This window comes from Oncorhynchus clarkii, chromosome 18 (assembly GCF_045791955.1).
Source record: "Oncorhynchus clarkii lewisi isolate Uvic-CL-2024 chromosome 18, UVic_Ocla_1.0, whole genome shotgun sequence".
Taxonomy (NCBI): domain Eukaryota; kingdom Metazoa; phylum Chordata; class Actinopteri; order Salmoniformes; family Salmonidae; genus Oncorhynchus; species Oncorhynchus clarkii.
The window spans coordinates 3489315-3633493 of NC_092164.1; the positions used below are offsets into that span (position 1 = coordinate 3489315).

At 41.6% G+C, this 144179-nt stretch overlaps 4 protein-coding genes, 2 long non-coding RNA genes, 1 other non-coding gene and 2 pseudogenes across 8 annotated transcripts in view; 2 read left to right on the plus strand and 7 right to left on the minus strand.

The window, feature by feature from the left end:
• Positions 1-486: 486 nt before the first annotated feature.
• Positions 487-6518, minus strand: LOC139372866 (zinc finger protein 271-like). The gene is made up of 2 exons (XM_071112718.1): positions 6304-6518; positions 487-2647 (listed from the first exon to the last, which is right to left on the minus strand). The coding sequence occupies exons 1-2, from the start codon at positions 6386-6388 to the stop codon at positions 1395-1397; spliced, it is 1338 nt and encodes a 445-aa protein (XP_070968819.1). The 5' UTR covers positions 6389-6518; the 3' UTR covers positions 487-1394.
• Positions 6519-19004: 12486 nt separating this feature from the next.
• Positions 19005-31405, minus strand: LOC139372864 (zinc finger protein 135-like). Its single transcript, XM_071112716.1, has 4 exons — positions 31329-31405; positions 29403-29630; positions 22297-22542; positions 19005-20023 (listed from the first exon to the last, which is right to left on the minus strand). The coding sequence occupies exons 1-4, from the start codon at positions 31354-31356 to the stop codon at positions 19098-19100; spliced, it is 1428 nt and encodes a 475-aa protein (XP_070968817.1). The 5' UTR covers positions 31357-31405; the 3' UTR covers positions 19005-19097.
• An 11807-nt stretch (positions 31406-43212) lies between these two features.
• On the minus strand, positions 43213-44502 carry LOC139373924 (zinc finger protein 658B-like; the record flags this gene model as incomplete). The annotated part of the gene is made up of 1 exon (XM_071115012.1): positions 43213-44502. A coding segment is annotated over one exon (1290 nt), but the record flags the coding sequence as incomplete, so codon positions are not given.
• Positions 44503-71915: 27413 nt separating this feature from the next.
• On the minus strand, positions 71916-72097 carry LOC139373960 (U2 spliceosomal RNA). The gene has a single exon (XR_011627625.1). It is a non-coding gene; the product is annotated as a U2 spliceosomal RNA (small nuclear RNA).
• Positions 72098-76982: 4885 nt separating this feature from the next.
• Positions 76983-99080, minus strand: LOC139372903 (uncharacterized). Its single transcript, XR_011627493.1, has 3 exons — positions 98752-99080; positions 80019-80173; positions 76983-79672 (listed from the first exon to the last, which is right to left on the minus strand). It is a non-coding gene; the product is annotated as an uncharacterized lncRNA (long non-coding RNA).
• Positions 99081-100892: 1812 nt separating this feature from the next.
• Positions 100893-104392, plus strand: LOC139372902 (uncharacterized). Of its 2 annotated transcripts, none has more exons than XR_011627491.1 (4): positions 100893-100930; positions 101354-101437; positions 101770-101865; positions 103705-104392. It is a non-coding gene; the product is annotated as an uncharacterized lncRNA (long non-coding RNA). The 2 variants fall into 2 exon arrangements; XR_011627492.1 differs by having other exon boundaries at positions 101770-101861.
• Positions 104393-105555: 1163 nt separating this feature from the next.
• Positions 105556-105730, minus strand: LOC139373962 (U2 spliceosomal RNA; annotated as a pseudogene).
• Positions 105731-115061: 9331 nt separating this feature from the next.
• LOC139373925 (zinc finger protein 84-like) lies at positions 115062-128441 on the minus strand (annotated as a pseudogene).
• An 8083-nt stretch (positions 128442-136524) lies between these two features.
• Positions 136525-144179, plus strand: part of LOC139372868 (zinc finger protein ZFP2-like) — an 8370-nt gene continuing 715 nt past the window's right edge. The window contains exons 1-4 of the mRNA XM_071112720.1: positions 136525-136767; positions 138921-139154; positions 142126-142368; positions 142657-144179. The exon at positions 142657-144179 is cut by the window's right edge and continues 715 nt beyond it. Coding sequence (XP_070968821.1) covers positions 136665-136767; positions 138921-139154; positions 142126-142368; positions 142657-143399 — 1323 coding nt within the window. The 5' untranslated portion in view covers positions 136525-136664 and the 3' untranslated portion in view covers positions 143400-144179. The remainder of the gene's footprint in view (positions 136768-138920; positions 139155-142125; positions 142369-142656) is intronic.

Consider the following 144179-nt stretch of genomic DNA (forward strand, 5'->3'; position numbering starts at 1 on the left):
TTGTTTATGATTAGCAGGACAGAAAATGGTCCAATTCACACACTTATCAAGATAACATCCCTGGTCCTCCCCACTGCCTCTGATCTGGAAGACTCACTAAACACAAATGCTTTGTTTGTAAATGATGTCAGAGTGTTGGAGTGAGCTCCTGGCTATCTGTAATATACATTTAAATAACAAGACAATTGTGCCATCTGGTTTGCTTAATTTTAAGGAATTTGAAATTATTCATACTTTTACTTTTGATACTTAAGTATATTTACAATCAAATACTTCTAGACTTTTACTCCAGTAGTATTTTACTGGGTGACTTTCACTTTTAATTGAGTCATTTTCCATTAAGGTATCATTACTTTTACTCAAGTATGACAGTTAGGTACTTGCATGTACTCGTGGTTTTCTCCATACCCTAGTCCTTCCATCAGCGTGAAACAGCAGGAACCGGGATTAATCAGACCAGGCAATGTTTTTCAAATTTTCCAGTGTTTTCATTCCTGCAACCAAAGTTAATTGTTTTTTTGCTCTGGTGCATCCCTTCATGGCAGCAGTGTATCCAACTGCAAATAGATTTTTTTCAGCAGGATTATGCCACAAGGCTTGTCCAGGAATGGTTCCAAGAACATGACAGTGAATTCAGTTTACTGCAATGGTCCTGCCGAGTCACCAGATCTCAATCCAATTGTGCATCTGTGGGAGGAGAAGGAAGGAGCTATTCGTAGAGATCTACTCCCAGCCAACTTGACACAATTGTGGGAAGCATTGGAGTCAACATGGGCCAGAATCCCTGTGGAATGCTCTCAACACCTTGGACAGTCTATATGCCCCTACGAATTGAGGCTGTTCTGAGGACAAACTCAATATCAGAAAGGTGTCCTAATGTTTTGTACACTCAGTGTATGTTGTCTATGTCAATATCTTTACAGTAGAAGTGAACAAAACACATACTGACAAGGTTAACACTGATCAGTAAAGAGGCTAACGTTCTATAATGCTCCCTCTCCTCTGCACAGTTCTCTCACAGTGAGAAACTATTGGATTACAATACAGTGATCTACGCTTTCTTCATTTGATCCAATTCAAAGTTGCCAATTATTTTATTAGATGATAATTAAGTGGAGTGACTAATCTTAGCTGGTCTGAGAGAACTGATGAGGCTTCTCTCCTTTATGTATGCATTGGGCCATTTAAAAAGACACCAATCTGTAGAATCTCTTCTCACAGTCAGTGCAGTGATAAGGCTTCTCTCAAGTGTGTATCTGTTGGTGTGTTTTTACATTGCCCAATCGGGAGAAACTCTTGCTACATTAAGAGCAGACGTAAGGCTTCTCTCCTGTGCGTGTTCTCCGATGACCCTTTTAGCTCAGCTGGTAAAAAAAAAAAAATCTACAGTCAGATCAGTGGTAAGGCTTCTCTCCTTTATGTGTACCTTGGTGTCTTTTTAACTGGCCCATTCGAGAGAAACTCTTTCCACAGTCAGAGCAGGAGTAAGGCTTCACTCCTGTGTGTGTTCTCTGATGAACTTTTAGGTCAGTTGATGTTTTGAAGCATTTTACACAATCACAGCAGGAGTAAGGCTTTTCTCCTGTGTGTGTTCTCTGATGAACTTTTAGGTCAGTTGATGATGTGAAGCATTTTCCACAATCAGAGCAGGAGTAAGGCTTCTCTCCTGTATGTATACGTTCATGTCTTTTTAAGTGGCCCAGTCGAGAGAAACTCTTTCCACAGTTAGAGCAGGAGTAAGGCTTCACTCCTGTATGTATACGTTCATGTGTTTTTAAGTGGCCCAGTCGAGAGAACCTCTTTCCACAGTCAGAGCAGGAGTAAGAATTCACTCCTGTATGTGTACTTTCATGTGTTTTTAAGTCACCCAGTCGAGAGAAACTCTTTCCACATTCAGAGCAGGAGTAAGGCTTCACTCCTGTATGTATACGTTCATGTGTTTTTAGGTTTCCCAGTCGAGAGAAACTCTTTCCACAGTCAGAGCAGGAGTAAGGCTTCTCTCCTGTATGTATACGTTCATGTGTTTTTAAGTGGTCCAGTCGAGAGAAACTCTTTCCACAGTCAGAGCAGGAGTAAGGCTTCACTCCAGTATGTATACGTTCATGTATTTTTAAGTCGCCCAGTCGAGAGAAACTATTTCCACAGTCAGAGCAGGAGTAAGGCTTCTCTCCTGTATGTATACGTTCATGTGTTTTTAAGTGGCCCAGTCGAGAGAAACTCTTTCCACAGTCAGAGCAGGAGTAAGGCTTCACTCCAGTATGTATACGTTCATGTTTTTTTAAGTCGCCCAGTCGAGAGAAACGCTTTTCACAGTCAGAGCAGGAGTAAGGCTTCTCTCCTGTATGTATACGTTCATGTATTTTTAAGTTGCCCAGTCGAGAGAAACTTTTTCCACAGTCAGAGCAGAAGTAAGGCTTCTCTCCTCTGTGCACTCTCTGATGAACTGTCAGAGACCTTGATGTCGTGAATCTCTTCCCACAGTCAGTACAGGGATACAGATTATCTCCTGTGTGTATTTTAAGGTGTATTTTTAGCTTTGATAGAATTGGGAAAATCTCCTCACAATGTGGGCAGTGGTAAGACCTCTTAGCTCTGTCATCTTCCTGCTGTTTCTCTCTTGATGTAGACAATGTCTCAACATGGTCTCCTGTGTGAACAACAGAAGAACCAGTCAGTTGGTGTGATATACAGTATATCACAAAAGTGAGTACACACCTAAGTGAAAATGTCCAAATTGGGCCCAATTAGTCATATCCCCTCCCCAGTGTCATGTGCCTCGTTAGTGTTACAAGGTCTCAGGTGTGAATGGGGAGCAGGTGTGTTAAATTTGGTGTCATCGCTCTCACACTCCCTCATACTGACTGGTCACTGGAAGTTCAACATGGCACCTCATGGCAAAGAACTCTCTGAGGATCTGAAGAAAATAATTGTTGCTCTACATAAAGATGGCCGGGGCTATAAGAAGATTGCCAAGACTAAGCTGCAGCACAGTGGCCAAGACCATACAACTGTTTAACTGGACAGGTTCCACTCAGAACAGGCCTCGCCATGGTTGACCAAAGAAGTTGAGTGCACGTGCTCAGCGTCATATCCAGAGTTTGTCTTTGGGAAACAGACATATGAGTGCTGCCAGCATTGCTGCAGAGGTTGAAGGGGTGGGGGGGTCAGCCTGTCAGTGCTCAGACCATACGCCGTACACTGCATCAAATTGGTCTGCATGGCTGTCATCCCAGATGGAAGCCTCTTCTAAAGATGATGCACAAGAAAGCCTGTGGTCTGATGAGATCAAGATAAACTTATTTGGTACAGATGGTGTCAAGCGTGTGTGGCGGCAACCAGGTGAGGAGTACAAAGACAAGTGTGTCTTGCCTACAGTCAAGCATGGTGGTGGGAGTGTCATGGTATGGGGCTGCATGAGTGCTGCCGGCACTGGGGAGCTACAGTTCATTGAGGGAACCATGAATGCCAACATGTACTGTGACATACTGAAGCAGAGCATGATCCCGTCCCTTCGGGGACTGGGACGCAGGGCAGTATTCCAACATGATAACGACCCCAAACACACCTCCAAGACGACCACTGCCTTGCTAAAGAAGCTGAGGGTAAAGGTGATGGACTGGCCAAGCATGTCTCCAGACCTAAACCCTATTGAGCATCTGTGGGGCATCCTCAAACAGAAGGTGGAGGAGTGCAAGGTCTCTAACATCCACCAGCTCCGTGATGTCATCATGGAGGAGTGGAAGAGGACTCCAGTGGCAACCTGTCAAGCTCTGGTGAACTCCATGCCCAAGAGGGTTAAGGCAGTGCTGGAAAATGATGGTGGCCACACAAAATATTGACACTTTGGGCCCAATTTGGACATTTTCACTTAGGGGTGTACTCACTTTTGTTGCCAGCGGTTTAGACATTAATAGCTGTGTGTTGAGTTTTTTTGAGGGGACAGCAAATTTACACTGTTATACAAGCTGTACACTCACTACTTTACATTGTCGGAAAGTGTCATTTCTTCAGTGTTGTCACATGAAAAGATACAAATATTAACAAAAATGTGAGGGGTGTACTCACTTTTGTGATATACTGTACATATGACTTCATAACAGTAGGCTGTACAATACAGGGAATAAAGCATTTAGGGCTGTCCCGACAAGATACAATTATCCTGGTCAACCGAGTCTTTTCTTTAGACCAATCGTATTCACATCCTACCATACCTTTGTCTGTACCTTGACACTATTTATCGCCCCCAGAAACCTCCTTTTACTCTGTTCCAGACGTTCTAGACGACCAATTCTCATAGCTTTTAGCCACACCCTTATCCTACTCCTCCTCTGTTCCTCTGGTGATATAGAGGTGAATCCAGGCCCTGCAGTGCCTAGATCCACTCCTATTCCCCAGGCGCTCTCTTTTGATGACGTCTGTAGCCGTAATAGCCTTGGTTTCATGCATGTTAACATTAGAAGCCTCCTCCCTAAGTTTGCTTTATTCACTGCTTTACCACACTTTGCAAACCCGGATGTTCTAGCCGTGTCTGTATCCTGGTTTAGGAAGACCACCAAAAATTCTGAAATCTCCATTCCGAACTACAACATTTTCAGACAAGATAGAACGGCCAAAGGGGGCGGTGTTGCAATCTACTGCAAAGATAGTCTGCAGAGTTCTGTCCTATTATCCAGGTCTGTACCCAAACAATTTGAACTTCTACTTTTAAAAATCCACCTCTCTAAAAACAAGTCTCTCACTGTTGCCATCTGCTATAGATGACCCTCTGCCCCCAGCTGTGCTCTGGACACCATATGTGAACTGATTGCCCCCCCCATCTATCTTCAGAGCTCGTTCTGCTAGGCGACCTAAACTGGAACATGCTTAACACCCCAGCCATCTAAACAATCTAAGCTTGATGCCCTCAATCTCACACAAATTATCAATGAGCCTACCAGGTACTACCCCAAAGCCGTAAACACGGGCACCCTCATAGATATCATTCTAACCAACTTGCCCTCTAAATACACCTCTGCTGTTTTCAACCAAGATCTCAGCGATCACTGCCGCATTGCCTGCATCCGTAATGGGTCAGCGGTCAAACGACCTCCACTCATCACTGTCAAACGCTCCCTGAAACACTTCAGCGAGCAGGCCTTTCTAATCGACCTGGCCGGGGTATCCTGGAAGGACATTGATCTCATCCCGTCAGTAGAGGATGCCTGGTTATTTATTTTTTTAAATGCCTTCCTCACCATCTTAAATAAACATGCCCCTTTCAAGAAATTTAGAACCAGGAACAGATATAGCCCCTGGTTCACTCCAGACCTGACTGCCCTTAACCAACACAAAAACATCCTATGGCGTTCTGCATTAGCATCGAACAGCCCCCATGATATGAAACTTTTCAGGGAAGCTAGAAACCAACACACAGGCAGTTAGAAAAGCCAAGGCTAGCTTTTTCAAGCAGAAATTTGCTTCCTGCAACACAAACTCAAAAAAGTTCTGGGACACTGTAAATTCCATGGAGAATAAGAACACCTCCTCCCAGCTGCCCACTGCACTGAGGATAGGAAACACTGTCACCACCGATAAATCCACTATAATTGAGAATTTCGTTGTACCTGTCGAACTGTTTTGCTTTATCTTGGCCAGGTCGCAATTGTAAATGAGAACTTGTTCTCAACTTGCCTACCTGGTTAAATAAAGGTGAAATAAAAAAATAAAATGTCATCCTCCACTCAGTATCACAAGGGTTAGTAACTACACAGACTCATTTCATACCATCCTCCACTCACTATCACAAGGGTTAGTAACTACACAGACTCATTTCATACCATCCTCCACTCACTATCACAAGGGTTAGTAACTACACAGACTCATTTTATATCATCCTCCACTCACTATCACAAGGGTTAGTAACTACACAGACTCATTTCATACCATCCTCCACTCACTATCACAACGGTTAGTAACTACACAGACTAATTTCATATCATCCTCCACTCACTATAACAAGGATTAGTAACTACACAGACTAATTTCATATCATCCTCCACTCACTATAACAAGGATTAGTAACTACACAGACTCATTTCATATCATCCTCCACTCACTATAACAAGGGTTAGTAACTACACAGACTCATTTCATAGAACTTTAAAACACTGGCAGTTTGTCTACTCCACTTCTTTAGTCTGCTCTCTGAACACTCCAGATAATCCAGTTGTTCAGGGATGTTTGATGTCAGAATTACAGAAGTCAACATAGTATTAGACTGGGTCATAACTTAAGGTCTAATTTATAGATAGAACCTGCTCTTACCAATCTTCTCCTCCTCTTCTTCATCTTTAATGATGACATTCAGCTCCAGTGTTTGACTGCAGTCTTCCACCTTCACTGATGCCATCTCTGGATCCTGCAGTGCAAACTGGGCTCCACTGTCACAATCAGGACCCAGTAACTGTAGGTTTGGACTCAGTGTAGAAGGAGAGAGGCAGGCTGGGTTTGTCCTCACTGTTGATGTTACCGGCCTCAGACTTAATCTGAGTTGGCCAGTATTAATAAAGAGAAACGGACACAAAAGTTAGTTATGGCACTTTATTCTCTAAAACTATATTAGATCAGGTCACTAAACATTGACAACAAACCATTTTTAAAATTTCCCATTAGACAAAGTTCACACTTTAAATTACACAACGTAAGTACACAGAACCTATAGTAGATTTCCCAAATTGACATAAATGACTCAAAAACCATTTAGGACAAGGTTGCAGTTGTTTTAGGCAGCACTATGTACCTGAATAATCTAGATGATGGGATTAAAGACATTTACAAACCATAGAACCCAATTTGAAGAAGGCAATGCTCTGATTGGCTGATTGCTGCTAACCCATAGGAATCCCCATGTAACAGGGTTACAGTGCCTTGCGAAAGTATTCGGCCCCCTTGAACTTTGCGACCTTTTGCCATATTTCAGGCTTCAAACATAAAGATATAAAACTGTATTTTTTTGTGAAGAATCAACAACAAGTGGGACACAATCATGAAGTGGAACGACAAGCAGGCCCAAACCATGATGCTGCCACCACCATGTTTGACAGTGGGGATGGTGTGTTCAGCTGTGTTGCTTTTACGCCAAACATAACGTTTTGCATTGTTGCCAAAAAGTTCAATTTTGGTTTCATCTGACCAGAGCACCTTCTTCCACATGTTTGGTGTGTCTCCCAGGTGGCTTGTGGCAAACTTTAAATGACACTTTTTATGGATATCTTTAAGAAATGGCTTTCTTCTTGCCACTCTTCCATAAAGGCCAGATTTGTGCAATATACGACTGATTGTTGTCCTATGGACAGAGTCACCTCAGCTGTAGATCTCTGCAGTTCATCCAGAGTGATAATGGGCCTCTTGGCTGCATCTCTGATCAGTCTTCTCCTTGTATGAGCTGAAAGTTTAGAGGGACGGCCAGGTCTTGGTAGATTTGCAGTGGTCTGATACTCCTTCCATTTCAATATTATCGCTTGCACAGTGCTCCTTGGTATGTTTAAAGCTTGGGAAATCTTTTTGTATCCAAATCCGGCTTTAAACTTCTTCACAACAGTATCTCGGACCTGCCTGGTGTGTTCCTTGTTCTTCATGATGCTCTCTGTGCTTTTAACGGACCTCTGAGACTATCACAGTGCAGGTGCATTTATACGGAGACTTGATTACACACAGGTGGATTGTATTTATCATCATTAGTCATTTAGGTCAACATTGGATCATTCAGAGATCCTCACTGAACTTCTGGAGAGAGTTTGCTGCACTGAAAGTAAAGGGGCTGAATAATTTTGCACGCCCAATTTTTCAGTTTTTGATTTGTTAAAAAAGTTTGAAATATCCAATAAATGTCGTTCCACTTCATGATTGTGTCCCACTTGTTGTTGATTCTTCACAAAAAAAATACAGTTTTATATCTTTATGTTTGAAGCCTGAAATGTGGCAAAAGGTCGCAAAGTTCAAGGGGGCCGAATACTTTCGCAAGGCACTGTATATTGGTGATTCCCCTTGCCACTTTATTGTTAAGCCAATGGGTTTTTGGTTTTAGTTTTGTCTTGCCTTCGCCTACTCAACATGGCATCTTATTGGCTGGTTTGCGTAGCTTGCTTACGAGGGGGGATGTTCCAGTTAGAATCGTCCCAGTGAACAAGCACCAAACCAGCGGTAAGTTGTTGGTTGCAAAGCACCGTACGTCAAAAGTTATTTTTATACTCCCAAGTGATGATTTAAATGTACAATTTATTTCAATTTGTTTGTAAATGTTATTCGAACATCACACATAAGATGCAGCGTTTTTGGTGCATATTTGTTATGCATTTTGTTGTAGAGAATTCCAGCTAATACTAGTTAGGAACTTACTGTGTCTGGTGGGGGGGGGGGGGGGGGGGGGCGGGTTGTATATTTTGTACAGTGCGTGAGTGCAGAGTTGGATGGTGAGCTGTGCATTGCATGACGTGTAATTTTGTGCCGTTTCTATCAGAATAAAGCTCCATGACTGGTGCTGTTGGAGCTCCGTGTCGATGATTGATTGGACACAACGCAAGAAGAGTACTGTTACACCCACACAGTTGACTACTTTAAAATGGTAGAAGCCCTCAGTGGCAATACCCATCCTAAAACGGGGAATCGTTATCCCAAAGGTGGGAAGGCAGGGGACAAGCTTAGGTCCAAAACAAGCCAATAGAAAAGCATTGGCATTTTCCTCTAGGATTTACACACACCAAGCCCCTCCCCTTGCCTCTCACACCAGCAAAGTTGCAAGATCACCACATGTTCCTCTCTGGCAAGCGGTTTCAACTAGCTATTTACATTTGTGGTTTGGTCCAAAAGAATGGTTCATATGGACACCAAAACACATTGAGACATTATTTTACTGTACTAGAGGAGAAGTTACCTTTTCTATCAATGCCCTTTTTATGTCTCAACTACTCAGATTGAGAGCAGAGTTACACTACTAAACGGGAGTATCAATGAACATTTATTCTGGAAAATGAATGCTAGAATTAGTACTGCTAGCAGTATTTTAGCCAAATACTATTATAATAGCTCTCTAGTCGGTTTTATAAATGTGCAATAAGCATAAAGCAATTATACAAAAGCTATTGGCAAATCGTTCTCATTTTGAGCTACAAGGTTGGCCCCTTGATTTAACATCTGAACAAAGTGGACAGGCTAACAAGCTTTTCAAACAGTTGGAGACAGAATGGTGTTTTCATAACAATTCAACTGTTCAACCTTGTTAGCAAATAGATCCAAGTTGACTAAACTTGTTATATAAAGATTAGCTGGCTAATCACTAGCACGTGGGCTTGAGAGACTGTTGATGAGACAGACCTGTGTTCATTTTCTATAGGCTAATGCCTGCTACAATAAGTTAGTACTTTTTTAACAAAGTCATTTTCATAGACAGAATTGAAAGCCAGATCAGTGATTATTGCAACAACAAAAAAGAAGGTTAAACTATTTTGATAGCTTCGATCACGTGGACTGGGATATGTTCCGCATTGCTTCCAACAACAACATTGACGAATACGCTGATTCGGTGAGCCCGTTCATTAGAAAGTGCATTGACAACGTCGTTTCCATAGCAACGATTACAACATTCCCAAACCAGAAACTGTCGATTGATGGCAGCATTCGCGTGAAACTGAAAGCGCGAACCACTGCTTTAAACCAGGGCAAGGTGACCGGAAACATGACCGAATACAAACAGTGTAGCTATTCCCTCCGCAAGGCAATCAAACAAGCTAAGCACCAGTATAGAGACAAAGTAGAGTCACAATTCAACGGCTAAAACAAGAGGTATGTGGCAGGGTCTACAGTCAATCACAGATTACAAAAACAAAACCAGCCCCGTCACGGACCAGGATGTCTTGCTCCCAGACAGACTAAATAACTTTTTGCCCGCTTTGAGGACAATACAGTGCCACTGACACGGCCCGCAACCAAAACCTGCAGACTCTCCTTCACTGCAGCTGATGTGAGTAAAACGTTTAAACGTGTTAACCCTCGCAAGGCTGCGAGGGTTAACACATTCTGGCATCCCCAGCCGCGTCCTCAGAGCATGCGTAGACCAGCTGGCTCCAGAGCGGGTCAATACGGACCACGGTCCAGATCCAGAGCGGGTCAATACAGACCACGGTCCGGATCCAGAATGGGGTCGATACAGACCACGGTCCAGATCCAGAGCGGGTCAATACAGACCACGGTCCAGATCAAGAGCGGGTCAATACAGACCACGGTCCGGATCCAGAATGGGGTCGATACAGACCACGGTCCAGATCCAGAGCGGGTCAATACGGACCACGGTCCAGATCAAGAGCGGGTCAATACAGACCACGGTCCGGATCCAGAATGGGGTCGATACAGACCACGGTCCGGATCCAGAGCGGGTCAATACGGACCACGGTCCAGATCCAGAATGGGTCAATACAGACCATGGTCCGGATCCAGAATGGGGTCAATACAGACCACGGTCCGGATCCAGAATGGGGTCAATACAGACCACGGTCCGGATCCAGAATGGGGTCGATACAGACCACGGTCCAGATCCAGAATGGGGTCAATACAGACCACGGTCCAGATCCAGAATGGGGTCAATACAGACCACGGTCCGGATCCAGAATGGGGTCAATACAGACCACGGTCCGGATCCAGAATGGGGTCGATACAGACCACGGTCCAGATCCAGAATGGGGTCGATACAGACCACGGTCCGGATCCAGAATGGGGTCAATACAGACCACGGTCCGGATCCAGAATGGGGTCAATACAGACCACGGTCCGGATCCAGAATGGGGTCGATACAGACCACGGTCCGGATCCAGAATGGGGTCAATACAGACCACGGTCCGGATCCAGAATGGGGTCAATACAGACCACGGTCCAGATCCAGAATGGGGTCGATACAGACCACGGTCCAGATCCAGAATGGGGTCAATACAGACCACGGTCCAGATCCAGAATGGGGTCAATACGGACCACGGTCCAGATCCAGAATGGGGTCGATACGGGTCCAAAATATATATAATAATACTTTTTTGGTTGGGCTTCGACCCCTGGTATCATATAAACACAGAAGACACGTGTAGAATTGCTTAAAAACAGCAACAACAAAAAATCTCAGCCCCATGGTAACGTGTAGAATTGTGGGATATTAGCTTTTAAACTGCTTCATGTTCTCTCCGCCAACAAGAGGGTTGTTAAGATTTTGTGGTTGCAAGTTAGGGGTTTGTTACAACGCCAACAACTGACAATATCCATCTGGACCTTTGCCACCTAGGAAATGTGTGTGACTGGACCTTCTCAAATAGTACTGGAGAACCCCTGTAATAGACTGACTGGGAAGGTGATTTTTCACAGTCAAAGTCCTGCAATAACAGCTAAGAAGCTAATATTTGTGTCAATTCTTGATAATAGTTCTCTGTTGGTGTCACCCATTTCATGGGTGCACAAACCAACTCGTTTCATAAAGTCATATAAGAATGCCCCCAATACAATGATGTGGTCTAATAATTTTTTTTCTGTTTACTTTCTAAATAATTCGTTATTGTAATTCAATGTAAATTAAGTAACAACATTCCAACCATGTTTAGCGTTGTCTTGTCCAAATATGACATGATTCCACTATTTTGAATCAGTTTATCACTTTCAAAGAGGGACTTTTACTTTGAGTGCGAACCACAAATTCCACTATTGTGGCTAGCTTCACAAGCGGGTACCAGGCCTATGTCCAGCTGGAGGACGGAGATGTTGGCCACATAAGAAATTAATTATGTTGAACAAACATGAATATGAATGTCAGTTCTATTCAGAGGATCTGCAACTTCCCACGACGTTTTTGTTCTGAACATCCCCAGGTGAAACCCACTGAGCTAACGAACCTGCAAAGCCTAACAAATGAACGTGTTGTGGACCCAGCGCCGTGTGCTTTTTTTTAATCACATTCTTCACTCACTCGGTTTGGCACAAAACCTTTCCCAAACGTCATAATACCTTGAATGGTTTGTTATCTAACATGTCATGACGTTATTTCGATATTAGACTGTTTAAAAGTGCTATTACATACCTGTAGCGATAAAGAGAAAAGGACAGCACAGCTCAGGCGTTTTGTTTATTCTAAAGAATGGTGTGCGTCTACCGGAACTTCCTGTTCCCCCCACTACCACAGTGCAACAGCGACATCTATTGGACTGATGGACTAACTACTGCTCAAGCATGTAGAATATAAGTGATATTGATTAGCTAGATTTAAAAAGACTTGGTTTTAAAAAACTGTTTTCGTGTCTACGTTTTTCAACTCATTACATATGTATTGTAGATGATCTCTGTGGAAGGCCAAGAAGATCATCAAGAACCTCAGCCACCAGAGACACGGCCTGTTCACCCTGCTACCATCTTTTTTTATATATTTTTTTATTTTATTTTTATTTTACCTTTATTTAACTAGGCAAGTCAGTTAAGAACAAATTCTTATTTTCAATGACGGCCTAGGAACAGTGGGTTTTGTACCTTGTCAGCTCTGGGATTTGAACTTGCAACCTTTCGGTTACAAGTCCAATGCTCTAACCACTAGGCTACCCTGCCGCCCCAAGGCGGCAGGCGGCAGATTGAAGGCGGCAGATTGAAGGCGGCAGATTGAAGGCGAAGACAGTGCAGGTGCATCAAAGCTGGTACCAAGAGAATGAAACTGCTTCTATCTCCAGGCCACAAGACTGTTAAACAGTCATCACTGATTTGATGTAGAGAATATTGGTGATGTGCAGCTTGGCTTGTCCCAGTGTGTAGAGGTGTCATGACATGTATTGAGTAGATAAATACAGATATATATTATTTTGAATAAAATGTGATAAACACATGTACTTTTATTTATTGATGTACAGATTATGTAGTAACCCCCCCCCCCCCCCCCCCCCAAACTAATGGTGAAAACTGATAATCCCACCATCTCTATCTGATACATGCAGTGTCTGCTTGCTCATTACCACAGAAAACTGATCATCACACCATCTCTATCTGATACATGCAGTGTCTGCTTGCTCATTACCACAGAAAACTGATAATCCCACCATCTCTATCTGATACATGCAGTGTCTGCTTGCTCATTACCACAGAAAACTGCAGACGGAAAAGGCAATTGCAACCTCTTTGCAATAAGGAATTGAGACCAAAAGCTCGAGAAGTTTAAGAGAGTGTTTAATACCAATGATACAGTCAGCTGAGTGCATGCATTTAGAAAGCTCACAACACATTTTATATTCTTCCCTTATAGGCGTCACCTCCCCAGCTATACATTTTATGGCCCCAATGAGTTTCCCTCTTTTCCCCTGTGGAATGTCCATGGTCCTCTCTCTGTGGAATGTCCATGGTCCTCTCTCTGTGGAATGTCCATGGTCCTCTCTCTGTGGAATGTCCATGGTCGTCTCTTTGTTTAGCCAGATGTCAGAATCCCAACCCTTCCATCTTCTGTTCTGGGCCTGAGGTTTCTCTTGTGTGCATATGTTGACGCATGTTTTTTTAAGCTGCTCTGTTGAGAGAATCTCCAGCCACAGTCAGAGCAGGAGTAAGGCTACTCCCCTGTGTGTATTTGTTGGTGTATTTTTAGCTTTGAAAGATTTGGGAAAATCTCTTTACAACGTGGGCAGTGGTGAGAATGTCTCAATGTGACCCGTGTGAACAGCATCAGAAATAAAAGTCAGTGTGATAAACAGTGATTATACAAAATATTATGAACACCTGCTCCTTCCATGACATAGACTGACCAGGTGAAAGCTATGATCCCTTATTGATGTCACTTGTTAAATCACTGTAGATGAAGAGGTGGAGGAGACATTAAATAATGATTTTTAAATCTTGAGATAATTTAGACATGGATTGTGTGCCATTCAGAGGGTGAATCAGCAAGACAAAAGATTGAAGTGTCTTTGAACGGGGTGTGGTAATAGGTGCCAGATGCACCGGTTCGTGTCAAGAACTGCAATGCTGCTGGGTTTTTCACACTGAACAGTTTCCCTTATGTATCAAGAATGGTCCACCACCCAAAGGACATCCAGCCAACTTGACACAACTGTTGGAAGCATTTGAGTCCACAGCCTCCCTTGTACAGTCCATTAGGGCTGTCCCTGACACCGAGTAATCTGTTCTTCCCACCAATCGATTGGCTTAAATTTTTAAACGTGCGTTTGATGCGATTGTGCTCAGACTTACAAAACAAAATGACTAGCACCTGTTGTCTCTCTCTCTCTTGCCTGCTGCAGCGACAACCACAGAACATCAACAGTGTTCATCATGCTGAAGCTGCAACATAATCACAGCCATTTCTGACTGAAAAGTTCTGTTGCTGAAATACCTCATTTGTTTGGGAAAAACATTCTCTATTCCCTCAAATGTCGTCTTTCTTTGTGAGACGTGTATGCATTGCATGCACGTGACCAATAGGGCAGGTCCTATAGCATATCATAATCACATCAATAAATTGGTTATAACAAACTCAGAACACCGTAACAGCAAAATGGTTGCAGAGGACGTGACAAACTCAAAACGGGAGAATGTTTACTGGTGTTTACTTCTCCTCCTCTTCTTCATCTTTAATGTTGACATTCAGCTTCAGTGTTTGACTGCAGTCTTCCAGCTTCACTGATGCCATCTCTGGACCCTGCAGTGCAAACTGGGCTCCACTGTCACAATCAGGACCCAGTGACTGTAGGTTTCTACTCAGTGTGGAAGGAGAGAGGCAGGCTGGGTTTGTCCTCACTCTGGATGTTGCCGGCTTGTCAGAGAAATTCTATAAGAGAGAGTGCAGATTCTTTCAAACAACACTTTATTATAAGATTAGCTAAAATGGAGCAGTCAACTATGCACTTCAACAGTTGTGCAGTTAAGGCCCAACAAACAGTGACGGGTCTCCACTTTTATAGAGAACTACATCCTTTTAGTAGACGTGGCACATAGTGTGTAAAAGGCAATTAGTTGTCTGTGCAGATTTAAGATAACGAGGTTGATAGCCCGAGGTATCCACCGTCTAACTACATTCCCAACAGCAAACACTATAATGTGCTTCTTTCTGCAAGTTTCCTTACATGTGACTTCCTGTAGACAGTAAACCCACGGGATGTCAGATACTGCGGACGTACCTAACGGATCATAGCTATACGCCCAGTAGTGTGACAAAGTCACACAAAGACAAGTTTGTATCAGATTAGAAATAACACTAGCATATAACAAGAGACTATTCTTTAAGCAGTAAAACATGGGATAACATGACTAATTATGTAATTTTCATCAGACTTAATCTGAGTCAGCCTGTAGTAATAAAGAGAAACGGACATAAATATTAGTCTTGACAGTTGTCACTTTCTTTATTCTCTAAAAATATATTTTTTGTTGTTGTAAATTATCTAATTTCAATAGATCAGGTAGCTAAGCATTGACAACAAAACATTCATTCACATTAGACAACGTTCAAGCTATAAAACCAGGCAACGTAAGTGAACTTAACCTATAGTAGGTTTCCCAAATTCAAATAAATGCATAAATGACAAAAAAACATATAGTACATGGTTGCAGTTTGTTTTAGGCAGCACTATGTACTATTTGTAATTGGCTCACTGCTACCGCACCGCAAGCGGTACCGGAGCGCCAAGTCTAGGTCCAAAAGGCTCCTTAACAGCTTCTACCCCCAAGCCATAAGTTTGCTGAACAATTCATCAAATGGCCACCTGGACCATTTGCGTTGTATTTGAATGTGATTGCTTTTATTAAATATGTTTATTTTGTTATTATGTGCTGAATTATATTGTTTTATACACATACAGTACCAGTCAAAAGTTTGAACACCTACTCATTCAAGGGGTTTACTTTATTTGTACTATTTTCTACTGTAGAATAATAGTTAAGACACCAACACTATGAAATAACACATATGGAATCATGTAGTAACCCAAAAAGTGTTAAAAATATCCAAATATTTGTTATATTTCAGATTCTTCAAAGTAACCACCCTTTGCCTTGATGACAGCTTTGCACACTCTTGGCATTGGCTACTAACAACAGCAACTGCATAATATATCTTACTATGACGCCCTACCAAGTAAAAATGCAGTAACTGAGAAAAATGTATTTTATTTACCTTGGTTTCACAGGAACTTTATGCAGTTACTGCTAACATGACCCCCATTTTCTCCGAAACACAATAGAGGCAAGACACTTGTTCACATGATTAAGCATGTATTTAATGTAGCAAAAATGACTAACTAATTTTCTACCAAATTAGCAGTTACTGCTGTCAAGAGTTCACCTAGGGGTCATGATTGGGGCTGTAGCAAATGATTGATGTATGAGAATAATTGATTATGCTTATGTTGTATTAATAGAAGGGGAGGGGTTATAAGACCCCTCCCTCTTTACATTTATAGAGTCCTAGACTACAGATTTGCAATATATATACACATTATGAGGTTTGAATATTATTCCACAGTGGTTTTCTAGTTCTCTCCCCCTTATAAAGAGACCCCTCTGAGAAATGTGTGACTGAGACAGAACTCTGCAGGGGAGTGTAGGAGATAAGACAGGTCAGACATTCCACTATAAATCAACTTGGACAGTTTACTGCTAAGCTTTTAGATAACACACTAAGAGCCTTGTTTATATAGCTGTGTAGGCATGGTTTTGGTCTCATGAGTAAAAGATAACGACGTAGGCAGTGACATCACTTCGGGTTCGATAAAATAACACGGGACCTTTTCTTTGATGCAGAACTTACTCGGAAACATGCGTGCCATGTTCCTGATTGTCAACTTCTGTCTGCAATTGCATTAATAAAAGGTTTTTGAATGATTTAATTAAAGATATTCTCATAATGCTAATTTCACCAATGAGCCAATGATTGACAGGGAACAGGAACGAACCCTAACACTGCCTTTTTGTTCGTTAGGGCAGTATGGCCCTGTCCCTCTGGCCAGGGTAAACGGTAATGTTATGTATACACAGTATTTCACTTCAAACAGTTTATTTCATTTAATTATACACAGAAAATAAGAGGTTACGCAGCATAAATTAATGTACAAAAATGTTTCATTAGATTTTTGTAATTTAGCAGATGCTCTTATCCAGAGCGACCTAAGGGACAAAATATGGTTCATTGCAAGGGCACAATGCCAGATTTTTCACCCAGGCGGCTCGGGATTCAAACCAGCAACCTTTCAGTTACTGGCCCAACACTCTTAACCACTAGGCTACCAGCCAGATCAATTAACTTCAATACAGTTATTCAAATACATTCATCATCAATGACTAAAATAATGAATCTAGTATTAAGAAGTAAGTCGATTCATAGCCTGTTTATCATTAAACAAAAGGTATTTAGTAATATAAAATAATCCACCCAAACTAATGCTGAAAACTGATCATCACAACATCTTTATCTGATATACACCGAGTATACAAAACATTAGGAACACCTTCCCAATGTCGAGTTGCACCTCCTTTTGTCCTCAGAACAGCCTCAGTTCATCAGGGCATGTTCTGAGGACAAAAGGAGGTGCAACTCGACAAGGTGTTGAGAGCATTCCACAGGGATTCTGGCCCATGTTGACTCCAATGCTTCCCACAATTGTGTCAAGCTGGCTGGGAGTGGATCTACTCTGAATAGCTCCTTCCATCGATTAACAATTGGATTGAGATCTGGTGACTTGTCAGGCCACTGCAGTAAACTGAATTCATTGTCATGTTCTTGGAACCATTCCTGGACAAGCGTTGTGCCATGGGGCATAATCCTGCTGAAACAATTCTAAGGGATGCACCTGATTGGCAATGATGTTTAGATATCCTGTGGTATTCAAACATTGCTCCACTTTTATCATGGGGCCCAGTGTGTGGCATGAAAACACACTCCACACCATCACCACCAGCCTGCAATGTTGACACACAGCAGGGATGCATGTACTCGTGGTTTCCTCCATACCCCAGTCCTCACATCAGCATGACACAGCAGGAACCAGGGTTCATCAGACCAGGCAATATTTTTCAAATTCTCCGGTGTTTTCATTCCTTAGCTCACTGCAACTGCACTTTTTTTTTTGTTGTTGTTGCTGGAACCTAATGAGGATCCATAATAAATACACAAAAACTACGTCATTGAGGAACAGAGCTTTCATCTGAGTTCACCTGGTCAGTCTACATCATGGAAATAACAGGTGTCCTTAATGTTTTGTACACTCAATGTATGTTGTGTCTACCAGCTCTGATGAGGCTTCTCTCCTTCATGTATACATTGGTGTCTTTTAAAAAAAAAAAATCACCTTTATTTAACCAGGTAGGCTAGTTGAGAACAAGTTCTCATTTACAACTGCGACCTGGCCAAGATAAAGCATAGCAGTGTGAACAGACAACACTGAGTTACACATGGAGTAAACAATTAACAAGTCAATAACACAGTAGAAAAAAGAAAATGGCCCATTTGAGAAAAACGCTCCAGTCAGAGCAGGAGTAAGGCTTCACTCAAGTATTTAACTAGGGAAGGGGGATACCTAATCAGTTGTACAACTGAACGCATTCAACTGAAATGTGTCTCCATAATTTAACACAACCCCTCTGAATTAGATGTGCGGGGGATGCCATAATTGACATCCACGTCTTCGGCACCCGGTGAACAGTGGGTTAACTGCCTTGTACTGGGGCAGAATGACAGATTGTTACCTTGACAGCTCGGAGATTCGATCCAGCAACCTTTCAGTTAATGGCCCAATGCGCTAACCACTAGGCTACCTATGTATATGTTCATGTATGTATATGTTCATGAGTTTTCAGGTAGTCCAGTTGAGAAAAACTCTTTCCACAGTCAGAGCAGGAATAAGGCTTCTCTCCTGTGTGTGTTCTATGATGAACTTTTAGCTGAGATGATGTTGTGAAGCATTTTACACAGTCAGAGCAGGAGTAAGTCTTCTCTCCTGTATGTATACGCTCATGTGTTTTTAAGGTGCCCAGTTGAGAGAAACTCTTTCCACAGTCAGAGCAGGAGTAAAGCTTCTCTCCTGTGTGTGTTCTATGATGAACTTTTAGCTGAGATGCTGTTGTGAAGCATTTTACACAGAGCAGGAGTAAGGCTTCACTCCTGTATGTATACGCTCATGTGTTTTTAAGGTGCCCAGTTGAGAGAAACTCTTTCCACAGTCAGAGCAGGAGTGAAGCTTCACTCCTGTATGGATACATTCATGTTGTTTTAAGTGGCCCAGTTGAGAGAAACTCGCCCCACAGTCAGAGCAGAAATAAGGCTTCTCTCCTGTGTGTATACGTTCATGTGCTTTTAAGTGGTCCAGTCGAGAAAAACTCTTTCCACAGTCAGAGCAGGAATAAGGCTTCTCTCCTGTGTGTGTTCTCTGATGACCTTTTAGCTGAGATGCTGTTGTGAAGCATTTTACACAGTCAGAGCAGGAGTAAGGCCTCTCTCCTGTGTGTGTTCGCTGATGAACTTTTAGGTGAGATGCTGTTGTGAAGCATTTTACACAGTCAGAGCAGGAGTAAGGCTTCTCTCCTGTATGTATACGTTCATGTGTTTTTAAGGTGCCCAGTCGAGAGAAACTCTTTCCACAGTCATAGCAGGAGTAAGGCTTCACTCCTGTATGTATATGTTTATGTTCTTTTAAGTGGCCCAGTCGACAGAAACTATTCCCACAGTCAGAGCAGGAGTAAGGCTTCTCTCCTGTATGTATATGTTCATGTGTTTTTAAGGTGCCCAGTCGAGAGAACCTCTTTCCACAGTCAGAGCAGGAGTAAGGCTTCTCTCCTGTGTGCACTCTCTGATGACCTGTCAGAGCCTTTAATGTTATGAAATTCTTCCCACAGTCAGTACAGGAATACAGATTCTCAACTGTGTGAATTTTTAGGTGTATTTTTAGATTTGAAAGAATTGGGAAAATCTCTTTACAATGTGGGCAGTGGTGAGACCTCTTAGGTCTGTGATCTTCCTGCTGTTGCTTTCTGGATGTAGAGAATGTCTCAACATGGTCTCCTGTGTGAACAACATCAGAAGAACCAGTCAGTTGGTGTGATATACAGTGGGGAGAACAAGTACTTGATAACCTGCTAAATCTGCAGTGTTTCCTACTTACAAAGCATGTAGAAGTCTGTCATTTTTATCATAGGTACACTTCAACTGTGAGAGACGGAATCTCAAAAATCCATTAAATCACATTGTATGATTTTTAAGTAATTGATTTGCATTTTATTGCATGACATTAGTATTTGATCACCTACCAACCAGTAAGAATTCCGGCTCTCACAGACCTGTTCGTTTTTCTTTAAGAAGCCCTCCTGTTCTCCACTCATTACCTGTATTAACTGCACCTGTTTGAACTCGTTACCTGTATAAAAGACACCTGTCCACACACTCAATCAAACAGGCTCCAACCTCTCCACAATGGCCAAGACCAGAGAGCTGTGTAAGGACATCAGGGATGAAATTGTAGACCTGCACAAGGCTAGGATGGGCTACAAGACAATAGGCAAGCAGCTTGGTGAGAAGGCAACAACTGTTGGCGCAAATATTAGAAAATGGAAGAAGTTCAAGATGACGGTCAATCACCCTCGGTCTGGGGCTAAATGCAAAATCTCACCTTGTGGGGCATCGATGATCATTAGGAAGGTGAGGGATCAGCCCAGAACTACACGGCAGGACCTGGTCAATGACCTGAAGAGAGCTGGGACCACAGTCTCAAAGAAAACCATTAGTAACACACTACGCCGTCATGGATTAAAATCCTGCAGCGCACGCAAGGTCCCCCTGCTCAAGCTAGCGCATGTTCAGGCCCGTCTGAAGTTTGCCAATGACCACCTGGATGATCCAGAGGAGGAATGGGAGAAGGTCATGTGGTCTGATGAGACAAAAATATAGCTTTTTGGTCTAAACTCCACTCGCCGTGTTTGGAGGAAGAGGAAGGATGAGTACAACCCCAAGAACACCATCCCAACTGTGAAGCATGGAGGTGGAAACATAATTCTTTGGGGATGCTTTTCTGCAAAGGGGACAAGACGACTGCACCGTATTGAGGGGAGGATGGATGGGGCCATGTATCGCGAGATCTTGGCCAACAACCTCCTTCCCCCAGTAAGAGCATTGAAGATGGGTCGTGGCTGGGTCTTCCAGCATGACAACGACCCGAAACACACAGCCAGGGCAACTAAGGAGTGGCTCCGTAAGAAGCATCTCAAGGTCCTGGAGTGGCCTAGCCAGTCTCCAGACATGAACCCGATAGAACATCTTTGGAGGGAGCTGAAAGTCCGTATTGCCCAGCGACAGCCCCGAAACCTGAAGGATCTGGAGAAGGTCTGAATGGAGGAGTGGGCCAAAATCCCTGCTGCAGTGTGTGCAAACCTTATCAAGAACTACAGGAAACTTATGATCTCTGTAATTGCAAACAAAAGTCTCTGTACCAAATATTAAGTTCTGCTTTTCTGGTGTATCAAATACTTATGTCATGCAATAAAATGCAAATGAATTACTTAAAAAAAAAAAAATCATAATGTGATTTTCTGGATTTTTGTTTTAGATTCCGTCTATCACAGTTGAAGTGTACCTATGATAAAAATTACAGACCTCTACATGCTTTGTAAGTAGGAAAACCTGCAAAATCGGCAGTGTGTCAAATACTTGTTCTCCCCACTGTACATGTCAATCAAATGTATTTTATGAAGCCCTATTACATTCCAAAGTTGTCAAACAGCTTTACAGAAACCCAGCCTAAAATCCTAAAGAGCAAGAAATGCAGATGTTGAAGCAGTGGGCACAAAAAAAACTCCTAGAAAGAAGGAACCTTGGAAGAAACGTAGAGAGGAACCAGGCTCAAAGGGGTGGCCAGTCTTCTTCTTGCTGTACCAGGTGAAATATGTATTCATATCAGTAGGTTGTACAATCAAAGGGGGAATAAAACTATTCTACAAGTGGGTAAAAGTTTAAAGCTAAAACAGTGGTAATGGTTGTGAAAATTATGAGCCATATCTTCCCTTCACTATCACAAGGGTTAGTAATTATACAGACTCATTTCATAGAACTTTAAAACACAGGCAGTTTGTCTACTTCACTTCTTTAGTCGACACTCTGATATCCCAGTGAATAAAACAAATGCTGACAATACTGGTGTCAAACCATGAAAGTGTCAGTAGCATGAATTAACATCTACCTTCTCATTGAAACAGTTCATCATGAAACAGCTCTACTGCAACTTTTCATACACAGTGGGAAGTTGGAATGAACAACAAACTTAGTTAGATATAACCTGCTCTTACCATGAGAAACAGATGTTCCAATCTTCTCCTCCTCTTCTTCATCTTTAATGTTGACATTCAGCTCCAGTGTTTGACTGCAGTCTTCCAGCTTCACTGATGCCATCTCTGGATCCTGCAGTGCAAACTGGGCTCCACTGTCACAATCAGGACCCAGTGACTGTAGGTTTGGACTCAGTGTGGAAGGAGAGAGGCAGGCTGGGTTTGTCCTCACTATTGATGTTACCGGCCTCAGAGTTAATTCTAGTCCTGTAGTAACAATGAACAACAGACAAAAAGTTATTTTCTAAGACAGTTCCGGCACTTTCTTAATTCTCTAAAAACATATTATATTAGTTCTTGACTTGGACTGAAATAGATACCGGTACTGTTTATATTTAGGTGCAGGAGCTCCACAATACTGTTGAGCTAATATTCTATAAGAGGAACATGAGCTCAAACAGTAGAAATTTGAGGTGAACTGTCCAAGTCAAGCACTGATCTCATTTCAATAGATCTGGTAGCTAAGCATTGACAACACAACATGGATTCATTCACATTAGACAAAGTATACACTCTTAAATCAGGCTACACAACTTAAGTGTACTTAATCTAGATTTCCTCAATTCATAAATGCATAAAAAACATTTAGTACAAGGTTGCAGTATGTTTCAGGCAGCACTATGTACTATTTTATGAATAACCTTGTCTTCCCTGTATTATTGTATCAAAAACCAATATATATAAAAAAAAAAATACCAAACGTGATATTACCTGAATGGATTTGTTACCTAGCATGGTATTACATGTTCTTTTGATATTAGACAGTATAAACATGTTATTACATACCAGTAGTAAAAAAATAGAGACACAAATATTGTCTTCTTAACATCACAGTTCTGCCCATATCTTTATTCTGAAGAAGGTTGCGTGCCTGCCCAGAACTTCCAACTATGGTAGTGAGTACCCCAACTATGGTAGTGAGTACCCCAACTATGGTAGTGAGTACCCCAACGATGGTAGTGAGTACCCCAACTATGGTAGTGAGTACCCCAACTATGGTAGTGAGTACCCCAACTATGGTAGTGAGTACCCCAACTATGGTAGTGAGTACCCCAACTATGGTAGTGAGTACCCCAACTATGGTAGTGAGTACCCCAACTATGGTAATGAGTACCCCAACTATGGTAATGAGTATACCAACTATGGTAATGAGTATACCAACTATGGTAGTGATAGGAAGCCCACTGGCCGGCAGTGGGAGAAGATGGCACGAGAAGGACTTTGGCCGACATTCAGCAAATGTTCTAGTCTATGAAACATCCGATACAGTTTTCTGTTCCCAGAACTAAAATCTGTTATAATCAAGAGTGGACTAAGTTTTGTAGACTTTACCCTAAGCAAACTGGAAAGCTTGTTTAGGACTATAACTTCCTCCTCATATTGTACAATGTGTTTCTCCTCACACCTGGCCTTGGCTATTGATGGATTAGAGACAAGGTCGTTTATATTGACCTCAGATTCTCAGTTTGTCAGTGTCAAAGTAGCCTGTCATTTTGGTCATCTGTGAGGTATTAAAAAATATTATTCAAAAGTCCCCAGTCATCTAAAATGATGTAGAACCGCATGAAATCTGTTTATAAAAGGCCACATTTTTCCAGGACTCCAGGCTACAATAAATGTACTTCATGTGTGCAACTTCTGCAAGCAGCTCCACACCAGTACTCTTTGCCAGTACACTAAAGCCATGATAATGCATGCAATGCTTTATTATAAAAGGTATTTTATTTCATGTGTTCTGCTACCGCAGAGACCCCCAGGTCACCACCTCTTGGGCTCACAGTTTGGTCCCTGCATCTCCCAATTTACACATGATTCACTGGAGAAATGGGTAGCTGCCACTGCCTATTCCGGGACACATGTCCTTTTGCATAGAATTTGTGAGGATGTTGATTGTGGCCTGTGGAATGTTGTCCCGCTCATCTTCAATGTCTGTGCGAAATTCAATGATATTGGCGGGAACTGGAACAACCTGTTGTACACGTCGATCCCAAACATGCTCAAAGGGTGACATGTCTGAGTATGCAGGCCATGGAAGAACTGGGACATGTTCAATTGTGTACAGATCCTTGCGACGTGGGGCTGTGCGTTGTCATGCTGAAACATGAGGTGATGGCGGCAGATGAATGGCAGGACATTGGGCCTCAGGATCTCAGCATTGAAATTGCCATCGATAAAATGCAATTGTGTTTGTTGTCTGTAGCGTATGCCTGCCCATATCATAACCCTGATACCACCACGGGGCACTCTGTTCACAACACTGACATCAGCAAACCACACGCCCACACAACACCATACACGGCAGTCTGTCGATGTGAGGCTGGTTGGGCATACTGACAAATTCTCTAAAACAATTGGAGGTGGTTTATGGTAGAGAAATAAACATAAAATTATCTGGCAACAGCTCTGGTGGAAATTCCTAGAGTCAGCTTGTCAATAGTATGCTCCCTCAAAACTTGAGACTGTGGCATTGTGTTGTGTGACAAAACAGCACATTTTAGAGTGGCATTTTTGTATTTAATAGGGATCCCCATTAGCTGCTGCCAAGGCAGCCCCTACTCAGCTACTCTTGTCCCCAGCACAAGGTGCATCTGTGTAATGATGATCATGCCATTTAATCAGCTTCTTGATATGCCACACCTGTCAGGTGAATGGATTATCTTGGCAAAGGAGAAAATCTCGCTAAAAAGGGATGTACACAAATTTGTGTACAAAATTTGAGAGCAATAATGATCCATTTCTGCAGTGCAATTGACAACCGTGGCTATAAATGATAAAAAGCCCACCTTAATGAAGCATTTTACCACGTGCCTCAGCTCATCCAGACCCCACTAGCTTCGGGTAGCTGCATACCAATCGAGTACCACAGTATAAATCCTAATTCGCAAAACACATAGCAGTCAAATAGGAAAAGGGTTCCAATAATTTTTCCCGTAGGGGATTTTAGAAACATGTAAACAAGGGCTGTGTTTCGTGTAGGCCTACCCTGGTGTTTTGATAACCATGTAAATCTCTCTAGGACAAAATGATCAATATATTTGCCTGTATTTACCCCCACAAAAATTACATGTAATTAGCTGCTAATGTGGCTATAATAAACAACTACAAAATTCTGATGGTCTAGACAAGACTGCCAAATCAAGACAAAAGTTAAGGATCTCTGGATTAAATAACATTAACCAAATTTAGTAATGAATAAATAGGCTACATTTATTTAAATTGACAATTCTCTGAACTGTCTTGTGCAAGTTTTAAATTGACACAATACCTGTTGTGCAGGAGCTTGCAGGGATTTGTAGTTTAGCATGAGAAGAAATACAGTCGAATGTATTGATAAAAGTCACCTTGTCCATGAGAAATGTACACCGTTATCAAAACGTCACGCCAGGGTAAGCCTACACGAAACACAGCCCTTATGTTAAGTGCTTCTAAAAGTAACTTAAATGAACAATCTGAACCATATGATACAAACAAAAATGGAAATAACACTTACATAAGAATTCAGACCCTTTACGCCGTACTTTGGAATTGTTGTGATTGTTGATTGCTCTATTTGGAACTAATGAATGTGTAAAATATATATATATATATATATATATATAAGAACGATGGAGGCCACTGTGTTCTTGGGGACCTTCAACGCTGCATAAATGTATTGGTTCCCTTCCCCAGATCTGTGCCTCGACATAACCCTTTTCATGGAGCTCTACAGACAATTCCTTCAACCTCATGGCTTGGATTTTGCTCTGACACGCGGGATCTTATATAGACAGGTGTGTGCCTTTCCAAATCATGTTCAATCAATTTCATCTATAACCGGTGGACTCCAATTAAGTTGTAGAAGCGTCTCTAGGATGATCAATGGAAACAGGATGCACCTGAGCTCAACGTCAAGTCTCCTAGCAAAGGGTCTGAATTCTTACACTACTGGTCAAACGTTTTAGAACACCTACTCATTCAAGGGTTTTTCTTTATTTTTACTATTTTCTACATTGTAGAACAATAGTGAATACATCACAACTATGAAATTACACATATGGAATCATGTAGTAAATAAATAAATAAAATGTTAAGTCAAAGTATATTTTATATTTGAGATTCTTCAAATAGTCACCCTTTGCCTTGACAGCTTTTCATTTTCTCAACCAGCTTCATGAGGAATGCTTTTCCAACCGTCTTGAAGGAGTTCCCACATATGCTGAGCACTTGTTGGCTGCTTATCCTTCATTCATAGAACTTTTAAAACAGTGGCAGTTTGTCTACTTCACTTCTTTAAATCTACTACCACCTGGCTACCCCTACCCCAGTCAACAGCCCTGCACCACCCACAGCAACTTGATCAAGCCTCCCCCATTTCTCCTTCCCCCAAATCCAGATAGCTGATGTTCTAAAAGAGCTGCAAAATCTGGACCCTCTCTTTCTAAAATGATCCACCGCAATTGTTGCAACCCCTATTACTAGCCTGTTCAACCTCTCTTTCGTATCGTCTGAGATCTCCAAAGATTGGAAAGCTGCCGAGGTCATCCCCCTCTTCAAAGGGGGAGACACTCTAGACCCAAACGGTTACAGACCTATATCTATCCTGCCCTGCCTTTCTACGGTCTTTGAAAGGCAAGTTAACAAACAGATCACCGACCATTTCAAATCCCACCGTACCTTCTCCGCTATGCAATCTGGTTTCCGAGCTGGTCATGGGTGCACCTCAGCCACGCTCAAAGTCCTGAACGATATCATAACCACCATCGATAACAGACAGTACTGTGCAGCCGTATTCATCGACCTGGCCAAGGCTTTCGACTGTCAATCACCACATTCTTATCGGCAGACTCAAACAGCCTTGGTTTCTCAAATGACTGTCTCGCCTGGTTCACCAACTACTTCTCTGATAGGATTCAGTATGTCAAATCGGAGGGCCTGTTGTCCGGACCTCTGGCAGTTTCTATGGGGGTGCCACAGGGTTCAATACTCAGGCCGACTCTCTTCTCTGTATACATCAATGATGTCGCTCTTGCTGCTGGTGATTCTCTGATCCACCTCTACGTAGACACCATTCTGTATACTTCTGGCCCTTCTTTGGACACTGTTATCTAACCTCCAGACAAGCTTCAATGCCATACAACTCCCCTTCTGTGGCCTCCAACTGCTCTTAAATGCAAGTAAAACTAAATGCATGCTCTTCAGCCGATCACTGCCCTCTCCAGCATCACTACTCTGGATGGTTCTGACTTAGAATATGTGGACCATTACAAATACCCAGGTGTCTGGTTAGACTATAAACTGTCCTTCCAGACTCACATTAAGCATCTCCAATCTAAAATTAAATCTAGAATCAGCTTTCTATTTCGCAACAGAGCCTCCTTCACTTATGCTGCGAAACATACCCTCATAAAACTGACGATCCTACCGATCCTTGACTTCCGATGTCATTTACAAAATAGCCTCCAGCACTCTCACAGTGCCATCCATTTTGTCACCAAAGCCCCATATACTACCCACCACTGCGACCTGTATGCTCTCGTTGGCTGGCCCTAGCTTCATATTTGTCGCCAAACCCACTTGCTCCAGGTCGTCTATAAGTCTTTGCTAGGTAAAGCCCAACTTATCTCAGCTCACGGGCCACCATAGCAGCACACGCTCCAGCAGGTAGATTTCACTGGTCACCCCCAAAGCCAATTCCTCCTTCGGCAGCAGAGAACTGTAAGGAAAGGCGACCAATGACTAGAACGAATTGCAAAAATCAATGAAGCTGGAGACTCATATTTCCCTCGCTAATGTCGTGGATAATTGGATCAATTATAACGCATGCCAGAACTTGTGAAATCAATCAGGCTTTTAATACAAGAGTATTGCCAGCCAGGATGGTCCGCGGAGCACACACCGCTTCCCAGAGCCCTGGCTCTCATATTTATACACATACAGCATATACGTCCATCCCATATGTAAATAGACATATTTCCCCTATCCATCTGCCACCACTATCTTTCAGTCCAGGCTTCCTGCTTGTTCACGCCCAATAACGCCCACATCCTCTTTTACTTAGATTATAATGGTGGCAGGATCCTTGCTTTGTCCTAAAAAAATAACATGCGTCTGGTTATTCTATAGGCCTATTCTTTGGCCCTGCACTTAACTTATGGTTCTCATGTGTGTGTATTTTTGTCAGCCATCTGTGTGTCCCCTTTTAGTGAATTGGTGGCCCTGCACTTAACTTATGGTTCTCATGTGTGTGTATTTTTGTCAGCCATCTATGTGTCCCCTTCTAGTGTATCCAATTCTCCCTAAATGCCTATGTGTTCTATTTACTCCCACAAATAGGTCAATAGGCTATGTGTCTCCTTTTACTTTAGTGTATCCAATTCTCCCTAAGTGCCTATGTGTTCTATTTATTCCCACAAATAGGTCAATAGGCTATGTGTCTCCTTTTACTTTAGTGTATCCAATTCTCCCTACGTGCCTATGTGTTCTATTTACTCCCACACTAACTTTAAGCACCAGCTGTCAGAGCAGCTCACAGATCACTGCACCTGTACATACCCCATCTGTAAAATGCCCATCCAACTACCTCATCCCCAGACTGTTATTTATTTTTTGCTCCATTTCACACTAGTATCTCTACTTGTACATCTATCACTCCAGTGTTTAATTGCTAAATTGTAATTACTTCGCCACTATGGCCTATTTGTTGCCTTACCTCATTTGCACACACTGTATATAGACTTTTCTATTGTGTTATTGACTGTACGTTTGTTTACTCCATGTGCAACTCTGTGTTGTTGTTTGTGTCGCACTGCTTTGTTTTATCTTGGCCAGATCGCAGTTGTAAATGAGAACATGTTTTCAACTGGCCTACCTGGTTAAATAAAAGGTTACATTGAAAAAAATGTAATACTCTGAGCACTCCAGATGTCCCTGTGAATAAAACAAATGCTGACAATACTGGTGTCAAACCATGCAGGTCTCAGTAGCATGAAATAACATCTACCTTCTCATTGAAACAGTTCATCATGAAACAGTTCTACTGCAACTTCTCATGCACAGTGGGAAGTTGGAATGAACAACAAACTTCTTACCATGAGAAACCTCTTCTTCATTTTTTATGTTGACATTCAGCTCCAGTGTTTGACTGCAGTCTTCCAGCTTCACTGATGCCATCTCTGGATCCTGCAGTGCAAACTGGGCTCCACTGTCACAATCAGGACCCAGTGACTGTAGGTTCCTACTCAGTGTGGAAGGAGAGAGGCAGGCTGGGTTTGTCCTCACTGTTGATGTTACTGGCTTCAGACTTAATCTGAGTCGGTCTGTAGTAATAAAGACAAACGGACACAAAAGTTACTCTTGACAGTTCAGGCACTTTATTCCCTAAAATATATATATTATATTTCTTCTTGTTCAATTATCTAATTCAGTGCTTGACTTGGACTGAAATAGGTGCCCGTGCTCATTTTGGGTGCCGGTAATGTTTATATTTAGGGGCAGGAGCTACACTTTACTTTTGAGCTAATATTCTATAAGAGGAACATGATCTCAAGCAGTAAAAATGTAAGTATTCAGCTCCGGTGAGGTCCTGTCCAAATTAAGCACGGATCTCATTTCAGGTAGCTAAACATTGACAACAAATACAGGACTAACATTAGGACTAAGATCGAATCGTACTACACTGGGGCTGTAGTGGAGCAGGTTGAGAGCTTCAAGTTCCGTGGAGTCCACATCACCAACAAACTAACATGGTCCAAGCACGCCAAGACAGTTGTGAAGAGGGCACGACAAAACCTATTCCCCCTCAGAAGACTGAAAAGATTTGGCATGGGTCCTCAGATCCTCAAAAGGTTCTACAGCTGCACCATCGAGAGCATCCTGACTGGTTGCATCACTGCCTGGTATGGCAACTGCTTGGCCTCTGACTGCAAGGCACTACAGAGGGTAGTATGTACAGCCCAGTACATCACCGGGGCCAAGCTTCCTGCAATCCAGGACCTCAAAACCAGGAGGTGTTGGAGGAAGGCCCTAAAATTGTCCAAGACTCCAGCCACCCTAGTCATAGACTGTTCTCTCTGCTACCGGACAGCAAGCGGTACCAGAGCACCAAGTCTAGGACCAAGAGGCTTCTTAAACAGCTTCTACCCCCAAGCCATAAGACTCCTGAACAGCTAATCAAATGGCTACCCAGACTATTTGCATTTGCACCCACCCACCCACGCTGCTGCTACTCTCTTATCTATGCATAGCCACTTTAATAACTCTACCTACATGTACATAATTACCTCGACACCGGTGCCCCCCGCACATTGACTGTACCCCCTGTATATTGCTCTGCTATCGTTATTTAATGCTGCTCTTTAATTCTTCTTCTCTTCTCTTACTTTTTCTAAGGTATTTTCTTAAAAATGCATTGTTGGTTAAGGGCTTGTAAGTAAGCATTTCACTTTAAGGTCTACACCTGTTGTATTCGGCTCATGTGACAAATAAAATGTTATTTGAAAACATTAATTCATTCACATTAGACACACAACGTAAGAGCACTTTATAGTAGATTTCATAAATTCACATAAAATTACTCCAAAACCATGTAGTACATTATAAGGTCACTGTTTGTTTTAGGCAGCACTGTTACTATTTTCCTGAACAACCGCGGCTTCATTGTATTATTTAAATCAAAAGACAATTGTATTACCGGTAGTTCACACTCCAGAAACAGACCGAGGGGGGCGCCGCCATTTTACCAGCTCGTCGAGTTGAAACAAAACCAATAACATGCAACAACAAAAAATCTCAAATAAATTGATTCTTTATGAAATTACCTTGAGAAAAATGTACATCCACTCAGACAAACCCAAAGTCTCTAGCTATGTGACTTGTAAAATAGTTAACCGCGTTCTTCACTCGGTTTGACAAAAATTACACATCAAACGTGACACTACTACCTTAATGGATTTGTTACCTAGCATGGAATGACATGTTCTTTCGATATTGTAAAGTTTAAACGCGCTATTACATACCTGTAGTAGTAAATTGAAACGGACACATACAACGGTTATCTTCTTGACTGCACTGTTCTGGCGCTTTCTTTATTCTGAAGAATGGTGCCCGCGTGCCGGGAACTTCCTGTTCCCCACTACCACAGTGCAACCTTCGTTGCATTCCGGGATCCTTGGGATGGCCCTATACATGAGAAGGGGATAGATCTGCTGCCGCCGCCTCCTCAGTGGTGTAAACTAAAACAAATCTTTAAGAGATGACAAAAGCAGTTTTCTTTGAAAAATAAATGAATATTTATTTATAGGACATGCTTAGAGCAAATGCACCTCTAACTAAATGTAACTCCAAATGAACCGCAATTTAAGGAATAGTTCAATCAAATTACAAATGTCCACCTTGGTTTCATCACCCTGTATACAATCCCAAAAATGTTCTGAAGATGGAGGACTTTCAGTACAGCAGTGTTCCCCAATCCTGGTCCCAAAGGGGTGTACATGTGTGTTTTTGCCCTCACACTCACATACCTTATTCAAATCAAATCAAATTGTATTTGTCACATACACATGGTTAGCAGATGTTAATGCGAGTGTAGCGAAATGCTTGTGCTTCTAGTTCCGACAATGCAGTAATAACCAACAAGTAATCTAACTAACAATTCCTGCTGTCTACTGTCTTGTACACAGTGTGAGGGGATAAAGAATATGTACATAAGGATATATGAATGAGTGATGGTACAGAGCAGCATAGGCAGATACAGTAGATGGTATCGAGTACAGTATATACATATGAGATGAGTATGTAAACAAAGTGGCATAGTTAAAGTGGCTAGTGATACATGTATTACATAAGGATACAGTCAATGATATAGAGTACAGTATATACGTATGCATATGAGATGAATAATGTAGGGTAAGTAACATTATATAAGGTAGCATTGTTTAAAGTGGCTAGTGATATATTTAAATCATTTCCCATCAATTCCCATTATTAAAGTGGCTGGAGTTGAGTCAGTGTCAGTGTGTTGGCAGCAGCCACTCAATGTTAGTGGTGGCTGTTTAACAGTCTGATGGCCTTGAGATAGAAGCTGTTTTTCAGTCTCTCGGTCCCAGCTTTGATGCACCTGTACTGACCTCGCCTTCTGGATGATAGCGGGGTGAACAGGCAGTGGCTCGGGTGGTTGATGTCCTTGATGATCTTTATGGCCTTCCTGTGACATCGGGTGGTGTAGGTGTCCTGGAGGGCAGGTAGTTTGCCCCCGGTGATGCGTTGTGCAGACCTCACTACCCTCTGGAGAGCCTTACGGTTGAGGGCGGAGCAGTTGCCGTACCAGGCGGTGATACAGCCCGCCAGGATGCTCTCGATTGTGCATCTGTAGAAGTTTGTGAGTGCTTTTGGTGACAAGCCGAATTTCTTCAGCCTCCTGAGGTTGAAGAGGCGCTGCTGCGCCTTCTTCACAATGCTGTCTGTGTGAGTGGACCAATTCAGTTTGTCTGTGATGTGTATGCCAAGGAACTTAAAACTTGCTACCCTCTCCACTACTGTTCCATCGATGTGGATAGGGGGGTGTTCCCTCTGCTGTTTCCTGAAGTCCACGATCATCTCCTTAGTTTTGTTGACGTTGAGTGTGAGGTTATTTTCCTGACACCACACTCTGAGGGCCCTCACCTCCTCCCTGTAGGCCGTCTCGTCGTTGTTGGTAATCAAGCCTACCACTGTTGTGTCGTCCGCAAACTTGATGATTGAGTTGGAGGCGTGCGTGGCCACGCAGTCGTGGGTGAACAGGGAGTACAGGAGAGGGCTCAGAACGCACCCTTGTGGGGCCCCAGTGTTGAGGATCAGCGGGGAGGAGATGTTGTTGCCTACCCTCACCACCTGGGGGCGGCCCGTCAGGAAGTCCAGTACCCAGTTGCACAGGGCGGGGTCGAGACCCAGGGTCTCGAGCTTGATGACGAGCTTGGAGGGTACTATGGTGTTGAATGCCGAGCTGTAGTCAATGAACAGCATTCTCACATAGGTATTCCTCTTGTCCAGATGGGTTAGGGCAGTGTGCAGTGTGGTTGAGATTGCATCGTCTGTGGACCTATTTGGGCGGTAAGCAAATTGGAGTGGGTCTAGGGTGTCAGGTAGGGTGGAGGTGATATGGTCCTTGACTAGTCTCTCAAAGCACTTCATGATGACGGAAGTGAGTGCTACGGGGCGGTAGTCGTTTAGCTCAGTTACCTTAGCTTTCTTGGGAACAGGAACAATGGTGGCCCTCTTGAAGCATGTGGGAACAGCAGACTGGTATAGGGATTGATTGAATATGTCCGTAAACACACCGGCCAGCTGGTCTGCGCATGCTCTGAGGGCGCGGCTGGGGATGCCGTCTGGGCCTGCAGCCTTGCGAGGGTTAACACGTTTAAATGTCTTACTCACCTCGGCTGCAGTGAAGGAGAGACCGCAAGTTTTCGTTGCAGGCCGTGTCAGTGGCACTGTATTGTCCTCAAAGCGGGCAAAAAAGTTATTTAGTCTGCCTGGGAGCAGGACATCCTGGTCCGTGACTGGGCTGGATTTCTTCCTGTAGTCCGTGATTGACTGTAGACCCTGCCACATGCCTCTTGTGTCTGAGCCGTTGAATTGAGATTCTACTTTGTCTCTGTACTGACGCTTAGCTTGTTTGATAGCCTTGCGGAGGGAATAGCTGCACTGTTTGTATTTGGTCATGTTACCAGACACCTTGCCCTGATTAAAAGCAGTGGTTCGCGCTTTCAGTTTCACTCGAATGCTGCCATCAATCCACGGTTTCTGGTTAGGGAATATTTTAATCGTTGCTATGGGAACGACATCTTCAACGCAAGTTCTAATGAACTCGCACACCGAATCAGCGTATTCGTCAATGTTGTTGTCTGACGCAATACGAAACATGTCCCAGTCCACGTGATGGAAGCAGTCTTGGAGTGTGGAGTCAGCTTGGTCGGACCAGCGTTGGACAGACCTCAGCGTGGGAGCCTCTTGTTTTAGTTTCTGTCTGTAGGCAGGGATCAACAAACTGGAGTCGTGGTCAGCTTTTCCGAAAGGGGGGCGGGGCAGGGCCTTATATGCGTCGCGGAAGTTAGAGTAACAATGATCCAAGGTCTTTCCACCCCTGGTTGCGCAATCGATATGCTGATAAAATTTGGGGAGTCTTGTTTTCAGATTAGCCTTGTTAAAATCCCCAGCTACAATGAATGCAGCCTCCGGATAAATGGTTTCCAGTTTGCAAAGAGTCAAATAAAGTTCATTCAGAGCCAACGATGTGTCTGCTTGGGGGGGGGGATATATACGGCTGTGATTATAATCGAAGAGAATTCTCTTGGTAGATAATGCGGTCTACATTTGATTGTGAGGAATTCTAAATCAGGTGAACAGAAGGATTTGAGTTCCTGTATGTTTCTTTCATCACACCATGTCACGTTAGTCATAAGGCATACGCCCCCGCCCCTCTTCTTACCAGAAAGATGTTTGTTTCTGTCTGCGCGATGCGTGGAGAAACCTGTTGGCTGCACCGCTTCGGATAGCGTCTCTCCAGTAAGCCACGTTTCCGTGAAGCAAAGAACGTTACAGTCTCTGATGTCCCTCTGGAATGCTACCCTTGCTCGGATTTCATCAACCTTGTTGTCAAGAGACTGGACATTGGCAAGAAGAATGCTAGGGAATGGTGCACGGTGTGCCCGTCTCCGGAGTCTGACCAGAAGACCGCCTCGTTTCCCTCTTTTTCGGAGTCGTTTTTTTGGGTCGCTGCATGGGATCCGCTCCGTTGTCCTGTTTGTAAGGCAGAGCACAGGATCCGCGTCGCGAAAAGCATATTCTTGGTCGTACTGATGGTGAGTTGACGCTGATCTTATATTCAGAAGTTCTTCTCGACTGTATGTAATGAAACCTAAGATGACCTGGGGTACTATGTAAGAAATAACACGTAAAAAAACAAAAAACTGCATAGTTTCCTAGGAACGCGAAGCGAGGCGGCCATCTCTGTCGGCGCCGGAAGGCTTGAGTTGCTTAGTTGAATCCAGTGTGTGTGTTAGGGGGAAAAACAAAAAAGCACACCTCTATGGATCCCCAGGACCAGGATTGGGAAACACTGCAGTACACAGCAATTGGTGTGATGATGCAAATTACATGCATTATCATTTGTCATTTTCATATCATTATCATCATCATCACACTTTTTGATTTGTACTGAAAGTGATTGCAGTGTGCTAATGAACAAAATACTACAACAGTGTTTTTGTGAAACATCCCTTTCATAGAATCTACCACTCCATTAAAGGATTAGTTTACTATTTTACAACTTGAAGTCCTGTTTGTAAGATTACTTGATTGGTATTCAGGGGACTAGGTACAGTATGTACTTAGGAGATGAATCTCTGATCTTAGCAGTGCAATTCTTATGCCCCCACGTAATGTCACTGTGGTTCTTCAATGTTTCCCGATTTTTTTTCCGGTGGGTTATTTTGTCTAATAAACCTGGGTCAATGGAAACCTGCCTACTGATGCCATCTCTGGATCCTGCAGTGCAAACTAGGCTCCACTGTCACAATCAGGACCCAGTGACTGTAGATTTAGAGTGTGGAAAGAGAGAGGCAGGCTGGGTTTGTCCTCAGTGTCAATCTGTCAACTCTGAATAGAATCAGAGATCAACTTCCTGGTCCTTCCCTGTGCATGCTACACCCCCTCTCATTGTTACTGTGTGTATGAACACATATGAACACAGGTGAGTTCACAGCTCTTTCACTCTGAACATTCATATCAATGACTCACCCTTGAAGGGACCATCAGTACCAAAGTTCTACAAGGCTATTTACATAATCAACTGCATTTCAACAGCCTGACCCTCAGTATAGTCCCAGTAGTACAGTATAGAAGGGGCAAACGGAGCGGTCTTCTGGTCACGCACCGATCCCGAACATACTACTCGCTAATATCCATTCTCTTGACAACAAGGTAGACGAAATCCGAGCAAGGGTTGCCTTCCAGAGAGATATCAGAGATTGTAACATTCTCTGTTTCACGGAAACATGGCTCACTTGGGATACGTTATCAGAGTAGGTACGGCCACCCGGCTTCTTCACGCATCGCGCCGACAGAAACAAACATCTCTCTGGTAAGAACGAGGGCGGGAGTTTATGCCTTATGATTAACGAGACGTGGTGTGATCATAACAAAGTACAGGAACTCCAAGTCCTTTTGTTCACCTGACCTAGAATTCCTTACAATCAAATGTCGACCGCATTATCTAACAAGAGAATTCTCTTCGATCATAATCAAAGTGGTGTATATTCCCCCCCCCCAAGCAGACACATCGACGGACCTCAAAGAATTTCATTTGACTCTATGTAAACTGGAAACCACATATCCTGAGGCTGCATTTATTGTAGCTGGGGATTTTAACCAGGCTAATCTGAAAACAAGGCTCCCTAAATTCTATCATCATATCGAATGCGCGACCCGGGCTGGCAAAACCCTGGATCATTGTTATTCTAACTTCCGCGACCCATATAAAGCCCTCCCCCGCCATCCTTTCGGAAAATTTGACCATGACTCCATTTTGTTGCTCCCAGTCTACAGACAGAAACTAAAACAGGAAGCGCCCGTGCTCAGGTCTGTTCAACGCTGGTCCGACCAATCGGATTCCACGCTTCAAGATTGCGTCGATCACGTGGACTGGGATATGTTCCGCATATCGTCGGAAAATAACATTGATGAATACGCTGATTCGGTGAGTGAGTTTATTAGCAAGTGCATCGGTGATGTTGTACCCACAGCGTCTATTAAAACATTCCCCAACCAGAAACCGTGGATGATGGCAGCATTCGCGCAAAACTGAAAGTGTGAACCACTGCTTTTAATCAGGGCAAGGTGACCGGAAACATTACCGAATACAAACAGTGTAGCTATTCCCTCCGCAAGGCAATCAAACAAGCTAAGCGTCAATACAGAGACAAAGTAGAGTCGCAATTCAACGGCTCAGACATGAGAGGTATGTGGCAGAGTCTACAGTCAATCATGGACTACAAAAGGAAAACCAGTCCCGTCGCGGACCACAATGTCTTGCTCCCAGACAAACTAAACAACTTCTTTGCTCGCTTTGAGGACAATACAGTGCCACTGACACGGCCCGCTAACAAAACCTGCGGGCTCTCCTTCACTGCAGCCAACATGAGTAAAACATTTAAACGTGTTAACCCTCACAAGGCTGCTGGCCCAGACGGCATCCCCAGCCGCATCCTCAGAGCATGAGCAGACCAGCTGGCTGGTGTGTTTACGGACATATTCAATCAATCCTTATCCCAGTCTGCTGTTCCCACATGCTTCAAGAGGGCCACCATTGTTTCTGTTCCAAGAAAGCGAAGGTAACTGAGCAAAATGACTATCGCCCCATTGCACTCACTTCTGTCATCATGAAGTGCTTTGAGAGACTAGTCAAGGACCATATCATCTCCACCATACCTGACACCGTAGAACCACTCCAATTTGCATACAGCCCCAATTGGTCCACAGACGACGCAATCGCAATCACACTGCACACTGCCCTAACCAAGCTGGACAAGAGGAATACCTATGTAAGAATGCTGCTCATCGACTACAGCGCAGCATTTAACACCATAGTACCCTCCAAACCTCAGGAGGCTGAAGAAATTCGGCTTGTAACCAAAAACATTCACAAACTTCTACAGATGCACAATCTGGTACGGCAACTGCTCCGCCCACAACCGCAAGGCTCTCCAGAGGGTAGTGATGTCTGCACAACGCATCACCGGGGGCAAACTACCTGCCCTCCAGGACACCTACGCCACCTGATGTCACAGGAAGGTCAAAAAGATAATCAAGGACAACAACCACCCGAGCCACTGCCTGTTCACCCCACTATCACCCAGAAGGCGAGGTCAGTACAGGTGCATCAAAGCTGGGACCGAGAGACTGAAAAACAGCTTCTATCTCAAGGCCATCAGACTGTTAAACAGCCATCCCTAATATTGAGTGGCTGCTGCCAACATACTGACTCATCTCTAGCCACTTTAATAATGAAATAATTGATCTATTAAATGTATCACAAGCCACTTTAAACAATGCAACTTTATATAATGTTTACATACCCTACATTACTCATCTCATATGTACAGCACTTTGAGATTTCATCTGATGTAAGAAGGGCTATATAAATACATTTGATATACTGTACTCTATACCATCTACTGCATCTTGCCTATGCCGTTCGGCCATCACTCATTCATATATTTTTATATACATATTCTTATTCATTCCTTTACACTTGTGTGTATAAGGTAGTTGTTGTGAAATTGTTAGGTTAGATTAGTTGTTAGATATTACTGCATGGTCGGAACTAGAAGCACAAGCATTTCGCAACACTCTCATTAACATCTGCTAACCATGTGTACGTGACAAATAAAATTTGATTGGATTTGATATTAAGCTTTAACAATGGGGTGTTGAAAGGGTTTGCAAGTTGGAAGGCCACCCGAATACAAGAATGAATGTTCCATGAGGTGGCACTATTGTTTGGTCACCTCACCAGACCTCCATTTTGGTTGCTCCCTGTTCCACTAATCTATCATTTATCCCTATTGAACCACATTGAAATAACATTGTGCAGTCAAACCAAGTGTATTCATCATTTTGTTAAATTGAAGGTACTTAAACATTTTTAATTGTGTTTTCTCACTGAGTGCACTTTCATTGAGGGCGTTTTATTACACTGGCCAGGGTTGAACCGGGAAATGCACCGTCTCGTCAACGGGGAAAAGTAGGGAGGGACCATCTGTCGGCGCCATCTTAGGAGATGGGGTCTGCCGTCAAAAACGTATTCTGGCAACGGTCGGCATTTCATAAATAAGATTGTTCCAGCCTTGTCAGAGGCTTTGTAGATTGATTTAGAATTTCCTGTAAAACAACATGTGTGGTATATTTCCTGATGTGCCCATGTGGCTATTATGATGTTGGAACGTTTAAAAGAGAATTTAACGTTTGTATTACAGAGAACAAGAGCAACATCAGAACTGGTGACGAGAAATCCCCTGTAGCCAGAAACTAATGTGGTCGGACATGATGTGTGTCAACTGAGGTTCCTGGGCTTAGAAGTTGGACAGACACTTAAAAGAGGAGGTGATGGAGAATTGTTGTTACAAACAGAGACATATTATATCCATGACTTACAGAGACCTGGAGGTGAAAGAAGCGCACTCCTGTTGAGTTGAGGTGCTGGCTAGCGGAGTAGAACACCTGTTGAGTTTAGGTGCTGGCTAGCGGAGTAGAACACCTGTTGAGTTGAGGTGCTGGCTAGCGGAGTAGAACACCTGTTGAGTTGAGGTGCTGGCTAGCGGAGTAGAACACCTGTTGAGTTGAGGTGCTGGCTAGTGGAGTAGAACACCTGTTGAGATGAGGTGCTGGCTAGCGGAGTAGAACACCTGTTGAGTTGAGGTGCTGGCTAGTGGAGTAGAACACCTGTTGAGTTGAGGTGCTGACTAGCGGAGTAGAACACTTGGTAAAGGAAAGGAGAGACCCACACTTTATAAGCTCCGACGCAATAATTTAATAACCTAATATCCTACTCGTGGACAGACAAGCTTTCTTCATCAGGGTATAATGACAAACACTGTGGGTCACTAGTATATATAGTGTCAAATGACATACTGGTGTCTGTAATCATGGCCGGGTGTGCCCTGATATCATTGGTTAATTCTCAAATAAAAATAACATATCAAAAACATGAATGAGAGCATACGATCATAGATACAATTTTCCTACATAGGCCAACAAACATTTACAATGAATAGCAACATCACAACAATCACAAGAATGGCTTCAGATCAAAGTCTACGCTGAGACCGAAGAGAGCAAGGGTCTTTAAATGAAAGATCCAGGTAGCCTCTCATTTTAATACATTGTCGAGGTCACCCCCTCTCCTAGGGAGGGTGACATGTTCGATGCCGATATAACGTAGGGACGAAATCGAGTGGTTCGCTTCCAAAAAGTGAGCCGCAACTGGGTAAGTGGATTTCCTGCACCTAATGGTGCTACGACGCTCCCAGATTCACACTTTAAATTCACACTTTGTTTTACCCACGTCATTTTTACCACAAGGAAAAGTTAAGGGACACAAGCAGAAATGTAGCAGCCTGTACATCTAATCATTAGTGATCTGACATGCTGTATTGCATGGAAACTGTAGGCTACTAACAACAGCTGCTGCAAAGTCTAGCTGACTATGACCCTGGCCAGAGGGACACGGTCAACAAAGCAGTAATGTTGTGTATTGTATATACAGAAATTCACTTCAAACAGTTTATTTCATTTAATTATACACAAGAGAAGAGGAGGTTGCCCAGCATGAATTAATGTAAAAAAAATGTTTCATTACATTTGTGTCATTTAGCAGATCTCTGGATAAGAGCGACTTACAGGACAAATAAGAGTTAATTGCCTTGCTCAAGGGCACAATGACATCTTTCACCTAGTCGGCTCGGGATTCAAACCAGCAACCTTTCAGTTACTGGCTGTTATGAATTTGATGTATAATGACTAAATGATGTATACATTTAAAAGTAATGATAGGACTGTAACTAACAGAATTCTACCCTGTCTGATGAAGAATGTTTGTACATAGGCAAAGAGGAAGTGTTAACAGACAACTTGCGACCACTGTGAAACTAACAACAGGAAAGATGTCTGGTCCCCACCCAGAGAGGGGAGAAACCGTTGGGCTTGCAGTTGACTGTGTAACATGTTGTAGCATATGATAAGCCTTGTATGCATAGGAGAAGACTTGTAAAACAGCATTGTCATTGTCTGAGAGGAGGAGGGGCATTTATGATGAAATGAGAGGTATATAAACCAATGTACATAAAATGATGGGCAGAGCTATTGTAAATAAACTTTGCTGACTATTGTAGACTGGCCTCTGTCTGTTTCGTTTCAATAAGAACCTTACAAATTCTTGGTAACAGACAGAGTACTTGAATTGAAGTTCAGTTTATGAACATTGGGAACAAAATTCTCTTTAACACTGGGCCAACACTCTTAACCGCTAGGCTACCTGCCGACAGATCAATTAACTTCAATACAGTTATTCAAACACATTCATCATCAATGACTAAAATAATGAATCTAGTATTAAAAGACTATTTAATAAATACAAGTAGTCGATTCATAGCCTGTTTATCACTAAACAAAAAGTTATATAGTAATATAAAATAATCCACCCAAACTAATGCTGAAAACTGATCATCATCAGCTCGTTCCATCTCCTCCCACTGATGCACAATTGGATTGAGATCTGGTGACTCGGCAGGCCACTGCAGTAAACTGAATTCACTGTCATGTTCTTGGAACCATTCCTGGACCAGCCTTGTGGCGTAATCCTGCTGAAGAAAACTATTTGCAGATGGATACACTGCTGCCATGAAGGGAGGCACCTGATTGGTAAGGATTCCTTAGATATCCTGTGGCATTCAAACATTCCACATCTTTTATCAAGGGGCCCAATGTGTGCCCTGAAAACACAGCCCAGCCATCACACCACCACCCTGCAATGCTGACACACGGCAGGGATGCAGGCAGTGGTGTAAAGTACTTAAGTAAAACATATTTAAATAACTACTCTAGTAGTTTTTGGTGGCACCTGTACTTTACTATGTATATTGTTGGCAACTTTTATGTCACCAAATTCCAATATAAAATACAGCACTTTTTACTCCATACATTTTCCCTGACCCCCAAAAGTACTCGTTACATTGTTTATGATTAGCAGGACAGAAAATGGTCCAGTTCACACACTTATCAAGAGAACATCCCTGGTCCTCCCCACTGCCTCTGATCTGGCAGACTCACTAAACACAAATGCTTTGTTAGTAAATGATGTCTGAGTGTTGGAGTCTGAGCCCCTGGCTATCTGTAAATGATGTCTGAGTGTTGGAGTCTGAGCCCCTGGCTATCTGTAAATGATGTCTGAGTGTTGGAGTCTGAGCCCCTGGCTATCTGTAAATGATGTCTGAGTGTTGGAGTCTGAGCCCCTGGCTATCTGTAAATGATGTCTGAGTGTTGGAGTCTGAGCCCCTGGCTATCTGTAATATAAAAAAACACTACAATTGTTCCGTCTGGTTTGCTTAATTTCAGGAATTTGAAATTATTCATACTTTTACTTTTGATACTTAAGTATATTTACAACCAAATACTTTTACTCCAGTAGTATTTTAATGGGTGACTTTTACTTGAGTCATTTTCTATTAATGTTTCATTACTTTCACTCAGTCTGACAGTTAGGTACATTTTCCACCACTGGATGTATGTACTCGTGGTTTCCTCCATACCCCAGTCCTCCCATCAGCATGAAACAGCAGGAACCAGGGTTCATCAGGCCAGGCAATATTTTTCCAATTTTCCAGTGTTACCGCAGTTTCTTGTTTTTTGCTGAAAGCTAATGGGGATCCATAATAAATACACAAAAACTACATTATTAACGATCATAGCTTTTAACCTGGATTCACCTGGTCAGTTTATGTCATGAAAAGAGCAGGTGTCCTTAATGTTTTGTACACAGTGTAGGTTGTGTCTACCAGCTCATTCCCACAGAAAACGGCAGAGGGAAGCAGTACCACCCAGTCACAGAGGATATTCAACCCTAAGGTCATCTCAATATCTTTACAGTAGAAACTAACAAAACACACCAAAACTGACACGGTGCACACTAATCAGTAAAGAAAAGAGAAGCTAACATTATATAACATTATAGCTAACTCTCCCTCTCCTCTGTACAGTTCTCTCACAGTGAGAAACAATAAGATTACAGTGTTCTACGCTTTCTTCATTTGATCCAATTCAACGTTGCCAATTATTTAATGACATGAGAATGAAGTGGAGTGTCTAATCTTAGCTGGTCTGAGAGAGCTGATGAGGCTTCTCTCCTTTATGTACACATTGGTGTCTTTTTAAATGGCCCAATCTGTAGAATCTCTTCTCACAGTCAGAGCAGGAGTAAGGCTTCTCTCCTGTGTGTATACGTTCATGTCGCTTTAAGTTGCACAGTAGAGAGAAACTCGCTGCACAGTCAGAGCAGGAGTAAGGCTTCTCCCCTGTGTGTATACTTTCATGTCGCTTTAAGTTGCACAGTAAAGAGAAACTCGCAGCACAGTCAGAGCAGATGAAAGGCTTCTCTCCTGTGTGTGTTCTCTGATGAAATTTTAACCTAGTTGATGTTGGGAAGCATTTTACACAGTCGGAGCAGGAGTACGGCTTCTCTCCTGTGTGTGTTCTTTGATGAACCTTTAGCTCAGTTGATGTTGTGAAGCATTTTACACAGTCAGAGCAGGAGTAAGGCTTCTCTCCTGTATGTTTTTGTTCGTGTGTTTTTAAGTGGCCCGGTCGAGAGAAACTCTTTCCACAGTCAGAGCAGGAGTAAGGCTTCTCTCCTGTGTGTATATATTGGTGAATTTTTAAGTGGGCCAGTAGAGAGAAAGTCTTTCCGCAGTCAGAGCAGGAGTAAGGCTTCTCTCCTGTATGTTTTTGTTCATGCGTTTTTAAGTGGCCCAGTCGAGAGAAACGCTTTCCACAGTCAGAGCAGGAGTAAGGCTTCTCTCCTGTGTGTATACATTCATGTCGTTTTAATTTGCACAGTAGAGAGAAACTCGCCGCACAGTTAGAGCAGGAGTAAATCTTCTCTGTGTGTATACGTTCATGTCGTTTTAAGTTGCACATATGAGAGAAACTCGCCGAACAGGCAGAGCAGAAGTAAGGCTTCTCTCCTGTGTGTGTTCTCTTATGAACTTTTAGCTTAGCTGATGTTGTGAAGCATTTTATACAATCAGAGCAGGAGTAGGGCTTCTCTCCTGTGTGTGTTCTCTGATGAACTTTTAGCCAAGTTGATGTTGTGAAGCATTTTACACAGTCGGAGCAGGAGTAAGTCTTCTCTCTTGTGTGCACTCTTTGATGAACTGTCAGAGCCTTGGATGTTGTAAAATTCTTCCCACCGTCAGTATAGGAATACCGATTCTCTCCAGTGTGTATTTTTAGGTGTATTTTTAGCTTTGATAGAAATGGGAAAATCTTCTCACAATGTGGGCAGTGGTGAGACCTCTTCACTCTGTGATCTTTCTGCCGTTGCTCTCTGGATGTAGAGAATGTCTCAACATGGTCTCCTGTATGAACAACATCAGAAGAACCAGTCAGTTGATGTGATATTCATGTCAATCACATGTATTTTATGTAGCCCTTATTACATCAGAAGTTGTCACAAAGTGCTTTACAGTAACCCAGCCTCAATCCCCAAAGAGCAAGCAATGCAGATGTAGAAGCAAAGTGGCCACGAAAAGCTCCCCAGCAAGCAGGAACCAAGGAAGAAACGTAGAGAGACACCAGGCCCAAAGGGGTGGCCAGTCCTCTTCTGTCTGTACTGGGTGACATATGTATTTATATCAGTAGGCTGTACAATACAGGGGAATAAAACTATTCTAAAAGTGGGTAAACGTCGTGAAAATTATGAGCCATATCATCCTCCCCTCATCATCACAAGGGTTAGTAACCAGGCTGTATCACATCCGGCCGTGATTAAGAAAGAGTCCCATAGGGTGGCGATCAATTGACCCAGCATCGTCCGGGTTGGCCCGGTAGGCCGTCAATGTAAATAATAATTTGTTCTTAATTGACTTGCCTAGTTAAATAAAGGTTAAGTAAGTTGAATTAAAAATAGACTAATTTCATGGAACTTTAAAACACTGGCAGTTTGTCTACTCCACTTCTTTAGTCTACACTCTGATCACTCCAGATAGCCCCGTGAATAAAACAAATGCTGACAATACTGATGTCAAACCATGCAAGTGTCAATAGCATGAAATAACATCTACCTTCTCATTGAAACAGTTCATCATGAAACAGTTCTACTACAACTTTTCATACACAGTGGGAAGTTGGAATGAACAACAAACATAGTTAGATAGAACCTGCTCTTACCATGAGAAACAGATGTCCCAATCTTCTCCTCCTCTTCTTCTTCATCTTTAATGATGACATTCAGCTCCAGTGCTTGACTGCAGTCTTCCAGCTTCACTGATGCCATCTCTGGATCATGCAGTGCAAACTGGGCTCCACTGTCACAATCAGGACCCAGTGACTGTAGGTTTGGACTCAGTGTGGAAGGAGAGAGGCAGGCTGGGTTTGTCCTCACTATTGATGTTACCGGCCTCAGACTTAATTCTAGTTGTCCTGTAGTAACAATGAGAAACAGACACAAAGTTAATGTGTTGACATTTCTGGCACTTTCTTTATTCTCTATTAAAATATATTATATTTTTTCTTGTTCAATTATCTAATTCAGTGCTTAACTTGGACTGAAATAGGTACCGGTACTGTTTATGTTTAGATGCCGGAGCTCCACAATACTGTTGAGGTAATATTATATAAGAGGAACTTGAGCTCAAGCAGTAGAACATTAGGTGCTGGTACTCAGCTCCAGTGAGCTCCTGTCCATCTCATTTCAATAGATCAGGTAGGTAAGCATTGACAACAAAACATGAATTCATTCAAAATTAGACAAAGTACACGCTACACAATGTAACTAAACTTAATCTATAGTAGATTTATTGGATTCACACAAATTAATAAATGACTCAAAAACCATTTAGTACAAGGTTGCAGTATGTTTCAGGCAGCACTATGTACTATTTTCCTGAATAACCTTTATTCACTGTTTTATTTAAATAAAAAAACAATTGTATTTCCCGTTCACACCATAGTAACATTTATAGACAAAGAAACTGAATGTCTGAATATGACTACATAAAATTGTCTCTCTTTGACGCAGACAGAGTGGGCGCGGTGGTTTTCCCAGCTTGTGAATTTTACACAAAACCAATAACACGCAAAGCGAACCTAGAAATCTAAAATAGATTATGAAATTACCTTGAGAAAATTATGTACATACTCTCAGACAATCCCAAAGTCTCTAGCTATGTAGCTTGTAAAATAGTTATCATGTTCTTCACTTGGTTTGACACAAAAATAACACATGAAACCTTTACCAAATGTGATAATACCTTGTTACCTAGCATGGTATGACATGTTTTGATATTAGGAAGTTTAAACCTGCTACTACATACCTGTAGTAATACATATAAATGGACACAAGGGTTGTCTACTTAACATGACAGTTCTGGAGATAAATATTTATATTTATTACGAAGAATGGTGCGTGCCTGCCCCAAACTTCCTGTTCCCCCACGACCACAGTGCAGCCACAGACGGAACAATGAGACAGATATTTCACCAGATGTATAAATGTGAAGGATCCGCTTAGCGTTTCCACTCACTACCAAATATGGTAGTGAGAGGAAGCCCGCTGGCACGCAGTGGGAGAAGACGGAACGAGATGGATTTTGGCCGACATTCTGCAAATGTTCTAATCTATGAAACATCTGATCTTAATACAGTTCTGTTCAAAATCTGTTATGAACAGAATGGACTAAGTTTTGTAGACTTTACCCTTTGCAAAAGTTTTTAAAAATGTCTTTGTTTAGAAGGAATGTAAAGGCGAATTGAGTTATAGCACATTCAGCGCTTCAGAGGCGGCATTGACTAACAGAAATACGCAGAAGTACGCACCAATAGGATCTCGGTAGCTCGTGCTTGGCACTGCCCAGTATGGCTCATCTGTTTCCCATCAGAAACGACTAGTTGTAGTCTATCTTGGTTTAGTTATAAAAAAAATCTTTGGCGCAATTGTCCGTGCATTCAGGGATTCTTGGGATGGCCCTACCCCATTATATGAGAAGGGCGGTGCTTCATTTGAGCCAGATCCTCCGGTACCTCTCATCAGGTAGCCTACCTCTTCTGGCATGAAAAATTATTTATACTGTTTGCAATATAAAAATCCTAACTACATTTTGGATTCCTCTGTCATGCCCCCTAAAAAACAAAGTGAAAACCTGATGTTCTAAGAATGTATTAATGTTGGGCCGAACCAGGTTTATGGTTTGTGCAACATTGTAGCCTATTTAGACCAAGGAGTGGCCATTGCTGTGGTGAGAGAGAAGCACGCCTGTATCTCTCATAGAACTAAAATGAGATTCAATTTCTATGATCTCTCTCCCTCTCTGTGTTGTTATAGACATGAGCCGACAACTCATCTCTCCAGCATTGCACTTCTTCATTTATTTCCTGATAGAATAATAGCTGTGGGAAGTGTGTCGAGGTGTTGCAGCACTCTGCAGTCTGTTCAGAAAGAAATGAATTTGGAGTCCCATAGGGCGGCGCACAATTGACACATATATAATTGTCCCAGCATCGTCCGGGTTTGGTACGGTTAGGCCGTAATTGAAAATAAGTTCTTAACTGACTAGTTAAATAAAGATCACATTAAATATAATATGCAAGTACGCCAAAGCCATGATAATGCCTCCAATGGTTTATTATAAAGGTATTTTATTTAAATGTATTCTGGTACCTCAGAGACCCCCAGGTCACCCCCCCCCCCCTCTTGGGTTCACTTTTGGTTCCGACGCCTCTCAATTTACTAATGAAGCACTGGAGAAGTGGGTAGCTGCTGCTGCCTCCTCCAGGACACATCTCCTTTACATAAGAGTTCATCAGGCTGTTGATTGTGGCCTGTGGAATGTTGTCCCACTGCTCTTCAATGGCTGTGCGAAATTCCTGGATATAGGAGGGAACTGGAACAAGCTGTGGTACACGTCGATCCCAAACATGCTCAAAGGGTGACATTCCTGCTGAGTATGCAGGCCATTCCTGCTGAGTATGCAGGCCATGGAATTGGGACATTTTCAATTGTGTACAGATCCTTGCGACGTGGGGCTGCACATTGTCACGCTGAAACATGAGGTTATGGAGGCGGATGAATGGCAGGACAATGTGCCTCAGGATCGTGTCATGGTATCTCTGTGCATTCAAATTGCCATTGATAAAATGCAGTTGTGTTTGTTGTCTGTAGCTTATGCCTGCCCATACCATAACCCCACGATGGGGCACTCTGTTCACAATCAGGGAACCCCATTAACTGCTGCCAAGGTACCTACTCAGCTACTCTTGTCCCCAGCACAAGGTGCACCTGTGTAATGATGATCATGTTATTTAATCAGCTTCTTGATGTCTCACCTGTCAGGTGGATGGATTATCTTACCAAAGGATAAATGCTCACTAACAGGGATGTAAACAAATTTGTGCACAACATTTGTGAGAAATAAGTTTGTCTGTCGGGAACATTTCTGGGGATCTTTTATTTGTATATAGACTCTCTTTTTTTCTACTGTGTTATTGACTTGTTAATTGTTTACTCCATGTGTAACTCTGTGTTGTCTGTTCACACTGCTATGCCTTATCTTGGCCAGGTCGCAGTTGCAAATGAGAACGTGTTCTCAACTAGCCTACCTGGTTAAATAAAGGTGAAATATATATATATTTTTAATTCACCGCATGAAACATGGGACCAACACTTTACATTATTGCGTTTGTTCAGTGTAAACAGTATAATTTTTCAAAATCATACAAATGATCAATAACAACATTTACATTATATCAGCGTGCTATTCGGTTCTAACCAGGTTGAGAAGGATCTAACACAGGCTGAGAAGGATCCTGTAAGAGCAGAACATTATCTGGTGACAGTAGTCCTTGTAGTCTTGGAGTCCCAAAAACTTCTCAGCTGCAGATATAATGATGTCCAGCTTCTTGGACTTCATGTACAGTATAATTAATAACTGTGGCTATAAATACTAAAATATCCACCTTCTTCACAATAAGTGTATCCAGATCACTTGATTGACGTACAACATTTATAACTGGTTGAGGTGCATCCATCACCATATCTTCTTCAGAACTGTGGCCTCTTGCCCCTATAACGCTCTTCACCACCTCCACATAGGGTGACTGTACAGCAACAGGGCACTCTGGGAATTCAGGAACATGACCCCCTCCACAGTTGCAACATTTTACATTCACAAACTCTTCAATAAAACATGTCTGCCTGCAAACACTTGACATGTGGCCAAACCCTTAACATTTCTTACGTGCATCGGGATTTACACCAACTCTCTTATGGGGGGGTATCTTATATATCCCAGCTTTACATAGGGTGGTAGATACTCTTCATCAAACATCAATAATAGAGATAAACAACGCTCCTTTTTCACATTCTCCATACGGGTCAAAGGACGTGCATTCACATCCTTCTTCTTTGGGATTTGGTTGGTCGTATATAAATACAAAAGAAATGTCAACCAGATCACTTCATTGAGGTACAACATTTTCAACTGTTTACGTTTCATCCCCCATCATATCTTCTCCTGTAAACTCTCTTCACTGCCTCTGTGCATCGGGTTTTACACCAACTCTCTTATGGGGTATCTTATATATCCCAGCTTTAGATACTCTTCATCAAACATCAATAATAGAGATAAAGCTTGCTCCTTTTTCACATTCTCCATTCGGGTCAAGTATTTGGGTCCTTCTTCTTTGGGATTTGGTTAGAGGATCGCATCCAATTTTTAGCTGCATTACACCTCCACCTACTGTACTGGTGTGAGGGATTCCACAGCCTACATACATTCAATTCATTAATACAGTAATTAATACAGGATTGCCCTGCCAAATATTAGCCCTCTAAACATTTTGGGGAAAATGTTCTTGGTTCGTGCAGGTGACTCATCTCCTCAGGCCAATTGGCAGTACACCCTGAACATTGTTCTGGTTACCAAAAGGGATATCTCAGTTTCAAGGTCTCAGCTTGGAGAAGAAGAAGCCTCGTGAGGTACTGGTCGGTCACATGCAGGAACCAAACGTTAATGATGAATAAGGAATAAGCTAAATCATGCAGATACAACTTGTCTGTCTAAGCAGTATACAGGAGAACTAACGGGACTGCCCCGGCAGAGCTCCTGACCGATGCTATGGTGCTTTATGTTTGTTGGAACCTCTCCTGCTTGCTGATAATAAAGAATGATTCATTTAACTTTGACTTGAGTCCCTTTGTGGTGATTTTCCACAATAAAAACCCACCACCCCATTCCACTATTTAACTCCATCTAGTCCTGCACCAGACCACGAAACACCCTCTGCAGTAAATCCTCGCAATCCCACAATCTCTATTTTATGGGACTTTCTATCCATTTCTGCAGTACAATTAACAAACATGACTATAAATACTAAAAAGCCCACCTTGCTGAAGCACATATTATTCCCATCACTCTCTCTTGGTCTCTGCCTCCTCACAGGAATCCTCTCAAGATCCCTCACCCTGTTCCCATCTTCCTCTATCACTCTCTTCACTGCTTCGCCATACTACACTTTCTGTACTACAACACATTCCTTCATCTCATGCCCTCCTGCACACTTCTCAAATCTAGGGCATCTCATGCCCTCCTGCACACTTCTCACTTCTAGGGCATCTCATGCCTACATTCTGCTGCAACAGGCCCATTAACCTGACACCTAAAACACTGTAGTATTTACGGAACAAAAGTGCTCACGGGATAACTGACACTTCCTACCTTTACCTTATCTGGCAGAGACTCTGCATCAAAACTCTACATCACAGACAATGTATTCTCTGTTTCCCAACACTCTACACAGGATCCTTCTCTCAACTAATGGTGGGCAGCACAGACACTTGGAATCTTCCATTTCAACCGCTCCTGCTTAACACTTAAACCTAAACCCATTATCACTCCTTTCATTGCCACCCTGTTCCGGAGAGCAATCCGAGTCACAATTCTTGTCCCCAATCGCGAAATCCAGAGCGCCCGCTCCCTCTGGATATAAGAGAAACAATAAATCATTACGAGTCCACTCCGAGTTACCTTCACCAATCTTGTTTCTCATGTTCTGAGAGTCCTTTAGGAGCCTTTTGGCAAACTCCAAGCAGGCTGTCTTATACGCCTTTTACTGAAGAATGGCTTACATCTGACCACTCCACCATATAGGCCTGATTGGTAGAGTTCTGCAGAGATTGTTGTCCTTCTGGAAGGTTCTCCCATCACCACAGAGGAACTCTGGAGCTCTGTCACAGTGACCATTGGGTTCTTGGTCATCTCACAGACCAAGGCTCTTGGAGGATTTTTGATCATATCATTGGACTAAAATGATTGACACTCAAATGCAAGCCTAACACCATGTGCAAAGGGGCCTTTGGGTAATGTAGCACATATTCAATGGTATCTCTTTTTCACTTTTCACTGTCAACCGTGGTTATTTTCAACTTAACATGTGTAAATACAGTTGAAGTCAGAGGTTTACATACACCTTAACCAAAAACATTTCAACTCGGTTTTTCACAATTCCTGACATTTAATCCTGGTAAAAATTCCCTGTCTTAGGTCAGTTAGGATTACCACTTTATTTTAAGAATGTGAAATAAAAAGTAGAGAGAATTATTTATTTCAGCTTTTATTTATTTCATCACATTTCCTGTGGGCCAGAAGTTTACATTCACTCAATTCGTATTTGGTAGCATTGCTTTTAAATTGTTTAACTTGGGTCGAACGTTTTGGGTAGCCTTCCACAAGCTTCCCACAATAGGGTGGGTGAATTTTGGCCAATTCCTCCTGACAGAGCTGGTGTAACTGAGTCAGGATTGTAGGCCTCCTTGCTCGCACATGCTTTTTCAGTTCTGCCCACACATTTTCTATAGAATTGAGGTCAGGGCTTTGTGATGGCCACTCCTATACCTTGACTTTGTTGTCCTTAATAAGCAATTTTGCCACAACTTTGGAAGTATGCTTTGGGTCATTGTCCATTTGGAAGACCCATTTGCGACCAAGCTTTAACTTCCTGACTGATGTCTTGAGATGTTGCTTTAAAAAAATCCACGTAATTTTCCTCCCTCATGATGCCATATATTTTGTGAAGTGCACCAGTCCCTCCTGCAGCAAAGCACCTCCACAACATGATGCTGCCACCCCCCTGCTTCACGGTTGGGATGGTGTTCTTTGGCTTGCAAGCCTCCCCCCTTTTCCTCAAAACATAACGATGGTCATTACGGCCAAAAAGTTATATAAATATATATATTTTTTTTTTACAGACCAGAGGACATTTCTCCAAAATGCACAATCTTTGTCTCCAGATGCAATTGCAAACCGTAATCTGGCTTTTATGGCAGTTTTGGAGCAGTGGTTCCTTCCTTGCCGAGCAGCCTTTCAGGTTATGTTGATATAGTACTCGATTTACTGTCAATATTCACTGTTGTTCTGAGAATGATTTGCACTTTTCGCACCAAAGTACGTTAATCTCTAGGAGACAGAACGCGTCTCCTTCCTGAGCGGTATGACGACTGCGTAGTCCCATGGTGTTAATACTTGCATACTATTGTTTGTACAAATGAAGGTGGTACCCTCAGGCATTTGGAAATTGCTCCCAAGGATGAACCAGTCTTGTGGAGGAATACAATTTTTTTTTCTGGGGTCTTGGCTGATTTCTTTTGATTTTCCCATGATGTCAAGCAAAGGGGCACTGAGTTTGAAGGTAGGCCTTGAAATAAATCCACAGGTACACCTCCAATTGACTAAAATGATGTCAATTTGCCTATCAGAAGCTTCTAAAGCCATGACAATTTTCTGGAATTTTCCAAGCTGTTTAAAAGGCTTAAAAGGTTTAAAATTGTGATAGATTATTTCACTTATAATTCACTATGTCTGTAAACAATTGTTGGAAAAATGACTTGTGTCATGCACAAAGTAGATGTCCTAACCGACTTGCCAAAACTATAGTTTGTTAAAACCACTTGGAACTACCCATCCAGGATCCGGGAGAATTGTCATCAACTACACTAATTAGCATAGCGCAACGGTCAAAAAATATTACTAGAATATTACAAGGAAGCTTGGTCACAAAAATCAGAAAAGCAATCAAATTAACCAGTTACCTTTGATGAGCTTCGGATGTTTTCACTCACGAGACACCCAGTTAGACGGCAAATGTTTTGTTCCATAAAGATTATTTTTATACCCAAAATACCTCAGTTTGTTGATCACGTTATGTTCAGAAATCCACCGGAAATAGCGGTCACGACAACGGCGAAAAAAATTATATCCATAATATCGACAGAAACATGGCAAACGTTTTTTATAATCAATCCTCAAGGTGTTTTTCAAATATCTATTTGATAATATATCAACCGGGACAATTGGCTTTTCAGTAGGAGCGAGAGGAAAAATGACTACCTCTGTCTTTTACGCAAGAATCACTCTGAGAGCCCTCAGCTGGCCACTTACGCAATGTAGTCGTTTACACTCATTCTTCAACATAAAGGCGTGAAACTACGTCAAAATGCTGTAGACACCTTAGGGAATACGTAGAAAAAGAAATCCGGTTGATATCCCTTTCAATGGCCAATAGGGGTGCATAGGTTTCAAAATAAGAGGCACTTCCTGATTGGATTTTCCTCAGGGTTTCGCCTGAGTATCAATGCTGTTATACTCACAAACAATATTTTGACAGTTTTGGAAACTTAAGAGTGTTTTCTATCCTAAGCTGTCAATTATATGCATATTCTAGCAACTGGTCCTGAGAAATATGAGGTTTACTTTGGGAACGTTATTTTTCCAAAAATAAAAATAGTGCCCCCTACTTTCAAGAGGTTAACAATAAATGTGTGGAGTGGTTGAAAAACAAGTTAATGAATTTTAATGACTTGCAGGTGCCTTGGTGGAAGAGTGGGGTAACATCTCACAGCAAGATCTGGCAAATCTGGTGCAGTCCATGAGGAGGAGATGCACTGCAGTACTTAATGCAGCTGGTGGCCACACCAGATACTGACTGTTACTTTTGATTTTGACCCCCCCCCCCCCCCCTTTGTTCAGGGACACATTATTCCATTTCTGTTAGTCACATGTCTGTGGAACTTGTTCAGCTTATGTCTCAGTTGTTGAATCTTGTTAATAATGTTCATACAAATATTTACACGTTACATTTGCTGAATAAAAATGCAGTTGACAGTGAGAGGACGTTTCTTTTTTTGATGCGTTTATGTTTTACCTTGTCAGCTCAGAGATTCGATCCAGCAACCTTTCGATTACATGCCCAACTCTCCAACCATTAGGATACCTGTACGTATTCATATAAGTAGGTGGCAATACTGGTGTCAAACCATGCAGGTCTCAGTAGCATGAAATACCATCTACCTTCTCAATGAAACAGTTCATCATGAAACAGTTCTACAGCAACTTTTCATACACAGTGGAGAAGTTGTAACAAACAACCAAATTAGATAGAACCTGCACTTACCATGAGAAACATACTTCCCAATCTTCTCCTCCTCTTCTTCATCTTTAATGTTGACGTTCAGCTCCAGTGTTTGACTGCAGTCTTCCAGCTTCACTGATGCCATCTCTGGATCCTGCAGTGCAAACTGGGCTCCACTGTCACAATCAGGACCCCGTGACTGTAGGTTTGGACTCAGTGTGGAAGGAGAGAGGCAGGTTGGGTTTGTCCTCACTGTTGATGTTAACGGCCTCATACCTGAGTTGGCAAGTAGTACAAGAGAATCAGACACAAAAGTTATTTTCTTGAAAGTTCTGGAAAGGTCTTTATTCTCTATTAAATATATTATATTTTTTCTTGTTCAATTATCTAATTCAGTGCTTGACTTGGACTGAAATAGTTGCCGATACTCATTTTGTGTGCTGGTACTGTTTATACAGTGCCTTGCAAAAGTATTCGGCCCCCTAGAACTTTGCGACCTTTTGCCACATTTCAGGCTTTAAACATAAAGATATAAAACTGTATTTTTTTGTGAAGAATCAACAACAAGTGGGACACAATCATGAAGTGGAACGACATTTATTGGATATTTCAAACTTTTTTAACAAATGCAAAATTATTCAGCCCCCTTAAGTTAATACTTTGTAGCGCCACCTTTTGCTGCGATTACAGCTGTAAGTCGCTTGGGGTATGTCTCTATCAGTTTTGCACATCGAGAGACTGAAATTTTTTCCCATTCCTCCTTGCAAAACAGCTCGAGCTCAGTGAGGTTGGATGGAGAGCATTTGTGAACAGCAGTTTTCAGTTCTTTCCACAGATTCTCGATTGGATTCAGGTCTGGACTTTGACTTGGCCATTCTAACACCTGGATATGTTTATTTTTGAACCATTCCATTGTAGATTTTGCTTTATATTTTGGATCATTGTCTTGTTGGAAGACAAATCTCCGTCCCAGTCTCAGGTCTTTTGCAGACTCCATCAGGTTTTCTTCCAGAATGGTCCTGTATTTGGCTCCATCCATTTTCCCATCAATTTTAACCATCTCCCCTGTCCCTGCTGAAGAAAAGCAGGCCCAAACCATGATGCTGCCACCACCATGTTTGACAGTGGGGATGTGTGTTCAGCTGTGTTGCTTTTACGCCAAACATAACGTTTTGCATTGTTGCCAAAAAGTTCAATTTTGGTTTCATCTGACCAGAGCACCTTCTTCCACATGTTTGGTGTGTCTCCCAGGTGGCTTGTGGCAAACTTTAAACCACACTTTTTATGGATATCTTTAAGAAATGGCTTTCTTCTTGCCACTCTTCCATAAAGGCCAGATTTGTGCAATATACGACTGATTGTTGTCCTATGGACAGAGTCTCCCACCTCAGCTGTAGATCTCTGCAGTTCATCCAGAGTGATCATGGGCCTCTTGGCTACATCTCTGATCAGTCTTCACCTTGTATGAGCTGAAAGTTTAGAGGGACGGCCAGGTCTTGGTAGATTTGCAGTGGTCTGATACTCCTTCCATTTCAATATTATCGCTTGCACAGTGCTCTTTGGGATGTTTAAAGCTTGGGAAATCTTTTTGTATCCAAATCCGGCTTTAAACTTCTTCACAACAGTATCTCGGACCTGCCTGGTGTGTTCCTTGTTCTTCATGATGCTCTCTGCGCTTTTAACGGACCTCTGAGACTATCACAGGGCAGGTGCATTTATACGGATACTTGATTACACACAGGTGGATTGTATTTATCATCATTAGTCATTTAGGTCAACATTGGATCATTCAGAGATCCTCACTGAACTTCTGGAGAGAGTTTGCTGCACTGAAAGTAAAGGGGCTGAATAGTTTTGCACGCCCAATTTTTCAGTTTTTGATTTGTTAAAAAAGTTTGAAATATCCAATAAATGTCGTTCCACTTCATGATTGTGTCCCACTTGTTGTTGATTCTTCACAAAAAAATACAGTTTTATATCTTTATGTTTGAAGCCTGAAATGTGGCAAAAGGTCGCAAAGTTCAAGGGGGCCGAATACTTTCGCAAGGCACTGTATTTAGGTGCAGAAGCTCCACAATACTTTTGAGCTAATACTTAACCTGTAGTAGATAAATGCATAAAAGACTCAAAAACCATTTAGTACAAGGTTACAGTTTGTGTTAGGCAGAACTATGTACTATTTTCCTTTACCTTGTATTCACTATACTAAAGAAGTATCACCTGAGCTCAATGTCGAGACTCATAGCAAAGGGTCTGAATACTTATGTAAATAAGGTATTTCTTTTTTACATTTTTTATAAATCTGAAAACATTTCTAAAAACCTGCATTTGCTTTGTCATTATGGGGTATTGTGTGTAGATTGATGAGGAACGTTTTTTATTTAATCAATTTTAGAATAAGGCTGTAACGTAACAAAATGTGGAAAAAGTCAACACTATGTATTCATATGAGTAGGCTGTGCAATACAATAAAACTATTCTAAAAGTATCTCCTAAGTCATGAAAATTATGAGCCATATCATCCTCCACTCACTATCACAAGTAGAGGTCGACCGATTAATCGGAATGGCCAATTAATTAGGGCCGATTTCAAGTTTTCATAACAATCGGAAATCGGTATTTTTTTTTACACCTTTATTTAATCTTTATTTAAATAGGCGAGTCAGTTAAGAACACATTCTTATTTTCAATGACGGTCTAGGAACGGTGGGTTAACTGCCTCGTTCAGGGGCAGAACGACAGACGTTTACCATGTCAGCTCGGGGGATTCAACCTTGCAACAGTTAACTAGTCCAACGCTCTAACCACCTGATTACATTGCACTCCACGAGGAGCCTGCCTGTTACGCAAATGCAGTAAGTCAAGGTAAGTTGCTAGCTAGCATTAAACTTATCTTATAAAAAAACAATCAATCATAATCACTAGTTAACTACACATGGTTGATGATATTACTAGTTTATCTAGCGTGTCCTGAGTTGCATATAATCGATGCGGTGCGTATCATTGCTCCAATGTGTATCTTACCATAAACATCAATGCCTTTCTTAAAATCATTACACAGAAGTATATATTTTTAACCCTGCATATTTAGCTAAAAGAAATCCAGGTTAGCAGGGAATATTAACCAGGTGAAATTGTCACTGCTCTTGCGTTCATTGCACGCAGAGTCAGTGTATATGCAACAGTTTGGGCCGCCTAATTTGCCAGAATTTTACGTAATTATGACATAACATTGAAGGTTGTGCAATGCAACACAAATATTTAGACTTACGGATGCCAACTCCCGAGATTAGGCTGGTGTAACCGATGTGAAATGGCTAGCTAGTTAGCGGGGTGCGCGCTAATAGCGTTTCAAACATCACCCGCTCTGAGACTTGGAGTAGTTCTTCCCCTTGCTCTGCATGGGTAACGCTGCTTCAAGGGTGGCTGTTGTCGATGTGTTCCTGGTTCGAGCCCAGGGAGGAGCGAGGAGAGGGACGGAAGCTATACTGTTACACTGACAATACTAAGAACATCCAATAGTCAGAGGTATATGAAATACAAATGGTATAGAGACAAATTGTCCTATAATAACTACAACCTAAAACTTCTTACCTGGGAATATTGAAGACTCATGTTAAAAGGAACCAGCTTTCACATGTTCTCATGTTCTGAGCAAGGAACTTAAACGTTAGCTTTTTTTACATGGCACATATTGTACTTTTACTTTCTTCTCCAACACTTTGTTTTTGCATTATTTAAACCAAATTGAACATGATGAAACATGTTTATTTATTTGAGGCTAAATTGATTTGATCTATGTATTATATTAAGTTAAAATAAGTGTTCATTCAGTATTGTTGTAATTGCCATTATTACAAATGTATTTTTTTAAATACATTTTATTTATTTTAAAACCAGCAGATTAATCGGTATCGGCTTTTTTGGTTCTCCAATAATCGGTATCGGTGTTGAAAAATCATAATCGTTCGACCTCTAATCACAAGCGTTAGAAACTACACATACTCAGTTCATACTGGTATGCAAGTCTCAGTAGCATGAAATAACACCTACCGTCTCATTGAAACAGTTCATCATGAAATCCTGCCCTACCTTTCTAAAGTCTTCAAAAGCAAAGTGAACAAACAGATAACCGATCATTTCGAATCCCACCGTACCTTCTCCGCTATGCAATCTGGTTTCCAAGCTGGTCGTGGGTGCATTCTCAGCCACGCTCAAGGTCCTAAACGATATAAACGCCATCGATAAAAGACAGTACTGTGCGGCCGTCTTCATCGACATGGCCAAGGCATTCGACTCTGTCAATCACTGCATTCTTATAGGCAGACTCAACAGCCTTGGTTTCTCAAATGACTGTCACACCTGGTTCACCAACTACTTCTCAGATAGAGTTCTGTGTGACAAATCAGAGGGCTTGTTGTCCGGACCTCTGGCAGTCTCTATGGGGGCGCAAAAGGGTTCAATTCTCAGGCCAACTCTGTTTTCTGTATATATATCAATGATGTAGCTCTTGATTCTCTGATCCACCTCTACGCAGACGACACCATTTTGTATACATATGGCCCTTCTTTGGACACTGTGTTAACAAACCTCCAGACGAGCTTAAATGCCATAAAACACTCCTTCCGTGGCCTCCAACTGCTCTTAAATGCTAGTAAAACTAAATGCATGCTCTTCAACCAATCGCTGCCCGCACCCGAATAGCATCGCTACTCTGGACGGTTCTGACTTAGAATATGTGGACAACTACAAATACCTAGGTGTCTGTTTATACTGTAAACTCTCCTTCCAGAGTCACATTAACCTCTCTGGAATATGTGGGACGGTAGCGTCCCAACTGGCAAACATCCAGTGAAAATGCAGAGCGCCAAATTCAAATAAATTACTATAAAAATATAACTTTGATGAAATTACACATTCAATATACCAAATTAAAGCAACACTTGTTGTGAATCCAGCCAACGTGTCAGATTTCAAAAACGCTTTACGGCGAAAGCAAACGATGCTATTATCTAAGGATCGCACCCCAGTAAACAAAGACAGAAAAGCATATTTCAACCCTGCAGGCGCGACACAAAACACAGAAATAAAAATATAATTCATGCCTTACCTTTGACGAGCTTCTTCTGTTGGCACTCCAATATGTCCCATAAACATCACAAATGGTCCTTTTGTTCCATGAATTCTGTCGATATATATCCAAAATGTCAATTTATTTGGCGCGTTTGATCCAGAAAAACGCCGGTTCCAACTTGCGCAGTGACTACAAAATATCTCAAAAGTTACCCGTAAGCTTTGTCCAAACATTTAAAACTACTTTTGTAATACAACTTCAGGTATTTAACGTAAATAATCGATAAAATTGAAGACGGGATGATCTGTGTTCAATACCGGAGGAAAACAAAGAGGAGCGTGCTTTCAGGTCACGCGCCTCTAACAAAGAGTACACTTCCATCTACCCTCATTCTGAACAATGTTACTTCTTCATTTCTCAAAGGAAAAACCTCAACCAATTTCTAAAAACTGTTGACATCCAGTGGAAGCGATCGGAACTACAGGAAAGTCGATTAGAAATCTGGATTCCCAATTAAATCCCATTGAAAAGAGAGCGACCTCAAAACAAAAATCTGAACGGTTTGTCCTCGGGGTTTCGCCTGCCAAATAAGTTCTGTTACACTCACAAACATTATTCAAACAATTTTTGAAACTTCGGAGTGTTTTCTATCCAAATCTACTAATAATATACATATCTTAGCTACTGGGTCTGAGTGTTTACTTTGGACATGCTTTTCATCCGGACGTGAAAATACTGCCCCTGTCCCAAAGAAGTTCCAATCCAAAATTAAATCTAGAATCTGCTTCCTATTTCGCAACAAAGCCACAGTCACTCATCCTGCTAAACATATCCTCGTAAAACTGAATATCCTACCAAATCCTTGACGTTGGCGATGTCATTTACAAAATAGCCTCCAACACTCTACTCAGCAAATTGGATGTAGTCTATCACAGTGCCATCCGTTTTGTCACCAAAGCCCCATATACTACCCACCACTGCGACCTGTATGCTCTCATTGGCTGGCCCTCGCTTCATATTCGTCGCCAAACCCACTGGCTCCAGGTCATCTATAGGTCTTTGCTAGGTAAAGCCCAATTTATCTCAGCTCACTGGTCACCATAGCAACACCCACCCGTAGCACACGCTCCAAATGGGAAATTTCCCTGGTCATCCCCAAAGCCAACTCCTCCTTTGGCCACCTGTCCTTCCAGTTCTCTGCTGCCAATGACTGGAACGAATTGCAAAAATCAATGAACCTGGAGACATATCTCCTCACTAACTTTAAGCATCAGCTGTCAGAGCAGCTTACCGATCACTGCACCTGTACACAGCCCATCTGTAAATAGCCCACCCAACTACCTCATCCCCATATTGTTATTTATTTTTGCTCTTTTGCACCCCAGTATCTCTACTTGCACATCATCATCTGCACATCCATCACTCCAGTGTTAAAGCTAAATGGTAATTATTTCGCCACTATGGCCTATTTATTGCCTTACCTCCCTAATCTTAGTACATTTGCACACACTGCATATAGATTTTTCTATTGTGTTATTGACTGTACATTTGTTTATCCCATGTGTAACTCTGTTGCTGTTTTTGTCGCACTGCTTTGCTTTATCTTGGCCAGGTCGAAGTTGTTGAGAACGAGTTCTCAACTGGCCCACCTGGTTAAATAAAGGTGTTCTCAACTGGCCCACCTGGTTAAATAAAGGTGAAATAAAATAAATAAAACAGTTCTACAGCAGCTTTTCATACACAGTGGGAAGTTGGAATGAAAAACAAACTTAGTTAGACAGAACCTGTGCTTACCATGAGAAACAGATGTCCAAATATTCTCCTCCTCTTCTTCATCTTTAATGTTGGCATTCAGCTCCAGTGTTTGACTGCAGTCTTCCAGCTTCACTGATGCCATCTCTGGATCCTGCAGAGAAAACTGGGCTCCACTGTCACAATCAGGACCCAGTGACTGTAGGTTTGGACACAGTGTGGAAGGAGAGAGGCAGGCTGGGTTTGTCCTCACTGTTGACGTTACCGACCTCAGACTTAATCTGAGTCGGCCAATAATAATAAAGAGAAGCAGACACAAAAGTTAGTGCCAGAACTGTCAAGACTTTATTAATTCTCTAAAAATATTGATTATATTTAGGTGCAGGAGCTCCACAATACTGTTGAGCTAATATTCTATAAGAGGAACATGAGCTCAAACAGTAAACATTTGAGGTGACGGTACTCAGCTCTGATGAGCTGCTGTCCAAGACAAGCACTGATCTCATTTCAATAGATGAGGTAGGTAAGCATTGACAAAACATTAATTAATTGATATTAGACAAAGTATAGACTTTAAATTACTTAAATTACACAACTTAAATGCACTTAATCTATAGTAGATTTCCTGAATTCGCATAAATGACTCAAAAACCATTTAGTACAAGGTTGCATGTTTCAGGCAGCACTATGTACTATTTTCCTGAATAACCTTGTCTCCACTGTATTATTCCAATCAAAAAACAATCGTTTTTCCGTTCACACCACAGTAACATTTATAGACAGAAACAACTGAATGTCTCTGAATATTAGTACACATGTAGAAAACTGATAATCATTACAAATTAGCTCCAAAACAGTAGTGCAACCGTGAAATGGTCTCTGCTTGATGGTCCGTTGATGCAGACCGAGTGGGATCCGCCATTTTACCATCTCCCGAATTTTACACAAAACCAAAAATGACATGTAAAACGAACCCAGAAATCTCAGATAAATGTATACTTTATGAAATGACCTTGACGAAATGATATACATCCACTCAGACTAACCCAAAGTCTCTATGTGATATGTAAAAAAGTGATCACGTTCAATCACGCGGTTTGACACAAAAATAGCAGATAAAACCTTTAACAAACGTGATAAGACCTTGACGTATTTGTTACCTAGCATGTTATGACATGTTATTTCGATATTATAACGTGCTATTACATACCAGTAGAAATACATTTGAAACGGACACAGAAGTTGTCGTCTCGACTGCACAATTCTGACGTATCCTTTATTCTGAAGAATGATGCGCGCCTGCGCGGGACTTCCTGTTCCCCCACTACCAGTTTCTAAACCCAGATACGTAAACAACGCGAGACTTCAGAGAACGCTTGCGAAGCAGTCCAAGCCGGGGTTTGACAAGTCAATGAGAGAAGTGAACAATTCTGATACTTTTGCAGCGGCTAATGGGGATCCTAATAAATACACAAAAGATTCCGTTGGCACACTTGAAACATGGCCATTATTTTATCAATTTCATAACTGCAGTGGTTTACTCACAATAGCTCTCACTGCGTATCTTACATATTGCAGAATCACATGAGTAGGCAGTCACTCTTCCAACGAAACTCCAGAGAGAACACCCTTTTATTGTTGCCCTGCTACGAAAAACAATGCTCTCTCCTTCTGCTATTCTGAGACGCAAGAAATCAAAACAAGACCATTACTGGTCACTCTGACTGGCTCTACCTTTCCTAATGCCTCCTTTACCATCTTCCTGACCTCAAATGATCTCCCAAAAATACTTAATTGTTGATGAATCGCACTCCAAAAGAAACCGATGCCTCAGGACTACCTGGCCTTATGACTCCTTGCTCTCCCCAGTCCAACTCGCCATGCTGCTGCTCCAGTTTCAACTGTTCTGCTATAGAATCCTGACCTGTTCACCGGACGTGCTACCTGTCCCAGACCTGCTGTTTTCAACTCTCTAGAGACAGCATGAGCGGTAGAGATACTCTGAATGATCGGCTATAAAAAGCCTTCTGACATTTACTCCTGAGGTGCTGACCTGTTGCACCCTCGACATCCACTGTGATTATTATTATTTGACCCTGCTGGTCATCTATGAACATTTGAACATCTTGGCCATGTTCTGTTATAATCTCCACCCAGCACAGCCAGAAGAGGACTGGCCACCCCTCATAGCCTGGTTCCTCTCTAGGTTTCTTCCTAGGTTCTGGCCTTTCTAGGGAGTTTTTCCTAGCCACCGTGCTTCTACACCAACATTGCTTGCTGTTTGGGTTTTTAGGCTGGGGTTCTGTACAGCACTTTGAGATATCAGCTGATGTAAGAAGGGCTTTATAAATACATTTGATTTGGTGTTCGTTTACAACTTTTGGTCTGTTTGCTCCATTTTTCGCTGTCTCCGTCTTCCATTCATTCTTACCAACTTTACTCAACTGGGAGATATCAGACTCGAACAGCACTTCCGCTTCGCCATATAACCCTCCACAAAACCAGACACACCCCGCTACGGACTAACTCCTGCATGTTGAATCCTGCATTGAAAAAAGCCAACAACTACAGATGAAATGGGAATTTCACGGTGGCTTTGCCATGGCATCAGTGGCGACGTCCACGGACAGCGAATTTTCGGCTCTATCAGGTCCATCCATCATGGACTTAATTTCACCCAAAAATGTAAATCTGTTTTGATCCAATTATAGCCGAAGGTCAGCCTCTACTCATTGAAATGCATTAGATACACGAATACAAGTATACAATATTGCATATAGTATAAGTTTGATTATTATTTGATATACACAATATAATGAAATATATTGATTTAAAATTAAAATACATCTAATTGAATAGCTTGTTAGATGTTCTGATATAGACAGAATGACTGAAAATTACCTGTAATTTAAAATCATTAGTTTACAATTTCACAACGGAATTTATTACAATTTATAACCGTCATGTCTCCAAACTGGGAGAAGCAGAAAGAGCATGTCATTCACCCGACATTTGTTCCTCAGGACGGTAACAACGACACACGGATCATTTCAAGCAACAACATTTCTGAAAACATTTGGAATTTGATAAAGTTGTTATATTAATTATCAGTTTCTGTCCCAAACTATTATTTTCTCTAGGCTAAAGTTAGCAAGTCTGCTTGGATACTTGCATGCTAGTTAACACTAACTTAGTTGCTAGCTAATTAGATAGTAAGGCGGGAAAGCAGGGTTAACATATTTGATAGTAAGCTAGTTTACTGTATCGGGTTAGCTATGTTTTCTGGTAACGGGTGTGGAGTCATTGTTTTTTGACATAACTTTATAATTTTTTATTAACTAGCTAGAGTCCAACATCAACGTTACTCTTTGGGTACCTACCGTGAAGCTGGTTGGTTTGCTAACTAACTGTAGTATGGGTTAGCTATCTAGCTAGCTAAGAACGTTAGCTCACAGGAGAAAGGGCATTAATATGTTACAAATAAGAGGTGAATGAGTGCAAAATGCAGTGACCAAAATTAACTAGCTAAGAAGCCTGTCAAAATGTAGTTCAAACTTGCTCTCACTATATTCATTACTACAGTTTGTTTACTATTTACCTTCATAAAACTTTTTTCATAAAATGAAAGAGAGTGAAGATTATAATTATACATCCACAACTGATCAAGACCAGAGCTGTTTCCCATGAATTATGCCAGGAAGTGGATTGTTCCACAAAATGTGTGCATTTTTTATTCCCTCTGATATTTTATGTATAAATGATGCACTAATTCAAAAGGCACCTATTTTGGGGAATGACTCAAAATGTACTACAAAATTGAAACTTGTGTTAAAGTTTAACGTCGATCCATTAGAATATTATTGAAATGTTGAACAATATGTATTATTCCAAGTAAAATGTCACTTTTATTTGCAATCAACTTGTCTGTCAGGATCCTCTTGTGTGTGTAACGGATGTGAAACGGCTAGCTAGTTAGCGGTGTTCGCGCTTAATAGCGTTTCAATCGGTGACGTCACTTGCTCTGAGTCCTTAAAACAACGACCTGAAAAATAATTATTTTCAACTTTCAACCAAAACCGAACAAGCATAGTCGTCTTTACAACATATTTTTAAAGACGTTTTCTGGGTGGGCAGCTTGCTCCGATTCTGAATAAATGTGTGTCGGTTTCTTTCTAGCTGGCAAAATAAGTGAGCTAGACTTTGTTTGGTCCTGCCATACGTCGATAACATCGTTTGTTTGTCACTGGTATGGGCTAAATATCCTAAACCTAGACCGTGATGGCAGCAAGCTAAAACCAGGGAGAGGGGGAAGATCATTCAGGTTCTGTTTCATCTGCTGCCGTCTTAACGTTTTTTCCACATGCAATTGATTACATGAGATTTGTATTCTCTAAAGATTGTAATTGTGTTACTTTTTGATGAATATTGAAGAAAAATCCTATCAGCCGTTTTCCACACCAAAATGTGAACTACAATTTGGTGCGCACCATTTTACTATGTACAGTAAGCTGATGTGTCATTAAAATTACGATTTTGTGTTAGTGGTTTATATATGCGGAGAGTATAAATTGTACAATTGTGAACGAATAAATAATGGTTCAAGATAGAACCCATGTATATTAGTTAATATACTGCACCAACTACATAAATATATGATCGGGTCCATTGTCTTCTATTTGGACTTTAAAACGCAGACAGCGGGCGCCGCCATTTTACCAGCTCGTGAGATTTTTGTTTGACACACAAAACCAATAACATATTAAACGAACTCAGAAATCTCAAATAAATTGAATATATTTTAATTACCTTGACGAAATGGTGTACATTAAGTCAGACAAACCCAAAATCTCAAGCTATATGACTTGTAAAATCGTTTTCATCACGACACAAATTTAACATAGGAAACCTGGCAATCCCTTGACGGATTTGTAACCTATCATGTTATGACATGCTCTTTCGATTTTAGATAGCACGTTTAAAAACTATTACCTACCTGTAGTAATAAATAGAAATTGAGACAAAAAGCACCGTCTTCACAGCACAGATTCTGAACAATGGTGTGCGGCCATAGAGATAGATAGAGGACTCATCTTTGTCTGTGATAGAATGCGCAGCGGCACTGAGGGGATTCGATTAATCTGGCCTGGGGCCCCGGATAGGCGTGTTTTGCACGGATTCGTTTTGGTTTTGGCCAGGTGCCACATTCCAAGCCCACAGGGAAGTCAGGCTCCAAATAAAAGTGATGTAATTAAGCACTTGGAGTAATGAGTAGGATTCTGTGTTTTCACATGAAAAAGTTATTGATTGTGATAAAAAGCTTTATCTGCCTTCAATGAAACCTGGTTTTAAAAATTAGAACAAATATTTGATGGAAAAGAGATGTTTCTGGATGATGCACCATGCTGCCTTGTTGACAGAATGACCGAAAGGCGCAGATTACTGTTGCTATTTGAGAAGGGATTTGAGAATCCCTTGCCAGATTTGCCTGTTCACCATTTACATCACGGGCCATAGACCGGTGGCCCCGTGGCTCAGCATAATCCCTACTGACGAGCCAGCTGGAGATGACTCCAACAGAGTCAGGAGGGATCAGCCAATGAAGTTGGAAGTACCACCCAGTTGACTACATTAAAATGGTGGAAGCCAGCAATGCATTGAGTTATATTAAGAACGAGAGACAGCCTCCAAGATGGCCGACCATTGTTTTGAACGTAATCTACTCACGGTCAGATACGCCTATTCAAGGAGGCTGACATCTTGCTAGATTCCGGTTTCAGGAGCCCATTAGTAAATGTTGGTGGCGGTCTGTGCCTTTAAGACAAGGGAGGACAGGTCTTTTTTTTATGAGCATGGCCTTATTTCTATAACAGCATATTGGATGACTATCATTCACCCAGCTCAATGTAACATCGACAGGTTTAGGCTACTACATGATACTCGAATTTCCCCTATACCCATCAAGTGGTTGCTACAACCTAGCCTATGAATGAAAGTTTACAACGTAGGTGCACAGGTCGAGAGAAATCTGAGTAATCAAGGTGACATTGACACATTCAATACCGTCTTGCACACTCTTACCTGTATCTATCTGATCTGGGGTGTAATCATTAGTCCAACAGTTGCAAACAAGAGTTTCTATTAGACAAATACCGGTATATTTATCTTTGATTTCATTTGCTTCATTTTAAGGAACGTTTTTTCAACAGAATTGGCGGAATGAATATACCCCTGATCTCACACACAAACACAGTTCACTTTCAAAGCAGCCACATACAAACAGCAGATCCTGGACTATCCATTTACTTCAGTCAGTCGGTCTCATCTTCTAATGTCAGGAACCCATCACATTGAATGAGCAATGTGGACGAGAGCAAGTGAGTGATTTCCATTGTTTTTCACATCCATTACACGTGCAAGCTCTTCCATGTAATAGCATGAATATAAAACATTAATAACTTTAGCTGTGATTTGTGGGGGGGGGAAGAAAAGAAAAATCGGCCTTGAAGACAATTCATGGACAAATTCCATTGATATATGTTTGGCACAAAGGTGATAACGAAACTGTCTTTTTTGTCATTTTGAAAATTGTCGTCTCTGGGGTGTCTATTGGAATGATCTTTCTGGAAAGGTGGCATCCTATGACGGTGCCACGTTGAACGTCACTGAGCTCTTCAATAAGGCCATTCTACTGCCTATGTTTGTCTATGGAGATTGCATGGTTGTGTACCTAAATTTTATACACCTGTCAGTTAAGGGTGTGGCTAAAACAGTAAAATCAACTCATTTGAAGGGGTGTCCACATACTTTTGTCAATGTAGTGTGTAAACATTAGCCTATAGGCTTATTTCAATGTTGAAATACATTTAATTGTCAATCAAGTGAGTTCTGTTTTGCTATTTGTAGGCTTGTCTGTAATGTGTCTCAATAGACACGAAGTGTACGAAACATTGGAAACACCCTTAAAACTTCTTATGGCTGAGAGCCCGCTAACGGGATTGATATGACAACAGCCAGTGAAAGTGAAGTGGCAAATTCAAACAATAGAAATCTCACAATTAAAATTCCTCACACATACAAGTATCTCACACCATTTTAAAGGTAATCTTGTTGTTAATCCCACCACAGTGTCCGATTTCAAAAAGGCTTTACAGCGAAAGCACCAAAAATGATTATGTTAGGTCTTCACCAAGTCACAGAAAAACACAGATTTTTTCCAGCCAAAGAGAGGAGTCACAAAAAGCAGAAATAGAGATAAAATTAATCACTAACCTTTGATGGTCTTCATCAGATGACACTCATAGGACTTCATGTTACACAATACATGTATGTTGTTCGATAAATTGCATATTTATATCCAAAAATCTCAGTTTACATTGGCGTGTTATGTTCAGTAGTTCCAAAACATACGGTGATTTTGCAGAGAGCCACATCAATTTACATAAATACTCATAATAAATATTGATGAAAGATACAACTATTATACATGAAACTTTAGATAAACTTCTCCTTAATGCATCCGCTGTGTCAAATTTCAATTAAACTTTACGGAAAAAGCATACCATCCAATAATCTGAGTACGGCGCTCAGAGACCAAACCAGCCAAAGAAATATCCGCCATGTTGTGGAGTCAACATTAGTCAGAAATAGCATTATAAATATTCACTTACCTTTGATCTTCATCAGAATGCACTCCCAGGAATCCCAGTTCCACAATAAATGTTTGTTTTGTATGATAATGTCCATCATTTATGTCCAAATTCCTCCTTGTTGTTCGCGTGTTCAGCCCAGTAATCCACATTCATGACGCACGAGCAGACAAAGTCGAAAAGTTCCGTTACAGTCCATAGAAACATGTCAAACGATGTATAGAATCAATCTTTAGGATGTTTTTAACATAAATCTAACATAATGATCCAACCGGAGAATTCCTTTGTCTGTAGAACTGCAATGGAAAGCAAGCTAACTTTCACATGAACGCCCGTGGTCAGCTCGTGGGACTCGGGCAGACCTCTGGCTCATTCCCCTCTTATTCAGCCCCACTTCACAGTAGAAGCATCAAACAAGGTTCTAGAGACTGTTGACATCTAGTGGAAGCCTTAGGAAGTGCAAGATGACCAATATCCAGTTGAGTTGAACAACTACAAGCCTCAGATTTCCCACTTCCTGTTTGGATTTTTTCCCAGGTCTTTGCCTGCCATATGAGTTCTGTTATACTCAGACATCATTCAAACAGTTTTAGAAACTTCAGTGTTTTCTATCCAAATCTACTAATAATATGCATATATTAGCAACTGAGCCTGAGTAGCAGACAGTTTACTCTGGGCACCTTTTTCATCCAAGCTACTCGATACTGCCCCCAGCCATAACAAGTTTAATACTGAGTTGCACCCCCTTTGCCCTCATATATTTTTTATATTTTTCAGTGTATGTTCACTGAGTGTACAAAACATTAAGGACACCTTCCTAATATTCAGTTGAACCCTTTTGCCCTCAGAACAGCCTCAAATCGTCAGGGCATGGACTGGGGATGATGGTGTTGATGTGAGCCATGACCAGCCTTTCAAAGCACTTCATGGCTACAGACGTGAGTCCTACGGGTCAGTTGTCATTTAGGCAGGTTACCTTGGTGTTCTTGGGCACAGGGACTATGGTGGTCTGCTTGAAACATGTAGGTATTACAGACTCAGTCAGGGACAGGTTGAAAATGTCAGTGAAGATACTTGCCAGTTGGTCAGGACATGCTCTGAGTACACCTCCAGGTAATCTGTCTGTCCCTGCGGCCTTGTTAATGTTGACCTGTTTAAAAGATCTTACTTAACGGGGACTGTCTAATTCGTCATTTTTTTTACTATATTGCAAATATTCAGAGATGCAGAGAATGAAGTTGGGTTACTTCTAAGTAACTTTGGCTGACTCCTATGTCATCATCTCCAACACGTGACCTTCTATTCTAGAGCTTTGCTTTGGTGTGGATTGAGGCCTATACATCAGTTGTGTTCCCCTGTTGTATTCAGCTTTCCTTATTTCTGTTGTGGATTGTGTTTCTGTACGCCAATGGAAAGTCTACAAAACTATGAGCAAACAAGCCTGTTTTGAATACATGGAATTGGATTGTGATGATACCGATGAATGAATCGTACACACAATGTGCAAATATTAATATGTTTCATTTATCAGTAATTCAATTTGATGTGTATGAAATTGTTTGGTGAAATATGCATAAAAGGAGAGTAATTGCCCATAATTCTGCACCTTTGTATCGTTGTACTTCCAGTTTTGATCATCATGATTTAGTGACTGCTGTAATATTTGTGTTGTGGAGAAATGACCAGGCAGGGTACAGTTAGTTTTCGTTTAGTCAAAACCCCTCGTGCTCTACAGTTCCCGGCATTCCAGTGCGCATGTGCATTTCATATTAGGTGTAGTAACGTAACACTGCCGTAATGCATTACTGCTTAGTAACAGCACAGTAACTAATATAAACAGATGTAGATCCCAGATACTACAACTGCAAAGAACATTTATGGATCTACTGGGATTTTTAAGACAGACTAACTTTCTGTTTTGTCTGCTTGCATTCAAGAAATAAGTATAGTTGTGTCATTCTTTTGATGAACGGATTTGCAATTTTGATGGTATATTTTTTATGAATGTTTGTTTTTTAAAAAGACAAGTACATTTTCAAAAAGCATTTACTGTTTTGAAAAAGTTGTGTGTTTTGTGGACTCATTGTTCCAAAAAATGATTGTAGGCGATTATGAGAAACTGTAATACATAAAGACGGTTGCTCCCTGATTAAATAGTACAAGAGTACACCCTGCTGGACAAAAAAACTTACTGCACCTGGTAAGTACTAAACAGGCCCGACCCTGCTTAGCTTCCGAGACCAGGCGTATTGAGACTGATATGGCCGTAAAGCCAGTGACTGTATGGTGCATATATGATCTGTAATAATGCCGTAAGCGAAGGAATAACTCTTGCTACGCTATATCAAGTTTTTGTCACTTGAAAAAGTGCAGTGTGAGATCATAGAAATAATGGGATAAACATACATAGTTACTTTAACACAGGCCCAAACCTTGTATACATTTAACGACATATATTTGAGTCTTGTGAAAATAGCAGGCGTATCAAATATTGGCTTCAGACAAATACATCAGATAACGTTACCGGTATGTGAGGCAGTCCATGTTACCAGAACATGACTTTAGCACATTTTATAGTTTATACTGTATAGTCTTCTTGTGTATATATATATCCAAATCATAAGTGTTTTTGACTACTTTAGTACTTAGCTATTTGTGTATATGTTTGATCGTGTGTATTGCGCTGTTGAGGAGAGCTTGCAAGTAAGCATTTCACTGTACCGTTTACACCCTGTGTCCCATCTACGTGACGAAAACGTTTTTTTAAAGATTAACGCACCATTCACATCAGCTCAATATAACGGTGACCGACTTGACCAACACTTTCTTGCCACCACTGGCACTAAGATGAACTGTGTGTGTGACAATGTGACACTACAATATAGACTAAAACGAAACCATGCTTGATTTATACTTACAACGACAGGGGGTGCACCGTTCCTGGAAGTACTGCAATACCAGGTCGATGCGTGGAGTGGACGGAGCAAGCCCCTATTCCATCTCCCTATTCCAAAAATCAATTTAATATATGGTCCCCAGATAGGGGACGTATCAGATATTAAACTGATAAGAACAGATTTTTTTTTTTTTTTTTTGGAAAAATAATTTTTATTTTCATTTCACATTCAAATACAAATTCAGTACATAACGTTGTACATAACATGGATACTTACAAACAGTATCAACAAGTACCGTAACAATATAAGAATATCAAAACTCCTTAAAGAAAAGTGCTGTTCTGCAGAACCTGAGCAGTATTATTGGCCTATATTCAAGATTAACATGCCTCTAACAATCTCCAAAAACAATACAAACAATTCTATAAATAAAAATATATACATATGCCAAAATGCACTCTGGATAAAACTGTGTATATCAAATATCTACAAAGGCTTAGTTTACATTTCAATTGTACCTATGTAATACAATTATATATTGGTTATAAACACATTTACAATGACGGGTAAATCCCTTTCCATCTCTGTTTTACTGATGCAATGCCCCCCTTATCTATTTCAAATTGTATTCTTTTCCAAACTTCCTGTTTTATAAATTGAACCAATCCCGTCGGTGACCACTTGAGGGTGTCATTAACTGCACCACATCTGGCCTCCCAAAGTTTGGTCTTGATAAGGGACACCAGAGTCACTAATGCTAATAATTGCACCCTTTCCACATTTTTTATTTCAAGTTTGGCAACCCCTTCATAATCAATGTTTTTTAAAATCTCAAAAAATTGTTTACTTTTTCCCCAAACTGATTGAGCAAAAGAACATTCCCATAAAACATGTGGAATTGTTTCGATTGCGAAACAATTGTCCCTGGGACAGAATTTATTTAGGGTCAAATTATGATCGTATAAAGTTGAACGGACCGGAAGACGTCTGTGTAAAACAAGCCAATTAAAATCTTTCAGTCTGTTGTCTAACCCTTTTAATTGTGTCCGTATCCAGGTGGAAGGCGATATTGGTAATCTGTCTCTAGGACGACAATTTTCTATTAATTTGGCGTATAGCAATCTGTGGTTGATTACATTTTCCTTTACTTTGCAGACAGGGGTTTTCTTTGCCCATTCCACTATTTTCTTAAAATGTAACGGGATAATTTCAGCTTTTGGCTTACTATTATCCCACTTCACCATGAACCTTAACGGTACAGACAGCCAGAATTTTATTAAAATGTGACATTTGTGTACAGAAGACGACAAAAGACAACAAATGTTTGAGTAGAACAACGCATCTAGCTTGAGAGGAATATGAGGGAAATCCCTTCCACCAGCCTCTATAGGCTGGTACATCCGATCTCTACGGATGTACTCATATCCCCCCCAAAAGAAATTAAACAGTACCCGTATAAAAGTTTTTCTTAGCGACACCGGCATGGGAAACACATATGCAAGGTGAAGTAATGAAGGCAGAATGTCCGCCTTCAGCACTAACACCTTCCCACTAAAAGATAGTCGCCTGACTTTCCACAGTCCCAATCTTTTATTAATCGATAATAGTTTTTCTTTCCAATTGAACATGTCATCTTTAATTTCATTTCCGAAAGATATGCCGAGCACAACCATTGGTCCTGTGCACACAGTCAAACCACATAACTGGTCCGTTCTCCTTTTCCACTGTCCCAAATATTTTATTTCTGTTTTATTCTTGTTTATCTTCGACCCAGACGCAACAGAGAATTCATCAATGACTTTGATAGACTCTTTCAAGCTCAGGTCGTCTTGTAAATATAAAACTGTGTCGTCCGCATATTGCGATATTTTTAGCATATCCCCTCCAGGTAAAATGATGCCTTTGATGTTATAATTTTTCCTAATTGCGCATGCGAAAGGTTCAATATATAAAACATACAATAGAGCAGATAGAGGGTCACCCTGTCTGACACCTCGTAATTGCTTGATAACATTTCCAATATTCCCATTAATATTTACCCTGCTACCCACATTACTATACAGAATTTTTACCCATTTCATAAAATTATTTCCAAACCCAAATTTCCCCATAATTCTGAACAAAAACTCATGGTTTACCATGTCAAAGGCTTTTTCCTGGTCCAAATTCACAGTAATAGCTTGCAGGTGCCTTTCCTCTAAATAGGCTTGAACGTCTCTGTGCAATTGTAAGTTCCAGGTTAATCTTCTCCCCACCACACCACATGTTTGGTCTAAACCAACAACATATGCCATGGCAGAAGATAGGCGATTAGTTACGGCTTTGCTTAATAATTTATAGTCAACACACAACATTGTTAACGGTCTCCAATTTGCTAATGTCTTGGGGTCTCCCTTTTTATACAGTAGAGAGATTACCCCCTCACACATCGAACCTCCCATATGCTCTAAACCAAATATAGCTCTAAACACTTCCAACAGATGACATCCAATTATATCCCAAAAAACAATGTAAAACTCTTTAGAGAGCCCATCCACTCCTGGTACTTTGTTATCTTTCATGCTCTTCAGTGCCATATAAATTTCATCTAATTTCAATTCCCCTTCTAATTGGTCTCTAATATCCAAAGGTATTTGCACATCCACGCATTTTAAAAATTTAGTCCCTTTCTCATAATCAATTGTTTGTTTTTGAAATAGCTGAGAAAAGTGGTGTGTAGCGACACCAAGCATGCCATCCCTATCCTCAACCATCTCCCCATCTTGGTCCAATAAAGCCGAAATAGTCCTCCTCTTTCCCCGTGATTTAATTTGCTTGAAAAAATATGCCGAGCACTTCTCATCATTTTCCCATTTATCTTGCTGACTTTTAAAAATGAAGTCTCGAGCTTTCTTTTCAAATAATGTGTGTTGCTTTTTCAGCAGGATACCCAATTTGTCTTTATCTAATCCACCACCATTTACATTTCCTTGGATGTGTAGATCTTTTAATTCATTCTGCAATTTATAAAATTCTGTGTGGTTATTACGTACTTTGTCTTTGCAAAAATTCTGAATAAAACTCTTGATTCTTAATTTTGTGCTCTCCCACCACTCTATGACAGTGGAATAAAACGGTTTCATAGCTACACAGCCCTGGAAAAAAGACCTGAATCTTGTCCCAAAAGTTTTGTCGTGTAAAATGCCGTTATTAATTTTCCAATACCCTTTTCCAAATTCAATTGTTTTTAATTCTACTGTCACAGACAGGCAACTGTGGTCCGAATAAAAAACCGGTGTAACGCACGCGGAGGACACACGGAGTTCACGCGGAACAAACAGATAATCTATTCGGCTCCTCGAGCCCCTGCTGTTTCCCCAAGTGAAACCGGGATCATCCGCATGCGCCATTCTATAAGAATCAACCAAATTATATTTACCTATAAGACTTTTTACAAGATGCCCGCCTAGATTACCTCGGTCATATGACACATTAAAATCTCCCCCCATAAACACCTGTCTGTTTGTCATAAAAATAGCGTCTAGGTCGTTAAGCATTTCCCTCCTTTCCTTGGGTGTCGATGGTGCATATACATTAATAAATCTAAAACATTTACCCTTCCAATCGATATCTACTATTAAAACCCTCCCGTGTACTGCCGAAAAACTTCCTACTATTTTTAAATCCCTATTCCCACATAGAACACCAACCCCTGTAGAATGCCCCCTCCGACACTCCACCTCGACTCTCCCTGAACCCATTCCCGCGTAAACCTCTCCACGTCATTTTGATCTTTTAGATGTACTTCTTGTAAAAAACACACAGAGAAGCGAATGGAGGACAGATGGGAAAAAACAGTCGCCCTTTTAACTGGGTTCCTAAACCCTCTAACATTGATGCTAGCTAGGTTAATAATAGACGACATGAGGTAAAGAGGGAAAAAGACAACTATCTAATTATGACATTATTTTCCAAACTCACTTTAAATACATTAACTCATTTGGCGGCCGGTCTGGGAAGCGATGGTCTCCAGTCGGAGGACTGTCCACCAAGATAGGGGTCGGGAAAACACTGTCCTCCTCCTCATGCTCCCCCTCCATCTGCGTGGGTGCTGGAACCCCACTGGGTGCCAGACCGCTGCTCTCTATGGAGGCTGCGCCTGACGGGGTTAGCAGAGTCTCCTCTGCGCTGCCCAGGTTTCCCTCGCTTTTCTCCTCAGACTTCCCGCTTTCGAAACAACTGAAGCGATTCCCCCCCAAAGCGGACTTCTCCGTCACCTCCATGTGGATGAGTGGGGAAACAGGGCTCATCTGCTTCCTTTTCACCGAGCACTTTCTCCTCTCTCTCACCGTTGTCCAGCTCTCGGTAGCCGCGGGCGCGGTGGGCTCTCCCTTCTCCTCCTCCACTTGCTTATTCCAACTTCTGTCCGCTTCTCTTCTCTCGTGAGATGATGATGGCGTCTCACTCCCGCTCTCCTCTGACTCTCGCAGTTCTCTCTCCATCACTATCTCATCCACAACCTCCTCAATGGCGCGTAGTTCCATGCCTTCTCCCTCATCTGGTCTTTTCCCGCCTTCAGCTCTTTTCCCGCTCACCGCTCTGGCGTAAGAGGGGACTGCCTTCGGGCAGTGACGGAACAGGTGGTCCTCTGAGTTACACAGACTGCAGCGCTTTGGCACCGTGCAATCCCTCATTGTGTGTCCAATAATTCCACAGTTTCTGCACCTTGTCTGTGTGCAGGCATCCGCGAGGTGCCCGTACGTGCTACACTTCCTGCAGAAACGAGGCTGTCCAGCATACATGAGGTAGCCCCTGTCAGCACCGATGGAAAACGAAGCGGGAGGATGGCGGTATCCATCATGGCCGCTCTCGTCTTCCTTTAGCAGCACACGAAACTGCCTCTTCCCTGTCCAGATGCCTAGGGCGTCCTTAATGTCTCTCACTCCTGGCAAGATGGTCACATACCGGCTGAGGTAGCACACTAACGTTTCTTCAGTGACCCAGGGGTTGAACATGTGCACCGTTAGCACCCTCATATTGTGCCTGCACATGGACTCAACTTTAAAATCCACGAGGGCGGATGCTGTCGCGTTCGCCCGAAAGAGCCCCTTTACTTCCTCCAGCCGGGTGATGGTGTAGAACGACACATCGTAAAACTTCTCGGGTGTGTTCTGTTGCAGGCAGTGCACATCGTCTGCTGTCAGGCGTAGAGGTCCAAACAGCACTTCCTTTCCAAAACGAACTCTCTCCATCAAATTTTCCTTTCCTGTCCAATTAAAACGAAGCGTATTCTTCAGTCCAGCAGCCGCTGACTGTGACGTGGCCGATGACGACATCGCACCACTTTGAAGATCCCGCGAGAAATACAGTCGATCCTGCTCTTGATCTTAGCCAAAAGGCCGAGAAGCGATACCCACAATGGTTTCGGGAGAAAGTGGCCGTTCTCCGACACGTCAAATTCGACGATTTTTACACCAAAATGAGCTCTGTATACTATTTTCCCCCATAAAAAAAGATGATGCTTTAAATAAATGGCCGCATGGATTGCGAGTTGATCACCAGGTTTGACTGTTACAAAGTAACACAGTTGAAGGTTCTAAAGTCATGTGGTCATCCGCCCTCCAATCAGAAATGAGAGAATGCGTTGTTAAATTAAAACCATATTAACAGCTTAATTGGAATAATAACATATCACGGGTGGGGGTGGAGAGAAACAATTTGGAGATAATATAGACATACAATTAGATCTTGTATCAAATATCTCTGGTAGCGTTTCTGCCACAACGGAACTGAAGCAATTTGTCCACTTGATGGCGCCAGAGTTCCACCGACCGTTGCTTTTTCCAAGCTGTCCCGTGTGGTACATCAAACTGCATGACTTCAATACATCAACGCAAGAAATGTGAACAATAATAATAGCCTATGTATTTTTTTCTTCTGTTGAGCGTTGTAGGATAAGGCCATTGTGAGGAGGCCTTCATAAAGTTGCCCTCCTAAATTACTAGAGGACAAACTTCAAAGATGTCCATCCATGGCACTGGACTGAAGTGAGAGCTTAGGCCAGAGCGGTCCTGGCCTATGGTCCTGGCTGCCTAAATGTTTCCTCCTCATAATAAAGGTGGCACTTTTGAGGCTTACTTTTACATTTAGGCTTACTCAGTCACTACAAGAAATGTCATCTCATGGTGGTAAAATTCCATTTTGGAAATGAAATGGTTGTGCTTTTTGTATTGTTCTGACTTCATGGGGCCTACTGGAATGAATGGGCTGCTTATTCTGTAACATTACTTGATGCTGTGTGTGACTGCTGTCTCCTGGCTCTGTGTTTGACCAGAACCGTCTCTCCTTCAACGCCATGGAATGCACAGGTATTACGGTCGTTGTCCTTTCAGCCCCCCGAGTGTAACGGATGTGAAACGGCTAGCTAGTTACCGGTGTTCGCGGTTCATTCGGTGACGTCACTTGCTCTGAGACCTTGAAGTAGTGGTTCCCCTTGCTCTGCAAGGGCCGCGGCTTTTGTGGAGCGATGGGTAACGATGCTTCGTGGGTGACTGTTGATGTGTGCAGAGGGTCCCTGGTTCACGCCTGGGTATGGGCGAGGGGACAGATCAAAGTTATACCGTTACATTGATGCTGTTGACCCGGATCACTGGTTATTTTGGATATTTCACTTAGGGGTGTACTCACTTTTGTTGCCAGCGGTTTAGACATTAATGGCTGTGTGTTGAGTTATTTTGAGGGGACAGCAAATTTACACTGTTATACAAGCTGTACACTCACTACTTTACATTGTAGCAAAGTGTCATTTCTTCAGTGTTGTCACATGAAAAGATATACTCAAATATTTACAGAAATGTGAGGGGTGTACTTACTCTTGTGACATACATACAGACATACATACATACATTACATAAGTTTGGGGTCACTTAGAAATGATTGTTTTTGAAAGAAAAAGCTAATTTAGTCCATTAAGGGGATAGCCGTTTTTCCAATTTTCACCTAAAATGACAAACCAAAATCTGCCTGTAGCTCAGGACCTGAAGCAAGGATATGCATATTCTTGATACCATTTGAAAGGAAACACTTTGAAGTTTGTGGAAATGTGAATTGAATGTAGGAGAGTATAATAGATCTGGTAGCAGAAAAGAAAAAAACAACTGTTTGTATTGTTTTGTACCACCATCTTTGAAATGCAACAGAAAGGTCTCAAATCTAGTCACGACTCTGGTTGTAATTTAGATGTGTCCACAAGAGGGCAGCAGTGTATGTGCAAAGTTTCAGACTGATAACTGGAACTCTAATAAGCAAGTTGCATGAAATGTACTATGAAGTCACCCAGGTGTCCTTCACGATTTGCCCAAATGTACCCAAGTGGCCTCCAAGTGGTCGAATTGGTAAATTGATACATTTTCAAGAATATAAAACTATAGAAAATATAAAAAAATGCTATGCCCATAAAAAATACAAGTTTACACACTCCCAGGAATGTCAAAACATTTTGGATCATTTGCTTCCCTACATAAAATGTGCTAACAGGAGACCAGACAAGAATGCTGATCCAATGTCTCCAAACACAGAGGTGTTCTCTACCTCCCTCCCTACCTACCTCCTTTTCTCCCTCCTTCCAGAATGAGAGGTAAAATGTTATCACCTGTAGTATCTCAGGGGGCTGTTCTCCATGCCCTCTTTCATCCAGGACGTCCTCAGCAGGAGCGGACCCTGTCCCATTTTCCAGAGTGGAGAACCGACGCATCCCGATTGGTGCTCTTCATAGCGCTGGTTCTACGGCCCGTCTCATCGAATGGCTGCAAGGAGAGATGGGGAACACCTCATAAATATTACCAGAATGAACTTAGGTTGAATCCAAAATGGCACCCTATTCCACAATATAAAGATAAGAGTACCATTACAGACAGTCTTTCCTCACCCCCAGCCAGCCCCTCTCCAAACACATAGGTGAAATATTTAAGATAATGACCAAGTTAGCAGCCAACACTGATCTAATTTCATAAGGTACACAAACAAAGTTTTAAAAAATGTAATTAAAATAACAAAATGTACACATTATTTACAATGACTGTACTTACAACACGCCCTAAACACAAGATTGTGCTGCTGGTCCCAAGTCTTTTTCTGCTGTAAAGCACTTACCATCCTCTACTTGTAGGCTGGCTGGGTATTCACACCTCTTGATGGCCGGGCGGGGGTTTGTTGTGGAGCCAGAGAGAGCAGCAGTCACTCTAAGTGGGGGATGGAGGACTTGAATGTGGTCTCTTTGTAGTCAGTCTTTATCACTAAAGCAAAATCTGTAAGAACTCAAGTTTATTACTTATTATATTGAACCTTTATTTTAGCAATACATCAAATATACAACAACACATCTATAAACATATATTATATTGAGTGGAGAACACTGTAGTGAAGGTTGTGTACCAATTTATTTACTTTTAAAATGAACCTTTATTTAAATTAGGCAAGTCAGTACAAATAATTATTTACAATGACGCCTACCCCGGCCAAACCCGGACGACGCTGGGACAATTGTTCGCCGCCCTATGGGACTCCCAATCACGGCCGGATGTGATGCAGCCTGGAATCGAACCAGGTACTGCAGTGTGTTAGACCACTGCGCCAGTCGGGTGCCCAAAGTGTATTGTATGTTGACTTTGACATTTAAAAAAAAATTATTTTACCTTTATTTAACTAGGCAAGTCAGTTAAGAACAAATTCTTATTTTCAATGACGGCCTAGGAACAGTGGGTTAACTGCCTGTTCAGGGGCAGAACGACAGATTTGTAACCTTTCGGTTACTAGTCCAACGCCCTAACCACTAGGCTACCCTGCCGCCCCACATGTTGTGGCTTTAGGATTTACAATATAAAATAATATAAATAGAAAGACTTGTATTTCACTTACCAGTCTAATATAACGTCAGCATCCTCTCCTTTAGCTGTTGTCTATTACCTTTTATTACCAGTCTAATGTAACGTCATCATCCTCTCCTTTAGCTGTTGTCTATATTACCTTTTATTACCAGTCTAATGTAACGTCATCATCCTCTCCTTTAGCTGTTGTCTATTACCTTTTATTACCAGTCTAATGTAACGTCATCATCCTCTCCTTTAGCTGTTGTCTATATTACCTTTTATTACCAGTCTAATGTAACGTCATCATCCTCTCCTTTAGCTGTTGTCTATATTACCTTTTATTACCAGTCTAATGTAACGTCATCATCCTCTCCTTTAGCTGTTGTCTATTACCTTTTATTACCAGTCTAATGTAACGTCATCATCCTCTCCTTTAGCTGTTGTCTATATTACCTTTTATTACCAGTCTAATGTAACGTCATCATCCTCTCCTTTAGCTGTTGTCTATATTACCTTTTATTACCAGTCTAATGTAACGCCATCATCCTCTCCTTTAGCTGTTGTCTATTACCTTTTTCTGCAACAATATCGTCCAAAATCTGTATACTTGGACTTTGATTTAGCTTTTCCAGTATTAGTAGCCATATTGTAAGTTCAACATTTGCAAAACACCGTTTTCATAACTCAGATCTGCGTAACGCGACAGAAATTGTCCGACAGATACAGGGTTTCCTCATACTACCGTAAAGCCCAGCTCATTGGCTATCAAGCCCGATTGGTGCTCATTTGACAACGTTAAAGTCAATTAAGTGAAACGACAGATTTTTTATGGAATGTCTTCATAGGCCTACAGATGCCCATTATTTTTTTTATTTCACCTTTATTTAACCAGGTAGGCAAGTTGAGAACAAGTTCTCATTTACAATTGCGACCTGGCCAAGATAAAGCAAAGCAGTTCGACACATACAACGACACAGAGTTACACATGGAGTAAAACAAACATGCAGTCAATAATACAGTAGAAACAAGTCTATATACGATGTGAGCAAATGAGGTGAGATAAGGGAGGTAAAGGCAAAAAAAAGGCCATGGTGGCAAAGTAAATACAATATAGCAAGTAAAACACTGGAATGGTAGATTTGCAGTGGAAGAATGTGCAAAGTAGAAATAAAAATAATGGGCTGCAAAGGAGCAAAATAAATAAATAAAATAAATACAGTAGGGAAAGAGGTAGTTGTTGGGCTAAATTATAGGTGGGCTATGTACAGGTGCAGTAATCTGTGAGCTGCTCTGACAGTTGGTGCTTAAATCTAGTGAGGGAGATAAGTGTTTCCAGTTTCAGAGATTTTTGTAGTTCGTTCCAGTCATTGGCAGCAGAGAACTGGAAGGAGAGGCGGCCAAAGAAAGAATTGGTTTTGTGGGTGACCAGAGAGATATACCTGCTGGAGCGCGTGCTACAGGTGGGTGATGCTATAGTGACCAGTGAGCTGAGATAAGGGGGGACTTTACCTAGCAGGGTCTTGTAGATGACATGGAGCCAGTGGGTTTGGCGACGAGTATGAAGCGAGGGCCAGCCAACGAAAGCGTACAGGTCGCAATGGTGGGTAGTATATGGGGCTTTGGTGACAAAACAGATTGCACTGTGATAGACTGCATCCAATTTGTTGAGTAGGGTATTTGAGGCTATTTTGTAAATGACATCGCCGAAGTCGAGGATTGGTAGGATGGTCAGTTTTACAAGGGTATGTTTGGCAGCGTGAGTGAAGGATGCTTTGTTGCGAAACAGGAAGCCAATTCTAGATTGGAGATGTTTGATGTGGGTCTGGAAGGAGAGTTTACAGTCTAACCAGACACCTAGGTATTTGTAGTTGTCCACGTATTCTAAGTCAGAGCCATCCGGAGTAGTGATGTTGGACAGGCGGGCAGGTGCAGGCAGCGATCGGTTGAAGAGCATGCATTTAGTTTTACTTGTATTTAAGAGCAATTGGAGGCCACGGAAGGAGAGTTGTATGGCATTGAAGCTTGCCTGGAGGGTTGTTAACACAGTGTCCAAAGAAGGGCCAGAAGTATACAGAATGGTGTCGTCTGCGTAGATGTGGATCAGAGACTCACCAGCAGCAAGATTATCAGCAACCATCACTCCTGTGTTCCAGCGGCACGTTGTTAGCTACTCCAGGTTTATAATTTTAAAAGACAAATTGATCATTAGAAAACCATTTTGCAATTATGTTAACACAGCTGAACTGTTGTTCTGATTAAAGAAGCAATAAAATTGTCCTTCAGACTAGTTGAGTATCTGGAGCATCAGCATTTGTGGGTTTGATTACAGGCTCAAAATGCCTAGGAAAAAAATAACTTTCTTCTGAAACATGTCACTATTCTTGTTCTGAGAAATGAAGGCTATTCCATGTGAGAAATTACCAAGAAACTGAAGATCTCGTACAACGATCTCGTACTACTCCCTTCACAGAACAGTGCAAACTGGCTCTAACCAGAAAAGAAAGATGAGTGGGAGGCCCCGGTGCACAACTGAGCAAGAGGACACGTACATTAGTGTCTAGTTTGAGAAACAGACGCCTCACAAGTCCTCAACTGGCAGCTTCAATAAATAGTACCTGCAAAACACCAGTCTCAACGTCAACAGTGAAGAGGCGACTCTGGTATGCTGGCCTTCTAGGCAGAGTTGCAAAGAAAAAGCCATATCTCAGACTGGCCAATGAAGGATTAAGATGGGCAAAAGAACACAGACACTGGACAGAGAAACTCTGCCTAGAAGGCCAGCATCCCGGAGTCGCCTCTTCACTGTTTAGACTCATGTTTTGCGGGTACTATTTAATGAAGCTGCCAGTTGAGGACGTGAGGCGTCTGTTGACCTGGGCTCAAACAAGGTTCAGAATGTCCGCTGACTACCCTTCTATATAGCAAACCCTTAAGTTTATCCATTTTCATCTCACATGATTTTACATACATTTTTCAATGTTTATCATTTCAATAGCTCCTTGGTAATGTGACCTACTGGCCTCAAACTACTTTCAGAATGTCCGCTGACTGGCCGAGACGGGCACCGCGAGGCATCCAGTGCGTTAACGCGACTGATCCCGGAGAAGCTGGCTGGAGCCCCAGGGAGAGTTCTCTTTTCTTTGTGAAGGCCTAGAGGCCAGGAGTCAGAGGTCACCAGGTCAATGGGGGCCTGTCTGGAGGTCAGGAAGGCCCCAAGGAGAAGGCCCAAGTGAATTGGTGTGTGAGTGACACTGTCCTTCAGGGGGGCAGAACAGGCAAATTAATGTAACATTGTGTGAGATGAAAATGGACAAACAAAAGGATGTGTAATGTGTAGGCCCACTGAGTGGACATTCTGAAACTTGTTTGAAGTCAGGTCACATGACCATGGAGCTATTGAAATTCAAATGTAACAAAAATTCTGTACTTTGTTTACGCTGACTAACTAATTCAACTATAGGAATACAAAATGCGGCTCACATTTCCACGTTTATTAGCTTTGAAAAGCAAATAAATGTCCAAATTGTGAAAATAAAACCTGTGCAATGTTGTGCGCAATTATTCCAACTTCATGACACTTATTTGGAGTCTGTGGCAAGTGGTTTGAAAGCTCGAATATCCAACCTGAAACTGGCTTTACCCCGGTCTCCTTAAGTAGGGTTTTCAGCTGTTACATTTGCCCATATTTGGCTCTGTGTAAACTACAATTCCGACGCTGTGTTTTAACGTTGAGAAATCTAAATAATCATCGCTTTCAAAACATATGCTGGTAGAGAGCATCCTAACGTTCAATATGACAGTCTGGTATGGTAATCTGAGCTGGTAGAGAGCATCCTAACGTTCAATATGACAGTCTGGTATGGTAATCTGAGCTGGTAGAGAGCATCCTAACATTCAATATGACAGTCTGGTATGGTAATCTGAGCTGGTAGAGAGCATCCTAACGTTCAATATGACAGTCTGGTATGGTAATCTGAGCTGGTAGAGAGCATCCTAACGTTCAATATGACAGTCTGGTATGGTAATCTGAGCTGGTAGAGAGCATCCTAACGTTCAATATGACAGTCTGGTATGGTAATCTGAGCTGGTAGAGAGCATCCTAACGTTCAATATGACAGTCTGGTATGGTAATCTGAGCTGGTAGAGAGCATCCTAACGTTCAATATGACAGTCTGGTATGGTAATCTGAGCTGGTAGAGAGCATCCTAACGTTCAATATGACAGTCTGGTATGGTAATCTGAGCTGGTAGAGAGCATCCTAACGTTCAATATGACAGTCTGGTATGGTAATCTGAGCTGGTAGAGAGCATCCTAACGTTCAATATGACAGTCTGGTATGGTAATCTGAGCTGGTAGAGAGCATCCTCACGTTCAATATGACAGTCTGGTATGGTAATCTGAGCTGGTAGAGAGCATCCTAACGTTCAATATGACAGTCTGGTATGGTAATCTGAGCTGGTAGAGAGCATCCTAACGTTCAATATGACAGTATGGTAATCTGAGCTGGTAGAGAGCATCCTAACGTTCAATATGACAGTCTGGTATGGTAATCTGAGCTGGTAGAGAGCATCCTAACGTTCAATATGACAGTCTGGTATGGTAATCTGAGCTGGTAGAGAGCATCCTAACGTTCAATATGACAGTATGGTATGGTAATCTGAGCTGGTAGAGAGCATCCTAACGTTCAATATGACAGTCTGGTAATCTGAGCTGGTAGAGAGCATCCTAACGTTCAATATGACAGTCTGGTAATCTGAGCTGGTAGAGAGCATCCTAACATTCAATATGACAGTCTGGTATGGTAATCTGAGCTGGTAGAGAGCATCCTAACGTTCAATATGACAGTCTGGTATGGTAATCTGAGCTGGTAGAGAGCATCCTAACGTTCAATATGACAGTCTGGTATGGTAATCTGAGCTGGTAGAGAGCATCCTAACGTTCAATATGACAGTCTGGTATGGTAATCTGAGCTGGTAGAGAGCATCCTAACGTTCAATATGACAGTCTGGTATGGTAATCTGAGCTGGTAGAGAGCATCCTCACGTTCAATATGACAGTCTGGTATGGTAATCTGAGCTGGTAGAGAGCATCCTCACGTTCAATATGACAGTCTGGTATGGTAATCTGAGCTGGTAGAGAGCATCCTCACGTTCAATATGACAGTCTGGTATGGTAATCTGAGCTGGTAGAGAGCATCCTAACATTCAATATGACAGTATGGTAATCTGAGCTGGTAGAGAGCATCCTAACGTTCAATATGACAGTCTGGTATGGTAATCTGAGCTGGTAGAGAGCATCCTAACGTTCAATATGACAGTCTGGTATGGTAATCTGAGCTGGTAGAGAGCATCCTAATGTTCAATATGACAGTATGGTAATCTGAGCTGGTAGAGAGCATCCTAACGTTCAATATGACAGTCTGGTATGGTAATCTGAGCTGGTAGAGAGCATCCTAACGTTCAATATGACAGTCTGGTATGGTAATCTGAGCTGGCAGAGAGCATCCTCAAATTCAATATGACAGTCTGGTATGGTAATCTGAGCTGTCAGAGAGCATCCTAACGTTCAATCTGACAGTCTGGTAATCTGAGCTGGTAGAGAGCATCCTCACGTTCAATATGACAGTCTGGTATGGTAATCTGAGCTGGTAGAGAGCATCCTAACGTTCAATATGACAGTCTGGTATGGTAATCTGAGCTGGTAGAGAGCATCCTAACGTTCAATATGACAGTCTGGTATGGTAATCTGAGCTGGTAGAGAGCATCCTCACGTTCAATATGACAGTCTGGTATGGTAATCTGAGCTGGTAGAGAGCATCCTCACGTTCAATATGACAGTCTGGTATGGTAATCTGAGCTGGTAGAGAGCATCCTAACATTCAATATGACAGTCTGGTATGGTAATCTGAGCTGGTAGAGAGCATCCTAACATTCAATATGACAGTCTGGTATGGTAATCTGAGCTGGTAGAGAGCATCCTAACGTTCAATATGACAGTCTGGTATGGTAATCTGAGCTGGTAGAGAGCATCCTCAAATTCAATATGACAGTATGGTAATCTGAGCTGGTAGAGAGCATCCTAACATTCAATATGACAGTATGGTAATCTGAGCTGGTAGAGAGCATCCTAACGTTCAATATGACAGTCTGGTATGGTAATCTGAGCTGGTAGAGAGCATCCTAACGTTCAATATGACAGTCTGGTATGGTAATCTGAGCTGGTAGAGAGCATCCTAACGTTCAATATGACAGTATGGTATGGTAATCTGAGTTGATAGAGAGCATTCTCACGTTCAATATGACAGTCTGGTATGGTAATCTGAGCTGGTAGAGAGCATCCTAACGTTCAATATGACAGTCTGGTATGGTAATCTGAGTTGGTAGAGAGCATCCTAACGTTCAATATGACAGTATGGTAATCTGAGCTGGTAGAGAGCATCCTAACATTCAATATGACATTCTGGTATGGTAATCTGAGCTGGTAGAGAGCATCCTAACGTTCAATATGACAGTCTGGTATGGTAATCTGAGCTGGTAGAGAGCATCCTAACGTTCAATATGACAGTCTGGTATGGTAATCTGAGCTGGTAGAGAGCATCCTAACGTTCAATATGATAGTCTGGTATGGTAATCTGAGCTGGTAGAGAGCATCCTAACGTTCAATATGACAGTCTGGTATGGTAATCTGAGCTGGTAGAGAGCATCCTAACGTTCAATATGACAGTCTGGTATGGTAATCTGAGCTGGTAGAGAGCATCCTAACGTTCAATATGACAGTCTGGTATGGTAATCTGAGCTGGTAGAGAGCATCCTCACGTTCAATATGACAGTCTGGTATGGTAATCTGAGCTGGTAGAGAGCATCCTCACGTTCAATATGACAGTCTGGTATGGTAATCTGAGCTGGTAGAGAGCTTCCTAACGTTCAATATGACAGTCTGGTATGGTAATCTGAGCTGGTAGAGAGCATCCTAACGTTCAATATGACAGTATGGTAATCTGAGCTGGTAGAGAGCATCCTAACGTTCAATATGACAGTCTGGTATGGTAATCTGAGCTGGTAGAGAGCATCCTCACGTTCAATATGACAGTCTGGTAATCTGAGCTGGTAGAGAGCATCCTAACGTTCAATATGACAGTCTGGTATGGTAATCTGAGCTGGTAGAGAGCATCCTAACGTTCAATATGACAGTATGGTATGGTAATCTGAGCTGGTAGAGAGCATCCTAACGTTCAATATGACAGTCTGGTAATCTGAGCTGGTAGAGAGCATCCTAACGTTCAATATGACAGTCTGGTAATCTGAGCTGGTAGAGAGCATCCTAACATTCAATATGACAGTCTGGTATGGTAATCTGAGCTGGTAGAGAGCATCCTAACGTTCAATATGACAGTCTGGTATGGTAATCTGAGCTGGTAGAGAGCATCATAACGTTCAATATGACAGTCTGGTATGGTAATCTGAGCTGGTAGAGAGCATCCTAACGTTCAATATGACAGTCTGGTATGGTAATCTGAGCTGGTAGAGAGCATCCTAACGTTCAATATGACAGTCTGGTATGGTAATCTGAGCTGGTAGAGAGCATCCTCACGTTCAATATGACAGTCTGGTATGGTAATCTGAGCTGGTAGAGACCATCCTCACGTTCAATATGACAGTCTGGTATGGTAATCTGAGCTGGTAGAGAGCATCCTCACGTTCAATATGACAGTCTGGTATGGTAATCTGAGCTGGTAGAGAGCATCCTAACGTTCAATATGACAGTCTGGTATGGTAATCTGAGCTGGTAGAGAGCATCCTAACGTTCAATATGACAGTCTGGTATGGTAATCTGAGCTGGCAGAGAGCATCCTCAAATTCAATATGACAGTCTGGTATGGTAATCTGAGCTGTCAGAGAGCATCCTAACCTTCAATCTGACAGTCTGGTAATCTGAGCTGGTAGAGAGCATCCTCACGTTCAATATGACAGTCTGGTATGGTAATCTGAGCTGGTAGAGAGCATCCTAACGTTCAATATGACAGTCTGGTATGGTAATCTGAGCTGGTAGAGAGCATCCTAACGTTCAATATGACAGTCTGGTATGGTAATCTGAGCTGGTAGAGAGCATCCTCACGTTCAATATGACAGTCTGGTATGGTAATCTGAGCTGGTAGAGAGCATCCTAACGTTCAATATGACAGTATGGTAATCGGAGCTGGTAGAGAGCATCCTAACGTTCAATATGACAGTCTGGTATGGTAATCTGAGCTGGTAGAGAGCATCATAACGTTCAATATGACAGTCTGGTATGGTAATCTGAGCTGGTAGAGAGCATCCTAACGTTCAATATGACAGTATGGTAATCTGAGCTGGTAGAGAGCATCCTAACGTTCAATATGACAGTCTGGTATGGTAATCTGAGCTGGTAGAGAGCATCCTAACGTTCAATATGACAGTCTGGTATGGTAATCTGAGCTGGCAGAGAGCATCCTCAAATTCAATATGACAGTCTGGTATGGTAATCTGAGCTGTCAGAGAGCATCCTAACGTTCAATATGACAGTCTGGTAATCTGAGCTGGTAGAGAGCATCCTCACGTTCAATATGACAGTCTGGTATGGTAATCTGAGCTGGTAGAGAGCATCCTAACGTTCAATATGACAGTCTGGTATGGTAATCTGAGCTGGTAGAGAGCATCCTAATGTTCAATATGACAGTCTGGTATGGTAATCTGAGCTGGTAGAGAGCATCCTAACATTCAATATGACAGTCTGGTATGGTAATCTGAGCTGGTAGAGAGCATCCTAACATTCAATATGACAGTCTGGTATGGTAATCTGAGCTGGTAGAGAGCATCCTAACGTTCAATATGACAGTCTGGTATGGTAATCTGAGCTGGTAGAGAGCATCCTCAAATTCAATATGACAGTATGGTAATCTGAGCTGGTAGAGAGCATCCTAACATTCAATATGACAGTATGGTAATCTGAGCTGGTAGAGAGCATCCTAACGTTCAATATGACAGTCTGGTATGGTAATCTGAGCTGGTAGAGAGCATCCTAACGTTCAATATGACAGTCTGGTATGGTAATCTGAGCTGGTAGAGAGCATCCTAACGTTCAATATGACAGTATGGTATGGTAATCTGAGCTGGTAGAGAGCATTCTCACGTTCAATATGACAGTCTGGTATGGTAATCTGAGCTGGTAGAGAGCATCCTAACGTTCAATATGACAGTCTGGTATGGTAATCTGAGCTGGTAGAGAGCATCCTCACGTTCAATATGACAGTATGGTAATCTGAGCTGGTAGAGAGCATCCTAACGTTCAATATGACAGTATGGTAATCTGAGCTGGTAGAGAGCATCCTAACGTTCAATATGACAGTCTGGTATGGTAATCTGAGCTGGTAGAGAGCATCCTAAAGTTCAATATGACAGTATGGTAATCTGAGCTGGTAGAGAGCATCCTAACGTTCAACATGACAGTCTGGTATGGTAATCTGAGCTGGTAGAGAGCATCCTAACGTTCAATATGACAGTCTGGTATGGTAATCTGAGCTGGTAGAGAGCATCCTAACGTTCAATATGACAGTCTGGTATGGTAATCTGAGTTTGTAGAGAGCATCCTAACGTTCAATATGACAGTCTGGTATGGTAATCTGAGCTGGTAGAGAGCATCCTCACGTTCAATATGACAGTCTGGTATGGTAATCTGAGCTGGTAGAGAGCATCCTAACGTTCAATATGACAGTATGGTAATCTGAGCTGGTAGAGAGCATCCTAACGTTCAATATGACAGTCTGGTATGGTAATGTGAGCTGGTAGAGAGCATCCTCACGTTCAATATGACAGTCTGGTATGGTAATCTGAGCTGGTAGAGAGCATCCTAACGTTCAATATGACAGTCTGGTATGGTAATCTGAGCTGGTAGAGAGCATCCTAACGTTCAATATGACAGTCTGGTATGGTAATCTGAGCTGGTAGAGAGCATCCTAACGTTCAATATGACAGTCTGGTATGGTAATCTGAGCTGGTAGAGAGCATCCTCACGTTCAATATGACAGTCTGGTATGGTAATCTGAGCTGGTAGAGAGCATCCTCACGTTCAATATGACAGTCTGGTATGGTAATCTGAGCTGGTAGAGAGCATCCTAACGTTCAATATGACAGTCTGGTATGGTAATCTGAGCTGGTAGAGAGCATCCTAACGTTCAATATGACAGTATGGTAATCTGAGCTGGTAGAGAGCATCCTAACGTTCAATATGACAGTCTGGTATGGTAATCTGAGCTGGTAGAGAGCATCCTCACGTTCAATATGACAGTCTGGTATGGTAATCTGAGCTGGTAGAGAGCATCCTAACGTTCAATATGACAGTCTGGTATGGTAATCTGAGCTGGTAGAGAGCATCCTAACGTTCAATATGACAGTATGGTATGGTAATCTGAGCTGGTAGAGAGCATCCTAACGTTCAATATGACAGTCTGGTAATCTGAGCTGGTAGAGAGCATCCTAACGTTCAATATGACAGTCTGGTAATCTGAGCTGGTAGAGAGCATCCTAACATTCAATATGACAGTCTGGTATGGTAATCTGAGCTGGTAGAGAGCATCCTAACGTTCAATATGACAGTCTGGTATGGTAATCTGAGCTGGTAGAGAGCATCATAACGTTCAATATGACAGTCTGGTATGGTAATCTGAGCTGGTAGAGAGCATCCTAACGTTCAATATGACAGTCTGGTATGGTAATCTGAGCTGGTAGAGAGCATCCTAACGTTCAATATGACAGTCTGGTATGGTAATCTGAGCTGGTAGAGAGCATCCTCACGTTCAATATGACAGTCTGGTATGGTAATCTGAGCTGGTAGAGACCATCCTCACGTTCAATATGACAGTCTGGTATGGTAATCTGAGCTGGTAGAGAGCATCCTCACGTTCAATATGACAGTCTGGTATGGTAATCTGAGCTGGTAGAGAGCATCCTAACGTTCAATATGACAGTCTGGTATGGTAATCTGAGCTGGTAGAGAGCATCCTAACGTTCAATATGACAGTCTGGTATGGTAATCTGAGCTGGCAGAGAGCATCCTCAAATTCAATATGACAGTCTGGTATGGTAATCTGAGCTGTCAGAGAGCATCCTAACCTTCAATCTGACAGTCTGGTAATCTGAGCTGGTAGAGAGCATCCTCACGTTCAATATGACAGTCTGGTATGGTAATCTGAGCTGGTAGAGAGCATCCTAACGTTCAATATGACAGTCTGGTATGGTAATCTGAGCTGGTAGAGAGCATCCTAACGTTCAATATGACAGTCTGGTATGGTAATCTGAGCTGGTAGAGAGCATCCTCACGTTCAATATGACAGTCTGGTATGGTAATCTGAGCTGGTAGAGAGCATCCTAACGTTCAATATGACAGTATGGTAATCGGAGCTGGTAGAGAGCATCCTAACGTTCAATATGACAGTCTGGTATGGTAATCTGAGCTGGTAGAGAGCATCATAACGTTCAATATGACAGTCTGGTATGGTAATCTGAGCTGGTAGAGAGCATCCTAACGTTCAATATGACAGTATGGTAATCTGAGCTGGTAGAGAGCATCCTAACGTTCAATATGACAGTCTGGTATGGTAATCTGAGCTGGTAGAGAGCATCCTAACGTTCAATATGACAGTCTGGTATGGTAATCTGAGCTGGCAGAGAGCATCCTCAAATTCAATATGACAGTCTGGTATGGTAATCTGAGCTGTCAGAGAGCATCCTAACGTTCAATATGACAGTCTGGTAATCTGAGCTGGTAGAGAGCATCCTCACGTTCAATATGACAGTCTGGTATGGTAATCTGAGCTGGTAGAGAGCATCCTAACGTTCAATATGACAGTCTGGTATGGTAATCTGAGCTGGTAGAGAGCATCCTAATGTTCAATATGACAGTCTGGTATGGTAATCTGAGCTGGTAGAGAGCATCCTCACGTTCAATATGACAGTCTGGTATGGTAATCTGAGCTGGTAGAGAGCATCCTCACGTTCAATATGACAGTCTGGTATGGTAATCTGAGCTGGTAGAGAGCATCCTAACATTCAATATGACAGTCTGGTATGGTAATCTGAGCTGGTAGAGAGCATCCTAACATTCAATATGACAGTCTGGTATGGTAATCTGAGCTGGTAGAGAGCATCCTAACGTTCAATATGACAGTCTGGTATGGTAATCTGAGCTGGTAGAGAGCATCCTCAAATTCAATATGACAGTATGGTAATCTGAGCTGGTAGAGAGCATCCTAACATTCAATATGACAGTATGGTAATCTGAGCTGGTAGAGAGCATCCTAACGTTCAATATGACAGTCTGGTATGGTAATCTGAGCTGGTAGAGAGCATCCTAACGTTCAATATGACAGTCTGGTATGGTAATCTGAGCTGGTAGAGAGCATCCTAACGTTCAATATGACAGTATGGTATGGTAATCTGAGCTGGTAGAGAGCATTCTCACGTTCAATATGACAGTCTGGTATGGTAATCTGAGCTGGTAGAGAGCATCCTAACGTTCAATATGACAGTCTGGTATGGTAATCTGAGCTGGTAGAGAGCATCCTCACGTTCAATATGACAGTATGGTAATCTGAGCTGGTAGAGAGCATCCTAACGTTCAATATGACAGTATGGTAATCTGAGCTGGTAGAGAGCATCCTAAAGTTCAATATGACAGTATGGTAATCTGAGCTGGTAGAGAGCATCCTAACGTTCAACATGACAGTCTGGTATGGTAATCTGAGTTGGTAGAGAGCATCCTAACGTTCAATATGACAGTCTGGTATGGTAATCTGAGCTGGTAGAGAGCATCCTAACGTTCAATATGACAGTCTGGTATGGTAATCTGAGCTTGTAGAGAGCATCCTAACGTTCAATATGACAGTCTGGTATGGTAATCTGAGCTGGTAGAGAGCATCCTAACGTTCAATATGACAGTCTGGTATGGTAATCTGAGCTGGTAGAGAGCATCCTAACGTTCAATATGACAGTATGGTAATCTGAGCTGGTAGAGAGCATCCTAACGTTCAATATGACAGTCTGGTATGGTAATGTGAGCTGGTAGAGAGCATCCTCACGTTCAATATGACAGTCTGGTATGGTAATCTGAGCTGGTAGAGAGCATCCTAACGTTCAATATGACAGTCTGGTATGGTAATCTGAGCTGGTAGAGAGCATCCTAACGTTCAATATGACAGTCTGGTATGGTAATCTGAGCTGGTAGAGAGCATCCTAACGTTCAATATGACAGTATGGTAATCTGAGCTGGTAGAGAGCATCCTAACGTTCAATATGACATTCTGGTATAGTAATCTGAGCTGGTAGAGAGCATCCTAACGTTCAATATGACATTCTGGTATGGTAATCTGAGCTGGTAGAGAGCATCCTAACGTTCAATATGACATTCTGGTATGGTAATGTGAGCTGGTAGAGAGCATCCTAACGTTCAATATGACAGTCTGGTATGGTAATCTGAGCTGGTAGAGAGCATCCTAACGTTCAATATGACAGTCTGGTAATCTGAGCTGGTAGAGAGCATCCTAACGTTCAATATGACAGTATGGTAATCTGAGCTGGTAGAGAGCATCCTAACGTTCAATATGACATTCTGGTATAGTAATCTGAGCTGGTAGAGAGCATCCTCACGTTCAATATGACAGTCTGGTATGGTAATCTGAGCTGGTAGAGAGCATCCTAACATTCAATATGACATTCTGGTAAGGTAATCTGAGCTGGTAGAGAGCATCCTCAAATTCAATATGACAGTCTGGTATAGTAATCTGAGCTGGTAGAGAGCATCCTCAAATTCAATATGACAGTCTGGTATGGTAATCTGAACTGGTAGAGAGCATCCTCAAATTCAAAATGACAGTCTGGTATGGTAATCTGAGCTGGTAGAGAGCATCCTCAAATTCAATATGACAGTCTGGTATGGTAATCTGAGTTGGTAGAGAGCATCCTCAAATTCAATATGACAGTCTGGTATGGTAATCTGAGCTGGTAGAGAGCATCCTAACGTTCAATATGACAGTCTGGTATGGTAATCTGAGCTGGTAGAGAGCATCCTAACGTTCAATATGACAGTCTGGTATGGTAATCTGAGCTGGTAGAGAGCATCCTAACGTTCAATATGACAGTATGGTAATCTGAGCTGGTAGAGAGCATCCTAACGTTCAATATGACAGTCTGGTATGGTAATCTGAGCTGGTAGAGAGCATCCTCAAATTCAATATGACAGACTGGTATGGTAATCTGAGCTGGTAGAGAGCATCCTCAAATTCAATATGACAGTCTGGTAATCTGAGCTGGTAGAGAGCATCCTAACGTTCAATATGACAGTATGGTAATCTGAGCTGGTAGAGAGCATCCTAACGTTCAATATGACAGTCTGGTATGGTAATCTGAGCTGGTAGAGAGCATCCTAACGTTCAATATGACAGTCTGGTATGGTAATCTGAGCTGGTAGAGAGCATCCTAACGTTCAATATGACAGTCTGGTATGGTAATCTGAGCTGGTAGAGAGCATCCTAACGTTCAATATGACAGTATGGTAATCTGAGCTGGTAGAGAGCATCCTAACGTTCAATATGACAGTCTGGTATGGTAATGTGAGCTGGTAGAGAGCATCCTCACGTTCAATATGACAGTCTGGTATGGTAATCTGAGCTGGTAGAGAGCATCCTAACGTTCAATATGACAGTCTGGTATGGTAATCTGAGCTGGTAGAGAGCATCCTAACGTTCAATATGACAGTCTGGTATGGTAATCTGAGCTGGTAGAGAGCATCCTAACGTTCAATATGACAGTATGGTAATCTGAGCTGGTAGAGAGCATCCTAACGTTCAATATGACATTCTGGTATGGTAATCTGAGCTGATAGAGAGCATCCTAACGTTCAATATGACATTCTGGTATGGTAATCTGAGCTGGTAGAGAGCATCCTAACGTTCAATATGACATTCTGGTATGGTAATCTGAGCTGGTAGAGAGCATCCTAACGTTCAATATGACAGTCTGGTATGGTAATCTGAGCTGGTAGAGAGCATCCTAACGTTCAATATGACAGTCTGGTAATCTGAGCTGGTAGAGAGCATCCTAACGTTCAATATGACAGTATGGTAATCTGAGCTGGTAGAGAGCATCCTAACGTTCAATATGACATTCTGGTATAGTAATCTGAGCTGGTAGAGAGCATCCTCACGTTCAATATGACAGTCTGGTATGGTAATCTGAGCTGGTAGAGAGCATCCTAACATTCAATATGACATTCTGGTAAGGTAATCTGAGCTGGTAGAGAGCATCCTCAAATTCAATATGACAGTCTGGTATAGTAATCTGAGCTGGTAGAGAGCATCCTCAAATTCAATATGACAGTCTGGTATGGTAATCTGAGCTGGTAGAGAGCATCCTCAAATTCAATATGACAGTCTGGTATAGTAATCTGAGCTGGTAGAGAGCATCCTCAAATTCAAAATGACAGTCTGGTATGGTAATCTGAGCTGGTAGAGAGCATCCTCAAATTCAATATGACAGTCTGGTATGGTAATCTGAGTTGGTAGAGAGCATCCTCAAATTCAATATGACAGTCTGGTATGGTAATCTGAGCTGGTAGAGAGCATCCTAACGTTCAATATGACAGTCTGGTATGGTAATCTGAGCTGGTAGAGAGCATCCTAACGTTCAATATGACAGTCTGGTATGGTAATCTGAGCTGGTAGAGAGCATCCTAACGTTCAATATGACAGTATGGTAATCTGAGCTGGTAGAGAGCATCCTAACGTTCAATATGACAGTCTGGTATGGTAATCTGAGCTGGTAGAGAGCATCCTCAAATTCAATATGACAGACTGGTATGGTAATCTGAGCTGGTAGAGAGCATCCTCAAATTCAATATGACAGTCTGGTAATCTGAGCTGGTAGAGAGCATCCTAACGTTCAATATGACAGTATGGTAATCTGAGCTGGTAGAGAGCATCCTAACGTTCAATATGACAGTCTGGTATGGTAATCTGAGCTGGTAGAGAGCATCCTCACGTTCAATATGACAGTCTGGTATGGTAATCTGAGCTGGTAGAGAGCATCCTAACGTTAAATATGACAGTCTGGTATGGTAATCTGAGCTGGCAGAGAGCATCCTCAAATTCAATATGACAGTCTGGTATGGTAATCTGAGCTGGTAGAGAGCATCCTCAAATTCAATATGACAGTATGGTAATCTGAGCTGGTAGAGAGCATCCTAACGTTCAATATGACATTCTGGTATGGTAATCTGAGCTGGTAGAGAGCATCCTAACGTTCAATATGACAGTCTGGTATGGTAATCTGAGCTCGTAGAGAGCATCCTAACGTTCAATATGACAGTCTGGTATGGTAATCTGAGCTGGTAGAGAGCATCCTAACGTTCAATATGACAGTATGGTATGAGTGTGAGGCGCAACAGCAAACTGACCAGACTAGTAAACACAGCCAGCAAAGCAATTGGTCGACCACAGGTACATTTGAGCAGTCTGTTCCACAATGCAACCAAAAAGGCGGCACTGGCTGTCGTTGGCGACCCCTCCCACCGTCTACACCCGCAGTTCGAGAGGTTTCCCTTCAGTCTGACGGTTAAGAACGCCCATCGCCAAGAAGAACGTGTTCAAACATTCATTCGTTCCTTGTGTAACCGATTTGAAATGGCTAGCTAGTTAGCGGGGTGCGCGCTAATAGCGTTTCAATTGGTGGCGTGACTCGCTCTGAGACCTTGAAGTAGTTGTTTCCCTTGCTCTGCAAGGGCCACTGCTTTTGTGGAGCAATGCTTCGTGGGAGGCAGTTGTAGGTGCGTGCAGAGGATCCCTGGTTCGAGCTCAGGTAGGGACGAGGAGAGGGACAGAAGCAATACACTTGTGCTGTTGGACTACTAAATGCAAAGTAAATTGTATCGGTATATTAACTTATCTATCTAGTGCAGTTGGAACAGTAGTCGTTGTAAGTGAATGTATGTCCTCTAAGTTGATAGTGTTTGCAACATGATGGACTGACTGGTTTAAATATGATGTATGTTATTATTTTAATGAAGGTGATTTCAAAGAAAAATTGGACAATAAAGTTTTATTCTATTCTAATAGTGTTTTGCTCCACCACGAGCCACCAGAACAGCTTCAATGCGCTATGGCATAGATTCAACAAGTGTCTGGAACTTCACATGTTTTTGGGGGGGGCCCATACTGCTAAGCAAGGATGAGGAAGTGATTCGCTGGTTGGGGTAAGGTTCTCAAAAACACGTGAAATCACAAAAAATGTTTGAACCCTTTTATAAAATTACATTTACATAAAAAAATAGTGAAATAGGACACTTCTCCTTTAATGGGAGAAGGTTTCACATGTCTTTTATAATTTTTTATTTAACCAGGCAAGTCAGTTAAGAACAAATTCTTATTTTCAATGACGGCCTAGGAACAGTGGGTTAACAGCCTGTTCAGGGGCAGAACGACAGATTTGTACCTTGTCAGCTCGGGGGTTTGAACTTGCAACCTTCCCACCACTAGTCCAACACTCTAACCACTAGGCTACCCTGCTGCCAATAAGAGATTGTTTGAGCTACTACATTCAAAATGTGATAGGAACAACTGTCTGCGACAAATTAGTATTGGTATTATATCTCTAAATCAAACAGGCAAGGTGTGACTGAGTTGTTGTAAAACAGTAAACTTCTCATTTAACTTAGAACTACCCCTCCCAGATTCGGGAGAATTGTCATCAACTGACACTAATTAGCATAACGCAACTGACCAAAAATGCTACTAGAAAATATTCAGAAAATCACAAGTGAAATATAGTGAAACACATCTTAGCCTTTTGTTAAATCACCCTGTCATCTCAGATTTTGAAATTATGCTTTACAGCAAAAGCTAGACAAGCATTTGTGTAAGTTTATCGATAGCCTAGCATAGCATTATGTCCAGCTAGCAGCAGGCAACTTGGTCACGAAAATCAGAAAAGCAATCAAATTAAATCGTTTACCTTTGATGAACTTCAGATGTTTTCACTCACGAGACTCCCAGTTAGACAGCAAATGTTCATTTTGTCCCATAAAGATTATTTTCATAGCCGAAATACCTCATTTTGTTCTTCACGTTTGGTTGAGAAATCCACCGGAAACTGCGGTCACGACAACGCCGAAAAATATTCCAAATTAGACCCATAATATCGACAGAAACATGGCAAACGTTTTTTATAATCACTCCTCAAGGTGTTTTTCAAATATATATTCGATAATATATCAACCGGGGAAGTTGGCTTCCCAGTAGGAGCGAGAGGCACAATGGCCGCCTTTGTCTATTACGCACTTTTCACTCTGAGAGCCACCAGCTAGCTGACCGCTGACGCAATGTTGTCGTTCACGCTCATTTTTCAAAATAAAAAGCCTGAAACTATGTCTTGTGACACTAGACACATTAGGGAAGCCATAGAAAAAGGAATCTGGTTGATATCCCATTCACTGCTCAATAGGGACGCATAGGAACGCAGAAGTTTCTAAATAAGAGTCCCTTCCTGATTGGATTTTTCTCAGGCTTTCGCCTGCAATATCAGTTCTGTTATACTCACAGACAATATTTTTACAGTTTTGGAAATGCATATTCTAGCATCTTGTCCTGACAAAATAGCTTGTTTACTTTGGGAACGTTATTTTTCCAAAAATGAAAATAGTGCCCCCTAGTTTTTTTTGGGTATCCGTATATTGATATTTTCTGGCAACTTTTACTCCACTACATTCCTAAAGAATATATGTACTTTTTACTCCTATACATTTTCCCTGACACCCAAAAGCACTGGTTACATTACAAATGGTCAGGCAGGACAGCAATGTGGCCCAATGAACACGTTGTCATTTCTACTGCCTCTGAACTGGCGGGCTCACTAAACACAAATACTACATTTGTAAATTATGCCTGAGTGTTGGAAGGTGCCCCTGAAAACCGTAAATAAAAATACATTAAATAAAAATAAAAAACTGGAAAATCATGCCGTCTGGTTTGCTTAAAGATGCACTATGCAAACAAATCCTCAATTTCCTGGTTGCAAAATGTTCCGTTTGTGGCAAAACAAGCAATCATTGTGTAGAGAATCATTGTACCATCTAAACCGCTGTGAAATATATTTTCCATAACCAACTGGGGTATCTGGAGTGATCAGAGAGTAGACTAAAGAAGTGAAGTAGACAAATTGCCAGTGAAGAAGTTCTATGAAATGAGTCTGTGTAGTTACTAGGCTTGGGCGTAATTCCGTATATACCAGAATACTTGAGAAAAAGCCATAGGATGTTTTTTCAATACCGTTGAAACTATTTTCTTCTCAGTAAAATATTTGTAGCTACTTTTTAAGTAAATGCCTGCAGTTAACTTGTGCAATACGTTAGGAGATAAAGAACAGCGTTCTTATTTGCCTCTGTCACATTATTATGTAGTTTACGTAGTCCCCCAGGTGTTTGATGACAACGAGAAGAGACCTGAGTGTTCCCGCAAGATGGCGGTCAGTCATAGTAGATACGTTATTTTTTTAAACTGAAGGAATTATTGGATTTCCTCTCCCAAACCCCGACCAGTCATAAAACAACATTGATTAAAACGTTGCTCGGAACGACACAATTTCATGTGTACAACATCTAAAGACCCGCATCACTATCATGGGAGCTTTGCCGTTTCTAAAAGGACGTATTTCGGGGGTTTTGGAGACTTCATTTTTTCCCCCACCCCCATACTGCTAAACAAGGATGAGGGCGCGATTTGCTGGTTGTGGTAAGGTTCTCAAAAGTATGTGAAATCACAAAAATACTGTCTGGACCCTTCTATAAAAAAATGGATTTACAGAAAAATTAGTGATTTAGTGTAGAGGATATAGGGGATGGTTGCATTTTTTGTCAACATCTCAGATTATTTTGAGCTAGTACATTCAAAATGTGAATAGGAACATCTGTCTGTTACAAAGTAGTATTGGTTTTATCTCTCTAAATCAAACAAACAAGGTGTGACTGTCTCAAACACAAGGAGTGACATGTTCCAAATTCCCCCACCTCCCGGGTCAGTTGTAACAGGCCTTGGGGTGATATGTTCCAAATTCCCCCACCTTCCGGGTCAGTTGTAACAGGCTTTGGGGTGATAACTTTGGTGGTGGAAGAAGAGGAGGACCAAGGTGCAGCGTGGTAAGTGTCCATATTGATCATTTATTATCATGAGAACACTAAACAAAATAACAAACGAGAATGAATGAAACAGTCCTGTCTGGTGTAGACACAAAACAATCACCCACGCAACACAATAGAAAACCGGCTCCCTAAATATGGTTCTCAATCAGGGACAACGATTGACAGCTGCCTCTGATTGAGAACCATACCAGGACAAATAGAGAAATAGCAAATCATAGAAAAACTAACATAGACAACCCACCCAACTCACGCCCTGACCATACTAAAACAAAGACAAAACAAAGGAACTAAGGTCAGAACGTGACAATTATTACCTACAGCTGAAAATAACTTTTGGTTATTGGATCGGCAGTCACTCACCAGCATTCCTACCTGAAATACAACTTTCCTGAATTGGATCCTTGGTTTGTACCCCATGAGGCAATTCAACTGATCCCAGGTGCTGCTCCAGGGTGCAGCAGACTGAGAAGAGGTGTGCGGTGTGGACTTTTGGTTCGACTCACGGTAGGTTTTGACCAGAAGCAGAACCTATTCAAGTAAGTTAGGCCACTGTGTGTTGGCTGATGAGCTGCTAGCTAGCAATTTTACATACTAGTGTCAAGTTAAATATCAGCTGGCTAACGCCATATTAGCTTGTTATCGTAATGTTCACCTATTTATCATTGTAAATTAAAAACTCATTTTCCAGATGCGTTTGTAGATATCAGCAATGGAAGAGGGTGAAAGGATTTTCTGCTCCAGCTGTCAGAAAAGGAAAACTATGAAGACAGACAGAGATAGTCAGGGCTGTCTAATTGGAATATAATGAAGCTTGATTCTTTGATGTCTGTCCTCAGATATGGAGAGCTGTGAAAGCCTGTCTGCAGATGAAGAGGTCCCAGTGAAGGTCCAAGAGTCTGCAGGCCCATCCTTGTATGCCATAGGATTTGTGGGTACTTATGTTAGCACATGTTGTACACAACAATACAGTTAAAATTCACACAATGTAGGCTACAAACGTATTAAATCAAATCAAAGTTTATTTGTCACGTGCCCCGAATACAACAGGACCTTACAGTGAAATGCTTACTTACAGGCTCTAACCAATAGTGTGAAAAAAAAGGTGTGTAGATAAGTAAAGAAATAAAACAACAGTAAAAAGACATTTGAAAATAAGAGTAGCAAGGCTATATACAGACACCTGTTAGTCAGGCTTATTGAGGTAGTATGTACATGTAGGTATGGTTAAAGTGACTATGCATGAATGATGAACAGAGTGTAGCAGAAGCGTAAAAAGAGGGGTTGGCGGATGGTGGGACACAATGCAGATAGCCCTGTTAGCCAATGTGTGGGAGCACTGCTTGGTCGGGCCAATTGAGGGAGTATGCACATGAATGTATAGTTAAAGTGACTATGCATATAAGATAAACAGAGAGTAGCAGCAGTGTAAAAGAGGGGTTGGGGGGGGCACACAATGCAAATAGTCCAGGTAACCATTTGGTTACCTGTTCATGAGTCTTATGGCTTGTGGGTATTACAACAGTAGCAGGCCAATCCTGCTCCTGGAGGTCTGCTGGGTGTGCAGGCGTCTCTTCCCACCCTGCACTAACACACCTGATACAAACGTATCAATCCTAATGACTTGATAATCATGTGTATTATTGTTGGGCTGGAATAGAAGTCTGCTCACCCAGTAGATCAGGGAGTACCTGATGGATATTTTTGTTTTTCTAAAATTGAAGCTTTAGTAATAATAGCATAATATTAGCATACTTACTAAGATTTCTAACATTTACAACATTTACAAACAAGGTAGCTTATTTCTACATTGAAATTATATGTTGATTCATAACTTTTTTATTAATTGTTTAAACTTGTTTTAATTGTAACGTAAAAACATCGTAACGACCCTGGGTTTATAAGCGCGGAAATCGACTCTGCCGCTGGAGTGAGCATGCTTTTGTGGCAGTCGACAGCGCGCCGGACCTCGGGCTCGAAGGTTCGAAGGTCGACAGCGCGCCGGACCTCGGGTTCGAAGGTCGACAGCGCGCCGGACCTCGGGCTCGAAGGTTCGAAGGTCGACAGCGCGCCGGACCTCGGGCTCGAAGGTTCGAAGGTCGACAGCGCGCCGGACCTCGGGCTCGAAGGTCGAGGGTTCGAGACCTGCTACCTGCTGTTTCATTACAATAGTATCCAAGATGAACTAGTGTCAATGTTCATTAATTACAGATCAGAATTCTACAATCAAAAAGGTGTGAAGGGGATCTGTCTCTAACTTGTCTGTGTTTCTGTCTCAAATGAAAACGACCTTTTTGTCCAGTTGTAATCTCTCTCTGAGCGGTTTTATTTGATTGTCATGCTGTCTCAGGATATCATCCATTTAGCTGCTTGTCATAATGGCATGCATTACCAATGCAACCATATGTCTACAGTATGGTGGCATTACTGGCCTAATGGACATGTGCAATCAATGTGCCCCTTGTCATTATACATCAGCAGCAGACAATAGCTAAACTCATATTGTTGAGCTAGCTATATGTTCTACATTTGAAATAGATCATGTATATGAGGCTAACCATAAGCCAGATTTGTGACATGATTTATCTGACATTAATTTGTTTAGTGCAAATTCAACCCTTGTATTCTAGGTACATTATATTTTATTTCGGCTCATGAAACATGGGACCAACAGTTGACATGTTGCATTTATATATTTTTCAGTGTATGTACACTGAGTGTACAAAACATTAAGGACACCTTCCTAATATTCAGTTAAAACTTTTTGCCATCAGAACAGCCTCAATTCGTCAGGGCATGGACTGGGGATGATGGTGTTGATGTGAGCCATGACCAGCCTTTCAAAGCACTTCATGGCTACAGACGTGAGTCCTACGGGTCGGTTGTCATTTAGGCAGGTTACCTTGGTGTTCTTGGGCACAGGGACTATGGTGGTCTGCTTGAAACATGTAGGTATTACAGACTCAGTCAGGGACAGGTTGAAAATGTCAGTGGAGATACTTGCCAGTTGGTCAGGACATGCTCTGAGTACACGTCCAGGTAATCTGTCTGTCCCTGCGGCCTTGTTAATGTTGACCTGTTTAAAAGATCTTACTTAACGGGGACTGTCTAATTCGTTACATTTTTTACTATATTGCAAATATTCAGAGATGCAGAGAATGAAGTTGGGTTACTTCTAAGTAACTTTGGCTGACTCCTATGTCATCATCTCCAACACGTGACCTTCTATTCTAGAGCTTTGCTTTGGTGTGGATTGAGGCCTATACATCAGTTGTGTTCCCCTGTTGTATTCAGCTTTCCTTATTTCTATTGTGGATTGTGTTTCTGTTTGCCATCTGTACCGATGAATGAATCGTACACACAATGTGCAAATATTAATATTTTTAAATTATCAGTAATTAAATTTGATGTGGATTAAATTGTTTGGTGAAATATGCAATAAAGGAGAGTAATTGCCCATAATTCTGCATGTTTGTATCGTTGTACTTCCAGTTTTGGTCATCATGATTTAGTGACTGCAAAGAACATTTATGGATCTACTGGGATTTTTAAAAGACAGACTAACTTTCTGTTTTGTCTGCTTGCATTCAAGAAATAAGTATAGTTGTGTCATTCTTTTGATGAACGGATTTGCAATTTTGATGGTATTATTTTATGATTTTTTTTTTTTTTTAAAAAGACAAGTACATTTTCAAAAAGCATTTACTGTTTTATAAAAGTTGTGTGTTTTGTGGACTCTGTTTTAAAAATCAACAACATTGTTCCAAAAAATGATTGTAGGCGATTGAGAGAAACTGTAATACATCAAGGCGGTTGCTCCCTGATTAAATAGTACAAGAGTACACCCTGCTGGACAAAAAAGCTTACTGCACCTGGTATTCCCAGGCAGTGTACCATCCAAGTACTAACCAGGCCCGACCCTGCTGAGCCTCCGAGACCAGGCGTATTGAGACTGATATGGCCGTAAAGCCAGTGACTGTATGGTGCATATATGATCTGTAATAATGCCGTAAGCGAAGGAATAACTCTTGCTACGCTATATCAAGTTTTTGTCACTTGAAAAAGTGCAGTGTGACGTCATAGAAATAATGGGATAATACATAGTTACTTTAACACAGGCAGATGAGTTATAAACCTTGTATACATTTAACGACATATATTTGAGTCTTGTGAAAATAGCAGGCCTATCAAATATTGACTTCAGACAAATACATCAGATAACGTTACCGGTATGTGAGGTATGTTTCATAGTTTATACTGTATAGTCTTCTTGTGTATATTGTGTATATATATCCAAATCATACATTTGTTTTTAACTACTTTATTACTTAGCTATTTGTGTATCTGTTTGATCGTGTGTATTTCACTGTTGAGGAGAGCTTGCAAGTAAGCATTATACTGTACCGTTTACACCCTGTATCCCATGTGCGTGACTTAAACTTTTTTTTAAAGATTAACGCACCATTCACATCAGCTATCATAATTAATATAATGGTGACCGACCTGACCAGCACTGTCTAGTCATCACTGACACTAAGATGAACTTGTACAATGTGTAACTACAATATAGACCATGCTCCTAACAAACTATAAGGAAGCAACGCCTTATTTATATTTACAACGACAGGGGGTGCACCGTTCCTGGAGGTACTGCAATACCAGGTCGATGCGTGGAGTGGACGGAGCAAGCCCCTATTCCATCTCCCTGTTCCAAAAATCTATTTAATATATGGTCCCCAGATATCAGAAATTAAACTGATAAGAACAGATTTTTTTTTTCGTTCGTTTTTAAAAAAATAAGTTTTGTCACATTTAAAAACAGCTCATATACTTTTACATCATTTTTACACATAACAACGGCATACAAGCATAAAAACACATCATTTGACGATTACATTTAAATTTGTTAAAAAGTACATGTTGTTAAAACCAATAAAAACAACCATGAATAAAATGACTTTTCATTGTAAAAAACATAAAATCTGTAAAAGCCATTTAAAATGTGTACAAATGATTTAACAAGATAGAATTGTTCGAAGACATGAAAAAACATGTTAAAAAGTCACTTTGTTAAAAAGCTGTCTTCGATCCTCTGTACAGGAGCGGGGTGAGTCCTTATCAAACTCGCCTCACCCTGCTCCTCTGAATAGATTATCATCCCGTCCTTCGGGGCCCAGAGGAGATCCCTCCCCTAGTCGCATCGCCCTAGGCGCCGCAGCGCTGTCAGGCCGTGGCCGCCGGGACCTAGGGTGTTGTGGGGGACCCTTCGCCTGGGGTCGAGGCCCCCTTCCTTCCGTACCACCCCAGGGCTTCCGTGGCTACCATGGCCACTGCCTGGGGGGTGGTCTCTACGTTTTTCGCTACCAGCAGGTTTCGGGAGGACCACAGTGCTTCCTTCAAGCACGTGAGGGTGGGCCAGAACAGCCTTCGGCCCACCCCATACAGCACAAGCTGAGGTGTTAGGTCCTCCCCTGCTGGCAGACACGGGGTGATCAGGGGTTCTGCTTCCTTCTACCGGTCCCTGTAGCTCTGCACTCCCAGAGCAAGTGCCTCACTGACTCTTCTTGGCCGCAGCCTGGTCGGGGGCACACGGATGTCCTCGCCATGCCCCGTGAGTGCATAACGGCCCTGACCGGGAGGATCTCGTGGTCGACCATCCAGGACAGGATGCATCCAGGATGCCGATTCAGGAGAGCAGGATGGGCCACGTTGCGCCAAACTGTTGTGGGCTCACCTATAGCGAGCCCGCGCACTGGACACACTGGTTCCCGATCCTGCACAAGAGAGAGAAGAGAGCGGTGTTTTGTTAAGACCGTGACTGTTTCTTTTTCCAGTTTAAAATGTCTTAACTTCTGGAGCTGGACGTAGTGCGGGGGTAGCAGGAAAGAGACTGGGGCTCGCAGGTCGACTGGGATCAGCCTCAGGGTCCTGAAGTAAGATCCCAGCCAGAACCGTGCGAGGGCCTGAGTCTTGTTGTTGGCCGGGGAGGTGGCAAGAGTGAGATGTAACGCTGTGTAGCGGCTTCCCAGGAACAAGTAGAGGTCAGGCAAGCCTTTCCCCCCCCTTGGACCTGGGCCTCTTAACCACCTCCCTCCTCAGCCTCTCCCGCTTGCCTCCCCACAGGAAGTAAAAAAGCATCCGCTCCAGGGCTAAAATACTCCTTTGAGGGGGAATAAAAACAGAACTGATTAATAAAAGCACAGGTAAAATCACAGCTTTAATGATTAAAACCTTGCCCTCAAAAGTCAGCTGTCGTAATCCCCAAAAACCCAGTGTCTGTCTTACTGTCCCCAGGATCCCACTCCAGTTACCGCTCCCTCCTCCCCCCCGGTCAAACTTTACCCCCAGTACCCTTATGTCCGTCCTTTTGACTGTCAGAGGTAGTCTGGTCAAGTCTGGGTCCAAATATCTCTGGTAGCGTTGCTGCCACAACTGAACTGAAGCAATTGTCCACTTGGTGTCGCCAGAGTTCCACCGACCGTTGCTTTTTCCAAGCTGTCCCGTGTTGTACATCAAACTGCATGACTTCAATACATCAATGCAAGAAATGTGAACAATAATAATAGCCTATGTATTTTTTTCTTCTGTTGAGCGTTGTAGGATAAGGCCATTGTGAGGAGGCCTTCATAAAGTTGCCCTCCTAAATTACTAGAGGACAAACTTCAAAGATGTCCATCCATGGCACTGGACTGAAGTGAGAGCTTAGGCCAGAGCGGTCCTGGCCTATGGTCCTGGCTGCCTAAATGTTTCCTCCTCATAATAAAGGTGGCACTTTTGAGGCTTACTTTTACATTTAGGCTTACTCAGTCACTACAAGAAATGTCATATCATGGTGGTAAAATTCCATTTTGGAAATGAAATGGTTGTGCTTTTTGTATTGTTCTGACTTCATGGGGCCTACTGGAATGAATGGGCTGCTTATTCACACACTACCGTTCAAAAGTTTGGAGTCACTTAAGAAATTCTTGTTTTTGAAAGAAAAAGCACTAAGCACTATCCCATTAAGGGGATAGCCCCGTTTTTTCAATTTTCGCCAAAAATGACATACCCAAATCTATCTGCCTGTTGCTCAGGCCCTGAAGCAAGGATATACATATTCTTGATACCATTTGAAAGGAAACACTTTGAAGTTTGTGGAAATGTGAATTGAATGTAGGAGAGTATAACACAATAGATCTGATAGAAGAAAATACAAATAAAACTTTAAATTGTTTTGTACCACCATCTTTGAAATGCAACAGAAAGGACCCAAATCTAGTCACGACCCTGGTTGTAATTTAGATGGTGTCCACAAGAGGGCAGCAGTGTATGTGCAACGTTTCAGACTGATAACTGGAAGACTAATAAGCAAGTTGCATGAAATTTACTATGAAGTCACCCAGGTGTCCTTCACAATTTGCCCAAGTGGCTTCCAAGTGGTCGAATTTGTAAATTGATACATTTTCAAGAATATAAAACATACAAAAATGCTATGCTAATAAAACATACAAGTTTACACACTCCCAGGAATGTCAAAACATTTTGGATCATTAGCTTCCCTACATAAAATGTGTTAACAGGAGACCCAAGACCCAAGAATGCTGATCCAATGTCTCCAAACACAGAGGTGTTCTCTACCTCCCTCTCTACCTCCCTCCCTACCTCTAACTACCTCCTTCTCTCCCTCCTCCCAGAATGAGAGGTAAAATGTTATCACAAAATGTAGTATCTCGGGGCTGTTCTCCAAGCCCTTTCTTCAGCCTCCTGTTGCTCCTTCTTCACCACATCTGTGTGTGAAAGGACCATTTCAGGATGTCAGTGATGTGCACGCTAAGTAACTTTTAAGATTTTGACCCTCTCCACTGTGGCCTGTCGATGTGCTCCCTCTGCTATCTCCAAAGTCCACGACCAGATCCTTTTGTTTTTCTCATTGAGGAAGAGGCTATTTTCCTTGCACCACTCTGCCAGGGCCCTCACCTCTTCCCTATAGGCTGTCTCGTCTTTGTTGGTAAACTGATCCACATGGCCCTGTGGGGGCAGTATGCAAATTGTAGTGGGTCTAGGTTGTCGGGTAAGGTGGAGGTGTATATGATCCCTAGCCTCTCAAATCACTTCATGATAGCAGAAGTTAGACCTTAGCTTTCTTGGGTACAGGAACAATGGTGGAATCTTCAAGCAAGTGGGTACAACAGACAGGATGTGGAGAGATTTGAATATGTCCGTAAACACTCCAGCCAGCTGGTCTGTGCATGCTCTGAGGATGCAGCTAGGGATGCCTTCTGGACCGGCAGCCTTACAAGGGTCAACACACTTAAATGTCTTACTCACGTCGGCCATGGAGAACGAGAGCTCACAGTCCTGGTGAGAGGTGGTGACCCGCGTCGGTGGCACTGTGTTTTCCTCAAAGCGGGCGAAGAAGGTGTTTCGCTTATTTAGCTATTACTTTAATGATAAGCAGGATATGGAACGACTACACTTGTTTATTAAATTGTATTTTAGTTTTGTTATTTTAGTCACGTTGAAAGCAATTAGTGGTGTGCACCAATAATCCACAATTCAATATGATATTGATATCTACTCACCGGCCAGTTTATTAGGTACACGATAATGGAACGCTCATATAGACAATGAGTCACGTTGCTTGCTATGTAAAGCAGGCGGACAGGCATCGAAGCATTCCATTACTGTTCGATTGAATGTTATATTGGGCAAAACCACATCAAACTTTATTTGTCACATGCGCCGAATACAAGTGTACCTTACCGTGAACTGCTTACTGACAAGCCCTTAACCAACAGTGTAGACCTTACCGTGAACTGCTTACTGACAAGCCCTTAACCAACAGTGTAGACCTTACCGTGAACTGCTTACTGACAAGCCCTTAACCAACAGTGTAGACCTTACCGTGAACTGCTTACTGACAAGCCCTTAACCAACAGTGTAGACCTTACCGTGAACTGCTTACTGACAAGCCCTTAACCAACAGTGTAGACCTTACCGTGAACTGCTTACTGACAAGCCCTTAACCAACAGTGTAGACCTTACCGTGAACTGCTTACTGACAAGCCCTTAACCAACAGTGTAGACCTTACCGTGAACTGCTTACTGACAAGCCCTTAACCAACAGTGTAGACCTTACCGTGAACTGCTTACTGACAAGCCCTTAACCAACAGTGTAGACCTTACCGTGAACTGCTTACTGACAAGCCCTTAACCAACAGTGTAGACCTTACCGTGAACTGCTTACTGACAAGCCCTTAACCAACAGTGTAGACCTTACCGTGAACTGCTTACTGACAAGCCCTTAACCAACAGTGTAGACCTTACCGTGAACTGCTTACTGACAAGCCCTTAACCAACAGTGTAGACCTTACCGTGAACTGCTTCCTGACAAGCCCTTAACCAACAGTGTAGACCTTACCGTGAACTGCTTACTGACAAGCCCTTAACCAACAGTGTAGACCTTACCGTGAACTGCTTACTGACAAGCCCTTAACCAACAGTGTAGACCTTACCGTGAACTGCTTACTGACAAGCCCTTAACCAACAGTGTAGGCCTTACCGTGAACTGCTTACTGACAAGCCCTTAACCAACAGTGTAGGCCTTACCGTGAACTGCTTACTGACAAGCCCTTAACCAACAGTGTAGACCTTACCGTGAACTGCTTACTGACAAGCCCTTAACCAACAGTGTAGACCTTACCGTGAACTGCTTACTGACAAGCCCTTAACCAACAGTGTAGACCTTACCGTGAACTGCTTACTGACAAGCCCTTAACCAACAGTGTAGACCTTACCGTGAACTGCTTACTGACAAGCCCTTAACCAACAGTGTAGACCTTACCGTGAACTGCTTACTGACAAGCCCTTAACCAACAGTGTAGACCTTACCGTGAACTGCTTACTGACAAGCCCTTAACCAACAGTGTAGACCTTACCGTGAACTGCTTACTGACAAGCCCTTAACCAACAGTGTAGACCTTACCGTGAACTGCTTACTGACAAGCCCTTAACCAACAGTGTAGACCTTACCGTGAACTGCTTACTGACAAGCCCTTAACCAACAGTGTAGACCTTACCGTGAACTGCTTACTGACAAGCCCTTAACCAACAGTGTAGACCTTACCGTGAACTGCTTACTGACAAGCCCTTAACCAAATGCAGTTCAAGAAGAGTTAAAGGAAATATTTACCGAATAAACTAAAGTAAAATATAATAAAAAAGTAACACAAAGTAATACAAAATGATGAGGCTAAATACAGGGGGGTACCGGTACCGAGTCAGTGTGCGGGGCTACAGGTTAGTTGAGGTCATTTTTGTACGTGAAGTGACTATGCATAGAAAATAAACAGAGAGTAGCAGCAGTGTACAAAAAAAAATGGAGGGAGGGGTCAACCAGTGACCTAAGCGACTTTGAGCGTGGTATGATAGTTGCCAGGTACGTGACTTTGAGCGTGGTATAATAGTTACCAGGTACGCTGGATCCAGTATCTCAGAAACAGCCACCCTCCTGGCTTTTCACACAACAGTGTCTAGGGTTTACAGAGAATGGTGCGACCAAATATCCAGTCAGCAGCAGTCCTGTGGGGGTCGAACACAGCTTGTTGATGAAAGACGTCGAAGGAGAATGGCAAGAGTCGTGCACGCTAACAGGCGGGCCACAGACAGACAAATAACCCCACAGCACAACAAGTGTCGTGCAGAATGGCATCTCGGAATGCTGCAATTTGTCGATCCTTGTCATGGATTGTTCTATTGCAGCAGACAACCACACCAGGTTCCACTCTTATCAGCTAAAAACAAGGAAGAAGTGGATCCAGTGGGCACACGATCATCAACCCTGGACAATTGAGTGCAAAAACATTGCCTGGTCTGACAAACCCCAGATCCTGTTGCATCATGCTGATGGCAGAGGCAGGGTTTGGCATAAGCAGCATGAGTCTATGGACCCATCCTGCCTGGTGTCAACAGTACAAGCTGGTGGCGGTGGTGTTCCGAGGTCCAATCAGCAGCAACTCGGCTACACAGCTGATGCCTGCTGGACTGTTCATTAACACGGTACTTCATTTTGTTTATCTGTCGGCCCCAGCCTCAAACTCAGGCCCTGTGTGTAGCTAACGGACCCTCTCTGCCCATTCATCGCCATTTGCCCGTTGTTGTCTGAGCTGTTTACCTGTTGTTGTCTTAGCTCTCCCAATCAACACCTGTGATTGCTTTATGCCTTTCTCTAATGCCAATATTTATTTTATTTTACCTGTATTTAACTAGGCTAGTCAGTTAAGAACAAATTCTTATTTTCAATGACGGCCTAGGAACAGTGGGTTAACTGCCTGTTCAGGCTGTTCTGCAGGCAACATTTTTTTGTGGGAATGAGTTAGTAGAAAACATGTATCAGATGGTGTGATGATCAGTTTTCTGTGGGAATGAGTTAGTAGAAAACATGTATCAGATAGAGATGGTGTGATGATCAGTTCTCTGTGGGAATGAGTTAGTAGACACAACATGTATCAGATAGAGATGGTGTGATGATCAGTTCTCTGTGGGAATGAGTTAGTAGAAAACATGTATCAGATAGAGATGGTGTGATGATCAGTTTTCTGTGGGAATGAGTTAGTAGAAAACATGTATCAGATGGTGTGATGATCAGTTTTCTGTGGGAATGAGTTAGTAGAAAACATGTATCAGATAGAGATGGTGTGATGATCAGTTCTCTGTGGGAATGGGTTAGTAGACACAACATGTATCAGATAGAGATGGTGTGATGATCAGTTTTCTGTGGGAATGGGTTAGTAGACACAACATGTATCAGATAGAGATGGTGTGATCAGTTTTCTGTGGGAAGGAGCTGAGACACAACATGTATCAGATGGTGTGATGATCAGTTTTTAATACTAAACAACTATTTAACGATACACAATCTTAGAAATGACTTCATATATTTATTAAATTGTCATTGTAGTCATTGATGAGAAAAGTGTTTTGGATGAATGCATTGAACTGAATCCATCTACCAATAAATAAAGTTTGTACATTTTTGCTGGTCAAACTCTTATTTTTTGTATAATTACATCGGGCCATGTCTCTCACCGGAAATGTGCTGCTGCATTCATCCCAGTCATCAACAACAGAGCATTGGGGTAGGTCCATGTCTGACAATGTGTGCGCAATTACAATAATAATTGAACATGTTCAATTAAAAAAATGATACATAACAAACATACTGTTGACACACAGGCTATGGTGTAATGGAATGTTTTGCCATGTGTGGCTGGTTTTGTGGATTTTGACACTTATGTCATAACCAGTCATAAAATAATGCAATATGTCTAAACAGGTCATGACAGTGTTATGGCAAGTTCTATCAGCTGTTGACATTATGACATGGTTATGACTGTGTCATAAAGTGTTATGACGCTGGGTGTAAAGTAGTGTTAGGGATTATTCTATAGTTAAAATATAATAGTGGGCTCTTTGAATACAGTGTTTGACATGACAAATTAAAATGCCAGGGAGCAGTTATTGTGACAACACGTTGGTTCCTACTCTTTCTCTTAGCTACTTCATGTAGCTAACATTCTTGCTTCACATATTCCTATTTGGTTTTGAAGATACTGTTTCCCAAACAACATGCTGATTTCGGTCTACAGCATCACTGGTATTATCAGGCTGCATAGCTAATTACGTTTGCTCTGACTCAGTACATTTATTAGATTGCTAGCTAGCGATTAGCGGCTAACAAAATTTAGGCCCAACTTGCTAAGAAAACACGAACTAGTAGTGTAATTTTAGAAAGCTAGTGGTTTATATTAAGAAGTAAAGAGAAAACAGCATCGTTGTCATCAACATTGTTGCATGTGCTGCATTGAACCTGCAGACGGAGCACAAGTGTCTCATGGTCGAGGAACAACAAATGCCTCATCGAGTGACAGGGGGCGGGGCTAGGTCTGCGTGGAAAGCGGCATGGAGAGAAGCGAAGTAAAATAGATGTTACACAGGGCGTATCCCATTTAACAAATCAAACATTAAAATACCGTTATAGGAAAAGTCCAAACCAAACGGGTCCGTGCAACAATACCAGTACGTCGTAAAATACGGTATACCGTCCAGCCCTACTTACAAAAATGTATAATCTTTATCCCACTGGAAGGGTGGGTTCAAAGAGGTGAAAGGCACTACAAATAGATGTTACACAGGGCGTATCCCACTTAACAAATCAAACATTAAAATACCGTTATAGGAAAAGTCCAAACCAAACGGGTCCGTGCAACAATACCAGTACGTCGTAAAATACGGTATACCGTCCAGCCCTACTTACAAAAATTTATAATCTTTATCCCACTGGAAGGGTGGGTTGAAAGAGGTGAAAGGCACTACAACTAAGAACTGGGGTGTATTCATTACGCCTTGCAACGGTAACCGTTTACCATTTAAAAAGCAAACAGAGCAAATGGAGCGAAATTGGGAGGGACCTACCGGAATTTGTCCAATAGAAACTCTCCTTGTCCTTGCAAAAAAATGTTTGGGGGGAGTAAACGGGTTCTAACAGACAATGTTTTACAACAGAATCGGCGTAATGAATCCACCCATTAGGAGGTTTAAAAAAAACACATATCTGAAAACCTAAGGTTCATCATGTTACATTATAGGTATGTGGTCAGGTGTTACATTGACAATTACAGGCTCTATTATTCACTCATCTGTTTCTCTCAATAGTTACTATTGGGGAATGGAACCTTGTGTTACCTTCCTCACACCACTACAGTATTCATTTCAACAGACCTTTTCCATGGTCCATTGTTACAGCTCAGTAAATGCCCAAGACTATATTGAGGGTCAAACTGTTGAAATGTCCATTATGTAAATAGTCTTGTAGAACTCTGGTGTGGGGAAAGGGAAATGCATTTAACCAAAATGTGTCTTCCACATTTAACCCAACCCCTCTGAATCAGAGAGGTGTGTGTGAGTGGGGGGTAGGCTGCCTTAATTGAAGTCATCGGCACCCGGGGAGCAGTTGTTAGGGGGTTAACTTCCTTTCTCATACTGTCAGATCTAATATGAAGAACTGAACACAACCATAAGAACCATTCATACTGTCAGATCTAATATGAAGAACTGAATACTAAACAGAAGAAGAGGTTGACCAGTACATATTCATGTAACTTTATTTTTCATTGGCAGATCAATAAAGTTTGCATCAATGCAGTTATCCAAACACATTCTTGATCAGTAACTAAAATAACTCATCTAGTTTTAAAGACAATTAATAAACACATGTATTAATTTCATAAACTGTGTATCATTAAATAAGGTTGTAAAATAATCCCCCCAAACTAATGGTGAAAAGTGATCATCGCTATCTGATACATGTTAGGGGTGGCGGAAGATAGCCTAGTGGCAGTAACCAAAAGGTTGCAAGAGGTTGCAAGATCAAATCCCCGAGCTGACAAGGTAAATCTGTTGTTCTGCCTCTGAACAAGGCAGTTAACCCACTGTTCCTAGGCCATCATTGTAAATAACAATTTGTTCTTAACTGACTTGCCTATTTAAATAAAGGTTCAATAAAACAAGTGTCCACTAGCTCCTTACCACAGAATACTGTGGTAACTTGGTCTCAGAGCAAAACGTATTATGTATTACAAAAACATCCATGCCACTCCATTTAGTATGTTAGGCCTACCAATAAAAACGTAACTAAAATATAAACTAAACATGTTGGTTTCATGAGCTGAAATAAAAAATTCCAGCAATATGCACAAAAACATAATTTCTCTCAAATGTTGTGCACAACTTTGTTTATATCTCTGTAAGTGAGCATTTCAGCCTTTGTCAAGATAATCCATCCACCTGACAGGTGTGGCATAAGATGCTGATAAAACAGCGGGGGACAATAAATGGCCACACAACATCAATGTCACAGATGTCTCAAGTTTAGGGAATATGCAATTGTCATGATGACTGCAGGAACGTCCACCATAGCCAGATAACTCAATATTTATATCTCTACCATAAGCAACCTCTCACGTCCTTTTGGAGAATTTGGCAGTACATCCAACTGGCCTCACAACTGCAGATCACATGTAACCACAGCAGCACAGGACCTCTTCACCTGCAAGATTGTGAGGGGGGGCGGGCTGAGTAGTATTTCAGTCTGTAATAAAAACCTTTTGTGGGGAAAAACTCATGCTGATTGGCTGGGCCTGGCTCCCAAGTGGGTCTATGCCCTCCCAAGTCCCACCCATGGCTGAGCCCCTGCTCAGTCATGTGAAATCCATAGATTAGAACCTGATTTATTTCAATTGCCTGATTTCCTTACACGAACTGTAAATATTTGAAATGGTTGTATTTAGATTGTTGTTTAGTATAATACGACTTATAGGATGTTATTATCGTATGTTACGATTTACAATTCGTATGTTATCTTACGCATTGCTATTCATACAATATGTTACGAACTTGTAATATGTATGATATGTTACAAATTCCAATTTGTTGTTACAAACATTAGCTAGGTTAGGGTGAGGGGCGTAATGTAGAGTTAAATGGGTTTAGGGAAAGGTTAGCTAACATGCTAAGTAGTTGCATGCTAAGCTAACATGCTAACATAGATAAAAAGTAGTAAGTAGTTGCAAAGTTGCTTAATTAGCTAAAATGCTAAAGTCCTCCTTGATGAGATTCAAACACACAGCCTTTGGCTAGACATTTAACTTACACGCCCAACCCTCCACAGAGCAGGAGTAAGGCTTCTCTCCTGTGTGTATACATTGGTGTGTGTTAAGTTGCTATGGTGAGAGAAACTCACCCAAATGTCAGAGCAGATGTAAGCATGCTTCTCTCATGAGTGTGTTCTCTGATGAACTTTTAGCTCAGTTGCTGTTTTGAAGCATTTTACAAAGGCAGAGCAGGAGTATGGCTTCTCTCCATGTATATGTTGATGTTTTTTTAAGGTATCCAGTCGAGAGAAACTTACCCCACAGTCAGAACAGGAGTAAGGCTTTTCTCCTGTATGTGTTCTCTGGTGAACTTTTAGATGAGTTGATGTTTTGAAGCACTTTCCACAGTCAGAACAGACATAAGGCTTCTCTCCTGTGTGTGTTCTCTGATGAACTTTTAGCTCATTTGATGTTTTGAAGCACTTTCCACAGTCAGAACAGACGTAAGGCTTCTCTCCTGTGTGTGTTCTCTGATGAACTTTTAGATGAGTTGATTTTGTGAAGCATTTTCCACAGTCAGAGCAGACGTAAGGCGTCTCTCCTGTGTGTGTTCTCTCATGAACCTTAAGCTCAGTTGATGTTTTGAAGCATTTTACACAATCAGAGCAGATGTAAGGTTGCTCTCCTGTGTGTGTTCTCTGATGAACTTTAAGCTCATTTGTTGTTTTAATTTTTTTTCCACAGTCAGAGCAGGAGTATGGCTTCTCCCTTGTATGTATTCGTCCATGTGATTTTAAATGGGAAAGTTGAGAGAAACTAGTCCCACAGTCAGAGCAGATGTAAGGCTTCTCTCCTGTGTGTGTTCTCTGATGTACTTTTAGCTCCTTTAATGTTTTAAAACATTTCCCACAGTCAGAGCAGGAGTATGGCTTCTCCCCTGTATGTGTGTTCTCTGATGAACTTTTAGCTCAGTTGATGTTTTGAAATATTTTACACAGTCAGAGCAGGAGTAAGGCTTCTCTCCTGTATGTATACGTTCATGTGATTTTAAGTTGGAAAGTTGAGAGAAACTAATTCCACAGTCAGGGCAGAAGAAAGGCTTCTCTCCTGTGTGTGTTCTTTGATGAACTTTTAGATCACTTGATGTTGTGAAGCATTTTCCACAGTCAGAGCAGACGTAAGGCTTCTCTCCTGTGTGTGTTCTCTGGTGAACTTTTAGCTCATTTAATGTTTTAAAACATTTTCCACAGTCAGAGCAGGAGTATGGCTTCTCCCCTGTATGTATACGTTCGTGTCTTTTTAAGTGGGAAACTCGAGAGAAACTAGTTCCACAGTCAGGGCAGAAGAAAGGCTTCTCACCTGTGTGTGTTCTCTGATGGACTTTTAGCTCATTTAATGTTTTAAAACATTTTCCACAGTCAGAGCAGGAGTATGGCTTCTCCCCAGTATGTATACGTTTGTGTCTTTTTAAGTGGGAAACTCGAGAGAAACGAGTTCCACAGTCAGGGCAGTAGAAAGGCTTCTCTCCTGTGTGTGTTCTCCGATGAAGTTTTAGCACCGTTGATGTTTTGAAGCATTTTCCACAGCCAGAGCAGGAGTAAGGCTTCTCTCCTGTGTGTATTTTTAGGTGTAGTTTTAGCTTTGATAGAAATGGGAAAATCTCTTCACAATGTGGGCAGAGATGAGACCTCTTAGCTCTGTCATCTTCCTGCTGTTGCTCTCTGGATGTAGATAATGTCTCAACATGGTATCCTGTGTGAACATCAGAAGAACCAGTTAGTTGGTGTGATATACATGTCAATCAAATGTATTTTATGAAGCCCTTTTTACATCAGAAGATGTCACAAAGTGCTTAACAGAAACCCAGCCTAAAATCCCCAAAGAGCAAGCAATGCAGATGTAGAAGCACAGTGGCCAAGAAAAACTCCCTAGAAAGCAGGAACCTAGGAAGAAACCTAGAGAGGAACCAAGCTCAGAGCGGTGACCAGTCAGTCCTCTTCTGGCCATACCGGGTGACAGGTAGCCTAGTGGTTAGAGCAACCGAAAGATTGCAAGATCGAATCCCCGAACTGAGAAGGTAAAAATCTGTCGTTCTGCCCCTGAACAAGGCAGTTAACCCACTGTTCCTAGGCCGTCATTGAAAATAAGAATTTGTTCTTAACTGACTTGCCATGTTAACCTGTTTGAGCGCATGTCCAAACGCTAGCCGGACATCTACGACAACATCCGGTGAAATTGCAGAGCGCGAAATTCAGAATACAAAAATCGTAATATTAACTTCTTGAGTGTAGGGGGCAGTATTTTCGTTTTAGGCTAAAAAACGTACCCATTTGAAACTGCCTATTTCTCAAGCCCAGAAACTAGAATATGCATATAATCAGATTAGGATAGAAAACACTCTAAAATTTCCAAAACTGTCAAAATATTGTCTGTGAGTATAACAGAACTGATATTGCAGGTGAAAACCTGAGGAAAATCCAACAAGGAAGTGCTGTTTTTCCTGAAAGCTCTCTGTTCCACTGGATGCCTTGCCTCCATTTAAAGGGATATCAACCAGATTCCTTTTCCTATGACTTCCTCAAGCTGTGTACAGTCTTTAGACATCATTTCAGGCTTTTATTTTGAAAAATGAGCGAGAAAGAACCCATTGCGTCAGTGGATGGCTGGGTGCCAGCAGAGTTTTTCATGCGCAACAGCCATTTTCTCTCGCTCGCCTTTGGAAGAAGCAACATTCCGGTTGACATGTTATCGATTATATACTGTAAAATCAACCTGAGGCTTGATTATAAAAAAACATTTGACATCTTTCTACGCACTTTACGGATACTATTTGGAATTTTCGTCTGCGATGTCGTGACCGCTCGAGCCTGTGGATTTCTGAACATAACGCGCCAAACAAATGGAGGTATTTTGGATATAAAAATAATCTTTATGGAACAAAATTAACATTTATTGTGTAACTGGGACTCTCGGGAGTGCAAACATCCGAAGATCATCAAAGGTAAGCGATTTAATTTATTGCTTTTCTGACTTTCGTGACCAGTCTACTTGGCTGCTAGCTGTTTGAAATATTTTGTCTACTGAGAGAGATGTTCTTACATAAACGCTTGTTATGCTTTCGCCGAAAAGCTTTATTGAAATCTGACACGCCAGGTGGATTAACAACAAGTTAAACTGTGATGATAATGATCCCGCTAACGGGATGGGTGCGTCAAGAAGTTAAACATTCATGAAAATACAAGTGTCTTACAACATTTAAAAGCTTCTTGTTAATCCAACTGCGTTGTCAGATTTCAAAAAGGCTTTAAGGAGAAAACATACCAAGCTGAGGACAACGCACCACATCAAAATACTTTTTCAACCAGCACAGGCGTCACAAAATCACAGACAACAATTAAATAAATCACTTACCTTTGAAGATCTTCCTCTGTTTGCAATCCCAAGGGTCCCAGCGACACAATGAATGGTAATTTTGTTCGATAAAGTCCTTCATTATATCCCAAAAATGTCAGTTTAGTTGGCGCACTTCATTCAGTAATTCACTCGTTCAACATGCACACAAACAAATCCAAAAAGTTACCGGTAAAGTTCGTCTAAACAAGTCAAACGATGTTTCTAATTAATCCTCAGGTATTCTAATATCTAAATAAACAATAATATTTAATACGGAGAATAGTGTGTTCAATAGCGAAGATGAATAACGAAGAGCGCACTCTCAATGATGCGCGCATCATGACTACTTTTCTAATGGGGCACACCCTGGAAAAACTACAAATACTTGTTCATTTTTCAAAAAACAAGCCTGAACCCCTTTTAAAGACTGTTGACATCTAGTGGAAGCCATATGAACTGCAATCTGGGTCCTATCTATTTGAATATCCCATAGGCAAGCATTGAAAAAAACGGTGACCTCAAAAAATAAAAAATCCGAATGGATTTTCCACAGGTTTTCGCCTGCCATATCAATTCTGTTATACCCACAGACATTATTTTAACAGTTGTAGAAACTTCAGAGTGTTTTCTATCCAATGCTATCAATTATATGCATATCCTAGCTTCTGGGCAGTTTACTTTGGGCACGTCAGTCATCCGAAATTCCGGACAATAATCAGTATGTAAAGGAAGTTAAATAAAGGTAACATTTTTAAAAAGTAAAAAAAATAAAAATACACTACCATTAGTGGTGAAATAAATGAATAAATTCTAAAGTTTGGGGTTACTTACAAATGTCCTTGTTTTGAAAGAAAAGCACATTTTTTGTCCATTCAAATAATGTCAAACTGATCAGAAATATATTGTTAACGTTGTAAATGACTTTTGTAGCTGGAAACGGCTGAAGATCTCGTACAATGCAGTGTAATACTCCCTTCACAAAACAGCGCGAACTGGCCCTAACCAGAATAGCGTCTAGAAGGCCAGCATCCCGGAGTCGCCTCTTCACTGTTGACGTTGAGAGTGGCGTTTTGCAGGTACTATTTAATGAAGCTGCCAGTTGAGGACTTGTGAGACGTCTGTTTCTCAAACGAAACACTCTAAAAATACTTGTCCTCTTGCCCAGTTGTGCACCGGGGCCACCCACTCCCCTTTCTATTCTAGTTAGAGACAGTTTGCGCTGTTCTGTGAAGGGAGTAGTACACAGTGTTGTACGAGATTTTCAGTTTCTTGGCAATTTCTCACATTGAATAGCCTTCATTTCTCAGAACAAGAATAGACTGATGTTTCTGGCCATTTTGAGCCTGTAATCTAACTGACAAATGACCCAGATACTAAACTAGTCTAAAGAAGGACCGTTTTATTGCTTCTTTAATCAGCACCACAGTCTTCAGCTGTGCTAACATAATTGCAAAAGGGTTTTGTAATGATCAATTAGCCTTTTAAAATGATAAACTTGGATTATCTAACACAACATGCCATTGGATCACAGGAGTGATGGTTGCTGATAATGGGCCTCTGTACATCTATTTAAAAAAAAATCTGTTTCCAGCTACAAGTCATTTACAACATTAACAACGTCTCCACTGTATTAATGGTCAATTTGATGTTATTTTAATGGACCATAAAAACATAATTTTCTTTCAAAACAAGGACATTTCTAAGTGACCCTAAACTTTTCAACAGTAGTGTATGTATTCATTTCAGTAGACTGTATGGGAATGGGAATACATGGGAATAAAACTATTCTAAAACTGGGTAGGAGTCAAAAACTACAAAGAGTCAAAAGTGGTGAAAATGATGAGCTATATCATCCTCCACTCAATATCACAAGGGTTAGTAACTACACAGACTCATTTCATACCATCCTCCACTCAACATCACAAGGGTTAGTAACTACAGACTCATTTCATATCATCCTCCACTCACTATCACAAGGGTTAGTAACTACACAGACTCATTTCATATCATCCTCCACTCACTATCACAAGGGTTAGTAACTACACAGACTCATTTCATATCATCCTCCACTCACTATCACAAGGGTTAGTAACTACACAGACTCATTTCATATCATCCTCCACTCACTATCACAAGGGTTAGTAACTACACAGACTCATTTCATATCATCCTCCACTCACTATCACAAGGGTTAGTAACTACACAGACTCATTTCATATCATCCTCCACTCAACATCACAAGGGTTAGTAACTACACAGACTCATTTCATATCATCCTCCACTCAACATCACAAGGGTTAGTAACTACATAGACTCATTTCATATAATCCTCCACTCAATATCACAAGGGGGATAGAAGAATTTGTATGTTTAAAGTAATGACTAAGATATTTCACCCTGAAACTGTATCACTGTGTGTGAAATCCATTAGACACATAAGACTATAAGTTGGTAATATGTTGGCAGGATATAATTACAACATTATGTTCCTTACAGGACATTCTGTCCCCACCCGGAGTGGAGAAACTGTTAGGCTTGCAGAAAATGATGAAACATGTTGCAGAATATGATAAACAATGTAAGTGTACAGTGGAACAATACAGCCATCCTAAAGCGGGGTGGGGTTCTCGACTGATGTGTGTATAAAAGATGGGCTCTGAACTTGAGAGGGCAGAGCTCTCTGAATAAAGAACTGATCATTTGTATGCTGGGACTCTGTTTATTAAAACTTAGAGCCTTACAACCTCTAGGATACAGATGGAGTTATAAAATAGTTCCGTTAGAACATTGGGATAGAAATTCTCGTGACAAAGGGGGTTAGTAACTACACAGACTCATTTCAGAGAACTTCAAAACACTGGCAGTTTGTCTACTTCACTTCTTTAGTCTACACTCTGATCACTCCAGATAGACCAGTGAATAAAACAAATGCTGGCAATACTGTTGTCATCCATACAAGTCTTAGCAGCATGAAATAACATCTACAATGCATTCAAAAAGTATTCAGACCCCTTGACTTTTTCCACATTTTGTTACATTAGTCTTATTCTAAAATTGAGTCAATTGTTTTTTTCCCCTCATCAATCTACACACAATACCCCATTATGACATCACAATAGCCCATTATGACAAAGCAAAAACAGGTTTTTAGAAATAACTGAAGTATTACATTTACGTAAGTATTCAGACCCTTCAGACAATAGTTAGTTGAAGCACCTTTGGCAGCGATTACAGCCTTGAGTCTTGTTGGGTATGAAGCTACAAGCTTGGCACACTTGTATTTGGGGAGTTTCTTCCATTCTTCTCTGCAGATCCTCTCAAGCTCTGCCAGGTTGGATGGGGAGCATCTCTGAAAAGCTATTTTCAGGTCTCTCCAGAGATGTTTGATCGGGTTCCGGTCCGCGCTCTGGCTGGGCCACTCAATGACATTCAGAAACTTGTACCGAAGCCACTCCCACATTGTCTTGGCTGTGTGCTTAGGGTCATTGTCCTGTTGGAAGGTAAACCTTCACCCCAGTCTGAGGTCCCGAGCGCTTTCAAGTAGGTTTTCATCAAGGATCTCTCTATACTTTGCTACGTTAATCTTTCCCTTGATCCTGACTAGTCACCCAGTCCCTGCCGCTGAAAAACATCCCCACAGCATGCTGCTGCCACCAACATGCTTCACCGTAGGGATGGTGCCAGGTTTGCTCCAGACATGCTGCAGAGATGGTTGTCCTTCTGGAAGGTTCTCATCTCCACAGAGGAACTCTGGAGCTCTGTCAGAGTGACCATCGGGTTCTTGGCCACCTGCCCGAACAAGGCCCTTCTCCCCCGATTGCTCAGTTTGGCCGGGTGGCCAGCTCTAGTAAGAGTCTTGGTGGTTCCAAACTTCTTGCATTGAAGAATAATGGAGGCCTCTGTGTTCTTGGTTACCTTCTATGCAGCAGAAATGTTTTGGTACCGGTCCCCAGATCTGTGCCGACATAATCCTGTCTCGGAGCTCTACAGACAAATCCTTCCACCTCATGACTTGGTTTTTACTCTGACATGCACTGTCAACTGTTGGACCTGACATAGACAGGTGTGTGCCTGTCCAAATCATGTCCAATCAATTGAATTTACCACAGGTGGACTCCAAGTTGTAGAAACATCTCAAGGATCATCTCATAGCAAAGGGTCTGAAAACTTAAACGTAGATAAGCAATTATAATTTTCTTTGACATTTGCAAGAATTTCTAAAAATCCTGTTTTGGCTTTGTCATTATGGGGTATTGTGATGTCATAATGGGGTATTGTGTGTAGATTGACAAGGAAAAACATGTCATCAATTTTAGAATAAGGCTGTAACGTACCAAAATGGGAAGGGGTCTGACAGTGCCTTGACTTTTTCCACATGTTGTTATGTTACAGCCTTATTCTAAAATTTAATTTAAAAAAATATTCAGCAATCTACACACCCCCATAATGACAAAGCTAAAACAGGATCTGACATTTTGGCAAATTTATTAAAAATAATTTAAAAAGCAAAGAAAAACAAGAGACTCAAAATTGAGTTCAGATGCTTCCTGTTTCATTGATCATCCTTGAGATGTTTCTACAACTTGATATATAAAACATTAAATATACACTACTGTTCAAAAAATGTGGGGTCACTTAAAAATGTCCTTGTCTTGAAAGAACAGCACATTTTGTGTCCATTAAAATAACATCAAATTGATCAGAAATACAGTATCGACATTGTTATTGTTGTAAATGACTATTGTAGCTGGAAACGGCAGATATTTTATGGAATATCTACAAAGGCGAACAGAGGCCCATTATCAGCAACCATCACTCCTGTGATCCAATGGCATGTTGTGTTAGCTAATCCAAGTTTATCATTAGAAAACCCTTCTGAATTTATGTTAGCACAGCTGAAAACGGTGGTGCTCATTAAAGAAGCAATAAAACTGGCTATTGCAACTCTGCCTAGAAGGCCAGCATCCCGGAGTCGCCTCTTCACTGTTGACGTTGAGACTGGTGTTAAGTGACCCCAAACTTTAGAATTGAGCTCAGGTGCATCCTGTTTCCATTGATCATCATTGAGATGTTTCTACAACTTTATACAAACAATGGTGTTTGTTTAGTAAAGTTAGATCAATGTCTTGGACGATCACCTAATGATTAATTAGTAGTCCACATCACCAAATATTATAGCATAACATTACTGTTACAACAAAAACAACACCTACTTTCTTAGGAGATTTTAGGATGGTTTGCTGAATCGTCCCAAACTCAACAGCACGCCATTAGGCAGAATGTGCTTTGATTAAAACAAAATACAGTAAGTCTATATAATTTAACACCATCTGTTCTAATTTGATAAACAAACAATAATTCAAGAAGATTTAAATGCATATTCCCATGAAATTGATTGAGATCAAACGATTGGCATGCAGACGCAGCTTGATCATTTCACTGGTAAAACGTGAAGAATTATCATTCAATATTGACAGTGATGATGCCATGGCCTATTTTGAAATGAGGTATGCCTAACTTGGTGATTGAGGGTATTAAACATGTTCAATGTTTTTGAGACAATGTGTGGGCAAAGGCAGGCGTTACAAGTTCTTTAAATTTGCTTCGCTGTGGAGTCTTGAGTTATTCAGGGATGTGTGATGTCAGAATTACAGAATTCAACCAAGCAATAGACTGGTCATAACTTATGGAGGTCTAATATATGAATATAACTTCTAGATAGAACCAGCTCTTACCTTGACTAAGAGTTGTCCTAATCTTCTCCTCTTCTTCTTCATCTTTAATGTTGACATTCAGCTCCAGTGTTTGACTGCAGTCTTCCAGCTTCACTGATGCCATCTCTGGATCCTGCAGTGCAAACTGGGCTCCACTGTCACAATCAGGACCCAGTGACTGTAGGTTTCTACTCAGTGTGGAAGGAGAGGCAGGCTGTGTTTGTCCTCACTGTTGATGTTACTGGCCTCAGACTTAATCTGAGTCGGTCTGTAGTAATAAAGACAAACGGACACAAAAGTTATTTTCTTGACAGTTCTGGCACTTTATTCTGTAAAAATATTTTCTATTTTTTAATGTTCAATTATCTCATTTCAGTCGATCAGGTAGATAATCCTTGACAAAACATTCATTCACATTAGACAAAGTACACATTTTAAATTGCACAACATAAATACACTTAATCTATAGTAGATTTCCTAAATTCACATAAATGCATAAATGACTCAAAAACCATTTAGTACAAGATCACAGTGTGTTTCAGGCAGCACTATGTACTATTTTCCTGAATAACCTTGTCTTCACTGTATTATTTCACTCACAGAAAACAATTGTATGTCCCATTCACACCATATTAAGAATTATCAGGGGTCGTACAGTGGCAAGTCAAATTCAAGGACTTTTCAGGCACTAATATTAATTTACTTGAAGCCCCGTGTGAAAACCCTGAATTATAGATAAATATAGAAACAACTGAATGTGTCTGAATATTAGTAAAGAACTGATAATCATTACATTCAGCTTCAGAACTGTGGAGCAACTGAAATGTTCTCTCTCTGATGAGGCACTACCTGCACTGAAGTCCGTTGATGCAGACCTCCTATGGTATCATGGAGGTCCACAAACAAACCTTTAAGGTGCAGGTCTGTCTAATTCTGTACTAAGAAAATAAACCAAGAAATCCCTATTAACTTCTACCACACCCTCCCCTTCCCCGAAAAACCCTCCCACACCCCCCAATAAACTATATCAATAGATCCCTTTCTGTGTTTGCAAACATTGGGGTCTATATCATGCTGAGACAATCCACCCCCAGGTTATCCAGCTTATCAAAAACTATACCGACAGTAACATCTGTTACCCCCAACAACTCTGCTGCAGTTTACAAGATAACTTTCAACCTGGTATTTCTGCTTTACACAATCCAAGTTGTTGATAACCTCACCAATAAAAGCTATGAAGTACATATTATTCACTATTAAAGTATCCTTTGTCACAGTGCATTTATGGACGCAAGATTTCTGAACAGGCCTCGAAACCATGTCAGGAAAAGTAGAAAGACCAGTTCTGACAGTAGGTCCTCTTACTACAGGACCAGCCATGGAAGCTCCATCAGTCTGACAGTAGGTCCTCTTACTACAGGACCAGCCATGGAAGCTCCATCAGTCTGACAGTAGGTCCTCTTACTACGGGACCAGCCATGGAAGCTCCATCAGTCTGCACTGTAGTTCCACCAGTCTGTCTTACAGCCTCTGCATATGATGCATCATGACAGATTTTATATCTCTGAGCATCTCTCTGCACCTGGCATCCACCAAATGCTGCTCTGTGTGTCCTCCCCAAAAATGCAACACTTAACAGTCACATTGCTCCAACATTCACTGTAATCATGTTCCCCACCACACTTGGCACATCTTTTCACTCAACAGCTACATGTCCCATTCTTTGGCATTTAAAAACACTGTGATGATTGACCTTTGCTGATCCAGTTTCAACTGTTCTGCTATGGAACCCTGACCTGTTCACCGGACGTGCTACCTGTCCCAGATCTGCTGTTTTCAACTCTCTAGAGACAGCAGGAGCGGTAGAGATACTCTCAACGATCGGCTATGAAAAGCCAACTGACATTTACTCCTGAGGGGCTGACCTGTTGCACCCTCGACAACCACTGTGATTATTATTTGACCCTGCTGGTCATCTATAAACATTTGAACATCTCCACCCAGCACAGCCAGAAGAAGACTGGCCACCCCTCATAGAATGTTTCCTCTCAAGGTTTCTTCCTAGGTTCTGGCCTTTCTAGGGAGTTTTTCCTAGCCACTGTGCTTCTACACCTGCATTGCTTGCTGTATGGGGTTTTCTGCAGGGTTTCTGTACAGCACTTTGTGACATCAGCTGATGTAAGAAGGGCTTTATAAATACATTTGATTGGTTGATTGATGAGGCTGGGTCAAATTCTCTGACATTGAAGCTAAGGAATCCTATTCTGTACTTTTCCAGACAAAACCTTCTAACACCTCAACAGCACTGATAAGCTTTCACTTCTTTAACCCTCTTTCCTACTGATCAACCTTTAGGCTTCAACCACTCTGTCTCCCTTCACATGTTCTTTAACAATATCATCCATGGACATAGATATTGGGACCTCAGAGATTATTACTCCCTTTAATGTAGCATCAGCTCCAGGGTCATGGCGTCTGAGCTTCGTCCCATTATGATTTTCCATTTGATGAATCTTCCCTTGCTGAACCTGACCAGCACAAGATATTAACAATCTACCATTTATTTTTTACTTCACCTTTATTTAACCAGGTTGGCTAGTTGAGAACAAGTCCTAATTTACACAGATGAGGCCCAGTTTAACTTCACCTCCCTTTTTATAGCCTTGGTTAATCAGGGTGTAAACGAGACCCTGTGGCCCCTCAAACACCATCCCAACTTTCCACTGTGACACATTATTACTCTAGCTCCCTACAGTGGGCCTCTAGAGTTACCATTGCTTCCAGTATCATCAGTATCTGTTCTTCTTTGGTCTGTAGTGCAAAGACATTTCACATACTAGGCCCTCATCCTCCTGCTCCATATCATCAGAACTGTCCCCCACATTGATCGCATTTCAGCACAGCTGTTGCTTCTCAAACTCTCCATTTCCATTGTTTCAGGAGTATCAAACTCACTCTATTGAGGGCCAATTCTCATCAGGTTTTCCTTTCAATTAAAACCTAGACAATCAGATGAGGGGAGTTCCTTTCTAAATAGTGACCTTAATTCATTAATCAAGTACAGGTGTGGAGCGAAAACCCGCAGACACTTGGTCCTCCATGGAATGGGTTTGACACGTGCTCCGATTCATCCGCATTAATCGACGCCATTCCATGCAGTTGGCCTCTCTCTCCAAATGGTGAAGGATAACTTCAGTTAGCTTCCCTCTATTTTGACACTCCATCACGCAGCCTCATGTCGCCATTTCACCACGAGCAAAGTCCTAGAAAGTCGACCGAAACCGTTGAAGCCGCCACTTGACCAGCCTCTTCCGAACCATCCCGATCTCGCGAGTTTACATGAAAGAAACAGTGTATGTAAACTCGTGAGAACAGGATGGTTCGGACGTGGCTATTTACCAGCTCATAAAGAACATTTTACACAAAACCAAGAACATGTAAAAACTAACTCGAATAAGTGGAATCTTTATGAAATTACTTTGAGGAAATTGTGTACATACACTCAGATAAACCCAATGTCTAGCTATGTGACTTGTAAAATCGTTTTTAATCACGTTCTTCACTCACTCGTTTTGACCCTAAAACAACACATACAATTAAAACCTTTACAAAACGTGATAATACCTTGACGGATTTGTTACCTAATATATTATTTCGACATTAGAAAGTTTAAACGTGCTATTACATACCTGTAATAATACATTTGAAACGGACACAACCACTATAGACATAACAGCACAGTTCTGTCGTTTTCTACCCGGAACTTCCTGTTCCCAACTACGACAGTGTACAGCGTAATCTTCTTCTCTGGTATACTGACATTTACACAAATATAACGTGTCTGCCGCCACCTACTGTACGGTTAGTAAACTGTAAAAAGAAAATCATGTCCATTGCGGAAACAACGACATCAAAACAAAATACAATAATAGATCAAATAAAAAACATCGCAATGGAAGGTATCCTAGTGGTTAGAGCGTTGGGCCCGTAACCAAAAGGTTGCTAGATCGAATCAATGAGGTGACAAGGTAAAAATCTGTTGTTCTGCCTCTGACCAAGGCAGTTGATCCACTATTCCTAGGCCATCATTGTAAATAAGAATGTGTTCTTAATTGACTTGCCTAGTTCAATAAAAAATCTATTTAAAAAAAGTGTATACTAGCTCCTTCCCACAAAATACTGCAGAGGGACAACCTGGTCTCAGAGCAAAACGTATTATATGTTACAAAAACATCCATGCCACTCCATTTAGTATGTAACATTACATTACAATATAAACTGAACTAAAATATAAACAAAACATGTGAAGTGTTGGTTTCATGAGCTGAAATAAAAAAATACAGAAATGTTCCATATGCACAAAAAGCTAATGTCTCTCAAATGTTGTGCACAACTTTGTTTATATCCCTGTTAGTGAGCATTTCAGCCTTTGCCAAGATAATCCATCCACCTGACAGGTGTGGCATATCAAGATGCTGATAAAACAGCATTATCATTACACAGGTGCACCTTGTGCTGGGGGACAATAAAAGGCAATGGTGGCACCAGCTTCCATCTGATGCTAAAGTCCTCCTGGTGAGATTCAAACACGCAACCTTTGGCTAGACGTTTGAGTTACACTCACACCCTTCCACAGAGCAGGAGTAAGACTTCTCTCCTGTGTGAAAACGGTGTGTTTTTAAGTTGCTCTGGTGAGAGAAACTCACCCCACAGTCAGAACAGATATAAGGCTTCTCTCCTGTGTGTGTTCTCTGATGAACATTTAGCTCAGTTGATGTTTTAAAACATTTTACACAATCAGAGCAGGAGTATGGCTTCTCTCCTGTATGTATATGTTGGTGTGTTTTTAAGGTATACAATTGGGAGAAACTCTTCCCACAGTCAGGGCAGACGTAAGGCTTCTCTCCTGTATGTATACGTTCATGTGATTTCAAGTGGGAAAGTTGAGAGAAACTAGTTCCACAGAAAGGCTTCTCTCCTGTGTGTGTTTTCTGATGAACTTTTAGCTCATTTGATGTTTTGAAGCATTTTCCACATTCAAAGCAGGAGTAAGGCTTCTCTCCTGTGTGTATTTTTAGGTCAATTTTTAGCTTTGATAGAAATGGGAAAATCTCCTCACAATGTGGGCAGTGATGAGACCTCTTAGCTCTGTGATCTTCCTGCTGTTGCTCTCTGGATGTAGAGAATGTCTCAACATGGTATCCTGTGTGAACATCAGAAGAACCAGTCAGTTGGTGTGATATACATGTCAGTCAAATTTATTTTATGAAGCTTTTTACATCAGTAGTTGTCACAAAGTGCTTAACAGAAACCCAGCCTAAAATCCACAAAGAGCAAGCAATGCAGGTGTAGAAGCACAGTGGCCACAAAAAAACTCCCTAGAAAGCAGTAACCTAGGAAGAAACCTAGAGAGTAACCAGGCACAGAGCGGTGACCAGTCCTCTTCTGGCCATACCCTAGCCTAGTGGTTAGAGCAACCGGAAGGTTGCAAGATCGAATCCCCGAGCTGACAAGGTAACAATCTGTCATTCTGCCCCTGAACAAGGCAGCTAACCCACTGTTCCTAGGCCGGCTGTTGTCAAATCGATCCGGTTAACAGGATTTCAGCCGGAAGAACAGTCTAAAATCACATTACATAATTTCACAAATAGTTCCATCTTTACTCATTCATTCTATACAACTACTAGATGTAAGCCTCATAACTGAGACTTTTGTATAAACAGTACTATGGTAATGTGGCTGTATTGTCGCTCATGAGTTTACCAAAATTGTACCAAACGGACCAGTTCGTAGCTCATTACTTCACCGATCTTTTATACATTCTCCAGAACATGAATGTCGTTCGGTTCTCCAGTTCTGTGAGGTGGAAGAAATTCCTTTGTTCTCTCTATGAAACTCACTCTCTCTCTATACTTTCTGGCCATGAGGCAGGATTCTCCTCCAGGAATTTACGACCTGAGGTCACAGCAGCCTGGGTGTAGGAGCAACAGAGAGAGGGGGATGGTGCATAGGGAGGGGGTTGTGCTCACTGTTCCCAAAGAGGGCAACGTCATGACAGCAGGTAGTTTGCCCCTGGTGTTGCGTTGTGCAAACCTCACCATTCTCTGGAGAGCCTTGCGGTTGATGGCGGCGCAGTTGGCATACCAGGCTGTGATACAGCCCGACAGGATGCTCGATTGTGCATCTGTAAAAGTTTGTCAGGGTTTTGGGTGACAAGCCAATTTCTTCAGCCTCCTGAGGTTGAAGAGGCGCTGTTGCGCCTTCTTCACCACACTGTCTGTGTGGGTGGACTATTTCAGTTTGTCTGTGATGCATCGGCCCAGGAACGCAACTTTAATTTCAACTTGCTGTCTTGTTCAGCTTCAGAAAAACAGTAAATATGTCACTTGAAACATAGTGTTTTGTAATTCATTAGACAAAAGAAAAGAGTTTGACCAGTACAAATTCATATACAAACTTTATGTTTCATTGGCAGATCAATTTAGCTGGCTTGAATGTGGTTTTCCAAACACATTTATTATCAATGACTAAAATAACAAATCTAGTTTAGAAAATACAATTTAATAAACACATGTAGTCAGTCATTCCATAGCCTGTTTATAATTAAAGAAACAGTCATTTAGTAGTAAAAACATTATCCCAAACTAGTGGCGAAAACTGATCATCACAACATCTCTATCTGATACATGTTGTCTTCGACATCATTCCCACAGAAAACTGCAGAGGGAAGCACTACCACCCAGTCAACTCACAGATTTGCTGAGGGAGACAAGGGTGGCTATGATCCTGTGCTTAAGCAGACACCTCCAGCAGCGTGATGGGCTGCAGTGATGGGCACCAATATGGAAAGTATATATCAATAACAGTAGGATTTTTTCAAACTGATATCGATACCAAACTCAGGAGGTTGGAGGCACTTTAATTGGGGAGGCCAGGTTGATGGTAATAGATGGAATGGTATCAAATACATCAAACACATGGTTTCCATGGTTTCCAGGTGTTTGATGCTGTTCCATTCGCTTCGTTCCAGCCATTATTATGAACCGTCCTCCTCTCAGCAGCCTCCATTGAGATCATATCTATTTCAATGAATAACAATGCAACTGTCTACACTTCACTTCCATGGCTTTTTGAAACTGATGCTGGATGCTGGTTAGGCCAAGTGTGATTGTTCTGGGTGTCTAACATACCTCAACAGTTTGAATACAATAGGAATCAATTGAATGCCCGTGGTCAAGTGGTTGTTGCTAAATTGAGAAGGTTTTGAGCGAAGGCTGTTCTACTATACATAAAAGTGTAGGTTAACAGCAAAGATAAACCAATATCACAATATGCCTTGCTCATATCTATATCAAACAAAATCAATATCATATCTAATTGTCTATATTGGTTCGCACCACAAATTGTTTCATTGTGAGTTCAACCTTAAGGGCAAATCCAAGTTAATATATTTTCAATAGAAGCTAACAAAACACAGCACAACTGACAAGGTGCCAACTGGGCACAAAATGGTTGAATCAACGGTGTTTCAACATAATTTATCAACGTATTGTGACGTGGAATGTTAGTGTAGAACACTGTACATTGGATTTGCAAAAGCTGTTGTTTTGAGGTTCAACCACGGAATTATGGCATCATGTTAACCAATTTTCAATATAGTTAAACCTTGTATAAATAGGTTGAATATATGTTGCATTTGTACCGTAGAAACAACGTTAGATCTTCAACTTTATATCCACTATCAGAAAAGACAATAGGCTGGCCAGCACCTCCTAGTGGAGAGTTGATTCATCTACAGCTATCCTTTTGGTCTGTCATCCACCGTGGACAAATTTTAATGAGTAGGTGAGATGATGTCACCTCACCTGAGGCAAAGCAAAACATGTGATTGGCTGTTCAGATTCAGCTCAACAGACAGTAATATTGATTGATTTCATTAGTGATTTTTCAGACTTTGGTGATTACATCTGCCAATAACGCACCCTCAGACTGTTTTTCTCGTCACTCAATGACATTCAAGATTGGTGCCTCAAACTCCCTCCCTCTCTCTCGACTTGACAACAGCTGTTCAACTCCCGCCATGCCTGCTATGAATGAGGGACTTGGTGGTTCACTTTGAGCAGATGAACATACAGGAAGTAGAAACTTCCCTTTTTTTATACAGGAAGTAGAAACTTCCTTTTTTTTTAACAAAAAACGTAATGTTGTTAATATACTAATGACTATATGCCAGGGTAGAGCCAGGGTGAAATTCCCATATAAAACCTCTCTGGGATATGTGGCCAAAAGCCAGGGAAAATGCAGAGGGCCAAATTCAAATAAATGAGTATAAAAATCAAACTTTCATTAAATCACACATGCAAGATAGCAAATTAAAGCTACACTTATTGTGAATCCAGTCAACATGTCAGATTTCAAAAAGGCTTTTCGGCGAAAGCAAAAGATGCTATTATCTGAGGACAGCAACCCAATAAACAAAGAGAGAGAAGCATATTTCAACCCTGCAGGCGCGACACAAATGCAGAAATAAAAATATAATTAATGCCTTACCTTTGACGAGCTTCTTCTGTTGGCACTCCAATATGTCCCATAAACATCACAAATGGTCCTTTTGTTCTATGAATTCTGTCGATATATATCCAAAATGTCCATTTATTTGGCGCGTTTGATCCAGAAAATCACCGGTTCCAACTTGCGCAACGTGACTACAAAATATCTCAAAAGTTACCTGTAAACTTTGCCAAAACACTTCAAACTACTTTTGTAATACAACTTTAGGTATTTTTTAACGTAAATAATCGATAAAGTTGAAGACGGGATGATCTGTGTTCAATACAGGAGGAAAACAAACTGTAGCTAGCTTTCTGGTCAGGCGCCTCGATCTAACAGTACACTACAAGTGACCCTTGTTCTGAACAGGGCTACTTCTTCATTACACAAAGGAAAAACCTCAACCAATTTCTAAAGACTGACCAGTAGTGGTTTTGGTATGTTTTCATGTGTCTCAGAAGAGCAGAAGGAGAGAGCATTGTTTTTTGGAGCAGGGTACCGATAAAAGTGTGTTATATCTGGAGTTTCGCTGGAAGAGTGAAGGGTGTCTGCCTATGTTGTGAAAATATTCAGTCAGTAATATTTCTCACATACACATTTCTCCCCTGTGAGTTCAAATAGACTTTTATTACAGAGTAATATCAGCCTTGCTGGTTCATGAAAACTACTAACTTTCCAGCCTTGGCACACACTCTTTATACAGGTTTCATCTTTACGTCACACACATAGAAACTCCTCTTTATGTTAATGATTAGCCCCTCTGGCATTTAGCCACCATTATCTTTTTGCCTTGCACTAATTTTAGTTTGGTTTCATATTAGGGATGGAAACATTAGAGCCATAGCAATGGTTAATAAATAAACAGTCATGGTCACTCCCCAGACAGGTGCATGTCTAATTGTGTCCAATGACCTAGACACACATATATATAGTGCACTCATCCAGCTGACGACTACAAAATGTGTAATGGACACATATGTACTGGTAGATTTCCAATACCTACTGATGTGATGCTGGGATATGTATGATACGCATTGAGAGCTATTGTGAATAAACCACTGCAGTTATGAAATTGATAAAATAATGGCCATGTATCAAGTGTGTGCCAACGGAATATTTTTGGTATTTATTAGGATCCCCATTAAACGCTGCAAAAGTATCAGAATTGTTCACTTCTCACTGACTTCTCAAACCCGGGCTTGGTCTGCTTCGCAAGCGTTCTCTGAAGTCTCGCGTTTTTACGTCTCTGGGTTGAGAAACTGGTAGTGGGGAAACAGGAAGTTCCGCGCAGGCGCGCATCATTCTTCAGAATTAAGGATACGCCAGAATTGTGCAGTCGATACGATAACTTCTGTGTCCGTGTATTACTACTGGTATGTAATAGCACGTTATATTATCGAAAGACCATGTCAGGTAGTAAATACGTCAAGTTATTATCACGTTTAATGAAGGTTTTATGTGCTATTTTTGTGTCAAACCGCGTGGGTTAACGTGATCACTTTTCTACAAGTCACATAGTTATAGACTTTGGGTTAGTCTGAGTGGATGTAACGTTATATAATTTCGTCAAGGTATTTTCATTAAGGATCAATCTATTTGAGATTTCTGGGTTCGTTTTACATGTCGTTTTTGGTTTTGTGTAAAATTCACGAGCTGGGAAAATGGCGGTTCCCCCTCGGTCTGCATCAACACACTTCAGTGCAGGCAGTGAGGGTGCAGCAGAGACCATTTCACGATTGTACTACTGTTTTGGAGATAAATGTAATGATTTATCAGTTTTCTACACGTGTACTAATATTGAGACATTCAGTTGTTTCTGTCTGTCTATACATGTTACTATGGTGTGAACGGAAATAATATTGGTTTTTGATTGGAATAATACAGTGAAGACCAGGTTATTCAGGAAAATAGTACATAGTGCTGCCTGAAACATGCTACAACCTTGTACTAAATGTTTTTGGGGGCATGTATGTAAATTCAGGAAGTCTACTATAGATTAACTGCATTCACAGTTTTGTAGCCTAATTGAAAGTGTATACTTTGTCTAATGTGAATTAATTAATGTTGTGTAAATGCTTAGTTACCAGATCTATTGAAATGAGATCAGTGCTTGACTTGGAGCTGAGCTGAGTACCGTCACCTCAAATGTCTACTGTTTGAGCTCATGTTCCTCTTATAGAATATTATCTCAACAGTATTGTGGAGCTCCTACACCTAAATATAAACCGCATTTTTAGATAATAAAGTAAGTCTTGGCAGTTCTGGCACTAACTTTTGTGTCCGGTTCTCATTGTTACTACAGGCTGACTCGGATTAAGTCTGAGGCCGGTAACATCAACAGTGAGGACAAACCCAGCCTGCCTCTCTCCTTCCACACTGAGTTCAAACCTACAGTCACTGGGTCCTGATGGTGACAGTGGAGCCCAGTTTGCACTGCAGGATCCAGAGATGGCATCAGTGAAGCTGGAAGACTGCAGTCAAACACTGGAGCTGAATGTCAACATTAAAGATGAAGAAGTGGAGGAGAAGATTGGGAAATCGTTTTTTCATGGTAAGAGCAGGTTCTAACTAACTAAGTTTGTGTTATTCATTCCAACTTCCCACTGTGTATGAAAAGTTGCTGTAGAACTGTTTTATTTTATTTCACCTTTATTTAACCAGGTTGGCCAGTTGAGAACAAGTTCTCATTTACAACTGTGACCTGGCCAAGATAAAGCAAAGCAGTTCACCAAAAACAACACAGAGTTACACATGGGATAAACAAACGGACAGTCAATAACACAATAGAAAAAATCTATATGCTGTGTGTGCGAATGTAGTAAGATTAGGGAGGTAAAGGCAATAAATAGGCCGTAGAGGTGAAATATTTACAATTTAGCATTAACACTGGAGTGATAGCTGTGCAGATGATGATGTGCAAGTAGAGATACTGGGGTGCAAAAGAGCAAAAATAAATAACAATATGGGGTAGTTGGGTAGTTGGGTGGGCTCTTTACAGATGGGCTGTGTACAGATGCAGTGATCGGTAAGCTGCTCTGACAGCTGATGCTTAAAGTTCGTGAGGGAGATATGTCTCCAGCTTCAGTGATTTTTGCAATTTGTTCCAGTCATTGGCAGCAGAGAACTGGAAGGACAGGTGGTCAAATGAGGAGTTGGCTTTGGGGATGACCAGTGAAATATGCCTGCTGGACCGCATGCTACGGGTGGGTGTTGCTATGGTGACCAGTGAGCTGAGATTAGGTGGGGCTTTACCTAGCAAAGACTTATAGATGACCTGGAGCCAGTGGGTTTGGCGACGAGTATGAAGCGATGGCCAGCCAACGAGAGCGTACAGGTCGCAGTGGTGGGTAGTAAATGAGGCTTTGGTGACAAAACGGATGGCACTGTGATGGACTGCATACAATTTGTTGAGTAGAGTGTTGGAGGTTATTTTGTAAATGACATCGCCGAAGTCAAGGATCGGTAGGATAGTCAGTTTTACGAGGGTATGTTCGGCAGCATGAGTGAAGGAGGCTTTGTTGCGTAATAGGAAGCCGATTCTAGATTTAATTTTGGTTTGGAGATGCTTAATGTGAGTCTGGAAGGAGAGTTTACAGTCTAACCAGGCACCTAGGTATTTGTAGTTGTCCACATATTCTAAGTCAGAACCGTCCAGAGTAGTGATGGACGGGCGGGCAGGTGCAGGCAGCGATCGGTTGAAGAGCATGCATTTAGTTTTACTTGCATTTAAGAGCAGTTGGAGGCCATGGAAGGAGAGTTGTATTGCATTGAAGCTCGTCTGGAGGTTAGTTAACACAGTGTCCAAAGAAGGGCCAGAAATATACAGAATGGTGTCATCTGCGTAGAGGTGGATCAGAGAATCACCAGCAGCAAGAGCTCTACATCATTGATATATACAGAGAAAAGAGTTGGCCCGAGAATTGAACCCTGTGACACCCCCATAGAGACTGCCAGAGGTCCGGACAACAGGCCCTCCGATTACACACAGAACTCTATCAAAAAAGTAGTTGGTGAACCAGGCAAGGCAGTCATTTGAGAAACCAAGGCTGTTGAGTCTGCCGATAAGAATGCAGTGATTGACAGAGTCGAAAGCCTTGGCCAGGTCGATGAAGACGGCTGCACAGTACTGTCTTTTATCAATGGTGGTTATGATATCGTTTAGTACCTTGAGCGTGGCTGAGGTGCACCTATGACCAGCTCGGAAACCAGATTACATAGCTCAGATCCATGACCACGGTTGCACTACTGTTTTGAAGCTAAAGGTATTGATTATCGGTTTACTACATGTGAAATAATATTGACACATTCAGTTTGTCTTTATCTATAAACGTTACTGTGGTGTGAACAGGAAATACAATTGTTTTTTTGAAGTAAAAGAGTGAATACAAGGTTATTAATGAAAATATCACATAGTGCTGCCTAAAACAAACTGTAACCTTGTACTAAATGGTTTTTGAGTCATTTATGCATTTATCTACTACAGGTTAAGTTTTAGCTCAAAAGTATTGTGCAGCTCCTGCACCTAAATATAAACCGTACCGGCACCCAAAATGAGTATCGGCAACTATTTCAGTCCAAGTCAAGCAATGAATTAGATGATTGAACAAAAATATATATATGTATTTAAGAAAGAATAAAGACCTTGCCAAACTGTCAAGAAAATAACTTTTGTGTCTGTTTCTCTTATACTATTTGCCGACTCAGGTATGAGGTCGATAACATCAACAGTGAGGACAAACCCAGCCTGCCTCTCTCCTTCCACACTGAGTCCAAACCTACAGTCACTGGGTCCTGATTGTGACAGTGGAGCCCAGTTTGCTCTGCAGGATCCAGAGATGGCATCAGTGAAGCTGGAAGACTGCAGTCAAGCACTGGAGCTGAATGTCAACATTAAAGATGAAGAAGAGGATGAGAAGATTGGGAAATCTGTTTATCATGGTAAGAGCAGGTTCTATCTAATTTTGTTGTTTGTTACAACTTCTCCGCTGTGCATGAAAAGTTGCAGTAGAACTGTTTCATGATGAACTGTTTCAATGAGATGTAGATGTTATTTCATGCTACTGAGACTTGTATGGATGACAACAGTATTGTCAGCATTTGTTTTATTAACTGGGCTATCTGGAGTGATCAGAGAGGAGACTAAAGAAGTGGAGTGGACAAACTGCCAGTGTTTTAAAGTTCTATGAATTGAGTCTGTGTAGTTACTAACCCTTGTGATAGTGAGTGGAGGATGATATGAATTGAGTCTGTGTAGTTACTAACCCTTGTGATAGTGAGTGGAGGATGATATGAAATGAGTCTGTAGTTTCTAACCCTTGTGATAGTGAGTGGAGGATGATATGAATTGAGTCTGTGTAGTTACTAACCCTTGTGATAGTGAGTGGAGGATGATATGAAATGAGTCTGTGTAGTTACTAACCCTTGTGATAGTGAGTGGAGGATGATATGAAATGAGTCTGTGTAGTTACTAACCCTTGTGATAGTGAGTGGAGGATGATATGAAATGAGTCTGTGTAGTTACTAACCCTTGTGATAGTGAGTGGAGGATGATATGAAATGAGTCTGTGTAGTTACTAACCCTTGTGATAGTGAGTGGAGGATGATATGAAATGAGTCTGTAGTTACTAACCCTTGTGATAGTGAGTGGAGGATGATATGAAATGAGTCTGTGTAGTTACTAACCCTTGTGATAGTGAGTGGAGGATGATATGAAATGAGTCTGTGTAGTTACTAACCCTTGTGATAGTGAGTGGAGGATGATATGAATTGAGTCTGTGTAGTTACTAACCCTTGTGATAGTGAGTGGAGGATGATATGAATTGAGTCTGTGTAGTTACTAACCCTTGTGATAGTGAGTGGAGGATGATATGAAATGAGTCTGTGTAGTTACTAACCCTTGTGATAGTGAGTGGAGGATGATATGAAATGAGTCTGTGTAGTTACTAACTCTTGTGATAGTGAGTGGAGGATGATATGAAATGAGTCTGTGTAGTTACTAACCCTTGTGATAGTGAGTGGAGGATGATATGAAATGAGTCTGTATAGTTACTAACCCTTGTGATAGTGAGTGGAGGATGATATGAAATGAGTCTGTGTAGTTACTAACCCTTGTGATAGTGAGTGGAGGATGATATGAAATGAGTCTGTGTAGTTACTAACCCTTGTGATAGTGAATGGAGGATGATATGAAATGAGTCTGTAGTTACTAACCCTTGTGATAGTGAGAGGAGGATGATATGAAATGAGTCTGTGTAGTTACTAACCCTTGTGATAGTGAGTGGAGGATGATAGAGCTCAACATTTTCATGATACTTATAGAATAGTTTTATTCCCCTTTTGTATTTCACAGCCTACTTATATAAATACTTACAGGTAGCCTAGTGGTTAGAGCGTTGGACTAGTAACCGAAAGGTTGCTGGGTCGAATCCCCGAGCTGACAAGGTAAAAATATGTTGTTCTGTTGTTCTGTCCATGAGCCCACTGTTCCCCGGGTGCTGAAGACGTGGTTGTTGATTATGGCAGCCCCCCCCTCCACCTCTCTGATTAGAGCGGTTGGGTTAAATGTGGAAGACACATTTCAGTTGAATGCATTCAGTTGTACAACTGACTAGGTATCCCCTCTCCCATTCAGGAAGAATTTAGACTCCTTGACTTTTTCCACATTTTGTTACGTTACAGCCTTATTCTAAAATTGATTAAATAAAACATTTTCCTCATCAATCTACCCACAATACCCCATAATGACATCACAATACCCCATGACATCACAATACCCCATAATGACATCACAATACCCCATGACATCACAATACCCCATAATGACATCACAATACCCCATGACATCACAATACCCCATAATGACAAAGCAAACACAGGTTTTTAGAAATGTTTTCACATTTTATCAAACAATTTGAAGCAGAAATACATTATTTCCATAAGTATTCAGACTCTTTGCTGTGAGACTCGACATTGAGCTCCGATGCATCCTGTTTCCATCCTTGAGATGTTTCTACAACTTGATTGGAGTCCATCTGTGGTAAATTACATTGATTGGACATTATTTGGAAAGGCACACACCTGTCTATATAAGGTCCCACAGTTGACAGTGCACGTCAGAGCAAAAACCAAGCCATGAGGTGGAAGGAATTGTCCGTAGAGCTCCATGAAAGGGAATATTCACAAGCTGTTAAAATGGCAGCGCCCAGTCGGTTTGCGTCAACAGACTTCAGTGCAGGCAGTGAGGGTGCAGCAGAGAGAAACAATTTCACAGTTGCTCTACTGTTTTGGAGCTGAATGTAATGATTATCGTGTTTCTACATGTGTACTAATATTCAGACGAATGCAGTTGTTTCTATATTTATCTGTAAATATTACTATGGTGTGAACGGGAAATACTGGCTATAGGTTATATAGGCTTTTGATTTAAATAATACAGCGAATACAAGGTTATTCAGGAAAATCGTACATATTGCTGCTTAAAGCATACTGAAACCTTGTACTAAATCGTTTTTGAGTCATTTGTGTGAATTTGGGAAAATCTACTAGAGGTTAAGTGCACTTACGTTGTGTAGACAAATTTAAAGCAGGTACTTTGTCTAAGTTTTTATGAATTAATGTTTTGTTCTTAATGCTTATCTACCTGATCTATTGAAATGAGATCAGTGCTTGACTTGGACTGCAGCTCACCAGTCCAAGTCATGTTTGAGCTCATGTTCCTCTTATAGAATATTAGCTCAACAGTATTTTGGAGCTCCTGAACCTAAAAATGAGTACCGGCACATATATCAGTCCAAGTCCAAGCGTTGAATTAAATGATTGAACAAGAAGAAATATAATGTATTTAATAGAGAATAAAGAGCCAGAACTGTCAAGACTAACCTTTTGTGTCTGTTTCTCATTGTTACTACAGGACGACTAGAATTAAGTCTGAGGCCGGTAACATCAACAGTGAGGACAAACCCAGCCTGCCTCTCTCCTTCCACACTGAGTCCAAACCTACAGCCACTGGGTCCTGATTGTGACAGTGGAGCCCAGTTTGCACTGCAGGATCCAGAGATGGCATCAGTGAAGCTGGAAGACTGCAGTCAAACACTGAAACTGAATGTCAACATTAAAGATGAAGAAGAGAAGATTGGGAAATCTCTTTCTCATGGTAAGAGAATACAAAGATTGTGCAAAACTGTCATCAAGGCAAAGGGTGGCTATTTGAAGAATCACAAATATAATGCATTTAGATTTGTTTAACACTTTTTATGTTGTATCTTTTTTTGGTTACTACATGATTCCAAGTGTTATTTCATAGTTTTGATGTCTTCACTATTATTCTACAATGTAGAAAATTGTAAAATTAAGAAACCCTTGAATGAGTAGGTGTTCTAAAACGTTTGACCTGTATTGTATATCACACAACTGACTGGTTCTTCTGATGTTGTTCTCACAGGAGACCATGTTGAGACATTCTCTACATCCAGAGAGCAACAGCAGGAAGATCCCAGAGCTAAGAGGTCTCACCACTGCCCACATTGTGAGGAGAATTTTTCAGTTATATCAACACTAAAAATACACCTAAAAATACACCTAGGAGAGAATCTGTATTCCTGCACTGACTGTGGGAAGAGATTCTCAACATCAAAGGTTCTAACAGTTCATCAGAGAGTGCATACAGGAGACAAGCCTTACTCCTGCTCTGACTGTGGAAAGAGTTTCTCTCAACTGGGCACCTTAAAACGACATGAACGTGTACACACAGGAGAGAAGCCTTACTCCTGCTCTGACTGTGGAAAGAGTTTTTCTCGACTGGGCCACTTCAAAACACATAAACGTATACATACAGGAGTGAAACCTTACTCCTGCTCTGACTGTGGAAAGAGTTTCTCTCAACTGGGTGAATTAAAAATACACGACCGTATACATACAGGAGTGAAGCCTTACTCCTGCTCTGACTGTGGAAAGAGTTTCTCTCAACTGAACAGCGTGAAAACACATGAACGTATACACACAGGAGAGAAGCCCTACTCCTGCTCTGACTGTGGAAAAAGTTTCTCTAAACTGGACAACTTAAAAAGACATGAACGTATACATTCAGGAGTGAAGCCTTACTCCTGCTCTGATTGTGGAAAGAGTTTCTCTCGACTGGGCCACTTAAAAACACATGAACGTATACATACAGGAGTGAAGCCTTAATGCTGCTCTAATTGTGTAAAATGCTTCACATCAACTCACCTAAAAGTTAATCAGAGAACACACAAGGGAGAGAAGCCTTACTACTGCTCTGACTGTGGAAAAAGTTTATTTTGAATGTGCCTGTTAAAAAGACACCAAGGTAAAGAAGAGAAGACTTACCACTGATCTGACTGTATGTTATTATTTTTGTAAACAACTGAGCTAAAAGTTCATCAGAGAACAGACACAGGAGGGAATCCTTACTTCTGCTTTGACTGTGGCAGGAGTTTCTCCGGCCAGATTGGCAATGTAAAGACACACCAACTGATACACACTTGAGAGAAGCCTTATCACTACACTGACAGTGAGAAGAGATTCTACAATTTGGGCCATTTTAAAAAGACACCATTGTGTACATAAAGGAGAGGCCTCATCAGTTCTCTCAGACCAGCTAAGGTTAGCCACTCCGCTTAATTCTCATGTCATTAAATAATTGGCAACGTTGAATTTGATCAAATGAAGAACGTGTAGAACACTCTATTGTAATCCTATAGTTTCTCACTGTGAGAGAACAATGCAGAGGAAAGGGAGCGTTCTAGAATGTTAGCCTCTCTTTACTGATCAGTGTGTACCTTGTCAGTTTTGGTGTGTTTTGTTAGCTTCTACTGTAAAGATATTGAGATGACCTTGGATTTGCCCTTAGGGTTGAATATCCTCTGTGAGGGGTCTCACTATGGAGTCTGATGGTTGACTGGGTGGTACGGCTTCCCTTTGCAGTTTTCTGTGGGAAAGAGCTGGTAG

Excerpts from the sequence above, each read along its gene's own strand:
- LOC139372866 (XM_071112718.1), bottom strand. The coding sequence starts at position 6,388 with ATGGCATCAGTGAAGGTGGAAGACTGCAGTCAAACACTGGAGCTGAAT. Across the intron at positions 2,648-6,303 it reads AGAAGAGGAGGAGAAGATTG|GAGACCATGTTGAGACATTG; the intron begins GTAAGAGCAGGT and ends TTGTTCACACAG.
- LOC139372864 (XM_071112716.1), bottom strand. The coding sequence starts at position 31,356 with ATGTGTCCGTTTCAATTTACTACTACAG. Across the intron at positions 29,631-31,328 it reads GTTTCAATTTACTACTACAG|ACCGACTCAGATTAAGTCTG; the intron begins GTATGTAATAGC and ends TTATTACTACAG. Across the intron at positions 22,543-29,402 it reads TGAAGAAGAGGTTTCTCATG|GACTAGAATTAACTCTGAGG; the intron begins GTAAGAAGTTTG and ends TTGTTACTACAG.